This window comes from Peromyscus leucopus, chromosome 8b (genome assembly GCF_004664715.2).
Source record: "Peromyscus leucopus breed LL Stock chromosome 8b, UCI_PerLeu_2.1, whole genome shotgun sequence".
Taxonomy (NCBI): Eukaryota; Metazoa; Chordata; class Mammalia; order Rodentia; family Cricetidae; genus Peromyscus; species Peromyscus leucopus.
The window spans coordinates 90,144,983-90,256,799 of record NC_051086.1 but is presented as its reverse complement, the minus strand read 5'-3'; the positions used below and the strand labels follow the sequence as shown (position 1 = coordinate 90,256,799).

Genomic DNA, 111,817 nt, shown 5'->3' with positions numbered 1-111,817 from the left:
ACTTCTCAGACTGATTCTAGTCCAAGGCTGAAGAAAAGGCAGCATTAGGAAAGGAATGAGACGCCAGGCGGTGGTGGCGCATGCCTTTAATCCCAGCACTCGGGAGGCAGAGGCAGGTGGATCTCTGTGAGTTCGAGGCCAGCCTGGGCTACCAAGTGAGTTCCAGGAAAAGGCGCAAAGCTACACAGAGAAATCCTGTCTCAAAAAACAAAAAAAAAAAAAAAAAAGGAAAGGAATGAGAACTTTTACTCCATTTGGGAACCCAGAGAACAGACATTATTCCCAGAAGGCACTGCCACCAACAAGTTTATTTACACAGGACGCACAGTGTGACAGAATACAGAGTACTTCACTAAACTCCACGTCCAGGAAGACAGCAGGAGTGGGTTTACATGAGAGCAAGACCAGCCCACGGGACAGGGAGAGGCCTGGAGCCCTGGGCTCAGTGCGAGGAGCTCTAGACAGCAAACTGATAACTCCATTCCCTCCGCCTTGCTCAGGCCCCCTGTCAGGATACTCTGTAAACAGATTGCTGGGCCCTGGGGATGGAAGGAGAGAGAGTGTGTGGTACAGGGAGGAAGAGTTGGCCCCCTAGGAGCCGCTTCCCATCTTTGGTTTCCTACAGGCTAGACCACATCGACTGGAAGCCTGAGGGGTCCAACCTCTGGACACAGGGTTACTGCTGAGAGCCCCACCCCCACCCCGCCCTGGCTTCTGGACAGGGTTCTGGCCCTGTCCATTTGAGAACCACCTCCTTGAGCATCTCCAGGCTCCAAAGCAAAAAGGCTCTGGGGGGAATCAAGTCTTGATCCTTCCCCTTGCGGCAGGCTGGCAGCTGAAGAAAATCTGGTCCAGAACATCAAAGGGGCTTGCAAGAAGTTGAAGCCCCCACCCAGAGTCCACGTTCTCCCCTCTACGACGGGTCAGCACAAGGCAGGGAGATCAACAGAATAAGGTGGAGAACCTGCCTGTGTATGCGGGTCCTCCTGGCCTCTCCTACCTCAGCTGCAGATCACCCTGAACCCGCTGGGCTCCTGGGAGTACGAAACAAGAAATCTGGGCCCAAGTCTGCCGTGCTGAGGCCAGAGAGGAGAGGGGCCTGCAGAATGCTGAGGAGGACAGAGAGGAGAGGGGCCTGCAGAACGCTGAGGAGGACAGAGAGGAAGAGGGGAGTGTAGGGTGGAAGTCTACCCCACCTCCACTCTGCATCTTAAATAGTAATGGGTCCTCCTGCGGGCAGAGAGGGGCGGAGGTGAAATTAAGGCATTCCCCGGAAGCCAGCCGAAGCCGAGGCACCAACTTAACGGTCCCCATCTCAGGCAGCTCCAGAATTGGAGGTACTACTGGGAGTCCTGTCTAAGGTAAAAAAGAAAAGAGTACAGCGAATCGAGGGTGAGAAAACAAGAGAGGAGAAGCAGACGGACGCTGCGCCCAACCCCCTACAGAAGGGATGGATTCCTAAAGCTGGGGCAGGGACCGTGTGGTGGTGCTTGGAGCAGCGTGGAGAAGCAAGGCTGAGAGACCCACACAGCACACGTTGTTGAATGTGTGACTTTTTGTTTTTAATAGAAAAAATAAACAAAATCACAATGATGAAGCCCGGAGGAATGGGGGCCAGGGTGTCACAGGGTTGGCTCCTGCTCCATGGGCTCCTCTGCCGGCCTGTGGGGACAAGCACAGGGAGGGCACTGAGTAGAGAGCACTCACTACCTTAGGCCAGGGCAGGGGGTGGGAGGCCAGATGCTTACCTGGGGCTGTGCTCTAGAGTGGCAACAGCCTGGGCCTGCTCAGCCCCCACAGAAAGCAGGGCCATGGCGCTCACAGTCTCGGCCTCCTCCGTTTCACCTGTCTGAGCCTCCCGCAGAGAGCAGCCTAGCCCAGTGGCAAACCTCTGTACACAGCTCCAGTGTTTGCCTGTGCAAGAGGGACAGGCAGGTTCAGGGAGAGCGGACGGGCCCAGATGGGCCTGCTAGCCCGGCACCCTGTTCCCTATGCGGGCGGGTGGGGGTGTGAGCCCCTCCGCCTGTCCCCACGCACTCTGGATCTCGATGACTTTCTCTAGTGTGGTAACTGCATTGACGCTGGGTTTTTGCTGCAAGACTGCTTCATCCAAGGGCTGCAGCTGCAGAGACAAGAAGAGCGGTCTTAGAGTGGCATGAGGGGTGATGCCTAGCTCTCCAACTATGCCCATTCAACCCGGACATCCCTGGGCTGGCAAGCACAGGCTTCCGAGAGGAAGCCCTCATCAGAGAGCCCTCCCTGGCCAGCTATACTCAGACCTGGGCAAACCTCAAGGAGCCCATGGGGCCACCTGACCCAGGGAAATGGACATCCCTGCTGACCCATCAGCTCCTACCTATTGTCCCCCCTCTGTGTCTCCCACTCACCTCCACGCTGAGCAGAGCCGAGACACAGGCCTCGGAGGCATCACAGATGGCGGTCAAGTCGTGGCCTCCCTCCAGGGCCAGCACCACCCGGCCCCCGGCCAGTGTCATGAGCTGCCTGGTGAGGTGGCCAAAACCTTTGCACAGGAGTAGAGAGAAGGATGAATGGTAAATTGTGATCAAAGAGACGGAAGGAAAACCAAACAAACAAACAAACAAGAAATGAGACAAATAGCACACAATGTGACGGCAGGACTTAAGCCCCAACACATCTACCATGAAGTGAGATGTCTGAATTCATGGAGGACAGGCTAAGGTGAGATGCATTTCCGGTAGGTCAAGGCCAGTAAGCTCAGTGGAAGACACTTGGTTTGCTACTCCACTTCTACCTGATAGCCCCCAGGGCAGGGTTGGCAGGAGAGTGGGCGGAGCTAGCAAGTCTTAGGCTTGCTCCCTGCAGTGCCGCCTGCCTCATTCCCTGTCCCGTGTGCCTCTGTTCCACACCCTCCCAGACCCCTAGTAGGCTCACATCTGGCGGTGACAGAATAGCCACCCAGTGGAGACAGATGTCCTTCAACAGCATCAAACCCAGCGGAGACTAGGACGACGTCAGGTGAGAACTCGTGAGCAATGGGCATCACCACTGTCCTGTAAAGGGATGGCCCAAGCTAATGCCAGCAGAGGCCAGGCTGAGCCTTGCCACGCTCTGTTCTCCATTGGAGCCATACCCCTCCACCACCCCAAATGAGTGCCTGCTGCCCCTGCCAGCTCTGGGTCCCACCCCTCCTTTGGCCCTTCTCAGTCCCCACCTGAAGGCTGTCAGGTATTCCACATCGCCAATGGGGGGATCCACACCTCCTGTCCACGCCACATTAACATTGTACCCCACGCCTGGCCCTCCACCAACCTGGCATAAGGTAGGAGAGGTTACTACCACTGCCCTGGACCCCAAACACTACCCCACCCCCTGCCTCCAAGGTCTCACTCCATTGACCTCTGTTTTGCCCGACTGGCAGTCAGACCTGTGTGGTCCTCCCACTAGGAGCCCTGGAATGCCACAGGGACCAGCACCATGAATGGGCTTCTGTGGCTTCGTGCCACGGCCTGCTACCTCCCAGAAGGGCTCACATGAAGGCCCAGGAGTTGTACCTCTTCAGGAGCCCCAGAGCCCGGAAAGAAGTTCCCATTGTCATAGCGATGCAGGGAGATGTAGAGCACAGAGGGGTCATTGTAGAATGCTTGCTGGGTGCCGTTGCCATGGTGAATGTCCTGACGAGGATAAGTGGAGGGTGCTTTGGGCATCCATCTAAGCTCTAATCCAAAGGTTAACATGCCACCTGTTCCCCGCCCACCCTACCATCAGCTCCCAAGATGAGCCTACCAAAGGCTCCGGGGCTGTGACATTGAGGCCAGGCTCTAGAGCCATGGGATGGATATGGTTTATCTCTCTGCAGAACCCATTTCACTGAAGGGCAAGAGAAACCCAGGCTGGTAAGAAATTTAACACAGGCACATACATTCTGAAGAAGGATCCAACATTTAATGAATTGGTTTTACTTTGAGCCAGGGTTTCACTAAGTAGTCCAGGCTAGCCTTGAACTCTCAATTCTCCTGCCTCAGCCTCCTGAATGCTGAGATTATAGTTGTGCACCATACCTGAATACATGTTTTTAAAACCAAAATTGGATTTCAAAAACTGTACCCTTGCTGATCAACTGCCCAGTGATTCCTCAAGCACAGTGCACTTTCCAAACCACGACAGCAGAAGGCTGAGGAACGCCCACAGCCTCAGGAGCAGAGGTGTGGCATCCTAGCTAAGTAACCCAAAGAGTGCCTTCACTCAGACAAGCGGAGGTCTACTTCGCACTGCTAGGGGTGGCTGTGAGCAGCACAGTGTCAGGTTCCTGGCACACAGCAGCCCCTATGGTAAGGGCAAGGAGGAAAATGGATTCTGGTAGTAGTGGTAGCATCCCTGTCCCTACTGCTCAGGGTAGGAAATCGTCTGGGTGTTGGAGGCTGCTGGAGGATGATAAGGTAAACTGAGGTTAAAAGTACACTGAGGTCTCCAGGGAGGAACCACACGACTAGAATGAAAGGACCCCCCTGCCAATGAAACAGGAAGGATATAAACTTATCAACATGGGCCCCGGGCGGTGGTGGCGCACGCCTTTAATCCCAGCACTCGGGAGGCAGAGCCAGGTGGATCTCTGTGAGTTTGAGGCCAGCCTGGGCTACCAAGTGAGTTCCAGGAAAGGTGCAAAGCTACATAGAGAAACCCTGTCTCGAAAAACCAAAAAAATAAAGTAAAATAAAATAAAAATAAACTTATCAACATGGGAGGCCAAGGAGACAGCTCTAGTGCCATCTAGGGTAGGAGTGAGCTGCCCGGAGGTGGAGGCGCTCCTGAAGGCCTTCTCTGTCACAGCTCTGCCCATCCCTGCCCAGGCACCCCAGCCCACTGCCTACCCAGTCCACGATGAGGACCTTGCCCACGTTCAGCTTCTGCTGCAGGAGTTTAGCTGTGATGGCCACGGAGTTGAAGAAGCAGAATCCCCTGAGGGGTGTGGGGAGGAGGAGAGGGCAGGGTGGTCAGTGTGAGGGATGTGAGGTTTGCTTCAGGTAGAAGACAGGAAGGAAGGGCTGGCGGCAGGGGCCAGGGTCAGGTCAGAGGGGTACTCACATGGCTGTGGACTCCTCGGCATGATGTCCTGGGGGCCGGATGATAGCAAATCCATTCTGAAGTACAAGCAGAAAGGCAACTGTCAGGAAAGCCATGTGGCCGGGGACAGGGTAGACACAGGAGAGAGGCACAAGCCAGGAGGGGGGTGGGGGACACAGAACTGCACTTTCATGAATGCCAACTGCAGCAGGCCCTCTGGGCACACTGCTTCCCTCCCTTACACACAAGAGGTGTGTGCTTTTGGTGCCTACCTGGTCCCCCATGACCCTCAAACCATGGCTGTCCCTCAAGCTTCTCCCCATTCTGGCACTCAAGACTTCAAAGTTGCAAAAGGACAACGTCTTGATAAAGGGAGGTCCACGCTGCCCCTGAACACCAGCCAAGGAGCACCGAGGCCACAAACGCATCCTTACCTTCAGCTCTCCCGCAGCCACCTTGAAGGCCAGCTCCACCAGGCAGCCCACTGCCATCCGCACAGCACTGGAGGAGTGCATCTCATTCCACACAGTGTCACTGTCCACCTGCAGGGGCAGGAGATCGGGCTTCAGTGTGCCCTCTGCAGGGGGAGGGGAGGAATGGGAGTGGGCACCAGAAAGCAGGCCAGCAGCCGTGGGGGGCAGGGAGGAAGGGGCCGAGCTGGGAGAGCCACTTGCCCACTCCCGCTCCCACATATCCAACTCACCCCAATGCCCCCACAAGGCAGCATGGCGTACATCTTCTGGCTGATGGGGCCTGCAAGGAAGAGGAACAGAGATGCTCTGAGAGGTGTCCCGGGTGCCAGTTGGCATGGGCTATGCAGTCCATGCCAGCTGAAAGCCTCTATCTCCTGTTCTGGGAAGATGACCTATCTCTAGAGGCAAATAGGAGGGACATGACAGGTTGAGAAGAAACACAGACCACCAACCACCACCAAGTCCACCCTTACGCCTGATGCCCTACAGTATGTTCAATCTGCATCTAGGCTAATGGCACTCTCTGGGGCGAGGGGTGTGACCCACTAGGACGGCTGCCTACTCTGGCTTGGTGGTCTTCATGACAGCCCCATCACACTCGGACTGCGGACACACGTGAGACCATGGCCCTACAGCTCACCAAGCAGCTTCTTGCTGTCCAGCTTCTGCCGGTTGAGGGGGCTGGTCCCATAGAGCAGGGTGTGGTACTCAGAGTGCACTGTCTGGATCTCATCCAGCGTGGCTTTGCGACCCCGGATCCGCTGCCAGAGGAGGTCAAGAGGGGCCAGAGAGCGTTGACAAGGCTCAACTCTCTTGACAACCACAGCCCAGGGCTCACAGAGCCCAACTCCAGGAGATCTAATGGATTTGGATAACTATGCCTTCTTGGCCCTCGAGACCCCACTCCAGGATTCTTTCCCAGGTTAGCTGGGGACCGAGAGGGAAGCAGAGCACAAGGGATGGAACGGGGAGATCCCAGCACTGACTGGAGGGCTAGGGTATGGGAGAGGCTTTGCGAGGAGGGGCGTGAAGGCATCACTCAGCTGGAGGTCCCGGCTGAAGGTAGGGTGCTCCCTCACCTCACACTTGCTGAGCAGGCCAGTTTCCTGCAGCCGGGACCAGATGCTCTGGATGCGGCCGGCGTGCTCTGGGTGCACATGTGTATTCCCGCACATGCACTGGTGCTTCAGCATGAACGTGTCATAGACCACACCTGGGCCACAGACCCTGGTGTCAGCCAGAACTGTTCTGAACCCTACAGCACACCCTGTCCTAATAACTGTCTCTAGCTAGCCTAGCTGTCCACCAACACTCACCTACACACCCTCTCTCCTCTCCTGAAATTGCTCTCTTCAAACCCAGCCTGGCTGCTGCGGTCTGTCCCGATCTGTCTTCTGCATCCCCTATACCGTTCCCATGGCAAATCCCTCCTCTCCCCCATCACGTCTGCTCATGGCGGCACTGTGCCCCACTGGCGAGACCGAGTCAGCAAGTCTGTGCCATGTCAGAACCGAGCACGGGGCAGCCGCATGGGCAAAAGGCTTCTGGGTTCTCCTGAAGCCGCACTGTCAATCCCACAGGGGAGAAGGAGGCCAGGAGGCCAGAAGGGCAAGAACTAAAAGAGACAGTGGACTCTCCACCCAAGGCTCCAGGACTCGTGGGAAGAAGGTGTAAAAGCAGGTGCCCTAGGTGGGGAGTCGGGGAAGACAATGCGGCCCCAGGGAGTAGGAGCGAGGCTGCCTACCCTCCTGCGTGGAGAGAAGCTGCTGCTGCTCCCATGAATAGCTGTGGTACCCAGGGAGAGATGAGGACCCGTCCCTCCCATGCAGCGTGTATGCAGGACCATGGATGTTACACATCCAAGCCCCTGGTGCATGGTGAAAGGACGGGATTGGGCAGTGGTGGGGCTTACCTGTGGTGAAGAGGTGCTTAGTGGGCTGGTCTGGGGGGCTCTTCATGCTCCCGGGAGCAGCAGGCGAGGACTGGGTGCGGCCCAGGGCCTGATGAGGCACAGTGGCCAGGCTGAGGGGTGCCTGGTACACCTGCAGGGGCTGCAGCTGCTGGGCATCTGTGAACAACTGGAAAGGAGCAGGAAGAGGCCTGGGTAAGGCTCCGCCTGGATGGAACTGAGAACCGGGTCCTTTCGGCCTCCAGAGGGCCCCCAAGTCTCCTCCTTCCCCCACCTCCTCCCACTTGCTCCCTCCAGGGACAGGAGACACTCCAGCCTTGCCATCTCCTGCAAGATGGGGAAGATGGGGGATGTGATGAGTCACTCCAAATAGTAGCATTGAGGTAAGAGGCTGAGAGGGACGGGGGGTGGGTGGGGGCGGGATGAGTCAGGCCTGAGGGCTTGGGGCTGTGTCCGCAATGAATGGAGCGCACTAGGCTCAAGGCACGCTGTAGTAACAGTGGGGGCGTGTGTGTACACATGCACGCATGCACGCACGCAGAGACCAACGCACAACCAGCCGACGCAGACGACACAAACGCAGACACACACAGCCACGTGCAGGCACACGCGAACAGGCACACACACGCACAGATGAGAGGCAAGGGCAGTCACAGCTAAGGGGCCAAACAGGAGGCCCCTCCCACTCCCTCCTGGTCTCTCCTCCCCTTCTGGCTCTTTAGAAAGCTGCTCTAGGCCTGGCAACCTCACTACTCGGGATGGGACGGGAAGGGCAGTCGGTGGAGACCGAGGGCGTGGGAGGTACCTTTTTGTAGCCAGCATTGGACTCCTCTAAGTCGAGGCCCTCATCAGGACCACTCTCGCCGTCCTCGTCCTTGACCTGAATGCAGTCTTCCTCCTCCTCCTCTTCATCCTCCTCCTCCTCTAGGTCTTCCTGGGTGCTCTCGCTCTCTGTGGAGCCTTCCCGGGGCATGGTCAGGGCCCCCTCCCCCAGCAAGGCCTCCTGCTGCTCTGTCAGCTCCTCCTCTGTCTCCTCGGGGTGGGTGGTGGGCTGCCTTGGCAACTCCCCAGTCTTGGTAAGGATCTGGGAGAAGAAAGGCCACTGCCTGGGGGTGGGTGCGGCTGTGGCAACCTTTAGCCCAAGTAGGGTCTACTACCCTTCTCCCCCTCTCCCAGCCAGGCACCTGTCCACACAATTCTATGGGAACTGGAAAATGCGAAGGTGGCTCCTCGGAGCAGTCAGCTCCCCGGGGCCCAGCCCCCGGGTGTCCTGCCCGCCTGGCTCCCTCCTGGGTAGCCCAGGACGTCGGCTGTCTGGATGTACCTTGCCCAGCTGCATCTGCTGGTGCTTCTGCTTCTCTAGGAACTGCTGGTGCTGCTGCTGCATGACCAGCTGCTGCAGCGCCTGGGGACTCTGCGGCAGTGGGGAGGACTGAGTGCGGCTCAGAGGTCGGTGCCTCGGGAGCTTGCCCACCGTCCTCATGCTGGTGGCCACACGTTCACCCGTCACCAATGGGGACTGCCCATGGAGTGGCACTACGGAGGTGGAGAAGGGGAGTAAGCACTATTTGCGGGGGGCATCCTGTCCCTGAGGCTGAGCCCCATTCCCTCTCCTCCCTACACCTGAACAGTGAGCTCTGGGCCACTGGTGACAGCAAGCCTTCCTAGGGTCCCTTTCCTCTCCCTTTGGTTTGCCTGAGGGTGCACAAGTAGTCGTGGGCCCACCACAGGCAGGAACAGTGGTTAGTTCTCGCCAGCTTCAACAAGATCGATCGCCCTGCCAGTAGACTCTGAGAAGTTCTGGGCCAAGATCATGGGTCTTTCTGGCAAAGCCCCTAAGAATGTCCGCAGGTACTAAGGACTGACTGTCTAACCCTGTCCAATGTCATTGCTATGGGCACGAGTGAGCCTTTGAAACATGGCCTAAATCGACGTGAGCTACCAGTACGAAACATACACGGGATTCCCAGGCTCACAGGAAACAAAAGCTGAAATGATAATAATATTCTAGATAGACGTTAAATATATAAGCCAGGCGATAGTAGCCCACGCCTTTAATCCCAGCACTTGGGAGGCAGAGGTCTCTATGACTTCGAGGGCAGCCTGGTCTACAGAATGAGTTCTGGGACAGCCAAGGCTACATAGAGAAACCCTGTCTAGAAAGAAAGAAAGAAAGAAAGAGAGAGAGAGAGAGAGAGAGAGAGAGAGAGAGAGAGAAAGAAAGAAAGAAAGAAAGAAGAAAAGAAAGAAAAAAGAAAAGAAAGAAAGAAAAAAGAAAAGAAAGGAAGAAAAAAGAAAAGAAAGAAAGGAATATATATTATTAGATTAATTCCACCCATTTCTTTAAGAAAAAAATAATATTGCTGGGCTTGGTGGCACCCACCTTTAATCCCATCAAAATGCAGGTAGATCACTGAGTTAGAGGCTAGTCTGGTCTACACAGTGAAACAATGTCTCAAAGAGAGAGCAAGAATAACAGTGCTTGCATGGTGTATATGCGTGCACACGTTCATGTGTGTGCGTGCAGCATTGCACAAAGGTGGACGTCAGGGGACCGCCTAGGGCGCCAGTCCTTGCCTTCTGCCTTGTTTAACAGGGCATTCCTACTGTTTCCTGCAATGTATACCAGGCCAGCTGGCCTGTGAGCTTCCAAGAATTCCTGTCTCTGTCTCCATCTCACATGGGGACATGTGCTAGGAACACAAACTTGTGCTACTGCGTCTGGCTTTCCATGAGATGTGGGGATCTGAACTTGAGTCCTCACGCTGGCATGGCGATCACTCGACCCAGTGAGCCACCTTCTCAGCCCTCTCTACAATGTTTAAATATGGTGAAAGTTTTAAGTCAAGGGTATGGGTTTGGAGCTCGGTGTGACATGTCACATCCGTAATCCTAGCACCCTGGAGGCGGAGGGAAGAGGACTGCCCTTAGTTTGAAGCCAACCTGGGCTACATAATGACACAGTGAGCCCTGCCCACCCCCCCCCCGCCCCCCCACCAATAAACAGAGTGCCGCCTGCATTATTCCTGCTGGCCAGCTCTGCTGTGGAATATGAACTTGGTGACAGCGGCAGGTTCGGTCAAAGTGCCAGGAATTACCAGACAAGTGCCGGTACCTGCCGCTTTCAGAGTAAGGAATCGGTGATGCTGCTAACGGTTGCGGCAGGGCTGGAGAGGATTCCCGGCTACTCTTCCCTAAGGGAGAGCCCTGACTTGCGTTCCCACGGGAGCCGGACGCCCCTCCTCGGACACACTGCTCATCCGCTCACCAGCTATGAGTGTGCTCTGCTGCCGGGCCTGTTCCAGCAGCAGAACATGCTGCAGCAGAGAGGCGTGCCCGTGGGGGCTCGTGTCGCCCTCCAGTGCCACGCCCAGCAGGCAGCCGGGGATGGACGATGTGCTCATGAACTTGCCAGTCAGTGTGCCGCCCTGCCGCAGGGACTGAAGGGCCTGCCTCTCAGCCTCCTGCTGTGTCGACAGCTTCGGGGAGGCCTGGTGAGGTTGGAGAGAGATGGCAGATAAGGCACAGGCCGGGACTGCCCGTCGTGCCGACTCGGACCGGCATCCCTCTCGGACTCTCTGCCCAGCCACCCGATCAGGCCATGCCCTCTCAGCTCCCTCGGGGCTTTGGGAAAGGCAAAGGCGCTGGCGAGGATAATGCGCCCGCCCTGTACTTACGGTGAGGTGCGAGTTGGTGACAGTGACTGTGGCCTGCAGCCCTAGGGAGATGTTGGGCAGAGAAGGAGACGTGTAGAGGCTGAACTGGTTTGGGGAGCTGTCCAGAGGGAGGGCCCGGTGCTGGGGGAGCATCTGGGGGAGAAGTCAGCAAAGACAGGCATGAAAGCGGACGCAGGGAGACAGCCGAGAGGGGGGGCAACCTGGACCGCGGCCAAGGGCTCCGAATGGTCTCTCCACTGCCCCCAGCCCTGAGCTCCAAGTGGGGGCGACAGAGAGGCAGGGGCCTGGGGGACAGATCTCTTTTCAAGGCAACATATCCAGGCCAGAACCCTCCCCATGTACACAGAGGCATCTTGGCTGAGCACTCAGCTGGACCAGAGAGCCACACCCCTCCTTCCAAAAGAAAGAGCACCCCTGCACCCCCGTCCCCGGTCAGTCCTGTACCTCCGTGGGGATGTTGGGGACCGAGCCAGTGAAGCCGTTTTCAGCGATGGTGCTGTGGGAACTGTTGGGAGAGCTGGGGCCGGAGCCGGGCGCACTGTTACACGCACTGTTACACGCGGAGGACGGCACTACAGAAGAAGCGGCTGTCACCTGGGCCTGCTCTGAGGCGCCCCTCCTCCCAGACCTCCACCCGCAGGGCAGCAGGAGAGGAGGCCTTACCCCCAGGCCCTGTGCCCGTGATTTCAACCGCTCTCTTCTTAAAGGTACTGATAACAGTGCCATCCTTTCGACGCAGGAGGGGACTGCTTCTCCTCTCCGCCACCTTCTGTTTTAGCCTCGAACGGACTTTTAAGTTGGGTTCAGAGGCTGGAGAGAAAGTAGCTGGGACTCAGGTTGGTCTATCTACACACCAACCTGAAGCCCAGCCCGCCGGCCAGGGTCAGCTCGGCGCAGCCGCCCGGCCCTCTGCTCCTGCCCGCCTCTGCCCCTCGGAGCCATGTTCCTGGAAGCCAGGACTCACGCACCTGTTTTGCGGAGGGGGAAGTCATCGCGGCTGTCATAGGGCCCAAGCAAAGGCAGTTTGTAGGAGGGAGGCGTCCCAGGAGGGCCGCTCTGGGGAGGGGAACTCTGGTCCAAAGAAGCATGGTGGACTCCCCTGGGGGTGGGGTGGAAGCAGATCTAGATTACCACCTACCCCCTGGACCTGCCACCGACAGACTCGTCATTTGATTTGGAAGATTTTGTTTTGTCTTTATATTTTGACGTTTTGAAAGAGGGTCTCATCTAGCCCAGGCTGGCCTCAGACTTGCTGGGTAGCCGAGGACGAGTATGAACCCCTATTTTTTGTACCTCCTGAGTGCTACAACTATACGCATATGCTACCACACGCAGCACAGCAAAGAAGAGCTATGGAAAGGCCACGTGGGGGGTGGCTACCTCCACCCCTACCCCTGACGGAGCTAGGGTTGTACGTGACAGAGGGAGGGGGAAAAAAAGTGGATCCTGGGAAGGGGAGGAAGAGAAACAGGGTGGAGAGCTTCCCTACTAGGACAGACTGCAGAACTCAAAAACGGTTACAAGGCAGGGAGCCCCAAGCCATCCCATAACCAGACAGCCCCTGAGCAGGGCCCCTCTGCCAACCCCTGCCCCCCCAGAGCCATTACCAGCATTTGGGGTGCTGTGGGAGGGAATGGTTGAGGCTGCCTGCCGTGGGCTCCTTTGACTTCGACAAGAGGAATTCCTGGAGCCTCAGCTTTACCTCGGTGCTGGCGATGGCACCTGCGGAACAGGACGCAGCTGAGGCGGGCGCCCGGGGCCGGGGCTGCGGCGTGGTAGGGCCCAGGCGCTGTGCCCTGGCCTTACTCTCTTTGCTCTTCTCCTTGTTGCGGAGGATGAGCAGCTGCTGCTCCAGCCGCTGCTTCTCCAGCTCCTCTTGCCGCTGCTGCTCCCGCTGCCGCTGCTGCTCCAGCTCCTGCTGCCTCTTAGCCGCCAGCATCTCCTGCTGCTGCTGCGGTGGGTGCGGGGAGGGCAGAGGCCGGGGTGAGGCAGGCCCAGGCAGGGCGGCGCCTCGGGTGGGCCCCGAGCCCCGCCCGCCCGCCCGCCCGCCCGCTCACCTTGAGGTGCTTCTGCAGCTGGACTTCATGCTGCCTCGTCAGGTGGTCGTGCTGCTTCTGAAACTCGGCGAACAAGAGCTGCTTCTGCAGCTGCTGCTGCTGCTTGAGCACCAGGAGCTCTTGCTGCAGCTGCTGCTCCCGTAGCGCAGGGTCCATGGGGCCTGCCAGAGCCCCCCGCAGCTCCACAGGGCTGGGGCTACCTCCACCTCCACCCCCCATGGAGCTGGGCATGGCTCCTGGCAGCACCGGCTTCACCTCCACTGTGGGCACAAGACACGCAAGCGGTCAGTGGGTCCAGTCCCAGACTGCTCTCAGCCCTGACGGCCTGGCTCCCGGGCCCAAGAGACTACCAGACAGGTCCACCAGACCCCGCACGACAGAAAGCTCTCCACCCACGGACACTGCCTTCCACTGTCTCCAAATGAGGCTGAAGGCATGAACTTCAACTTTGCAACAGGGATGCAGGAAGGGTCGGCCCGGCATGCACAAGGCCTTGGGTTGGAGGAAAAAACATATCGACACACGAGTGTGATGAATTGCCGCTGGAGAGTGTCAGTGCCCAACACCTGATACTCTCACTGACAGTTAATACCAGGCATTTTGTACGCACGGCTCATTTCAATGGCACAGTGATACAGGAGTCCGATTCTATTATTATTACCCCTTTCAGAGATCAGCAAACCGAGGCAGAGAGAGTTTTGAGTAACTCGACCAAACAAAGCCAGGTGACTGAAGAACCACGAGATGAATCTAAATCTCACACTTTCACTCACTGGCCCTTGTCCTTCTCCCCACCTAAGCCTATACCTGAAGAGAAACTGAGGCAGAGATTGGGCCTGCGAAGACCTTCCAGATAGCTTGCTCTCTGTGGGTCTCTCAGTCTCATCTCAGCTGGGGCAAGTGAGGCAGGTGGGGGGGGAGGGCAGGCATGGAGGGGGCAGGGTGGGAACAGAAGGCCTCAGGGAAAAGGGGGTGTAAGGGCTGCACCCAGCCAGGGACAAGCGAGGCCTGGGAGTCAGCCCGGCTTCCTCTGCTGGATTATCTCTTTTCAACAGTTTTATTGTAATTACCCTGAAAATGCCGCTATATATAGAGTGAGCCAAACAGCAGCTGTGTTGGGGGGGAAGGGGGGGAGAGAATGGGAGTGCAGGGAGGAGGTGGGAGGAGGAGACAGGAAAGGAAAGGGAATCAGACAGGAAAAGTGATGGGGGGCGGGGGCCTGGAGCTGTGGCGAGGACCTCAGTCTCCAACCAGGGGAGGATCCCCCCCCCCCAAGGGCACAGTGCTAGAGGGATCCACTGGGTGGTTCCGAGGTACACATGGACAATGGGCCACGGGATGGGAAAGGTTCCAACTGGCTTATGGGAAGGTTGGGTCTTGACCTCCTGATCCCTGTGCACTGTCCTCTGGTCACTGAATGTCATTCCACATCACTGCCCAATGGTTGCCAGGGTAACCAGGCAAACACCACACCAGCAGGGAGCCCCAAGCCCAACCCACACCCCACAAAGCCGCCTGCAGCTAACAGGAAGGGGAAGGCAGGATACCACTGCCCGGGAAGAAGGAAGTCAGAAAGATAACAGCAACTCATCTCCTTTTCTCCCCACCGCTCCAAAGGAAAATCCTACATTCCTTGCTCTAGCCCAGGGAGGCCGCACGGGGGCTAGGAAGATGTTCCCCCAGCCAAGTGGCCTACTGCATCCCAGGCAGAGGGAAGACACAACCCTGACATCCTGATGGCTCCCAGTATTCAGGCCTCTTCACACTCCCTCACCCCCTACACCTGACCCTACATTAAGAGTGGGGAGGGTATGTGGTGGGAAGGGCTAAAAAGAGCCCCCCACATATGTCCTCAGTACTTCAGTACACAGTACTGAAGAGCATCACCAGGCCGGGAGCACGCCATACCACCCTTATGCCTAATATGCCTGGGAGACCCACTAGAAGTGGGAGGTGGGGTGGGGAGGGAGAGCCTGAGCAGGATGTCTCTTAGTACCCCCTCTTCGCCCAACATAAGCTGAGCACATTCCTCTGTGGTTTCTCTGTCAGCCACACTGACGACTCTGTGGCCACCAGGCCAGAGCCACATCTGCAGGAGTGGCCAGATGAGGCCATAAGGGTGGAGTCACACACAAGACACACACAACCCCCCCCAACCCCCACTGCACGCACCCTGTCACTTTCCTGCTATTCCTGCCCCGGCACCCAGATGAAAGGCGAGTGAAAACTCCTAGGGCCTTTCTGGTGAGGACCCGCTCGACATCAGGGTGAAAAGCAGGAGGGCAGCAAAGGAGCTGGCGGCCAGTCTCTAGTCTACCCAGCCCCTGCAGCACTCAGCAGAGCCTCCGCTGGCTGGAGGGCTCTCAGTTCCCAGCCGGGGCTGCCTTAGTCCTGACACTGATCGCTCTACCAAGAAGTGGGCCGGCTTCAACCTCCTGCTCCTTGCAATGCCAAGGCTGTTGGAGGTAGACGCTAGCCCATCGGCCCAGGAAAGAGTAAGAGTCTAAAGACCCTGGCTCCCACAGATAGCCCAGGTCGGAACAGTGGTGGGCAGGGCTGTCTTCCTTCGCAGGAGCCCTGCAGAAAGCTCGGGGGTTCACCTAAGGGGGACCCCCCCACTGCTCGTACTGCGGAGATGCCTGCCTCCGTGCTGCAGTGGGCACCGCGGCCCCGTGGGTACGCAGGCGGCAGAGGGCTTTGCCGCACAGCTTTGCTCCCATGCAAGCAGGAATCAGGAGAGGATGTTAATCTGTGGCAGCATGCAACGGCGCCAGGCTCTGCCAGGTGGCAACCTGGCTCCTTTCAGGATGGAAGTCAGAAAAGAAAGAGAATGGGGTCCCCAAATGCAGTCTGCCTGGCTGGCCTGGCATCCCCTTAAGGATCTCTGCCCTCTGCCAGCTTGGCAAGAACAGAGCAGGTGACAGGAGCTGCCACTCAGGCCAAGCGCTTGGAAGGGGAAGTGGGTGTGTCAGGACAGGAAGAGGCTCTTGGTTGCCTCCTGGTGGACCTAGGAAGGCTGGAGAACCTTGGGGAAAAAGGAAAGGGTGGGCAGAGGGGCATGCTCCACTCAGCCAGACGACTGTGTGAGAGCTCAGGCGAGCAAAGAGCCCCCTGAAAGGCCAAGACCGCAGGGGACAGCAAGACCCTGGGTCCTTATTTCACCTGCTCCACCCCACCCCAGGCCTCATGCTGATCTGCATAGAACAGAACAGAGTCAATGCCAGGAACTTCCTGTGGCAAGAGGTGCCAGGGCTCCAGGGATAGGCACTAGCCACCTATCCTAAGAACTCAAACCCGGACTCTCTCCAGGGAGTGGCAGCCTTAGGAGCAAACTGACCCATGCTGCCTCCATGCAGAAGCCCCCAGCCCAAGCAGTGGGGTGGGCAGTGTTGTGTGTCCAGTCATCCGGATGGCCCTGCCCATGAGCAAAGCTCATGGGTAGAACTGGGCAGAGATGACACCTACTGATATTTCCTTCTCATCCAGGGGGCCTCTTCTGTCCATGAATCCCATCAGCCCAGGAGGTTCTATAGCACAAAAGATGCCTAGGCCCCTCAGAAGGAGGGACAAATGGGGCAACTCTGTGCCCACTGCCAGCATGGCCTTAGCCTAAGAACACGGGGTGAACTGGAGGTTGCACACTGTAATCCTAGATACGCAGGAGACTGAAGCCAAGGGATTGTGAGGTGGAAGCCAGACTGAGTAGCTCAGTGAGATCCTGCCTCAAAAACAAAATAATAACCACAGCCAGCCATGGTGGCTGGTGCCAGCATTTAGAAAGCTGAGGCAGGAAGGCTGCAGTGAGTTCTAGTCCAGCCTGAACTACAGAGCAAAACCCTGTCTCAACTAATAACAACAAAACCATGATTTATCAAGTTAAAACAGCCAAGTCCCAAGCAAAGAGATACGGTCTCTAGGTAGGTAAGGGGCTCTGGGCCACAAGAAACAGGTTTGGACAGTACCTCAGGGAACTAGGGCTCAAAAGAAACAGATTTAGCTACCCCAGGACAAGCCCTGCTCCTGCTTGGAACACTCTGCAAGCGAGCCATGCTCTACCCTCCCTTGGAGACGTCACAAGTCAGCTTCCTGGGAAACAAACCCTGACCAGCAGGGAAAGGTGCTTTCTGCTCATCGGGGGAACCCTGGGTCACCCCAGGGTTCAGACCCACCAAAAGACCCAAGAGGCTCAGTGTCTATCACTGAAAGATCCTTCTCCAGGAGCCACTGAGCAAGGAGGGGATCTAAGACAAGGGAGCATTAAGCTATATGGCACTCAGGATTGAAGAAGCAAGGCCTATGCAGACAATCCTTGACTCTGTGGTGTCACTGTGCCTAGAGGGGACAGGGTGAAAGGGTCCTCTGAGGCCATCTGTTTTCAGCCCTTGGTGACAGGCTTGGGAAGTCACAGAGAGATGGCAGCACAGAAGAGAGCAGGGATCCAAACCCAGGTGGCCTGGCTTCTGGCATGGGCAGCATGTTCCTAAGCACAATGCTCAGCCTGGCTCCAGTGTGGGGTATCATTTCAGGCAGCACAGGCGGGAAGCCCACCCAAGAAGACGGCCTACCCCATCAGGATCCAGGTAGCCTCCTTTGCCAACAGCCGGCAGCTTCTTGAAATGTCTAATTACCTTGTCTATCCCTTGGAGAGTGGAAAAAGGGCTCCTGTCCCTGTCTTGGCCTTGAGAGAATTTGGAAGGAGGCAGGGAGCACACTTCACACTTGCCCATGACGCCGATGACCCCTCCCCACCAGGGACGGTTTCCCATGATCTATTTCTGTGCTCTTACGTGACTGGAGAGGCCAGTTGAGGCTCAACAGGCTCTACCACAATTCAGACAGCATTGCCACATGTACAGGCCGGGTATGACTCTCACCTAGCAATTTACACAACTCGTCCAGCCATGCAAGCGAACACGATCATGTAATGGTTAAGAGTGAGGGCTTTGGAGGAGGCGGCCCGGACTCAAGGCTGCGCCACTCCTTCATCAAGGCTCTAGGCGCCTCCCCATGCTTCATGCAAGCATCTGCAAAATGGCAGCCGAGCACCTACCTCCCAGGTTGCCAAGCCCAAGAGAATGCTGGGGAGCTTGGCACAGGCCCTGGAAGATCTCAGAAGAACTAGGCTATTATTATTATTAATGGCTCCTGGTGTGTGTGTGTGTGTGTGTGTGTGTGTGTGTGTGTGTGTGTGTGTGTGTGTGCTGACTTTGGCAATCTAGCAAAGCCTATAGACTACTACTCAGTGTTTCTTTTTTTTTTTTTTTTTTTTTTTTGGTTTTTCGAGACAGGGTTTCTCTGTGTAGCTTTGCGCCTTTCCTGGAGCTCACTTGGTAGCCCAGGTTGGCCTCGAACTCACAGAGATCCGCATGGCTCTGCCTCCCGAGTGCTGGGATTAAAGGCGTGCGCCACCACCGCCCGGCACTACTCAGTGTTTCTATGGGCTCAGCATGTACCACAGTGATAGAGTCCTTGCCTGTGAGGCTCTGTGTATGATCACCAGCACCAAAATAATAATGAGCATCATCATCATCATCATCATAAATGTTTCTAAAGTTCACATGATAGCCAGGTGTGGTGGCATGCCCCTAATCCTAGAACTCAGGGTGGGAGTGGGGTCAACCTAAGCTACACTGCCAGAACCTGTCTCAAAAGATCAAAATCAGGGACCGAAGGGATGGCTCAACGGTTAAGAGCACTGGCTGCTCTTCCAGAGGTCCTGAGTTCAATTCCCAGCAACCACATGGCAGCCCACACTGTCTGAAACTACAGTTCCAGGGGATCTGACACCTTCATACCAGTGTACATAAAATAAATTTAAATAAATTATTTTAAAAAATCGAAAACAGGGTTGGGGATTTAGCTCAGTGGTAGAGCACTTGCCTAGCAAGCACAAGGCCCTGGGTTTTGTCCTCAGCTTCAGGAAAAAAAAAAAATTGAAAACATCTCTGTGAGTTCAAAACCAGCCTTGTCTACACAGTAAGTTCTAGGCCAAATAGAACTACATAATCAGACCCTGTCTAAGAAAGAAAATGATTAAAAAAAAAAAAAAAAACAGCCAAATATGATGGCAGAAGGTTGAGGCAGGAGAATCCCTGAGCAACAAGGTAAGTTCAAGGTCAGCCTGGACTACACAGACATTTTCACTGTCTCTGTCTCTCTGTCTCTGTGTGCACACGCAGGTGCGTATGTATGTGTGTGTGTGTCTCTCTCTGTGTCTCTCTGTCTCTCATAAACACACACACACAGAGAGAAAAAGGACTGGAGAGATCACTCATTGGTTAGGATCACTGGCTGCTTTTCTAGAGGACCCAGGTTCAATTCCTGGTGCTCACACAGTGGTTCGCAACCATCTGTAATTCCAGTCCTGGGAGATCCAAGGCCCTCTTCTGGTCTCCTCAGGTACCAGGCATGCACATGGCACACAGACATACAAAGCAGGCAAAACAATTATACACAAAAATAAAATAAGTAAATTAAAATGTGTTTGGTGTTTTGTTTTGATTTTTAAACAAAAAGTAAAGCACACAAATCGCTAAGAATTATGTAAGGGCAACTCCACAGACCACTGAGGCTCTACGAATGCGAGGCTCAGCCTCCGGGCACGGGAAAGCCTTAGTTCTCATCCAGGTTGTCTGAAGGTCACTCTGTGGTCCTGTCCCATCAGAGCCCCTCCTATGACCTGCAGCACGGCCAGCAGCTAGGTGCCACTGAAAAAGACGAGGTTCTGGGAGCTGCATCCTCTCCACTCCAGCACTTCAAGGCCATTTCCCTGGCTTCACTGCCTGCTTTTTGCAGCTCAAGTCTCAGCAGTGGGATCCCAACCATCCCCCCGAAACATCACCTGGAATAATGAGCACAGGCTCTGGACCCTGCTTTCAAATCACCCACCCACCCCCACGCTAAGGAGTCTGAAATCCTCCCATCCTTAACTTCACTAGAGTGCCCCACTATAGGTAACACCTCTCCCCAAGGCTATTTCTCTATCCTTCTGGGGCAAGGTGCTGGGAGACCCTCAGCCCTTCCTCCAGCAAGGCAGAAGCAACATGAAACTGACCTCAGAGACCCTCAGAATGTCAGTAAGGAAAAGGCCCAGGAGCTCGGCAACTCAACGCCCCCGGCTGCAGGAAGAGGAAAGTGAGGCCACAGAGGGAACACGCTTGTCCAAGGTCACCTGAAAAGGAGGCAGAGGAGCCAGTGCTTAATCTAGACTCTCCTGGCTCTCTCTGCCCCGCTCCCTACAAAGCAAAAAGGGGAGAGCCTGGAGGCTGCTGCCAAATTCAGTGAGAGGTGCAACGAGGAGCCCTAAGGAGCCAGCAACCTAGATGAAGGTCGCCGGAGCCCAGAGGTTGAAGAGAGAGGACAAGTGGAGGGGACGCTGGAGGCAGGCTGAGACTCTGAAAGACCTGATAGGGATGCGGAATCCAGGTGGAGGACACAAGGTATCCCTGGAGTCAGCGCTGATTTTAGGAGGCGAGGATTCTCACCTCCCCACCATCCCAAAAAATACCTGGGCACAGAAGCTGCGGGCAATTAAAAGGCACAGTAACCACGCAAAGCCTGCAGCTGTTGCTGGCACTGTTGCTGCCCACCTGGAGGGAGTGGAGGAGGCAGGGGCCCCAGGGCAGGCCTGCCTCCATTCTCCATGCACAAGCCAGGCTTGAGTGTCCAGCAAGGCACCCTGTCCACCTGGCTGCTTGCCATAATCCCCCAACCCTGCTCAAGTTCAGACACCTGCTCCTGGCATCTCAAAACATCCTCTCTCCAGACTGCCAGGCTGCTGGGAACTGTAGTTGCCTGTCTAGGGTAACAGCCACCCGCCCTCCGCATGGACCCTCCTCCCACCAGGGCCTTCCACGAAACATGAGAGAGAACCCAGACTCTAGCTCGCTCATCAGAACCACCAGAGGAGGAGTTTAAATGTTGCCTCCTGAGCCGCGCTACCGACTCGGAACCTGCATCTGAACACAGCCCCTTGGCAATTCTGTTGCAATTCAAAGCCAGAGAACCTCGGTCTCACAACTTCCCTGTCCTGCCTGCACTGTCCCGTGCGGACACTCTGACAGCTGTTACAGCTGTGGTGGACACGGTTAATCTGATTTCCTGTCTGGCAGCTGGGCAGAGGGGAAGAGACAGCTGAGGGTCTCAAAAACAAGATGAGGCAGGAGGGCATGGGGGCAGGAGAGGCTGTCTGCACGGGTGGGTGTTTTACTGTTCCTGAGCCCTCAGCTTCCTTGGAGCCAAAGCGCCTGCAGGGAGAGAGATAATTGGCTAAGCGGTTCCAAGTATTTATAGGAAAAAAAAAAAAAAAAGACTACCCTTAGACACCCCAGGAGTGGGGCCAGAATGGGCCCTGCTCCCTAGGAGCACAAACAGGCAGGCCTACCACATACGGTTGTTCAGGTTCTAGACTGCAGATAGGCACCCACTGAAGGGACAGACTGGAGTTCATCTAGCCCGTGCTCTGGATGCTAAGCTACAGACATCAGGTACAAGGACACACCCACCCAATGGACCATTTTTTAGAGAAATGTGAGTAAAAGCTTTTGGGTGGATTTACAATGGCCCCACACAGACAGACCTGAGTTCAAATCTTAGCTCCTACTTATCCTGTGATTCTGGGTAAGTTCTTTGACTTCTCTGATCCTTCTCAGTTATGGAATGTGGGTTATTAATGTCCTTCCTAAAAGAGACGAGTGAGGAAAGTCCCGGGCATCCTTGTCACCTCGTGTGTTACAATATTAGTTCCATTCAAGTCCTGCCCTTCCTACCTTCCTGGCATCCCCACACCTACACATTCCTGACACACAGCCATGCTCAGAATGGCCTCAAGAGCCTAAATAAGAACAGCCAGGGAAAGCCCCGGTTTCCCATGGGACTTCCCAACATCCAGAGCATTCCTTCCTGGCACACGCCAGATCCATACCTCCCTCAGTGGGTAGAGAAGTCTCCTCCTCTGCCACTGCTTCTCATCGTGTCCAGGACTCAGCTCAACCAGAAATGGACAGGGAAATCAGAGCCCGGCTCTGGGTCATTGGGAATCCCACAGAGGAGTTGACGATCCCAGGATCCTCAAGCTAGGGTCAAGTGGAGATGCTCACTGGGCGCTGGGCAGGGACAGGGTGGCTAGACAGAGACACCCATCTGTCAAGAGAGGCCACCGGCCACCAGCCGTGGAAGCAGAAACTGGCCCCTTGCCCCTTCCTTAAGCAAGAAGAGCGGAGTGCGGGTGCCCCTCTTGAGCTCCCTTACCCTTCAGTGCCCACTGTTGCTGTCTCTCTTCAACCACCAGGTCAAGCCCCAGAATAGTGCCCAGGCATCCTGCCAAAAGGCCGGGCCTCCGCCCCCTCATGGAACACCCATTCATCTAGGTACCCACCCACTGTGCTAGGTGCTGGGCGTTGGCAGCCAACCACACAGCTCGGGGAGCAAAAGCTGCCCCCCAACAAGAATTCCCAGGACTTGCTGCTGCAAGGGACAGAGGGGCAGCATCTTGGAAGGGTCTCTTCTCCAATCCCTTGGACTGGGGAGACCAGCAACACCGTCCAAAAAAAGCACCCCGGGAAACTGGCTTTTTCAGTCTCGGGATTTTGCGTCTTGTCTAGAGGCTGCTCCAGAAATTGGAAGGAGAGAGTGTCTGAAGGGAAAGGGGACAGAAGGGAAACACCAGGCCTCTGGGCCCTCATGGCCATGTTTATCTAGGGTGGATTTTTTTTTTCTTAACCCAAAGGTTAAAGTGTTTCTATTTGAAACGTCTATTTACATTCCAGAGTCCAAAAAAAAAAAAAGGCAGCCAAGCTCCAGGCCTATATCTGTCCTCAGCAGCGTCACAGACACAGCAGCATCAGAGCTGCTCAGGGGGAACATTCTTAGCCCTCTCCCGGGGCTGCTCCAGTGACTCACGCCTCCCTCCTGCCAGCGGCTCAGAAGGCCAGGTTGGAGATCTGGGGACAGGGATTGGCTGGGGTACATGCAGGGGTAGAAGAACATGGTCCTAAACTTTTAGGATTTCTGGGGTCTAATTCAAAGAGGAAGAGTAAATAAGAGGGATCCTGGGGCCAACTGGAGGCTCAGTGTAAAACAGGTGGACAGCTAGTAGCCACCCTAGGCGATGCTCTGCAGACTTCCCTTCACCTCCCAAGAGCCACCTTAATACCCACAGGCCCAGGTTTGGGGGCTGAGGACAGGGGCTGTGTGTAGCTCAATTAGCCCTGGGCAAGAACCAGCCTTTTGGGCTCCATCCCAGAAGCCTAGTGAGCACACTGCAGGGCTGGTCTCCACGACTATGCCCTACAAGAGGACACTAAGTGGACACCATTATCTATGTCCAGGCAGACATCAAATCATGTTCCAAGGAGTTTCTGAACCTTCCCAAAACATTCTCCTGACACCTCCCTACCCTACCACAACCTTATGCCTGGACAGCCAAGAGCCAAATCCCAGGTACCCAGAGAGGCACACAGCTCCCACCTCCTAATTGGACCCTTCAGATCCACACCCACATATCCAGAGTCAAGGACTCTAGCACACAGTCACATATATTCTCTCTCTCACACAAGTACCAAGCCAGCCACAGCCAGGAGGGGCCGAGCGGGCATGGGTCCAGCAGGCCCCTCCCTGGAGGAAGCATCCTGTGGTGCCAGCCTGGTGGGGAGGCTGTACCAAAAGGGCCTGATGCTGCCAACAGGTTCCTGGGAGTGAGAGAAGGAGTGGCCAGCTTGGGGAGAGGGGGGTGGAGGGGGGACTCCACGCCCCACCAAGGATCCAAAAAGTTCCCCCAGAGAAGGTGGCCGAGCTAGGACTCCTCAAGCTTAGGTCAGGGTGTCTTCAAGCCCACCGGAGTGAAAGTAACACTTTTCTATCCTCAGGAAGTGGAAGAGATAGGAGGAAGCTAGGAAGTGAGGCAGCCAAAATCCTTCAACACCCCAGCAGCTAGTCTCTACTCAAGCCTACCCCAGTGAACCTCCTCCCTAAGTGGCCATTCTCAGGAACGTCCTGACCAAAACTTGCCAAAGTCACTGTACTCTGCCCAGGTCAAACCAATCCACAAAGCCAGGGCATTTCTGATTCCTGTAGGTACCCCAGGTACAGCATCTTCCTCTGCTCAATCGTGGGGAGCAAGCAGCCTGGAGACAGGTCACTGACCCACTTCCTCCCCTCTGACCATGGTGCCAACTAGGCCAGAATCCTCTAGGAAGCCCCAGCCCCTAGCCGCTGAGCTGATCCTGCCGAAGGCAGAGGCACTGGAGGGAAACGGCCGAGGCCGGCTAGGAGGCAGGGTGGAAAGGCAGCTCTGGACGAGGAGGGAACGGGAGATCGCCCTAGAAGCACGGCTCTTCCAATCCACGGACGTTCAACAGAACTCTCAAAGAGGCTGAAGCAAGACCCCAATGGGGAAAGACTCACAGTGGGTGCTCCATCCACGCAGAAGGATGCCCAAGAGCTGAGGGCAGGTGGGGACACAGAGCCACTTACCTGCCACAGGGATGCTGTGCAGAGGAGTCCGTGGCAGGATTTCCAAGGTTGGTTCCCGGCCTGACATGCCATCTGCTGAGAAACAGGACTCGGTCTCATAGATGGTTTGCAGCATCTCCACGAGCCCCTGTGCCTTGGGCACCAGCAACATGCCAGGGAGGGGCCGCCCGAGGCGGAAGCCGGTGAGGGGAAGGTGGCCAGCGGGGCCAGCAGGCCGCTCAAGGACTCCCTCAGGCCACTGCCGCTGGGACCCACAAGGCAAGGAGGCGCCTCATCCGGCCTGGGCGCTCTGGAGGCAGCAGAGGCAGGCAGGCTAAGGAGGCTGTAGGCCCTGCTCTCTATCTACTACAGGAGCATGGACCAAGGCCTGTCCAGAGGTTCCAGGAGACGGGCTATGGCTGGGTGCTCAGGGGACAGGAAGGGGAGCTCAGTGGGCAGGCTCTCCGTGTTCCCTCCCAGCGCCACCGGTGACAGCTCTGGACCTGGCTCCCTGCTCCTCCTCCCCGAATGAGCCGCCGGCAGCTGGCAAGAGACTGAAATAGCAGTTGGGGGAGGGCCCAGTCTATAAATAGGTGGAGCATGCTCAGGGAGCCGCCGGCTGGCTGCCAGGAGCCCAGGCCTGGCGGAGGCCCCATGGGGGGGGGGGAGGCGCGTTCCACCCCAGGAGGAAGCGCCAGTCAAGGGGGAGGGGGGACTGGGAAGGCCTGCACTCAGGGCCAAGGCCACAGACCTGGGTGGCCAGTGGCTGGACCGGGGGAAGAGTACAGGCAGGGGACTCAGCATCTGGGATCAGCTCTGGCTACTGCTGTGGGCAAACAATGCACTGGTCACCAAGAAGCCAGCCTGGACCTGCTACCTTCCCCCTTTACGTGCAGAGCGAGGAAAGGAATCAAAAAGCCTAGGGAGGGTGACAGACATCCAACCACCTGGCCTAACCTCACACCTCCTCCCAACAGCCTGTGGAGTCTGTTTAACTTCTGCCTTCCCACAGAGCCGAGAGGATGCCTCCCTACACTCTTACTATCAGGGAGACCCTAAATAGCAGTAGGGTGGCAGCTTTCTCCCATGCTAGAGTGCCACCTCTGGCAGTCGGCTTCTTTCCAGGGAGCAGAGAGACTTACTTTCTGGGCAGGCTTTGCCCAGCCCAGGCAGGGGGCTGGACAGCACCTGCCCATTCTCAGCTCAATCAATGTTTTCCTGGCAGTATACCCAGTGAGTGCTATGCTGAGGGCACCACAAATACCACTGCCTTTACGCTAACCATGACCTCCCGGAAAGAAGCCAACATGGGGAAACTGAGGGACGGCAAGACAAAAGTCACCCCAGTCACAGAGCTGCTCACGCGGTAGGGATGGAGGTCTGGGGTTCTGACCACCACACCGGACAGGCAAAGGAATACAGGGGTCTGCCCAGGGACAAGGATCTCCAGTGCCCACATAGGAAGCCCTGGGATTGGAGGCCTTCCAGTTAGTCATAAAGCTGTTAGCATCCTGGCCTGGAGGGGCAGCCCCAGCTCTTTGGGCCTTCGTGGGCCACTGTGCCACCAAAGTTGGTGCCACCTGCCGGCACTCCCCGCTGTGGGCCTGCCCCTTCTCCACAGGCTGTGCCTCCCACTGAAAAAGAGATCCCACTTGGCCCCCTGACCTTACTGGAGCCTTTTAATAGACTGGTTATTCCTGGGTCTGTATCCTCCTCCCCTTTCCTGACGTCACAGTTGCTATTTTGGACCCCTCCCGGCCCCTCCTTGCCCCCCACTCCAGGCACGGAGCCAGGGACACCTGTCCTCTCTCCGGACTGGATGACCTCACCCTCCTGTCAGGAGCCTGGGAGAAGCTGTCTAAGCAAGGACACAGTGGCTGAGGCTCACAGCAGCCCCGATCTCCCAAGAGCAAGGGCCTCCTCCCTCAGGTAGGACATACTCGAGGGTGGAAGAGGCAAGCTTTCCCGGCACGGTGATGCTGCCGGTGATGCTGCCGGGGTAGGGGCTTGTTTCCCGGTGGTAGACCAGGAACCAAACCGGGAGGGGTCTGAAGCTACAGCCCAGGCAGACCCTAGAAGAAAAAGGCAGAGAACTGCAACCCAGGAGCGGGGTGCTGGACAACATCACCTGTGTACCGCCCTTCCCCCAACTGCATTCTGGCCAACTAGGTCCTCTCAAGAAGACCAGCTCCACCATTGAGGGCGGCAGACACAAGGGAGCCCAGAAAGCCGGGGGCAGCGGCCCCTCCCAGCTGGGGCTCCACCCACCCACGCTGGGAACAACCAGAAGGGCTGGCTAGCCCTGTCCTGGCTCACCCTACCTGCCCCAGGCACTGGAGAGAGGCAAGGGAGCCCTGCTCAGGGGAGGGAGGCGGCCGGGACAACCGGAGGGCAAGCCTGACGTCAAAAGAGCAAAGAGGACTCCCTTTCTTTACTTTCTGTTTTTAATTTGGAGACAGGGTCTCCCTCTGTAGCTGAGGCTAGCCTCAAATGCCTCCTGACTCAGCCTGAAACCCAGCTCGGACTCCAGGTTTAAGCTGGCAAACCTGGTAAAGAGGATTCTCTTCTTTACCAAGTGTGGGCTCAGGGACAGCAGCCAGCTGACTCCATCATGACTTCTATGCATTAGGAGAAGAAATGTCTATCTCTAATGCAAGTCCCCAAGGAAGTGTGAGGGGACAGGTCCAGAGGGAGGGAGGGAAGACGGGCATCTTTCTTCTTCCAAGATGAAGACAATGTAACAAAGTCTTCCTAATATTTAACCTTGCCAGGGCGGTGGTGGTGCACACCTTTAATCCCAGCACTCGGGAGCAGAGGCAGGTGGATCTTTGTGAGACCAGCCTGGTCTACAGAGTGAGTTCCAGGAAAGGTGCAAAGCTACACAGAGAAACCCTGTTTCAAAAAAAAAAAAAAAATTCCTTTCTTATGGGTTTGGAGATTTAGCTCAGTGGTAGAGCACTTTGCTAGCAAGCACAAGGCCCTGGGTTCAATCCTCAGCTCCAAATAAATAAATAAATAAAATAAAACAATATTTAACCTCAACCTGGCCAGCTCTTTCTGCTTGCCTTCCCATTCCTAGCTCCGGCTCCCAAGTCCTATCCCACAAATCTCACCGAGTACTCACTAAATATGTAGTCCGTGATACACATCCATAGCCAGCACCAGCAAGTTCAAGGCCAGCTTGGGGTAGAGACCCAGCTCTGTCCTCCCCAGCAGCACTACCTCTGCCCCTTCCCTCTAAGGCTGCAGTCTGGGCCTCCAAATCCTCTAAAGCTGCCTCTTTGAGCCCTTCCAGCTCTCATCTCTTCGGCCCGAAGGCTGGCATGGAGCCCTGACTGAACAGGGAGAGAAGTCCTGCTCTGTGGAGTCAAAAAGCCCAAGACTGGCCCTGAGACCCTGAGCTGGGAGATGCCCCGGAAACAGCAGCTCTGCCTACCTACCTCTAGTTTCTTCCTTTGAGCCCAGTCATGCTGGGACCCATGCGCACGGCCCAGGAACTGCCATGAGCTAGGTCCACGGTTAGGTACTAGCTGAATCTTCTCATTTAAAACTAACTGCAGGAAAAATGTGGACACCCACTTTGGCATCTTCTACTTCCCCTCTGGGTTGACCCTGCCTCCTCTCACCATCCATTCCTAAGCCTTCGATACATCTGGAAGGACGAAGCAAGGCAGCGAAAGGGAGAACAGATTCCAGCCTGTCAAGGCACCTCAGCAGAGAAGGGGACCAAGGGTCTTTTCCCCAGACCCCTGCCCACGCCAGCACTGACCCACTTTCTCTCCTCCTCTGGCTGGCTGCCTGCCCTCCCAGGGGCTCAGAAACAGAGCCTGAGGCAGGGAGACAGGACGCCAAGGTTCCTGGCTCCACCCCACACCCATGCCCCAGTTTCTCTGGTCACCCCAAAGGGAGGGGGCAGCCACCCTCCCTCCTGGGAAAGGGAAGGAGAGAAAGTGTAGAGGGTGCTAGGAGGTGCTGGGCAGACAGGTGTTATCATGAAGCTCATCTCCCTCCCACACTGGGGATAAGGAACCTGGATGCCTCCTCCTGGGCCCCACCAACAAACACCCAGACAGGATCATATGGCAGGCCACATTCTTGTCCCTCTCTCAGCAATGGCGCCGAGTACAGATTATGACCAGGGCAGTCAAGGTCCTATGTTCCAGGGATGCTCCTCCAAGCCAGTGGGGCCACGTCAGAGCTGCTACAGATTCTATCGGTCCTTAACCCCATGGAGGAGACCTGTACAGACAGAAATGGTTCCAGAAAAATAAAGAATGCCTCACCACACACACACACACACACACACAAAAAAAAAAAAAAAAAAAAAAAAAAAAAAAAAAAAAAAAAAGGAAGAAAGAAAGAAAAAAAGGAAGCTAGGTGGTGGTGGTGGTGGTGGTGGTGGTGGTGGTGGTGAGTGTATGCCTTTAATCCCAGCACTTGAGAGGTAGGGGCAGGTGGATCTCTGAGTTCAAGGCCATCCTGGTCTACAGAGCAAGTTCCAGGACTACACAGAGACACACTGTCTCAAAAAAACCAAAAAAAAAAAAAAAAAAAAAAAAGAATGCCTCACCCTTTGCCCACACCTCTGCCGAAGGAGAAGAGAAAGGAGCAGACTGGCCTCTTCAGGGAAGCAGGACTCCTCAGATGGCCAGAGAGGTAGATGAGGTCAGGTGCTGGCATGAAGCCCAGCCCTGAGGTACACAAATTGAGTGCCCACTGCCCGAAGTGGTGGGCCCAGAAGCCTATCACTTCAAATCCATCTGCCACCCCTCAGCGGGACCTTGCATGCTGCCTTGCGAGCTGGGATGGCAGGGATGGACCATTTCCTGTCTTCTTGCTCCACCACAGGCCAGCCTTGTTGGTGAGGCCAAGCAAGGACTTGTCAAACCAAAAAGTTCTCATGGTGAGAGGAGCCAGAGGACACAGAGAAAGCGCCCTGCTGTACCTACCCAGCGGCTGTATGCCCTGAGGAGAAAGGAACAAGCGGGCCAGGAGGTGGGGAGGGATCAGACACACTCACTGCTGTCTGTTGCCTATCCTGGGGCTCCAAACCTTTCTGTCTTGGGGAGGGGAGCTCTGCAAGGTGTCCACAGGGAAGCGGACACCTATGCGCTCTGGTTACAAATTGAAAAAAATCTCACTTTATTTCTGTGGAATTCCAAGGCAGGTCGTTCCCAGCTTCTGCCAGGCTCTGGGCATCAGCAGCCCCAACCCAGATGTCAGCTGAACTCAGAGAACAGATGCTGAGCCCCTCAAAGAGCTGTGTGCAGATTGGCTGTCTCCATGGCAGAGGGGCAGCTGGAGACCACTGGAGTTGCCAGCCCTGGAACTGTAGGAAAAACTATGGGAAGGGCCACAGTAGTTCACCTCTTGCCAAGCACGAAGACCCCTGTTTTGAAGCCTCTCAATGGTCCTAAAATACAGTTCTAGCCTGGCGGTGCTGGCGCACGCCTTTAATCCCAGCACTCGGGAGGCAGAGCCAGGCGGATCTCTGTGAGTTCCAGGCCAGCCTGGGCTACCGAGTGAGTTCCAGGAAAGGCGCAAAGCTACACAGAGAAACCCTGTCTCGAAAAACAAAAACAAAACAAAAAATACAGTTCTATATCCTGTGTGCCCCCTTCCTCTACCTCCTCCCAAACGCGGAAAAGACGGCATCTCCCCCTGCTGGGAGCAGCTGGAAAGCCAGCCAGGAGGCAGGTCACCAAGGATGCCTATCCTGCCAGAGCTCAGTGTTGCCAAACTGGTGCACACCTCCAGCTGTAGCAACTCTGCTGCCAGCTCTGGAAGGATGGCTGTGAGGAGAACCTGGACCATCAGTGTCTACAATGCAGCCTAGTAACTCACCCGCCCTGGTGGATTATGGTCCACCTTTTATTTCAAGAGAACGAGACCCTCCAGCTGGGAACTTGTCCTTCCCAAGCCACCAACAGATGTCCCTGGGCAGCCTCTGGGCCCGGGGTCAAGGGTCAGCTCCCAACCCCCATGTGAAGCACGGGATGGAGATGGCTCAGAGAAAGGAAGCAGCTTTATTGTCAGTCACAACCGACGTGCAGAGTGCAGAACTGAGAAACTGAGGAACAGTCATCGGGCCCCTCCCATCCCTCTCACGACCCAGTCTAAGAGGATGAGACAGGAAGCCAGAGCTCCAGAGGCTGCCTGGTAAACCCTTAGTTGAATAAAGGCAAGGACAGGGCAACCCCGGGAGGAACCACACACACAATAAGCAGGTGGCTGGGAATGAAGTTGGGGGCTGGATTCCTCCCTTCCTCGTACAGTTCAGTCTTTATCCAATGCCCTCAACTTCCCTTTCTCCAAGAGGGAAAATACTCATCTATCCATGCTTGCAGAAAACGATACAGGACAGGATGTGCTGGGAAGGGTTAAGGTTGGACAGGGACAGACCCTGAACTTCTCAGACTGCAGAAGGAGATAGCTGAGGACAAAAGGCAGTTACTACTCTGACCACACTGACCTGTGACCTCCTGGGAAACTCTTGAGGGTCTAGCTCAAGGCATCTGGACACATCCTCACGGACACATGTCGGGACGCACCCAAACAGAAAGCTACCTAGAATCCCACCCACAGACTATTCTTGGCAGCATCGAGAAGGGTCCTAGCAGAGAGGAATGGGAACTGTGAGTCAAAGACCCCAACTTAGAAATCCACCGAGAGGAAGAGGGTGATCTGTTTGCAATCAGCAGAGGACCAGGACTTTTCTACCAACACGTAATCCACTCCTTTCCCATACTGCACACCCAAGCCCAAGGGTATACATACAGAGAGAGAGCCCTGTGGACCTCCACCAGGAAAAGGGTATGTACGGAACAAGAGGTACACTCCAGCAAGGGAAGAAGCCACCACCACAAGAAGTAGCATGAACATTCAGTTGTCTCCAGGAAAATGCTTCCAACACTGTCCCAGGCTACCCAGAGAGATTCACACCACCATCTCACGGACCCAAAGCTCTCATGTTGAAGGCAGGCATGGGGCGGAGGGAGACCCAGGACCTCCCAGAGCTATAGATTCCCAGGTCTGCCTCATACCAGGTCTGCCTCACAGTTGGCCTCTGTCCTTTTTTTTTTTTTTGGGGGGGGGGGAATGGGGTGATGTTTCCACTCTTCACCCCTTCATTCCCTCACAGCTCAGACACTGGCAGTCAGCTGGCCTGGGCAGGAAACCCACACAAGCCCTTTGCATCTGCCCCAAGAGGCTTCCTCTCCAACCTCCCAGCTCTTACCCGACTCGTTGGGAGAGTTCATGCCGGCTCTGGGCCTGCAGGAAGCTGGCGTTGGGGGCTGGGACGGGAGGGGGTGGAGCTGCGGTGATGTCAAGAGAGACAGACGATAACAGACAGACGGATGGGACAGGAGCCCGGGGCCGCAATGCCTCTAATGCCCATCCAAGGCCATCCTTCGGGGTGAGGCAGTCAGGCACTCAGAACGGCATCCCTGGGGAGAGACGGAGCAGGGTTAGCGGTCCCTAACTCAGGACTCTGAGAGCCAAGGGACACCTTGGATCGGTCAGCTTGTACCTGGGAAGAGAGGGAGAGCCACCTGCCCAGGGAACAGGAAACAAACAGAACTGGACCAGACTCTGATTGCATCTCTTCCTAACTGATGCCCACGGGACAGGACATGGCTACATCAGTCTCTGCAGGCATCAGTGTCCAGTGCCAGGTACGGAGCCCTTACAGACTCTGGAAGGTGCCCAATGTGGGACTAGATGTCAGCCACGATGTATAGGAAGTTTCTGGCCACGATCTGTGGCAGTGGGAAAGGCTGAGCGGACCAGGATCCCTGGCGGAAGCTCAGGGAGAGTTACTGGGTACCTTGGCATACGCCGTTAGTCCCAGAACTTGGGAGGATCACAAGTTCAAGGTAAAACTCGACTAGGTAAGTTTAATGCTAGCCAGGGGTACAGGAGATCCTGCCTCAAAAAAAAAAAAAACAAAAACAAAAACAAAAACCACCACCAGGGCCAGTAAGGGGACTCAAGGACTCAGCAAGGAAAGGTGCTTGCTGTCAAGCCTGATGACCAGAGTTCAATCCTACCCACATGGCAGAAGGAAAAATCAACTCATACAAGTTGTCCCCTGACCTCCATGTACTCATTATGCCACATATACACCCACACACATACATATACACACACAAATGTAATTAAAAAATAATAATAAGCCGGGCGGTGGCAGAGCACGCCTTTAATCCCAGCACTAAGGAGGCAGAGCCAGGCGGATCTCTGAGTTCAAGGCCAGTCTGGTCTACAGAGCTAGTTCACAAAGAAATCTTGTCTCAAAAAAACAAAAACAAAATAATAATAATAAAATGTTTAAAATTCAGCTGGGCGGTGGTGGCGCACACCTTTAATCCCAGCACTCAGGAAGCAGAGCCAGGCGGATCTTTGTGAGTCCAACCTGGCCTACAAAGTGAGATCCAGGACAGGCTCCAAGGCTACACAGAGAAACCCTGTCTCAAAAAAAAAGCAAAAAAAAAAACAACCAAAAAAAAGCAAAAACCCTCTATCTTGAAAAATAAAGCAAACAAAAAATTTTTTTACAGTTCAGAGAGGAACTGACCCCCAGCCCAGCAGTCCTGGGCTCTCAGGGCTGGCATCTTTCCCCTGGGTTCTACACCTTTGCCACCCATCTCTGGAAATGAAACATGCTCTCTCGTCTTCCCAACCCCACAACGAGTCAGGACACAAGAGTGTGTTTCATGAATTAGGAAAGTCAAACAGATCCAGCACTCACTGTAAAGTGTGCTGAGGTTTCTGGGCCCCGACCCAGGGCTTTTGTGTGTTGTTCAGGTTGTGCTCCATGGAAGCAACTATGAAATCCAGCCTGTGCACTGCCTGTCAAGCAATGGCCTGACACTGAATCTACCAGAACAAGGGACAGACACCTTTTCCCAGTTTATACAAAGGCACCAAAAGGCCCAAAGGAAACCGGAGTCAATGGAGTAATGGAGACGTAGTAAAGGACCGTGGGTTTGCCGGAGTCCACGCCCTAGCCCCATAGTTAGTCTTCAAGCCTTAGACACTAGGCAGCACCCACCTGGACCAATCCCTGAACAGCCCTCGGTCCACCCAGACATGATCTCATTCATTTGCTTCCAAAAGAAGCCAGGCTCTCCAGTGCCCTGTGAGAGCAAGTGTCAGGAAGCAGTCAGAGCTGCCAACATTAAAGCCCTAACTCGGCTCCCCAGTCCCAAGCAGGCAATCAGCTCTCTCTCTCTCGGACAGCCGCACCTCCTGGTGGTACTAAATCTCTGTAAACCCTCCATTCTCATCAAAGATTCCCAGTTGCAGCCTAGAAGCCCCCAAGCCTTCCTTGGCAGGGCCGCAGGAACACACACAAAGACCCGGGGTTCCTGGGCCTGCTGCTCCCTGCTGCTCAGGACTCCGGGGCTACAGAAAGGTATATTCAGATCAAGGTTCAGGACTGAAGGATGGAGACCGAAGACCAAAGAACCTGCACAGGTCTGGGACCAAGTTCAGGAATGCAGCAGGTGGGGCTGTTGGTGTCCTGGCAGGGCCCGCGTGGGCAGGCCAGCTCAGCCCAAGCCCACACCAGGGCTGGCGCCCAGTCCTGCTCACACCCTTTCCCGTGGGTTGAGGAACACAGCTTCAGAAATTCCCACGACTGCCAGCGGCCTTAGTAGCCCAGCTCATCTATTTAATGAGAAAAACCTCCAAAGCAGGACACCCAAGAGGAAGAGATCCCAAAGGGTCCAAAATTCGTGACGCTCAGCCCTTAACCCCCTTGTCCTCACCCAGCACCTCTGTGGAAGGGAACAGCTCTTTGAACTCACACAGTGGGCTCAGGATGTAGTTATGTTCTATTGCGCCCCACAGCGTGGGATCCAGGGGTCCTATCCGCCTGCAAAGGGCATCTACCCAGCTCATAGGTCTTCCAAGTGAACAAGAATCACCAGCAGGGTTTCCTGGACAACAAAGGAGCCTTCACAGCTCTATCGACACAGACTTAGCTTCTTGTCTAGGACAGGGCAAGGCAGAGAGGGTAGCCTGGGCTCCTTGCACCTCTTCAGCAGAGATGTGGCCCACTACTGTTACATGGAGGCCTCTGTCGGGTAGCTGGGGGCCAGGAGCTGTGTGGCTGACCAACAACCCGCCGCATGGATGACAGCCCAGTGTACAACTCCAGCACCCTCAAGGCCCTGCTCCCCTCACCCTGAGGGTCAACTCTTCCTTCTTCCAGACTACTCCAGGGTCTGAACCTACCTTCTACCTCCATCCCAGGTACTGGGGCAAGGAAGACCTACAAGCTCTGCTAAGGTGGAGACAGAAACCCTAGGGAGGCAGTCCTACTCCATCCACTAGCAATAAAAACTCTAGCAGAGGGTGGGAGGTAGAGCACACAGAAAAAGGTGACCTGTCCTGAGGGCCACAAGTTCACCACGTCTGTCTTCCTACGGAGAGCCTGTCCCTCAAAGAGCTCCTTCCAAATTCCCCTCCAGAATTACCATGCCTCCCACTCCCAACATGCCAACTCTGAGCCTGAGAGAGGCAGGTCCAAGTCTTGGGCTCCCAGCCCAGGGCCACTCTCAGGTCAGGGGCCACACCCTGCGTCATCGAGAACAGGGCCTGCTGAGCAGTTTGAGCCACATCCTTTGCATCGAGATGGGCTTCCCTGGTCCCCACACTCACTGTCTGGCAAAGCTCAAAGCCCAGACATCCCACCCAAAGGCACCAGCAGTTTCTCATCTCAGCTCCTCCTGGCTCCAGCCACAGCAGACAACTGTTCCCAGCCTCCTCCCAGAGCTTCCACTGCCTCGTGCCTCCCCACAAGCTGAGCCAACAGAAGACCAGGAGGATGGAAGCCACGCAGGCCCCAAACTAGGCAAAGGGGGACGGCAACAGAGGAGGGGAAAAAAAGGCACCAAGCTGACAAATTCATTTTTGCAATCGGCCCATTTCTGTTTGTGTGCTCAGACACAGCTCCAGGCATCTGCACAAGCCAGATGGAGGAGGCTGCTATTTCTAGAAGAAAAAAAAAAGGGGGGGTGGGGTGGGATGGGGGGGTGGAGACAGAGGGCATTAGACAGGGTCTGTTTGCCCTCAAACCTCGGACAGAACGATGATACCCCATCTCCAGCACTACCAGACAGGGCTCCCATTCAAGACAGGGCTGGGGCTGGGGCTGGGGTGAGGTGGGCAGGGGGAGAAGAAAGGGGGAGAAAGTTAATTAGGCAAAGTCAGCTACAATGGCCCCCTCCCGGGGCTGCATCGGGTTTTCATTCATGAGCAAGCGACAGTGCTCCGAAGTGCCAAGAACTGCCACCCCCCCTCACTGCCTCTTTCTCACACCACCCCCCCAACAAGAGTGAGTCCTCTAGCAGGCTGGCTGAGCCTGATGCCGTGTTCCAGACATCCCTCCTCAAAGGGATGTGAGTAGGAAGAATTAATTATTAAAGAGCAGCTGGTACTTCGGCACCAACCGCATTACCCCCAGCTCCTAAGGCTGATCCCCTTCCTCTGCCATACAGAGACAACAATGGCCCCCCTTCTCAGGCCCCCTACCTCAGCACACTGCTAAGATAGCACCCCTAAGAAACGGAAAGCAAAGCTCTTCTTATCTCTGCAGCTTCTTGGGGTGGGTGGGTGCATGTGACACCATTACCCCTACTCTAGATTACGTGCCCCTTGGAGGAGACACGGAGGAAGAGGAGGGACTGGCCCAGAGCAAAGACTTCCTACACGCCTGCCCCCATGGAACGTGCATCTGGGACCTCTCTGGCCCCTGGTGCATCATGAGCGAGCGGCTAGGAGCCTTCTCCTTTAATTCAGTTAATTCAGGCTCTCGGCTTTGACAGGACCTCGTCCAGATCCAGTGTAAGAGGAAAGAGAGAAAGGGCAGACTTAAGAAAGAAGGAGGAAGAGAACCAAGTTCTCCCCAAGCTCTGTTGTTTAAGGAGGGAAAGAAAAGGGAGGACTGGCAGCCAGCCCCCAACATGGCTCATCCATAAACCCATCTCAACAGCCTGCATGGGCTCCTGGCTCCCAGTGTACAGGGCTTAAGAGACTGAGGATCCTCCCTGCCTACACCCTTAGAACCCAAGTGGAGAGCCAAGAGGACCCAGTGGCAGGATTAGCCAGAGTCTTCTGGCCCAAAGTCCTCGATCTCCCACCCCCTGGCTCCTTTTGTTCCTAAGATCTGGCTCTATCTTCCCCTCCCATTGAACCCTAAACCCATTCCCATCCCCAAGATGCAAAGCTAATTCCAGGTCCTGGAAGCGCAGTGGTCACTGTCAGAGTGTTAAGTCCCTTCCACACCCCCCAAAAGCAACTGCAGCTGCTACCCTTCCTCTTCAGGGACAAAGCTCATCTCAGAAGGCCAAACACGGGGACATCAAGTGGTCACCTTCTCCCCGAAATGAAGCACACCCTACTCCCCGCCCCCAGCTCCTAGATTAATTACTTATCACCCAGCCAGTTCTCATCTTCCTGAGGGCCTCAGGGATGGGTGGGGTGGGGAAGCCGACTCCCCCAAGTTAACAAGGCACTATTAGAACCCTTGCCCCAAGAGAAACAAACCCAAGATGAAAACTGGGCACGGGGGTGGGGTGGGGAGGATCTACCCTAGCCAAGGAAGATCACCAATTCATCTCCCAGCTTCCCCCCACCCCACCCCGAGCTCGAGGGTGTCAGACAGAAGAGGGTGGTAATAAACGCAGTAACGCCTCACAGGCGAGGGGGTGAGAATAATAGCACAGAGAAGGTGGGCCCCGCAGTCCCCTTCCACCTGCATGGACGTCAAGGACATAAAATCAAGGGTATGTTCTTCGTCACTTGGAGAAGCCCTGTGGGTGAGCTGCGCCCCTCACCTCAGAGTAACAAGAAAGGGGTGTCCAGTGAAAAGAGGGTCTGCCAGAATCCAGGTGCAAGGCTCAAATCGCTGTTGCAACGGATTATGAGCCGCCAGGGAGGAGACAAATCAGACATCCCCGGCTGGTCTGCGGGCCATTTGGGGGCGCGGGGTGCGGGAAGACCGGCCCCTCCCTTACCTGCAGAGAAGGAGCCCTGCAAGGGAGGGGTGGGGAGAGGCGCGCGCGCGCGTCGAGCCAGAGGCGACACTCCCCGGCCCCGCGACGCTCCCTGGGGGTGCGGGCTGGCTGGGCGCGCGCGCCGGGAGGAAGGACAGGGGCGCAAAGGAGCCCGCGGGCAGCGACGGCGGGAGGACCGGGCGCTGCTGGGCGTCCCGGAGCCGCGGGAGGTAGGGTCCCGGCGGGTGCGGCGCGCTCACCCGCTGCGGCTCGAGCTCCGGCTTCGCGGGCGGCGGCGGCAGCAGCGGCGGCAGCAGCGGCGGCAGCGCCTCCTCGACGGCTCCTCCATCTTTGCGGCTGCTCCTCCGGCTCCGCTCGCCGCCGCCACCAACAACAACATTCGGAGACGTCACTCCCGTCACGTGACCCGACCCCGAGCTAAAAATAGACCCAGACCCCCCCCCTTCGGGCTTCAGCCGAGAACCCCTCCCCTCCCAGTTGGCCCTCCCCCCAGGTGGGCGGGGCCCATAGCGCCACCGTGACAGCTTCTTAAAGGGCCGATACCCAGCCCAAGGTTAGGCTGGGGCGGAGGTGGCGGAGAGGAACCCGATCTCTGCGCCAAGTACTGAAATGAGTGCAACCCGGATCCCGGCGGCTGCTGCAGGGCCTGGATGTGTGGGATCTACGATTTTGTCCTCTGCGCTTTTTCGACTTCCTTTTCAAACAGTGGATGGTGCAATCTTTGCCCGCCTGAGCTGTTCCCTAACACGCCCTTCCCGTGCTAGGGGGAGGGTATCCGGGGTGGAATCCTAGGGGCCGCCTGGGAAGTGGAAGACCCTGCAGGGGCAGTGAAGCGGGAAGCTTAGCTTGAACAGGATTCTAACCCACCCACCGTGCCTAACCCGGCACACCGCTGCACATTGATCAACTCTTTGGAGAAAGCCAGCGTAGGTTTGTGTAACTCTCCCTGGCCTTCAAAGGATCAAACCAAGAGACTAAAAGACTGCTGGTCTTCAACTTTGGTACCAGTCCCACTACACATCAGTGGGACACGACATGACTGTGTTATTAAACCTACGTAGTTTTGTCAATGGCCTAGCAATTCCCCTAGCAAAAATGTATTCTCAGGAAATATCGTGCTTCAAAATGAGTGTAGAAGGAGATTGTTTATAGTAATATGAAATGTTGGAAACTTAACTATCTGCAAATATCTGCAAATAAGCTAGGGGACATCCATCATTGAACTATCATCCAGACACTAAATTATACAGAAATTAATTATATTAAATTACATAGAAAGCTAGCAGTTAATCTGCTTATCTGAATATGTTTCTTCAAAAATCTAGAAAGAGCTGGCAATAATGTTGTCAAGTAATGAGCCTTAAGGACAAGTGACTGTCTCTAAGATCCCTAAAAATGGCTACAATATTGCAAAAAAAAAATATTATTATATAGGTCTACAGCTTAGAGCACAGCTTAGAAGTAGAACACGTGCTTAGCATCTGAGGCCTGCGTTCAATACACAGCATCAAAACAAAACAACATGGTTATACTGACATGTTCATTTTACACACACACACACACACACACACACACACACACACACACATTTTAAAGCAGAGGGTGCTGGTGAATGCCTGTAGTCTGCTCTTGGGAGGTAGAAGCAGGAGGATCTCTGCAAGTTCCAGGACAGCTAGGGCTACAGAGAGAACTTATCTGAAAGAGAGAGAGAGAGAGAGAGATCATTCCCTCAACCAGGCAGTGGTGGCGCTCGCCTTTAATCCCAGCACTTGGGAGTCAGAGACAGGCAGATGTCTGTGAGTTCAAGGCCAGTCTGATCTAGAGAGCGAGATCCAGGACAGTCAGGGCTACACAGAGAAACCCTGTCTTAAAAAAAAAAAATTATTCTCCACTCCAGTGAATTTGAGTTCAGTACCAGCCTGAGCTACATGAGATCCTATCTCAAGAATAAAAATGTATATGAGAGGGAAAAAGCAAAGCAAGACCCAAGAATATTGATTTGTTCCAATAGTACCAGTAATATATGCAGAAGCAAACGAAGTTCATGTATCTGAGTCTAGATGCATATAAAACCCTAGGAAGCCAGGCGGTGGTGGCGCAGGCCTTTAGTCCCAGCACTCAGGAGGCAGAGGCAGGCGGATCTCTATGAATTCGAGGCCAGCCTGGGCTACAAATCAAGTTCCAGGAGAGGCTCCAAAATACAGAGAAACTGTCTCAAAAAAAAAAAAAAAAAAAAAAAAAAAACCACAAAAACAAAAAGACCCTAGGAAATATAAACCAAACGTTTACTTTCTTGTCTTTTTCTGTATCCATGAAATCTGAAAACACCATGTGTTAAAGTAAAAGACATACATAAGAACCCTGTGGGTTTGGGGATTTAGCTCAGTGGTAGCTCAAGGCCCTGGGTTCGGTCCTCAGCTGCGGGGGGGGGGGAGGCGGGGAATCCTGTAATAGCCAGGTGGTAGTGGCAGTGGGCGCATGCCTTTAACCCCAGCACTCGGGAGGCAGAGACAGAGGCAGAGAGATCTCTGTGAGTTCAAGGCCAGCCTGGTTTACAGAGCAAGTTCCAGGACAGCCAGAGCTACACAGAGAAATTCTGTCTCGAAAAACCAAAAGGAAAAAAAAAAAAAAAAGAGGAACCTTGTAATAAACGGTAAAGGTTTTTCTTATAAAGTACCTCATGAATGTCCCACGCCCATCCATCTCCATCCTCACACCTTGTTCTTAGCCAAATGACATCTTACCTGAAATACCGTAGCTGCCTCCTGACAACTAATTCCTTCCCTGCCTTCCTCTGAGCCTCCTCCAAAAGTCAGAGTGACAATTTAGAATGCAAATCTACTAAAGAACAGTTTTGAAAACAATTCTGATTTTGTCACTAAAACTTGTCACTCGTCCAGGAATGTGTATAACAACTCGCCAGAGAAACTTGTTCAGAGATGTTCATTCTCGAACCCCACCCCACCCCCAAAGCTTGTTGTTCAGAGTGGGAAAGAGGCCCAGAAATTTTCATTTTTAATACAAACCCAGGAGATTTTGCTGCAGCTGGTCCTCTTCTGGATCTTGGAAAAATACCATCCCAAAGCTTGAGCATGACATGACCCCTGCTTCCCCAGCCTCCCTGCCTACCCAGCCTCCCTGCCTACCCAGCCTCCCCCCCCCAGCCTCCTTGCCTAACCAGCCTCCCAGCCTCCCTGCCTCCCCAGCCTCCCTGCCTCCCCAGCCTCTCAGCCTCCCTGCCTACCCAGCCTCCCTGCCTACCCAGCCCCCCCCCTGCCTACCCCCCCCTGCCTCCCCCCCCCCCCCCAGCCTCCCCCCCCCCTCTCAGCCCCTGCCTACCCAGCCTCCCTGCCTCCCAGCCCCCTGCCTCCCCCCTCCCCCCCCCTACCCAGCCTCCCTGCCTACCCAGCCTCTCAGCCTCCCTGCCTACCCAGCCTCCCTGCCTACCAGCCTCCCTGCCTACCCAGCCTCCCACCTCCCTGCCTACCCAGCCTCCCTGCCTACCCAGCCTCCCAGTCTAAGCCTAGCTTTCTGTAGTCCAGCCCTGTACCTTTCCCTCTCCAGTTCTTGAAGAATGTGTACTTTGCTCTTCCCAGCCTTTGCACGAACTTTTTTCCATTTTCAATCTCTGGGATGGCCCCTCCCCACTTCTCTTTGCCTCCAATGCATCTGCCAGAGTTCAATTAAATATTACTTCCTGAAAGAGGCTGTTCTTTGTCTTTTAATTAAACTAGATCCCCTTGTTATATATGCTTTCACTGACTCTGATAATAATTTGTAAACACGTATCTCTTTGCAGAAGTATTGGCTCGATATCTGTCCTCTTCTCTACTAGAAGTCTTTGTGGGGAGGGTGCTAGGTATCAAACCAGGCCTTACACATGCTAAGCACAGGCTCTGCTACTGAGCTCCGCCCTCCAAGCACTAAGAACAGGGTCTTGAATATGGAATCTGCACATCTGCCAGAATTGTGCTGGAGAGACTTGATGAGCTCTGTTGACTGAGGTGAATGGGTGGTAAAAGAAAAAACCAATAGCGAACTTCTGCCCTCCGGGGTTCTCCCATTGTGCTGTAAGCCTGTATTCAAGACCTCCTCCCTCCTTCAGTAAATGGCATTCGGCATTAAAAAAAAAAAAAAAAAGCCAAGTTACAACGCAGTAACCAGACTTCATGGGAGAATCTGTGACAGCCAGCCAGACCTCCTCCAAGAATATAGAAAGCATTCAACATTATGTAAAACCCTGTAACAATGCAGGATTTGTTGTTCTTTTGTTCTTTCTCTGTTGTAGAATATTATTTTAAGGTGTGTTGCATTTGTTTAACTCTGTGAAGCTGTGATACTGTGTCTGTCTAAAACATCTGATGGTCTAATAAAGAACTGAATGGCCAATAAAAAATAAATAAATAAATAAATAAAAAAACAAGATAGTGTCCTCAGACTGGACAATAGACTCTGAGCAGAAAGACATCCCACATCACTTTGAGTCAGGCATCCTCCAGTCTTCTTCCTATAACCCAAATCCATTGCTCTGACTAGTATTATTGTCAACTTGACACAAACTAGAGTCATTGGAAAGGAAGAAGCCTCAACTGAGAATATGCCCCTGTAAGATCAGCTGCAGCCAACCCTGTAGGACATTTTCTTAAGCAGGGGTCCATGGGGGAAGGCCCAGACCCTTGTAGATGGTGCCACCTCTGGGCTGGCAGTCCAGGTTCTATAGGAGAGCTGACCGAGTAAGCCATGGAGAGCAAGCCAGTACTCCTCCAAGGCCTCTGCATCAGCTCCTGCCTCCAGGTTCCTGCCCTGTTTAAGTTCCTGTCCTGACTTCCTTCAATGATGAACAATGATGTGGAAGCATAAGCTAAATAAACCTTTTCCTTCCCAGGTTGCTTTCTTCGTGGTGTTTCATCATAACAATTGTAACCCTCAGCAGTGGTGGCACACCTTTAAGCCCAGTCCTCATGAGGCGGAGGTACGCAAATCTCTGTGAGTTCAAGGCCAGCCTGGTCTACAGAGCAAGTTTCAGAATAGCCAAAGCTACAAAGAAAAACCCTGTCTTCAAAAACAAGAACTTCCTTGGTGCCACCTGCAAGATGGCAGCCATCTCTCTTGCGGCATCATGGCTGCCCTCCGGTCTCTGGGGAAGCCCAAGATCGACAAAAAGAAGACCAAGAAGTTCATCCAGCACCAGTCAGACTGATATGTCAAAATGAAGCGAAACTGGCAGAAACCCAGAGGTATCAACAACAGGGTGCGGAGAAGATTCAAGGGCCAGATCCTAATGCCCAACACTGGTTACGGGAGCAACAAGAAAACCAAGCACATGCTGCCCTAGCAGCTTGCAGAAGTTTCTGGTCCACAATGCCAAGAAGCTGGAAATGCTGCTGATGCTGGGATTGCTCACGACGTTTCCTCCAAGAACCAGAACCGAAAAGCCATCGTAGAAAGAGCAGCACACCTGGCCACGATAGTCACTGACCCCAATGTCAGGCTACTCGGCAAAGAGCATGATAGATGGCTTTGCGTGCATGGTTTTTTGTTGTTGTTGTTGTTGTTGTTTTGTTTTTTCTTGGAGCTGAGGACCGAACCCAGGGCCTTGCGCTTGCTAGGCAAGCGCTCTACCACTGAGCTGAATCCTCACCCCCGTGTGCATGTTTTATTTGTGTTTAAATAAAACCACAAAAACTGCAGAAGAAGAAAGAAAGAAGGAAGGAAAAAAAGAAAGAAGGAAAAAAGAGAAAAGAAAAGCAAACAAAGTAACCCTTATTAAGATACCCACGTTATTTTTTATTTTTTATTTTATTTGTTTGTTTGTTTATTTATTTTGGTTTTTCAAGACAGAGTTTCTCTGTGTAGCTTTGGAGCCTGTCCTGGAACTCACTCTGTAGCCCAGGCTGGCCTCGAACTCACAGAGATCTGCCTGGCTCTACCTCCTGAGAGCTGGGATTACAGGCATGCGCCACCCGCCGCGCTATTTGATTTTTGAGACAGGTTTCTCTGTGTAGCCCTGACTGTCCTGGAACTCGCTCTGTAGCCCAGGCTGGCCTCGAACTCACAGAGATCTGCCTGGCTCTACCTCCTGAGAGCTGGGATTACAGGCATGCGCCACCACCGCCCGGCGCTATTTTGATTTTTGAGACAGGGTTTCTCTGTGTAGCCCTGACTGTCCTGGAACTCGCTCTGTAGCCCAGGCTGGCCTCGAACTCACAGAGATCTGCCTGGCTCTGCCTCCTGAGTGCTGGGATTAAAGGCGTGCGCCGCCGCCGCCGCCGCCGCCGCCGCCGCCGCCGCCCGCCGCCGCCACCACCCGGCTACCCACGTTATTTTATTGTCTACCTCTCCTCCCATTCTCCTCACTCTGTAGTTAAACTGGCTAAGGTGTTCACTGTCATGACCACTCTGCTTTTGCTATTACGCAACCTTAAGATACCTCTTTTTAATTTTTTAAGATTTATTTTATTCTATTTATGTATATGAATGTTTTCCTGCATGTATATAAGAGCACCATGTGGATGGCTGGTGCCCTTGGAGATCAGAAGGGGGTCCTCTCAGAACTGGAGCTAAAGATGGTTGTGAGTCATCATGCGAGTGCTGGGAATTGAACCGGGATCCTCTGCAAGAGCAATCAGTGTTCTAAACCACGAAGCCATCTCTCCAGCACCCTTAAGATGCCTCGTGGCAGAGGGTTGGGATTTCTCAGTTGCTTATGTTCGGCTTCCCGAAGTTGATTATGGGCTGTTTGGAGAAAGGGAGACGCACAAGATCCTACGTCCGTTTGCCTTTCTAGCATCCATTCTCTCACCTCACACAATCCTCGGTACTCAGCACAGATCGAGGACCTTGTGCGAGAGAGGATGGCCAATCATAATCTCAAGGGACAGCTTAGCCCGTCACATCTCATTCTACACCAGAACCACCACTACAGAGGTCAAATAGCCAAAGGCTCATAGAAGCAACTCTGAGATTCAAACCCGGGTCTCTACACACAGGGAGCCAGGATTGGGGGAAAGCAGAGCTCTCCTGAGATTGTCACCTCTGGCTCCCAGCAGCCAAATGACCCAGAAGTCACACAAATCTGCCATATGGGAGGTCAAGGGGTAAGCTCAGTGGCAGAACACATGTTTATTTTATACAAGGCCCTGGGTTCAATCTTCAGTACCCCGGCTCAAAAAAAAGTAAAAAGATAGTCAGCATGATACTGTGTGCCCCTAATCCTAGCACTTGAGAGGCTGACAGGAGGGTCAGAAGTTCCCACAGCAGGCTCAAAGCTGCCGGGGCTACATGAAACTGTCTTAAAAGAATTTAAGGGGTTGGGGATTTAGCTCAGTGGTAGAGCGCTTGCCTAGCAAGCACAAGGCCCTGGGTTCAGTCCTCAGCTCTGGGGGGGAAAAGAAAAAAAATCTGTGCACTGGGGGATGTAGCTCAGTGGTAGAGTGCATGCTTTGCATGTATGAGGCCCCGGGTTCGATCCCTGGCATCTCCACAAGTTTTTGCTGGGCGGTGGTGGCACATGCCTTTAATCCCAGCACTCGGGAGGCAGAGTCAGGTGGATCTCTGTGAGTTTGAGGCCAGCCTGGTCTACAGAGCGAGATCCAGGACAGGCACCAAAACTACACTGAGAATCCGTGTGTGTGTGTGTGTGTGTGTGTGTGTGTGTGTGTGTGTGAATTTAAGATGGGTGTGGCTGCATATACCTTCAATCCCAGCACTTTGGAGGCAGAGGCAGGTAGAGCTCCGTGAGTTCGAGGCCAGCCTGGTCTATATAGTGAGAACCCATCTAAAAAAAAATAACAATAATAATAAGTTTTTTTTAAAAAAAATTACCATACTAAAGATAAGCCTTCAGATCTCTCCTTCTCAGGTAAGTCAACGCTGAGTAACTCAGCATCCCTTCCATGCATGCTCCTTCCAGGAGAGACAGAAATGCTTCTTTTCTGGTTCTTATAGAAAACAGAACCATATATGCTGTTATAAGTCCCCCAGGGTAGGCAGAAACTCTTGCCAGGACCATTCACCATAGAAACCGGAGTTGAGTGAGCATCTCTTTAACCACTCACTCAGTTTTCCCAGGTAGAGTGAGCCTGCAAATGGAATCCAGCAGCTGACTGGGGCACTTCCGATTGTGGGAACCCATGGTGAATTTGGCTTCTTGGTAGAAGGAAGGATGTCTCAGTGGAAAGTCACACACTTAATGTAGAGCCTGACAGGTGGTGGCACAACTGGACTTTGGACAGGGGCTGGGAGAAGGATGGAGAGCAGCTAAGTGTCACTGCTGGGCCTCTCCAGGTGCTACTATCCTTATCGGGAGTCAAGAAAATGTTCTGGCTATGGGGCGGGCAGGAGGTAAAGACATCTTCCTCTCCAACTGAAGGCTAACAGCACCCACATTCTCCATACACCTCAGATGCCCTGGGTCTATAGCCTGTAAGGTTGGTGATACCTGGAAACAAACAGGGCACCAGCTTCGATGTGCCCTCATCTTTAAACTCTCACCCAGAATTTTTCTTGGGTTAAAAAAAATCTTTAGATCCAGCGCTCTAAAGATTTGGAGAGATGGCTCAGCAGTTAAGAGCACTGACTGTTCTTCTAGAGGACCTGGGTTCAATTCCAGCACCCACACGGCAACTCACAACTCCAGGTCCAGGGGACCCGACATCCTCACACAGACATATGCACAGGCAAAACACCGATGCACATAAAATAAAAATAAATAAATTTAGAAAATCTTTAGATCCACACTCGGGATTCCAGAGGTCGGAGAGGTAAGGGAGCCGTAGGGCCTTTGAATCACATTGAGATAGATGTTAGAAGTAACTTCCCCTCAGGGTCTTGGTCTCCTTATCTGGGAAACAGGGCCTGGGCTTCTGTTCTCTGAGGTCTCTTTCTGTCCAGACACTCAGTAAGTACAAAATTAGATATGTTGGCAGATATGACAATGTCCAGCACAATCAGAGGCTTTGAAACTTATGACATACCTTCCTCCCAGGTTGCTTAAGGCCAGTCTCGTCCCAGGACTATTTACAATAAGCTCTGGAGCTGGAAGAAAGTTTATGTCAGGGGCCAGGATGTGGCTCAGTTGGTGACGTGTTTGCCTAATGCGCCCAAAGCCCTGGGTCTGATCCTCAGCATGGGAAGTGGGAGCAGGAGCAGCAGAAATCCAAGGTCATTCTTTTGGCTACATACTGAGGGTGGGAGCCTGGACTATAGAGACCCTGTTTGAAAAGGAAAGGACAGATGCAGTATTATTCATGACTAGGAGCTGCAGGGTATAATCAAAACCAGCCCTAGGAAGCCTAGGTTTGGCGTAGGTCTCACTGTGTTAACCTGTACAAGCCCTTTCAGACCTCGGAGGCCTCTCCTGCTCCCTCCCTCTTGGTTTCTTTCTTGGGGAGGTGAGCACTGTGTAATGTTTTCCTCTGAGATCAAAACATTCTATCCTGCACAGGAGCTTCAAGAACTCTCTGAAACAGACCAGATTCAGTAAGCCCCTCCGGGCCCGAGCAAGCAGAGCCCAGCTGTCGAGAAGACTCTCAGGGGAGGAGAGCTTGACCCAAGGCTCTGGTCAAGTATAACTGACTGGGTGCTGGGTTCGGGCACTCTGCCTCAAACCCAGCTGGGATTTAAGAGCAACTGAGGCACCTGGGGGGGACACTTGCCAACCTGTTAAGCCGCCTGCAGGCTGTGCAGTGAACTCTCTTTCCCAGCTTTGGGAACTGTCTGTCACCCATGCTGGGCTGGGCTTTGGTGATGCGGTTGTCTTTGAGCCGTTTTCTGCTTCCTGTAAGTGACCCCAATAAAACTTATTGGCTTGCGGGTGGTGGTGGCGACCACCTTTAATCCCAGCACTCGGGAGACAGAGCCAGGGGGATCTCTATGAGTTCGAGGCCAGCCTGGGCTACAGAGCGGGACAGGCACCAAAACTACACACACATACACAGAAACCCTGTCTTGAAAAACAAAAACAAAAGCAAAACAAAACAAAACAAAAAAAAAAGTTATTGGCGCCGGGTGGCGGCGGCGGGGGGGGGCGGGGCGGCGCGGGGCGGCGGCGGGGGGCGGCGCACGCCTTTAATCTCAGCACTTGGGAGGCAGAGCCAGGCGGATCTCTGTGAGTTCGAGGCCAGCCTGGACTACCAAGTGAGTTCCAGGAAAGGCACAAAGCTACATAGAGAAACCCTGTCTCGAAAAACCAAAAAAAAAGTTATTGGCTTACCAAGTTGGACTTGGGTAATATCTGTACTTTAAATATGTCATAGGTTTCCTGTCTGGGATGAATAGACTAGGGTGTTGCGTCTCCCCAGGAAAAGCTCTGGTTCTGTCATACAAGAGTGAGGAAGTTTCCTTTCTCCCTTTTTTTCTCTCACTTTTCTGGTTTTTTGTCTTGTTTTGTTGTGCTTTTTTGTTTGTTTTACTTTTCAAGACAGGGTTTCTCTGTGTAGCCTTGGCTGATCTGGAATTCACTCTGTAAACCAAATGAGCCTCGAAACTCACAGAGATCTGCCTGCCTCTGCCTCCCGAGTGCTGGGATTAAAGGTGTGCTCCACCAATGGAATATGAATGGGACCATCGGTTTGTCTATCTATCCATCCATCTAGTTGATGAAAAAATTAGGCTAGAGTGTGTGTGTGCCTATGATGCATGTTTAAGTGCGGGTATGTATTCGCCACGGTGTGCGTTTGATGATCAGAAGACAATTTCAGGGAACTGGTTTTTGCTTTTCACCCTGTTTTTGCAGCAGGATATCTCGTTTCTGACACTTTGCCCTGTATTCCAGGCTAGTTAGCCCACGAGCTTCCAGATGACTCTCCCGACCGCTCCTCCCAGGTGCTAGAGATATATCTATATATATCCCAGAAATGACCTCAAACTTCTGATCCCCCGACCTCTACTCACTGAGTGCTGGGATTACAGAAATGCATCACTATGCCCAAATTTATATAGTGCTAAGATGGAACCCAAGGCCTTTCCCTTTCCTCCTCATCCTGAGGGCCCTCACCTCTGGGTTTGAGGCAGAGTGAGGGCCCTGCACCCAACAGGCAGTCATACTTGTCCAGAGGCTTGGGTAAATTAATACCCTGCTGGGCCTCAGTCTCTTTGCCTATAAAAGGGCATAGTCCCAGCTGAGGCAGGAGGATCATGAGTTTGAGGCCAGCCTGGACTTAAGAGTGAGACTCAGAGATAAAGCCGGGAGGAGAGGCCGTGATGGTTGGATAGAGGAAGTGGGTGTCTGAGGATGTTTCTAGCTCTTCCAGCCAGCTCTAGTCTGGAGCCGTAACTGAAAACAAACAACCAAATAGGAAGGACTGACGAGCGGCGTGTGCCTGAGTCACTCTTAGCTCTTGACACCTGTGTCCTTCCCCAGGCCTCCTGCCCCCTACCTCACTGATCTGGAGACTGGGAGCAGGCCACTGTCCTACATGACTCAGTCATGACAGCACCAGGACTCCTGTAACACGCTGGGAATCTGTTTAAAAATAAACATCCCCCTGTTGGTCCCTGGAACGGGGACCAAGAAGTTCCTGGAGTATCTAGGGTCCCTCCTAACAGCTTAGGAGGCCAAGCCACATGAATTCAACAATGCAGGTGTGCCCCCCACATCGTCTGTAGTTTCTTACGGAGTATTGTCTCAGGGCAGAGTGCGCCCCAAGATTGCTGGGAGAAGGCAGAGGGTCTAAAGGTACCTTTTCTTGAGGAACTTGCCATCCCATGGAAACAAGATGGCAAGTCCCCTGCACAACAAAGGTCACCTCTGACTAGAGAAGGTCAAGCAAATCCCTTTCCCTCTCTTTCTTCATCAATTTTCCCTCTCTGATTAGAGGATTGTGCCCTGAGATTTTGGAATCTTGACTTCATAAAACAATGAAAAAATTAGACCCAGTGGCCTGAACATCCAACACGGAGATGTATGAACTAGTGTGTGTGTGTGTGTGTGTGTGTGTGTGTGTGTGTGTGTTGGCATGAGGGTGGGGGTGGGGTGAGACATGGTCTCTAGATGTAGTCCTGGGCTGACCTCAAACTCACAGAGATCCTCCTGCCTCTGTCTCCCGAATACTGGAATTAAAGGCACGTGCCACCATGCTGGGCCTATAGAGAAGTAGGGACTTTTCACACACAAATATTGGCCCGAAGTCAGATGTGGCTGTCCATGATGGTAATCTTAGAACTTGGGAATCTGAGGCAGGAGAATGCTAAAAATCAAGGCTAGCTTGGTTATTAATTAGAACGCTGCCTCAAAAAACAATCAAGCAAACAAACTTGTCCAATGCTTCTCTCCTTCTGCACTCTTTTTCATAAATATCTACTGAGATTTTTGTTTGTTTTTGTTTTTTGAGAAAGGGATTCTCTGTGGGTAGCTCTGGCTGTCCTGGAACTTTATAGATCAGGCTGACCTCGAACTCAGAGATCCTCCTGCTTCTGCCTCTCAAGTGCAAAAAAAAAAGAACAAAAGAACAAAAGAAAAAGAAAAAATTTAAAATAGTTCCAGTAAAATGGCTTATTTGGTCAAGGCATTCCCCACCAAGTATGATGATTTCAAGTCCCACATGATGAAAGGAGAGAACTAATTCCTGCAGTTTGGCCTCTGATCTCTAAATGTGCGCTCTGGCACAAGCATGGACACACACATACAAACAAATAAATTAGCCTGAAGGTGGTGGCGCACGCCTTTAATCCCAGCACTCGGAAGGCAGAGGCAGGTGGATCTCTGTGAGTTCGAGACCAGCCTGGTCTACAGAGCTAGCCCAGGACAGGCTCCAAAGCTACAGAGAAACCCTGTCTCGAAAAACCAAAAAAATAAAAAATAAAAAAATAGCCAGGCGATGGTGGTGCACGCTTTTAATCCCAGCACTCAGGAGGCAGAGCCAGGAGAATCTCTTAAGTTAGAAGCCAGCCTGGTCTACAGAGTGAGTTCTAGGACAGCCAGGATTGTTTCACAGAGAAACCCTGTCTTGAAAAATAAACAAACAAACTTATGTGCTGCTAGGATCCTGAAACAACCCTAAGGTTTAGAGATAAGGTGTCAAATACATATATATATATATATATCACTAATTGCAGTAAACCCAATCAATCTGGGGTCCTTATTTCTGTAAGGGCCTTGGAACAGGAAATAGACTTGAGGATGGCTATCCCCCCTCGCAACCAAACCTCTCCCAGGTTGATTCCACAAAGCAGGAAGAGTGGATGGGAACCCAGGTACCACAAACATTGTGGAGGCAAAAAAAATAAAATAAAATAAAATGACTTCCAGGGTGGCAGGTAAATGCCCAGTCAGTGAGTGTGGCTAAAAGTGGAGAGGCAGCCTGGAAAAGAGGCTGTGTTTTACCTCTGCCCTTGTCCAAAGCCAGCCCTCCACACAGGCATTCCATAACCCAATGAGGAGCTGGTCTACTTTCACCGAAGAGAAAAGAGACATTATAAAATTTAATATACCTGCAAAGTGCCAGACCTCAGAGTCAGGTGTAACCCAGACTGACCTCAAACTCACTATGTATCAGAGGCTGGCTTCCAATGTCTAATTCTCCTGCCTTCACCTTCCAAGGGCTAGAATTACAGGAATGCCCAGTACTGAGATCACTCTCTTCTTGTTCAGCCGTCTTCCACAAGGGAACAGAGTCCACCAATTAAACCAGTGCCTCAGCAGGTTCTAGATTCCAATACCTAGGAGTCAGATCCTACAGCTTTACTCCCTAGGTTTGGGGTTTCTGGTAAGTTACTGAGATCTCTATAGCTTTAATCCATTCTAAAGGTAAGGATGAGCCTGAAGGTGTAGTTCAGTGGTAGAGCCTGGCCTTTAGAAAGAACCTGGGTTTGATCCATGGCCCTTTATTTTTATTTATTTATTTTTTGTTTTTGGTTTTTTGAGAGAGGGTTTCTCTGTGTAGCTTTGCGCCTTTCCTGGGACTCACTTGGTAGCCCAGGCTGGCCTCGGACTTACAGAGATCCACCTGGCTCTGCCTCCCGAGTGCTGGGATTAAAGGCGTGCGCCACCACTGCCTGGCTGATCTATGGCCCTTTAAAAATGGGAGGAGGAGTGGGGCACTGGTGGCACACACCTTTAATCCCAACACTTAGGGAGGCAGAAGCAGGCAGATCTTTGAGGCCATTCTGGTTTACAGAGTGAGTTCCAAGACAGTCAGGCCTACAGAGAGAAACCCTGTCTCAAAAAAAAAAAATAAATTAATTAAATAAATAAATAAATAAATAAAGGGATTGGGGGGTGAGGGACTAGAGAGATGGCTCAGCAGTTAAGAGTGAGCTCTTGCTATTCTTCCAGAGGAACTTGACTCCATTCCCTTCAGATACATAGCAGCTCACAATAGTTAACTCTAGTTCTAGAGGATCAGCGCCCTCTTCTGGCATTGATCAGAACTGCATACATATAGCGCACATACATACAAGCAGGCAAAACACTCAAATACGGAAAAAAAAAATCAAATTTTTAAATGGTTTTAAAGTGGGAAACTAGGCATGATAGCACATGATTTAATCCCAGCACTGGGAGAGGAAGGAAGATTGAGGGTTTGAGGCTAGCTCAAGTTGCATGAGACCCTGTCTCAAAAAACAAAAATAAAAATGGCAAACTATGCCCAAGTTAGGCATGGTGGCACACGCCTTTAATCCCAGCACTCAGGAGGCAGAGGCAGGCGAATCTCTGTGAGTTCGAGGTCAGCCTAGGCTACAGAGCGAGATCCAGGACAGCCAGGGCTACACAGAGAAACCCTGTCTCAGAAAAGCAAATAATATTCCAGGATAGGCTCCAAAAGTTACACAGAGAAACCCTGTCCTGAAAAACCAAAAAAAAAAAAGAAAGAAAGAATAATAATAACAATAACAACTGTGCCCACCCTGAGGAACTGTTGGAAAGATTAAACACAATGATACAGGTAAAGTGTATGTTAGCTGTTGCTCTTTCTCTCTGTTGCTGGGCACATGTGTGTTCGTGGATGTACCAGGGCCCTGTTGCTTGAGGATGAAGGAACACATTCCAGATTCTGAATGGAAGACATTTGTTTGGGGAGTCCTAGGTCCTTGTGAATTGCTGGAAGAAACAGATATGGTGATCTCAGCTCTTGAGGGGAGCCCCTTCAATCTTGGGGGCAGACTTTATGTGGTCCTGGGCTGTTCTTTGAACTGTCACTCACTGATTACTAAACTTCTCTGAGCCTCCATCTCCACGTCTGTAGTACATGGAGTACATGCTATCTACCTTCTAGAGTCGCTATGAGAATCATCATACATGTTGCAGAGCCTTTCAAAGGAAAGTTTCGCTTTCCACCTGGTTGCTGCCAGTTCCCAGTACTCACGTTCGGTGACTCACAACTACCTGTAACTCCAGCTCCAAGGGAGCCAGTGCCCCTGGCCACCAAGGAAACTGCACACATACTCTTACACAGACACATATACATGCACATAATTTAAAAAACTCACTCAGGAATTTATGAAGAGTAAATTAAAAATAAAAATTAAACTTCGTGTATAATGTACATAACATGAAACTTAGCATTTTAAGTATGCAATTTCAGTTTTTAGTAAGTTCACCGAATTGCACAACCATTACCACAGTCCAGTTTTAGAACATTTTCATCACCACAGAAAACGTCCCTTCACAGTTAATTCTCATTGCCGCCCCCACAGATGGCTTTTCAAATGCTTAATAAGTTGATTTTTTTTCCTATAAAAAGTCATGAACTCATATTGTAATAAAACTCCTGGGGAAGGGGAGCCAAGAAGGTACAAAGGAAAATAATCACTCCTAAAAGAAGAGTTGATAATAATTAGATAAATACTTTTCTAATCTTTTTCTCTACTCATTTTTTTTAAAAAAAAATTGTATTGCACTGCATATATTATCTGTTTTTTTTAATTTATTTTTATTTTATCTGTGTGTTCTGTCTGCTCTGCATGTCTGTATGGATGTGTACCACATGAAAGCCCAGTGTCCATGAAGGTCAGAAGAGGATCCCATAGAACTGGAATTACAGACAGTTGTGAGCCACTACTGGGGTGCTGAGAACTGAACCCCAGTCCTCTCCAAGAGCAGCAGGTGCTCTTAACTGCCAAGCTGTCTCCAGCTCCATCTCCCCCTTCTTTTTTTTTTTTTTTTTTTTTTGGTTTTTCGAGACAGGGTTTCTCTGTGTAGCTTTGCGCCTTTCCTGGAACTCACTTGGTAGCCCAGGCTGGCCTCGAACTCACAGAGATCCGCCTGGTTCTGCCTCCCGAGTGCTGGGATTAAAGGCGTGCGCCACCACTGCCCAGCTTTTTTTTTTTTTTAATTAATTAATTTATTTTTTACCACTGAGCTAGATGCCCCTGCTCAGTTCTGGTGTACTTTCGTTTAGTGATGGGGATGTATACCTGGGCCTCATCTGTGTCAGACAGGTGTCCTATCACTGAACTGCTCTTTTAAGGCCGACTCCAGTGCCTCGATTGACCCAGTAGTCCCAGAGACCCCAGGTAATGTCCAGTCCAAGAGGGGGAGGCTGAAAGATGCAGAGAAGAGGACCTACGAAGGAGAGAGGCCACTAGGTCCTGAAGACGGTCCGGCAATGGAGACACTCTGTGGGACTTCCCAGGGAAACAGAGGAACATAACTAGTTCTGTCCCTATCTATGCCTTACTCCTCACCAGCCACAGGTGCTCCAGGCGGCATCCTTCAAGCATCTCAATTCCTTCCGGCCACGATCGTCCTGATGATCCTCCTAAGCAAGCTCGATGCCAGTCCCTAGGACCATCCAGCTGCAGTCCACTCCAAGCCTCTCATTTGCACACCCCTGACTGGGTTGGCTTCAAGGCCAAAGGGAGCCTTGTCCCCTCAAGCGTCCCCTTTCCCTTCCTGGCTCAGCCTGCGAGGACCCATTGAATTCGGTCTGGGGAGGTGGGTGTTGGATGGAGCTCAGAGGATTGAGTTAGAAGCGTCTGTCCTCGAGAAAAAAAAAAAGAGATCTCCTGATGACTCACATACCACCCGAAGGGAGAGGGAAAGAGGGGCCAGGGGATGAATGGATTGCAAGTCAAAGGGAGGGGCGGAGGAGAGGCACTCCGGTGCCTCGATTGGCCCGCGTCAATTTCTTCCCAACATCTGCAGTGCGTGGGGTTGAGTGATCCCACCCCAGGGTGGGGGTAGCGCTGCTGCGAGGCTGGCTGACGTTCGCTTCCCGCCTGCTGGGCCGGCTGCAAGCGGTTCATGAATGACTCACCGCATCGTCAGGCTGATTCACTGCTCCGCTGGGGACACGAAGAGGGGGGGCTGCAGCCCTCTCTGTACGTCTTACACACGCGCACTCACACGAGCTCATACGCATATGCGGGCAGGTGGGGCTCCGGCAGGGCTTCTTCCGTGCTAGGGTCATGGGATAATGGGAAGACGATCTGCATCACCTGGGTCGTTGGGGAACAAGCTTGGGATTTCTGTCTACTAATATCCCTGTGGCTACTTCCATGAAAACAACGAAAATTAAATACCATTGTATCTTCAGTTCCTTAGTCAAACTAGCCACATTTCAAGTGCTCAGTAGCTGAGGGGTTAGTGGCAACTCCATTGAAAACAGTGCATTTCCGGGCGTTGGTGGCGCACGCCTTTAATCCCAGCACTCGGAGCAGAGCAGGCGGATCTCTGTGAGTTCGAGCCAGCCTGGCTACAAGTGATCCAGGAAAGGCACAAAGCTACACAGAGAAACCCTGTCTCGGAGAAAAAAAAGAAAGAAAGAAAGAAAGAAAGAAACAGTGCATTTCCATGGGCATCAGGAGTTCTCTTGCCCAGCTGGTTTATATACACGGAGAGCACATTAGCTGAATCCACCATCTTCTCACACAGCCACACACACAGAGCAAGCCTTCCCCTGGCTCCCATATGTGGCCCACAACACACATCGAATTCCACACACACTTAACATGCAACACCCACCCAGCAACACAACACAAAACTCGGCATGTATCCACTGCCTCTCCAGTCGGCCACTGTCCACAACAAGGCATAGAAACACATGCATCAACCTGGTTCGCATACAACTGTTCACATGACAAAACAGCAACAACGAAAAAACCATGAATTCGGGTGAGATGCCTTTGCAAACTTGCCGGAATAGATACAAACCCAAGCCATGTGGTTCCCATAACAATTCCCCACACAAGTTTGCAAACTCAAGTAGGGGGGAAGGGAATCCGTATTTGCCAAGCCTTTGCCAACATGCCAGGCACGATGAAGTTAGCCGTTTCGGCGCAGTTCATTTAATCTCACAGAAACCCTGCAAAGACGCGGGATTCTGTTTTCATGGATGAAGAAGTAAAGGTTCTGAGAGGTAAAGTAACTCACTGAAGAGTGCATGCCGATTAGCAGGAAGCCGAAACATTTTTCTAACTCCATAGTAGATGCAGCAAACGGTCTTCAGCCCCCACTCCCTACCCTGTGTGTGTGTGTGTGTGTGTGTGTGTGTTTCCTTTGTACGTAAGTAAAACTCCTTCACGACCAATGGCAGCTAGTTGTAGAAGTGGGCCTGGACTTGCCCAACTCATCTGTTCTTTTTTTTCTGGCAAAGGCATTCAACAAATGCTGTACAGTGTCTTCCACGTACTAAGTCCTCTTTCACAAAAGGTGAACAAGCTGCAAAAGCCAGGCGTGGCGGCACACACACACACACACACACACACACACACACACACACAATCCAGCACTTGGGGAGGCTGAGGCAGGAGGATTGCTGCAAATTCAAGGTCAGCCTGGGCCAGATTTTGGGACCCTGTTTCAACTCTCCCCTCCTCCCAAAAGAAAGCGACAAGACCTGACCAAAAGAAGCACCCAGTCCATCAAGGGGCGGAGGAGACCCCACAGTGAGCACAGGACACACAGTAGTCATCAATTACAATGGAGTGGGTCTGGAATGCGCGGAGGTGAGGACAAGAAAATGTGGGTCTCTCTGGGCAGTTAAAGATGGCTTCCACGCCTTTAATCCCAACACTCGGGAGTCAGAGACAAGGGATCTCTGTGAGTTTGAGGCCAGCCTGATCTACAGAACAAATTCCAAGACAGCCAGGGTTACACAGAGAAACCCTTTCTTGTAAGCGAATCCTGGGGGTGGCTTCTTGAAGGAGGCAGCAGTGAGCTCATTGAGCTCATGGGTGTGGTCTAGCAGGGTGGGTGCGGATTAGTAGAGACAGGACGCAGGTTCCAGAGCACACAGACATTGAGAACCTTATGCACCATCCTCGGGTGAATGAAGAGAGATTAACAATTTTGGGCCTCATACATGCCATGCAAATACTCAACACTGAGCTATATGCCCAGCCCTAAAGAATTTCTACAGCAAAAAATCTGAATGTTCTTTCTATGTTAAAGATAGGCCTGAGCCGCATGCCTTTAATTCCAGCACTCGGGAGGCAGAGGCAGGCGGATCTTTGTGAGTTCGAGGCCAGCCTGGTCTACAGAGTGAGAGCCAGGAAAGGCACAAAGCTACACAAGAGAAACCTGTCTCGAAACAAAACAAAACAAAAAGATAGACCTGAGTGCCGGGTGGTTGGTGGCACACACACCTTTAATCCCAGCACTTGGGAGGCAGAGGCAGGTGGATCTCTGTGAGTTCAAGGCCAGCCAGAGTGAGTTCCAGGACAGGCTCCAAAGCTACACAGAGAAACCTTGTCTCAAAACAAAACAAAACAAAAAAAACAAAAAAATATGCCTGAACACTGGGAGTGTAGTTCAATTGTAGAACACTGTTCTAGCCCATGCAAGGCCCTGGGTTCCATTCCCAACACACACATAATCTGCAGAGAAACCAAAAACATAGACACAAAACCTTGTTATCAAGGGGACTACCCTGGAGTTACTGCAATAGACCACGCAGGAACTGTAAGGTAAGGCCTAGCCTCAGCATATAAGGCATCTAGAGATGGCCGAAGGTCAAGGGAGAGGGCGTGTCCTGTTCCTCAGCACACAATAGCCTTCTGACCCATAGAAATATGACGAAAGAGATGGATTCTTCCTCAGAACAAGGCACATGTGAGCAAGCACATGATGTTTTGCACATAATTATAGGGGATTGTCTTCCCTGAAGCCTCGGGTTACAAACTCAGTTCCCTGGAATTCTAAGAAGCAAAATCACAGAGCAGTAGATGCTGAAGTCTGACTACTGGGGTCACAGTCTCTCAACTCCACCTCCTCTTAGCTATGTGAGCTTGGCCAAGACCTTGATCTAAAACAGTACCTGGAACACAAATAGTACTCCAGGAATTTTGACTGTTATCATTACAGGTTAAATGAGAGCGCTGAAACCCTTTCTACAGAACTCAACTCTTCATCCCACTCCGTCTAGGGGCTCTGTTGTGGGTCCTCCAGCCCAAGCCCCATCACCCAATTTTCCCATTTCTGGACTTCTTAATTCCTTTTTGGTCTGAGTTTTCACTATTCTCAAACCCAGTTACTAAAGAGATTATCATACCCCAGGCGTGGTGGTGCTTGCCTTTAATCCCAGCACTCAGAGGCAGAGACAGAAGGCTCTCTGGTCTACAAAGTGAGTTCCAGGACAGCCAGGGCTACACAGAGAAACCCTGTCTGGAGAAACAAACAAATAACAACAACAACAACAACAAAGTTTAGCATACCTCTTGCTTCTCTCTCTTCTCCCCCTCCCTCACTTCCTGCATCCCTTCCTTCCTTGGCAAGGTCTCATAGCTAAGGCTGGCCAAGAAAACTCACTCAACTTCCTGAGTGCTGAGATTACATGCACCTCCATGCCCAACTAATGTCCTTTTATAAAAGAAAGAAGACCCTGCCTTTCCTGTTAGTTGAGATGCAGTGTTAGGAAAATGAAAACACTGGGTATGGCGGTACTTTGGAGGGGAGCGGGAAGGATCCTTGCCAACTCTAGAATCACACACAACCTCCTCACTGTAACTTGCTAGCCTCTCCCTAAAATGTTCCATCCGTGCTGGGGGTGTGGCTCTGTAGTAAGGCGTTTGCCTAGCAAGTGTGAGGCCCTAGGTTCCATTCCCAGGACCACATAAAACCAGTAAGTGCCTGTAATCCCAACGACGGGGAAGTAGAGGAAGGACAATCAGGAGTTAAGGTTATTTTTAGCTACAAAGTGAGTTTGAGTTCCTGGGTTACACAGTCGGCTGGGTTCTGGTGAGGATGAAGTCACTCTCAAGTCACCTGTCACTAGTGTGCTCAGCATAAGAGAAGTGGAGAAGATTGGTTGTCCAAGATTTTCGCCAGCCAACCTCGTTCTCAATTCAACGCGGCAGCCAACTGGACTCGAGAGACCGCTTGGGGGCGACCGAGAGCCCATAGTTTTCCCTTTAAGGCTGAGGCGGAAGGCCGGAGGCAGAAGGTCTTTGTGTCGGCAGGATAAAAAATGGGGCCTCTCCTTTAAGAGGGCGGGGCCACTGTTATGGCGGCGGCTTCGAATGCCGCCCCGGGCGCACGCCCTTAATCGCTGGGCGACTCTCTCAGCTTCGGCGTGGTCTTAAAGAGGCTTCTCTCAGACCCTGCTTCGGGTGGACGGTCGGCCGCACACATCTGGGTCGACTTGGAGGTGAACCCCTTGAGTCTGATTCGGCCGGGCCAAGCCACCCGCCCGAGCTGGGCCGTCGCTATGGTAATGCCGCGCCCCCGCCGTCTCGGGGGTGGGGGTGGGGGGTCCCACCTGCGGGGCAGCCAGACTCCAAGTTTGGGCTCGGTGCTCGGTGAATCTGCTCGGATGGGGTCTGTCTGGGAGGGGCTGCTTGTAGTCTGCAGACCTGGGTTCTAGTCCGGAAGGGCACGCACGCGCAGGAGACCTTGTGAAAGGACCCTCCCCCTGCGGACACTCAAGCACACACCTCCTTCCTTCTCCTCTAGTTACTTTCTTTCTCTCTTTGGAGAAATAGTCATCAATCCCTGTGTCGTCAAACGTCACTGCCTCCCCAACCTTCGAGACCCTCGCATCCTCCCTCCGTCCCACCAAACCCCTGGCTATGGGTTTGACATTCGTCTGAACCTTCTGGCCAGAAAGACTAGGACATCCCCCACCCTCTTGGGAACTTAGCTTTTGGCCTTTGGACTTGTGTAGAAAGAAACCGGTGGCTTGATTCTCAGAAACCAGGGCTCCATGCTAGGATTTATGGTAGTTTCTTGTGTTGGACAAACCTGGGATGTTGTTGCAAAATCTTCAGGCCTGACTTCCAGAGGTGGTGCAGGCATGTAATCCCATCCCTTGGGAAAAGAAAGGATCGAGTTCAAGGTCAGGCCCTGGGGAGATGGCTGAACAGGAAAGAGTAATTTCCTCTGATGGCCTGAGTTCCATCCCTAGATCACAGGAAGGAACTGACTCCCGAAAATTGTCTTCTGACCCCTACACCCACACAGTGGTGCCCCCACTAAATAAGTATTTTTATGAGTTGAAAATTACTTTCATCAACATAATGGATTCAAGGCCAGCTTGGGCTAGTTGAGATCCTCTGTCTCAAAACAAGAAACCTCAGTGGCCTGTGCCCAGTGCTGACCCTGAAGATCTGCCTTTGCTTCCCTGGGCAGTTGTCTTTCTTTTCCCATCCCCCCTTTCTAAGAGTAATTCACATAGATGATTATATTTTTTTACACGAAAGTATTTTTTTAAGTCTTTACCTAAATCGATCAAATTTCTTCTCTCTTTCCTCCTCCAGTACTAGCCAAATCAAAAGCAAACAAATGAAGAAAAAAAATAGGAAAACAGTACACTTGATAGTCTTGTTAGAGCTGAGGGGGAAAGATGATAAATACAGAATGTTCTTGCAGTGTTTCTCCTCCAGCCTGAATTGCTTTGTTTTCCATTTCAGACCTGTAGTTTTCGGAAGCTGTTTGCTGTGGAAGAGGAGTTTGAAGATGAGGTAGGGAAATGTTGGTGATCAGAGGTTGCAAAGAAGCCCTGCAATGGAAACACCCAGGTTCAGAACATTGGGAGCAATCCCGTCAGTGGATATGTCTCTTGTCTTTTTATCTGTGAGAGGCTGGGGGATGTAAATAACAAACTGGTGCTATATGCTTATAGTTTCAGTACTCAGGAGCTGAAGCAGGAAGATAATGAACCCAAGGCCAGCCTCGGCTATATACAGACTGTCTAAGCAACAACAACATATTTAACTTGTTGGGGATTTTTGTTGGTTTGGTTTTCGAGACAGGGTTTCTATGTGTAGCTCTGGCTGTCCTGGATCTCGCTCTAGCCCAGGCTGGCCTCAACTTGCTGAGATCTTATGCCTCTGCCTCTGTCTCCCAAATGCTGGGATTAAAGTGCCACTACCCCTAGGCTATATTTAACTGCCTTAAAAACAAAACAAACCAGGTGTGGTAGTGCATACCTTAATCCTAGCTCTTGGGAGCCATAGGCAAGAGGATCTCTGTGAGTTTGAGGCCAGCCTGGTCTACATAGTGAGTTCCAGGACAGGGCCCTGTAGAGAGACTCTGTCTAAAAAAAAACCAAAGAAAACAAAACAAAAGGGCTGGGAGTGTGGGCGAGTGGGTGCAGGTGCGTGCTCATCTTGAAGCCCTGGCCTCAGTCCCCAAGCGCTGAAGAAAACCAGTGAACCCGTAATTCCAGCATTTGAGAGGTGGAGGCAAACAGAGCAGAAGTTCAAGGTCATCTCTGCTACATAGAGCATTCAAAGCTATTCTGGGCCACGTGAGATCCTGTCTCAAAAAAAAAGAAAACAAAAAAACAATTAGCTCCCTAATTGTAACTGTCATGTCTTTAATTATAAGGACCTTTCTGGGAGCTGTCTTGAGGGTGATTTCACTCTCTTTTATAATAGCATACCTGAAGTGGGAAGAGTTTATAGAGAGCCAGAGTCGGGGAGGAGGCAGCACAGTTAGCTGGGTGACCCGAGACCCGAGGGCACCGGCTGGCATGTGAACCGTGGCAGATTACTTTCTAGCCTCCCACCGCCTCTCTTCTCTGCTGTGAAGGACATTGTTTTACCTTACACATCCTTCCCAGAAGATAAGAAATTAAATGAGATACAAAGTCAGCATATTGGACTTCTTGTGTAAGCTTTACCCCATGCCAATTAAATGAGAGTTCTGGCAGGGGAATTTCAATAATTCACTTACTGGCCATGTGAACCAGTGCAAATTTCTTTGTTCTCTGGCCTTCCTAGGCCATTTCCAACAGGAACCTTTCATGGTACTAGTGATCAAACCATCGAGTCCCATCCTCACCCTTCCCGAAGAGATATTTCTGGGTTTGTTGTTTGTTTGTTGTTTGTTTAGAGACGGGGTCTCTGTGTAGTAAAGACTTGAATTTGAAACCATCCTGCCTCAACCTCTGGAGTGCTGGGATTATAGGCGTGTGACACTGTACTACAGAGGTATTTTAAAGTGCAATTCCGAGACTGCCAGACTAGTCTCTGTAAACTGTCTTCATGCTCAGAACCAGCAGATATGGTTTCATCTAGGACTAGGACGTGGACACTTCTACCTTGATCTGCCTGCCTCTGCTTCCTGGTTGCTTGCTGGGGTTAAAAGCTCACACTATTGCATGCAGCAGGAGCCACCTTTTGGTTCTCAGTTCGTCTCCTAAACAAATGATGTAGGGATAAGGGCCCAAGTGCGTTCTAGCTGTAGCTCTTGACCAGTCCAAGTCTCAGGTTCTTCTTCTTTTTTTTAATTGTATGTATGTATTATGTATATGTGTCCATGTCCGTGTCCGTCCGTGTGTGTGTCCGTCCGTGTGTGTGTGTGTGTGTGTGTGTGTGTGTGTGTGTGTGTGTGTGTGTGTGTGTGTGTCCCTAGCAGTTTTAGAACTAGCTCTGTAGACCAGGCTGGCCTTGAACTCAGAGATCCACCTGCCTCTGCCACCCGAGTGCTAGGATTAAAGGTGTGCACCACCACTTCCTGGCTTCTGTTTTGTTTGTTGTTTTTGTTTTTGTTTTGTTTTTCACGATAGAGGTGTTTTCTCTGTGTAGTTTTGATGTCTGTCCTGGATCTCCGCTCTCTAGACCAGGCTGGCCTCAAACTCACAGAGATCCTCCTGGCTCTGCCCCCCGAGTGCTGGGATTAAAGGTGTGCGCCACCACTGCTGGCATTCTGTTTTGTTTTTAATGAGACAGTCTCAGTTAGCTTGGGCTGACCCCAAATTACTGTGTCGCTGAGGAGGACATTGAGCTCCTGATCCTCCCGTCTCCAGTCTTCGTTGCTGGGATTGTAAGAGTGGACCATCACACCCAACACTGCCAGCTTTGTCAAGGTGTGTCCCTGTCTTTAACTTCGGTGTTGGATGTGTCATTAGAGGCTGAAGAGGAACTGAAATGACCCTCTCGGGTCATCACAAGTGACAGTAGAGCAGCCAGGGTCATACTGGAATTGGGGGAATGATTCTGACTGTTCACATTTTCGTTCCTTGAAAATGGCAGACTGGTCCCTTTCTCACTTCCCAAGGCAAATGATGTTACAGCTGAGTGTCAGCTCTGTGGGAAGAAAGGGGACCATCAGTCCTCAGGGTGGTCAGAATCCTCCATTATGATCATTGTTGTCACTGTGGTCCTAAGATGGTGTGGCTGGAGTGTGGCACTCTTGATGATATCTAAAGCAGTGAAAACCTCTCCCTAGCCCAGACACTCAGAGCCGCAGCAGGGCTGGGGGTGGATAGCACCTTCCTGTCACTTAATCAGCAGTTCTGACTCAAAACACCCTCAGAACAGGTCTGTTGCTCTGGAAGGTGGCAATCTCACCTTGCTTCCCAAATGCAATCCATACTTAATTTAACTTGCCTGAGAAGCTATATTTAACTTGTGTCTGTTTGGCTGGATCCAGGGGCTCTCTGTCTTACTGAAGACTGTGGGTGTGAGTGTGCGTGGTGGAGGCAGGGAATGTACTAAGGACAGGCTGCAGGCCGGCTGGGTAGCTCCCCACTGCCCTGACTGAACACTAGCCAGTTTCCTTCACACAAGTATGTGACCTTGTGGAGTGCCTACCTTTCCTGTTGCTTTCCCAGTAGGCCTCCTGGAGACGGAAGAGTAACCACCTGGACCTGTAGCCTTCTGACAGGAGCCAGGTGACCCACTGGCTCCTAGGAGGATCAGAGGCCGTGAGAAATGTCATCATTGTCTTTCGTGTCTTGGGTTCTTGTGTGTGTATCTGCACACACACACACACACACACACACACACACACACTATATGCTTAAACAGTAAAAGGAGAACTTTTTATTTTTATTTATTTTTTGGAAGCAGTTTTAAGTTTCCAGATGCAAAGACCCTGCCAAATGTGGTAGCACTGTCCTATAATATCTTCACTTGGGTAGATGGAGACAGAGAGTCAGGAGTTCAAGGTCATCCTCAGCTACATAGCAAGTTCTACAAGGCCAGTCTGAGCTAAGTGAGATACTGTCTCAAAAACAATCAGCGGGGGGTGGGGGGGTGGGTGCACGACTTTGATCCCAGCACTCTGGGAGACAGAGCCAGGCGGATCTCTTGAGTTCAAGGCCAGCCTGGTCTACAGAGTGAGATCCAGGAAAGGCACCAAAACTACACAGAGAAACCCTGTCTCGAAAAAACCAACCAAGCAAAACCCTGACAACAGGCCTGCTTTCTCTGTTTCTTTGTAGGACTTCTTATCTGCTTTGGAGAATGCAGAGAACCACTTCGCTGGTGCACTGCCTGGGAATGCTGGGCACCCGACACCTGTTTCTTCCAGACCACCCGAGACTCTGCAGGCACGATCCTCAAGACCCTTGCCACCACACCCCACTTCTTCGAGCCGGGCAGGCCCAGGACTCTGTCTCCCTACTCCCAGCATACCCCAGACTGTCAGGGATCCACTTTGTTCAGGAGCAGTGTCCCTAAGACCCGTCTCGGTCTCTAGCAGCAGCATGGGCAATCAGCAGAGAACAACTCTAAGAAAAGTGCTCCAGGAGTCACCGGGACCCCAGGCCTCAGCCGCACACTCTGGCCTTATCTTTGGGAGCCATCAGCAGGGCTTTGGTGGCTTTGAGGCACCCGACCAAGATGAGTTTGACAAGGCCTTGGCAAGCATGGAGCTGGAGGGAGATGGCTTGGAGCCAGAACTTGGAGTTGACGGTAGAGCCACGCATATCCTACCTGCTCAGCACCATGAGGAACCACAACTGGCAAAAAAGGCCAGAGTGGCTGACCTGAGTGGATCTTTCCAGAAGGGGCCCATTATCCGCTGTAGGAATCCAGGGCCTTCCTTGAGACCTCGAGCCGAAGGCAGCCTTCCTCTCCCATCTGCCTCAGCAGTTTCCCCTTCCCATCGAAGAGACTCCCCTGTCCCTGCACCTCAGCCCCACCAAGTAGCTGGGAGACCCATTCAAAACAGCCCACAGAATCATTCGCCTGGTCAGCCATTTCAGTCTCCCAGAGCTTGGTCAAAGGGCACACCCCGTTTTCCTGGACTTGGACGTCCTCACTGCAGCCCTACAGCGTTTCCTCGGGGACCCTTGCCATCCCGAGCCCCCGTGTCTTCGGTTGACTCTCCTGTCAGCACCCCGAGAGTTGCTCAGCCAACTCTGCAGACACCTGTAGTCACCAACCACCTGGTTCAACTGGTCACTGCTACCAACCGGACACCCCAGCAGCCCTCCCGCTCCTCCGTTCGAGCTAAAACCCGCCGCTTCCCTGGCCCTGCAGGACTTCTGCCTCACCAGGTGAGTGACCAGGTTTCCAGGACACTGGGATCCAGGGAAGGAAGGAAACAGTGGTCCAGTCTTAGGCTGTCTTCACGGCCAAGAGACCGGCAGGAAGAAGCGGGAGGAAGCGTTTGCAGCCTGGAGGGATGGTTCAGCTGGTGCATCACTGTGCATCACTGTGCATCACTGTTCCCTGTGCATCACTGTGCATCACTGTGCATCACTGTGCATCACTGTGCATCACTGCTCCCTGTGCATCACTGTGCATCACTGTGCATCACTGTGCATCCCTGTGCATCACTGTGCATCACTGTGCATCACTGCTCCCTGTGCATCACTGTGCATCACTGTGCATCACTGCTCCCTGTGCATCACTGTTCACTGTGCATCACTGTGCATCACTGTGCATCACTGTGCATCACTGTGCATCACTGTGCATCACTGTGCATCACTGTGCATCACTGTGCATCACTGTGCATCACTGTGCATCACTGTGCATCACTGTGCATCACTGTGCATCACTGTGCATCACTGTTCACTGTGCATCACTGTGCATCACTGGGCATCACTGGGCATCACTGTGCATCACTGTGCATCACTGTGCATCACTGTGCATCACTGCTCCCTGTGCGAGCCTGAGCTGCAGAGCCCACGTGAAAAACAGGACAAAACCGGCATGGAGACACATGCTGTAGTCCTCACTCTGGCGAGGAAATGAAGTCTCCTGGGGTTCACTGACCAAGCAGCCTAGCTTACTGGAGAAGCTCTAAGACAGTGAGAGACCCTGCCTCAAAAAACAAAGTGAGGGCTGGAGCGATGGCTCAGAGGTTAAGAGCACTTGCTGTTCTTACAGAGGACCTGGGTTCAATTCCAGCCTCCTCATGGTGGTTCACAGCTGTCCTGTCTGTAACTCCAATCCCAGGGGAGCTGACCCCTCTTTTCTCACCTCTGTGAGCACCAGGCACACACTTAGATGCAGGCAAAACAGCCATACAATAAAATAGTAAATAATTGTAAAAAGTAAAAAAAAACGAGGTAAATGCTACCTCAGGTCTCCCTAGGAGTATATCTGAGGTGGTCCTCTGGCCTCCACATGTGTGCACAGGCGCGCGCGCGCACGCGCGCGCACACACACACACACACACACACACACACATGTAAAAAAATAGGTTCACAAAGCTGTGAAAGTCAGAAGGGGGAGGGAAAAAGGGGTGGCTTGGAGGTCCAGCGCTTACCTCGCGGACACACAGCCCCCAGTTCCAGCCCCAGCACTTCCGGGTGGGGACCGGCTTGACTATAAGGGTTTCCTGAGTTAGATTCACTGAGGTGGGGAGCCCCTGGGACGGGGTCCTGGACTGAACAAAAGGAAAGTAGCACTGGCATTTATGACCCACTGCTTCCTGGTGGGGAGTAGCGTGACCAGCTGCCTCAGGCTCTTGTCACTGTGACTTCCCTGCCGTGGTCAAGTGTCCCCTGTAAGCCAAACTAAACGTCCTTAAAAAAAAAATCCACCTGGGAAATAGTGCTTGCGAGTCTGTTGTTTGCCAGCCGTGATAGGATGTTTTCTCACTCGTGTTAGCCCAGAGGCAGATACTGGGCAGTTGATTTAGGGCTGAGACTAAACCTGCGGTGTGGTGGGAGAAGAAGGTGGGTGAGTGCTCCTGCACCAAGGGTCTTGGCTTGGCTCTGCCTCGGGTAGGTGACCAGGAGGGTAAAGGGGCGGGCGGGGACTGTGCTTGGGGGTTGGTCCAGCGATGGGAAGACAGGCTGAAGAGCAGGTACTCCAGAGATCACAAAACACTTCACTGTGGTTGGTGTTGGGGGCCAGCCTGAGGAAGCCGGGGTTGGAAGTGAAGCAGCCCTGCAGGGTTTATATGTAAGGGGTGGTGCATCCCTCAATCGAGACTCGAGTTTGAGCCGGGTAGCGGGCGCGGAAGCTTTGCTCTGGCTGTGTGGGTTTCTTTCTGATGGGGAGTCCACAGTCCCTCTCCTTGCTTGTTCTTCCTGGCCCTTCAAGAGAAACCCAGCGGGGTGGTCTGCTCTTTCCTGAAAAGGGCCTCTGGGAAGGCTGCTCAGCAACTCATCACAGACTCCACTGTGTGGGTCACTGCCCCCTTCAGGCAGCGCCGGGCCTTGCTTCTGGACCAGCTCCAGTTTCCTTACATCCCCAAACTGATCCCCAAAGTGTCTTTTTAAAGCTCCCAATGAGGCTCCTGAGACTGCGTTAGGAGCGATGTCAGTGTGCTAATTGCCCTTGATGGTTTCCTGAACTCATTATGTAACCCCGACAAGATGCTGTACTTGTAAATAGCAGCTGCTGAGCTTGCTCTCGCCTTCTCTTCCCCCTTAGCAGAGCGGGAAGAATTTGGAGGAGATCATGGTTTCCACACCCCAGACTCCGACTCATGGTGCTCTGGCTAAACTCCAGACTGAGGTAACTTCTTCTATGTGAATCTCCACTTGTTGGGCGACATCCGAAAGTGAGGGGCACCTTGCGTGCCTCAGTTGATGCTGCCAGGCCTACACCGAAGGGCAGGTGGAAAAGCAGCTGGGGAGGCAGCAGTTTTACAGACCTAGAATGAGGCCTGTGCTGCTGCCATGGCTCAGCCTTCTCTTCCATCTGAGAACTATAGGCCCACCTGGCTGCCTCGTTCCCTAGGGAGGAGAGTATACTACGTCCTATGAGATGGTATCTTGGGAACCCTCTCGGGTTTCTGGGAACTGAGCTGGGGAAGATCCGCCCTCATCTTGTCTCCAGAAGGTTTCCTTTTAGTGGGTAGGCCCAGCTTCCCTCCTCCTGGGGCTCTGACTGACTCTATCTTCAGACCCACCTCTGCTTTTCATCCTCTCGGTGTTGCCTTGTGCTGCAGCTCCCCGAGGCTGCCCGTCCACTTCAGATCCAAGCCTGGTGGTAGTCGTCTGGATTCAAAGCCATTGTTGATATAAGACAACTAATGGTTAAAACCAGGGGCATCCTGGGAATGGTGGTGCACACCTTTAATCCCAGCACTTGGGAGGCAGAAGCAGGCTGATCTCTGTGAGTTTGGGGCCAACCCAGTCTACAAAGTTTCAGGACAACCGTGGTTGTTACTTGTTACACAGAGAAACCTGCCTTGGGAAAAAAAAAACATCTACTAAAAACAAACAGAGCCAGGTAATGGTGGTGCTTGGGAGGCAGGGGCAGGTGGTTTCCAAGTTTGAGGCAGCCTGGTCTACAGAGTAAATTCCAAGAGAGCCAAAAACAGAAAACAAAAAAAAAAAAACTTGGGACATCAAATAAAATATGACTGGGCCGGGCAGCGGTGGTACATGCTTTTAGTCCCAGCACTCAGGAGGCAGAGCCAGGTGGATCTCAGTGAGTTCAAGGCCAGCATGGTCTACAGAGTAAGATCCAGGCTGGGGCAATGGTGTCGCATGCCTTTAATCCCAGCACTCAGGAGGCAGAGCCAGGCAACTGTGAGTTCGAGACCTGCCTGGGCTACCAAGTGAGTTCCAGGAAAGGTGCAAAGCTACACAGAGAAACCCTGTCTCGAAAAACAAACAAACAAACAAACAAAAGATCTAGGACAGGCACCAAAACTACTTGGAGAAACCCTGTCTTGAAAAAAAAAAAAAAGACTAGAATCAAAATGACCAAGATGCTCTATAAGCCTATAAATATATACACAGAGTCCCTACTCCTAAGACTTCCAGAAACTTCTAAGGGAGATGTCTGGGGCTTAGACATGCTTAGCAGTTAAGAGCCCTTGATGCTTTTGCGCTGAACCTTTGTTCTGCCCCCAGCATCCACACCAGGTAGCTCATGCCGGCCTGTAACTCCAGCTGCAGACAATCCAGCGCCCTCTTCTGGCCTTTGTGAGCACCTGCGTGCACGTGTGTGCATACATACTCTCAGGCCATATATATACCCGTAAAATAAATAAACCTTTAAAAACAGAAGATGGATAGATAGCCTTTGCTTCATTGTAATTCTGTTCTGGCTGCTTAGTGGCGGATGCGGGGTGCAGCCAGGTCACATGCCACTTTCTGTTCATTATGGGAATTAAGAGGCATACCCCCACCCCACCCCCACCCTAGGAACTCACTGTTTCCCTCCCTGCTCTGCCTCAGCCAAGGGTCTTTCTCAAGGTAGATGCACTAATTCAGGCTCCCCTCTGCTCTGTGGTACCAGAATGTTGCTAGTTCCCAGGGATCGGTGGAAGAAGATTTTGGGCGAGGGCCCTGGCTCACCATGAAATCTGCTCTGGGCCTGGATGAGCAAGACCCCACCTGCTTCCTCTCTACCTACAGTATTGTCATGGTGCTGCGCAAGGTAAGGGTCTAGAGAATGGAGACTACTGCCTGCTCCACCTCAGAAAGAGGCTGTCTGCCCCCTCTTAGACTAGTCCTGTCCCCAGAAGGCAGCTTGAAGTCCCTTTGGTTGTATATTTACACTGTCCTCCACAGTACTGAGCAGTGTTGGGCATCCTCTGCATACCAGATTGAGAGATAGGGATTGAGAGTGGTGGTCTCTCATATACAGATGCATGTTGGTACATGTGTCAGTAAATCTCCACTTGTGGCCTGCCATGATGGAGTGAGCCACAAAAACGGATACAAAAGGAAAGACACCTCAGAGAGAAAGAAGGACCTGCTGGCCTGGGCCTCTACAGGGAGCAGAAGTGTGCCCCTCCACCTGCCTTGACCTGCCCCAAAGGAAAGCTGTTACCATCCCCTGGTTGCCATGGGGAGTTACATGTGGACATGGCTAGCTCAGCGAATGTGTCTTCTTGGAAGCAGGCAGCCCTCAAGCAGCTCCCCAGGAACAAGGTCCCCAACATGGCAGTGATGATCAAGTCCCTGACTCGGAGCACAATGGATGCCAGCGTGGTTTTTAAGGACCCCACAGGTAAGGAGCGAGTCCTGGGTGTCTTATGAATGACCTCCACTGAGGTCAAGAGATGAGCAGCCCAGTTCCCAGCCGGAGCTCAGACCCTTTGCTCTGCCCTTGACCCTGAGACGGAGGCCATGTGGTTTTTGCAGGAGAGATGCTTGGGACAGTTCACAGGGTGCTTCTGGAGACACACCAGAGTGAGCTGAAGCCTGGCTCGGTGCTGTTGCTGAAGCAGGTAGGGGAGCTCCAGAAGGGACCTGCTGCAGGGAGGAGCCCCGGGGGTCCTTGCGCCTGGCTGGCTGACTTCCCTCCATTGCCAACCAAGGGGAAGCGAGGCCCTGGTTTGCTGGGACCGAGAGCAAGCCTCAGGCTATCATCAAGGATAAATGGGGATGGAGAGTTGTGCTGGGGTGGTAAGTGGTTCTGTCAGCACCAAGGTCAAGGCAGGGGTGAGTGTGAGCTTGGTGCAGAGGACAGGAAGCCAAAGGAAAGCTGGTTCCTGGTGGTCATCCAGTAGCACCCTACAGACACTGACTGCCCTTCCTAATTCCAGATTGGAGTGTTCTCTCCTTCACTCAGGAACCATTACCTCAACGTGACACCCAACAACCTGGTCCATATTTACAGTCTAGATTCTGGGGACGGGGACTTCCTCAAGGCACCTCAGCCCTCGCCCAAGGTAAGTGGGTCAGGATAGACAGACGGTGACTGGCAGAGCTTTCCTGCCTGGTTTCTTTCATTTCTTCCTCTCCGAATCCCTGGAGGCAAAGATGTGAAGGGAGCAGTTCCCTGAGGTGAAGAGGTGCCCTCGGGAACATGAGTATCCGCTGCCACTGTTCCAGCTGCCTGCCAGCAGGCTGAGTAACAGGACCTAGGGAGCAGCTGGCTTCCAGGTGATCCCTGAATGTCTACGGGCAGACTTGATCATCTGAGAAGTCAGGAGTCACCTGAGAACCTGGCGAGGGACCCTGGGGGTGGTGGCAGAAAAGGAGAGAGGGTCGACTCTGCGCCAGGTGGCCGCACTGAGAACAGGGGGTACAAATGGCCTGTCAGGTCAGCTGGCCTTTGCTCTGAGACTTCCCTCCTGGTCTCTGCCTCTGCTGGGCTTGCGCTGGAGCGCACCCTTTAGGAACTGAGGCAAACATTTGGTGTCTTGTGGGAGCTGAAGACAGCTCCGGGCAGGTCTACCCAGGCTGGATCCTGCTGACTCCACCCTTAGGATCCTGGCCTGGAGGAAGGCAGGAGACCTGGGTCTTGTCCAAGTTCTGGCGAAGACTTTCTGCTATGACCTTGGGCAAGCCCTGTCCCTTCCCCTGGCTTTGCACTATCTGTGGAACAAGTGTTTGACTTGATGACCTCCAGTCACTGTGGCCCTTTATCTCTGGTTCTACTAACACTTCCTCCTCTTTTGTGGACCCTTTTGTATGCCCTCACGGTCACCCCACCTCTATAACCTCATTTCTCTTTAAAATTTGTCCGTCCTTTTGTTATGTGTAGGGTTTTTCTGTTTGATTCTTTTTTTAAAGATTTATTCGGTTTATTTTATGTGTGAGTGTTGTGTCCGCCTGTGTGTATTTATGTGTACTATGTGTTCTTGGTGCCTGTGGAAGCTGGAAGAACTCCTGGAACTGGAGTTACAGATGATTGTGAGCCACCATGTAGGTGCCAGGAATTGAACCTGGGTCCTCTAGAAGAGCAACGTGTGCTCTTAAACGCTGAGCATTTTCTCTGTCCTTGATAACAGCTTATTTTTAATAAAATTTTATCAGGCTAACTCCTCAACACACTGGCGAATGGCTTCTGTACCTTCTGTGGTGGTTATACAGAGTCTCTCAACATTAGGCACTGATAGAATTTGGAAAGGTCAGCCCAGAGGTCTGTTTTGGTTTAGTTATCTGCTGTTTTGAGTGTTTGGTGTTTCAACATCTCTCTCCCTCAGCTTGGGCCTGGGTGATCCCGGCCCACACCCCATTCCCTTATCATATCTTTGTTCTGAGAGGCCCTCCCTTTGAGGTCATCTGGGTAGAGGCAACCCCACCCCAGGGGTTTTGGGGACATTGAGCACTTGTTTTTTTTGTTTTTTTTTTTTTTGGTTTTTCGAGACAGGGTTTCTCTGTGTAGCTTTGCACCTTTCCTGGAACTCGCTTTGGAGACCAGGCTGGCCTCGAACTCACAGAGATCCACCTGCCTCTGCCTCCCAAGTGCTGGGATTAAAGGCGTGTGCCACCACCGCCCAGCGACATTGAGCACTTGTAACCAGATCCACTGTCCTCAGGATCTAGGAAGCTTCCATGGAAACCTCCAGCCTGATGTGGCTGCAGAGCCCACACCGGGCCTCAGAACAGCCCAGAACTCAGCAGTGTCTCCTGAGGAAGAGCTCCCAGAGGCAGGTAAGGCACATACGCCCTCAGCATCCTCTGGCCTCACTCAGCAAGAGTGCCTCTGCGCAGCTGCCCCTCACACCTCCCGCTGTGCATCTGTGGGCTGATCCAGCGGTTTCCAGCGGTCAGAGGCTGTCTTTTCTGCAGGCCTGCAGGCCTGGTTCAGAGCTGTTACACTCTTGGGACAGTGGGTAGAAGCCGTAGGAAGCACACAGAGTGTGGTCCATCGCTCCCCCGTTTGCTGGCAGGACCTTCGGCTGCCGAAGGAACGTCACCAACCCCTGAGTGCATGGCCCAGTTTGTGTCCTATTTCAGGTCCTCATGAGCAGATCATGGAGGCAGACTTCCCACTCAGAGGCTGCAGAAGGAGGGCCAAGGAGTCACATATCCACGTAGCCAGAGGGACGGGGACACAAACCTGAGAGGCTCAACTGGAGCTACCCTCAGGTGGAGCCCTCATGTCCCAGTCACTTCCTTAGCTTTCGGTTTCAGAAATTCAATCCTGCCTGGCCTGGAGGCAGTAGGATTATGGGTAGAGGTCTCACCCCAGCCACATTCGCAGTATACCAATATGTAAACCACAAAGCCCATTTGTTTAGATCCCACATGGGAGACTCTGCCCCTCATGCTGGAGTCTTGTTGTCTGGAATCCTGCACTCTCTCCTTGTAACTGAGCCTGCTGCTGACCCCACTGCTGTCTGAAGAAGCTGCTGGTGGTCCCAGAGCGAGTGAGGAGAGCTGGCTGTGGAACGGTGCTCATGTCGCATTGTACCCCTCTACAGGGCTGAAGACAGACATGATTCTTGCTGTCGTCTCCTGAGAGCCCAGCCTTCACCCGGCTCCTCCCCTTCATAGCACAGCGCCACAGGGCAACTTCTGGGTTTTGAGACAAGAGTTTTCTATGTAGTCCTAGCTGGCCTCAAACTCACAGCAGTCCTTTGCCTTAGCCTCCAAGTGCCGGCCTTAAAGGCAAGCACTGCCATGCCCAGCCCATTGGGCAACTTTTTCCTTGCTGTAAGCAAAGTGCTCGTCACCTTAATTAAACTTCAAATGCTCCCAATTTACCTTCTCCTTTTCCTCCCAGCAGCAGCTCTGCCCAGACCTGGAGCGGGGCTCCTGGGTGTAGTTTACAGTCTGCCTTGGGGTGGGGGTGGGGGGGAGGATATGCAGTCCTGGAAGTGGCGACAGGTAGAGCGGGAGTAAGCTCACTTTGGGCCAGTCGCCGCACCTCTTTAGAGCCTGTCTCTCAGTAAAGTGGGTTTTATTCCAGCAGCCACCTGAGCTGCCTTGAGAAGCGTTGTTGAGGCAGAATGAGCATGCAGTGAATGTAACTTCAGGATTACCAGCGTCAGCAGCATCTCCAGCTCCCCATAAGCACCACATCTGACAGCTTTGGTCAGGAACGCTTTCTCTCTCTTCCTTGTCATTTTATCTGTTGGGAAGCCAGGCATGCTGTGACGCTGTGAAGGTCAGAGGACAACCTGTGGGAATCAGTCCTCCTGCGGTATAGGTCCTGGGATCACCTGCTGGCCATCTTGCCAGCCCTGGAATGATCCCCTCCCCTCTCCCACCCCCAAGACAAGGTTTCTCTGTGAACTGCTATGTAGACCAGACTGGTCTTGAACTCAGATCTGCCTGCCTCTGCCTCTGCCTCTGGAGTGCTGGAATCAAAGGGGTGCCCCACTGTGCCTTTCATTCTTCATGTCCACCCAGGCACTCCGGATTGGGGTGCTCCCTCCCACCGTCAGCTGAGAGCCTAGGTTGATAAACTGCCCTTCCTAAATCATACCCCTCGTCTAATAAGAAAGTTGCAATAGGAAACCTCAGGATCCTTCCTGTTCCTCACTACAGACAGGAAAGAAGCCACTGAAGCGTGAGGAATCCCCGTTCCTGCTAGAATGGCCCAGGGATTGTGTCCTGCCGTTTGCTGTGCATGTTTGTGGGGAGACAAGGCAAGACCCACCATGGCAGTCTCAGACCCATGGGCCTGGGCGCACGGCCCCAGAGGAGCCAACCCTTCTAGAGGGTAGGCAGGCTCCAGATCTGAGTTCTGTGGAACTCGGTGGCTGTCAGAGTCTCCTCACATCCACTTCCCTCTGCAGATGACCTGGATGGACTTCTGAGTGAGCTCCCCGAGGACTTCTTCTGTGATCCCAGTGGGGGCTGCCTCGAGACAGGACATCCACCTTGAGCTGGCAGTCTCTGCCCCCAGACAAGCTCTAGGTGCATCTGGTCACATCCGGGGGAGAGGAAGCCAGTGCAGCTGGGGACTAGACAAGCTCCTGGTCTGACGCCTCCTCGTGGCCACCCTGAAACCCCCAAGTGACGACCAGACAGTGTGCTGCTGTGGCCCGACAGCTTCCTCTGCTATGGCATACTGGACATCAGAGCAAGGCTAGCTCTGCGGCCTCTGTGGGAGCCCTGTGGAGCATCGTCCTCCGGCCGACAGGAAAGTGTGACCTCCACCTCATCTGAACTTCAGAGAGGTTGGGCCTGGTTTCCTTGTCCCTTTGTTTCTTGGTCCCCTGACAGCTGAGGAGCCCGGAGGAGCCACAGCCACAGCAAAGGTGACCTAAGGCTATCGCCAGTGAGCCCTCGAGGGGGATGGTGGAGTACAGGCTCTTGTACCTGGTTCTGAAATAAAGTAGCCCCTCCTCATCTGCCTCCCTCCTGACACACCTACGCCTCCATTCTCTGCTGGCCGGGCCAGGCAGGCGCCGGCAGGTGGACAGCAAGGCAGAGCAAAGAGCATTGACTGTGTGTGTGTGTGTGTGTGTGTGTGTGTGTGTGTGTGTGTGTACTCACAATTTCCCCCCCCTTCCCTCCTTCCCTCTCTGCCTCTCTTTTTCTTTTTTTTAATTTTATTGTATGTGTATGGGTGTTTTGCCTGCATATATGTCTGTGTGCCAACTATATGCTTAGTGCCCTTGGAGGCCAGAAGAGGCCTTAGATCCTTTGGGACTAGAGTTACTAGTGGTTGTGACCAGGCTGACCTCGAACTCAGAGAGATTCACCTGCCTGCTCCGTTGATCTCAATTAAGATTAATTTTTTATTTATTTGTTGGTTTTTCAGGACAGGGTCTCTGTGTGGACCTGGCTGGTCTTGAACTCACAGAGATCCACCTGCCTCTGCCTCCCATGTACCACTACGCCCAGCTTAGATTTATTTTTAGTCTCCCCCACCCCCAAGCTGAGGACTGAACCCAGGGCCTTGCACTTGCTAGGCAAGTGCTCTACCACTGAGCTAAATCCCCAACCCCTATTTTTAGTACTCTTATTTGCATGTGTGTGCGCGCTCACACACACACACACACACACACACACACACACACACACACACACGCACGTCCAGAAGATGGTGTAGAAACCCTGATGTAGGCGCTGGGACTCGGCTGAGCCACCCTCCAGCTGACAGACAGTCAAGCATCTTGTACGGTGTCTCTGTGGGAATCTGTTAGTAAGATGCCATTCTCGCTGGGTTTTTGTGGGCAGTGCTGGGAATTGAACCTAGGGCCTTGCACTTGCAGGTGCTCAACCTCTGCTCCATCCAGGCCCTCCTTTGTTTTTTTTGTTGGTTTATTTATTGTTGTCGTTTTTTATCTTTTTATTTTGAGGCAGGCTCTCACTGAGTGACCTGGTCCGGCTTTAAACTTGGCAGTCCTGCCCCAGCCTCCCAAGTAGCTAGGACTGCAGTCTTGTACCATCAGGTCCAGCTTCTCCCATCTTACCAGGGTATCTGTGGGCCTAGGTCACTAACTGAGGAAATGGTCTGGTGCGGTTCTCCTCTGTACAGTGTCCCCTCCCTCTACCCTACTGTTTGAAAGACAGTCAAATGGTGTGCAGCCACACGAGGGTTAGGAAGTCGTGTTCTCCTCAGGGCAGAAGATCTCATATCAGTTTGGCTGAGTTTTGGATGGTTGGCATCTTCTTCCCCTGTTCATTCATTTATATTGATCTGGACGCGGTTTTTGTTATCCTTTGAGCTGTAGTCGATGTGGCTTTATTTCTTTTGTTGCTCAGGAACTTCAGTTCTCTCCTCCTCAGCACCATCTTTCAGACCACGATTGACAGGAGCCTGGCGGGGGCAGAAAAGGTCCCAGTATTCAAGCTGTCAACCCATTATCCTCCCCAGAATGAAGGGCAGAGAGGAAGCAGGTTGAAGAGACCTGTGTGCCTGGCAGTCCCCACCCCCCAGCTGTCATTGAGGCGCTGAGAGTGAGCCCCTCCGTGCACTGCCGCAGGAGACTGCTCCCATGAGTCTAGTCACGGATGGGACTGTAAGCAGCCGGAGCGGCTGACTGCAGGGAGCCTTGGTCCAAAAGGCGTTCGTGCTGTGGGCCAGGTCAGCACAGGGCTGGTTTCCCAGTGCCTTGCACTTGGACATTCTCCTCTTGTGCCTGCTGCTAATGCTTGCTCTGCCTCTAGCTCAGACCTGGGCCAGGCCATCTGGGTGGGGGTATCAACCCAACTATCTTGTGTTTTCATTGGGACACCTCCAAGCCCTGGTCCCCCCTGCCCAGTCTCAACTAAGCCCAAACTGTTTTAGATCTTAGTTTCTTGGGTGCTTCCTTGTTCCCCAGACTAAAGTCCCAGGAGGCAGACTGAAATCAAATCCCCTGGCACTGTTCCCTCCAGCCTAACATCTGGCCTCCTGGGGACCCACCGGCAGGCCTCCTTTCTCTGCCTCAGAAGCTAATGTTAAAACCTACACACTGGTGTCTCTGGAGGGACAGCTCCAGTCAGCACTTTCAGGCCTGTGAGGCAAGAGGGCAGGGCAGAGGTTAGGCTATGACTGTTGTACGCCTTAGGCAGTCAAGGGACACCCACCACTTTGGCCCTTCTTGGCCCCTCCTTGCTTTGCCAGACTCCCAACCCTGGGAACTCAGCTGTGGGTGCTCGGCCAGGCCGTCAGCAGGACAATTAAAATACTGTATGGCTTCCAGTAGGGTTAATCACAGCTGCGTCCATAGAGGTGCCTTTCTCTGAGGATCTTCAAACCCTCATCGGGCATGATCTCATTCTTCTTCTGGGATCCCCACCCTGGAGCGCTACCAAGAAGCTGGGAGCCAAGCACAGGATGAATGAGCAGAGGGTGAGGGCAATACCGGAAGAAGCCCAGGTTGCTGCCACCCACCTGGGCAGATAAGGAGTGTTTGCTCTGGCAGAGAATAGAGACCTTTATTCAATGTTCAGGAGAGGCCAGCCTGCTGTGAGCCAGGTGCTCCTAAACACTGTGTCAAGACTGACCATGCCAGGGCCTGCCCTGCAGCCCACATCCAGCATGGTAGAGTGATGTCTATGGCATGTGGACTTTGCTAAGCCCACCCAATGCCCTTTAGAACTTGAATAGCACCAGGCGGTGGTGGTATACGCCTTTAATCCCAGCACGCGGGAGGCAGAGGCAGGTGGAGCTCTGTGAGTTCGAGGCCAGCCTGGGCAACAGAGTGAGTTCCAGGAAAGGCGCCAAAGCTACACAGAGAAATCCTGTCTCGAAAAACCAAAACCAAAAAAAAAAGTTGAATAGCTGTTGCAGGGACACCTCGACCCAGCAGGCTGCCTTGGATGAGTGAGGAGGAGATTCCAAGCCATCGGGATAGTGGGGAAGGGTGGAGAACCTGGGGAGAAGAATGCCGTGTGGTGTGGGGCCAGACCAGGGAATTTGGACTTTCATGGAAGAGCCTGGGCCAGACTGCAGAAGTTTTTAAGGAAAGTAAGTTTTTTTTGGACAGTTGGTTCTGGCAGCAGCTGGGGGGCATGTGGTCCGAGAAAGAGACACGGGCTGGGTTGATCCAGGTTGAAGGTTTGGAGGACCTGAACTGAAGCTGGGGACAGAATGTGGGAGAGACAGATCCTGTGTGGGCCTGTGGCCAGGAGGAAGTGAAAGGAGGGGGAGGTTGCTGGAAAGTCGGGGTGGTAGCAGGCGCAAGGAGCCAGGAGGAACCCACATTGCATTGTTGAGCCACCACCCCGCCTGCAGCCCAGGAGGCAGAGGCTGGCGGGCAGACATCCCTCCACCCTCCCTTGCTCTACCAGATAGTCAGACCAGCTGATGAGGTTTCACAGCCTCACTCCTCCCCCTAGAGGCTCCTGGAGGCACAGCCGCTTCCTCCAAAGGGGGAATGGGTGTAGTTTGAAGGTCCCCAGTTCTATAGGTCAACCCCTTGGCACACCTCACTCAGATAGACATGTGAGGCCTCTTAGAAACTAGGAAGTGCCGGGCGGTGGTGGCGCACACCTTTAATCCCAGCACTTGGGAAGCAGAGACAGACGCATCTCCGTGAGTTCGAGGCCAGCCTGGTCTCCAAAGCGAGTTCCAGGAAAGGCGTAAAGCTACACAGAGAAACCCTGTCTCAAAAAAAACAAAAACAAAAAAGAAAAAGAAAAGAAAAGAAAGAAAAACTGGGGAGAAAAAAACTAGTCACTGAAGGTAGAGACCATGTCCTCCTGGGCATGAGGGGACAGGAGAGGCTCGCCCAACTATCAAACCCACATGGTAGTAGCCCCTAGAGTCCAAGTGCCTCCTCTAAGTCTGGCCCACCGGAGTCTTTGCCCAGCTGTGTGATCTTGAGCCAGTGGTTTTCCCATGTTAAGAATTAAGTTCCTGCCGGGCGGCGGTGGCGCATGCCTTTAATCCCAGCGCCAGGGAGGCAGAGCCAGGCAGATCTCTGTGAGTTCAAGGCTAGGCTGGTCTACAGAGTGAGATCCAGGACAGGCTCCAAAACTACACAGAGAAACCCTTCCTTGGAAAAAAAAAAAAAAGAGAGAGAATTAAGTTCCTTAAGTCTGTAAAATAAGACTACCCATGTCAGGTGCTGAACTGGAATACTTAAGCTTGGCCATCTCATTTACTGACCAACTGCTTTGTATGTCCTCATTGACTGTGGTCGTCTGAGTAGAGGTGGATGTGAGAGTGACTGAGATTCTACAAAGTGTGGTACATGCCCGCAGCAATTGCTGTTATTTCAAATTCAGGAAGAATGGTTTGGCTTCTCAGTATTTCTCTCTGCCTCCCCTGACTGAGGTCTGTGGGCCATCCTGGGCTCCTGCCCACTTCCTCAGCCAACACTGTGGAGGCTGTAGGACCTTGGTCCGTTGTCCCCCACCCCCACCCCCCTACCCTGGCTCCATCTTGCCCATCCATCCAACCCATGGTTGACTGCTTGGACTAGAAGGCTCACTCCAGAGAAGTGGGATCCAGGAATGACCTTGACTCAGGACCTGCTGACCAATAGAAGGGTACCAGTAGGGGCAGGGGCTGGCCCAATACCGTCTACATTAGGATCATGACTCTAGGCAAACTGTTTACCAATGCAGTGAGGGGCCTATTTATAGACTCAGCTGCTTCCCCAGCTTACCAGGAAGGGGGCAGGGTGGCTCCCCAGAGCAAGGGTGCTAGCTGGGACAAGGAACAGTTCTCTGCCTGGGTGGCACTCCTCAGACCACTGGACCCCTCATGGCAGGGGAGACCTTTCCTTTCACGTCCTCCACACTGCGTGCTCTCCGCCTACAGAGAGAGTGGCTGGAGTGGGAAGACAGGAGGCGGGCTGCTGCTCATCGGAGTCGAAGCCAGAGGGGCCTCTCTAGTCCCCAGGCACGGCTCACGAGGCCTCGCCGCTCCTGCCGAGACCCAGCTGTCCATAATGCCCTGTTCTCTGGGGACCTACAGCAGGTTCAAATCCTGTTCCAAGATGAAGAGGCTGCCAACATGATTGTGGAGACTGTGAGCAACCAGCTGGCCTGGTCAGCAGAACAGGGTAAGGAGGACCACCTAGGAGGGCAGAAGAGGGAAGAAGTGTTGGGGGGAGGAAGGGAAGAGTCTAGACCCTACTTCTCCTTAAAGACCCTAAAGTGGGCTGCCCATCATAACCACCCATGTTAGTTCCTTCCTAAACAGTTGAGGCAAAGTGTGGATTTGGGGGTTTGTTTTTTTTTTTTTTTGTTTGTTTTTTTTTTTTGCTTTTGGCTTTATTTTGTTTTTGTGGTTGTGGGACAGGGTCTCACTAAGTAGATCAGGCTGGCCTCAAACTCATAGAGATCCATCCACTTCTGCCTCCTGAATGCTGGGATCAAAGGTGTGCAAAGCCACCACACCCAGCCTCCAAAAGTTATGTTCTTATATAACACATACACAGCTTGAAAACGTTGGTTTTGGTTGACAAACAATTGTATATTATTTATATAGGAATACTCATATGTTTTATATATATATCCATGCTTCTCCTGTGGTTTTCTCCTATAGAAGAGAATTTTTATGAAATCCATATGCAATTTTTTTACACTTATTGAAGTTGGGGGTACGGAGAAGACCCAAGCACCTCCTGCTGAACCATCTCACCGGTCCAACAAGCACTTTATTTTTGAGTGCTTATTAATAAGCATCGTCTCTGCCGCTGTGCTCCAGCCCACAGCTTTTTAAATCTTGAGACAGTCTTGCTTAGTAACCCAGGCTGGTTTTCAACTCGCTCCATAGCTCAGGCAGACTTTGAACTTGTGACCCTTCTGCCTCAGCCTTTGGAGTAACTGGGACTGCGTGCTTGTCCCATCAGGTCCTGTCCAATATGTTACTGTCATTTGTTCTGAAACAGGACTTCTCTATGGCCCAGACTGGGCTGGGACTTCGGATCTTCCTGTCTCATGCTCCTGAGTGATGAAGGGGTTACACGCATACACCACCATGCCTGGCCACATGCAATATTATCAAGTGATTTTTTTTTTCATGTAAGATCTTTCCTTGTCAGTGACCTTAAGTCCACAAAATATTCGAAGCTGTACATAGATGTGCCAGGATTTATATATAGCTACTCTACAAATAGAATGGTAGATTTGGGTCCTTTCTCCTTTAACAAATTTTTTTATTGTTGAGACTCTTGGCCTTTCTAACATGCAGATGGTATCTTATTTTTCAGCTGTAAACATTCTTCAGTGTTAACTAGTTATAATCAAAGGCCTCAAATCTTTAATCCCCTCCCCACTCAATAGAGCAGAGCATATAAGATCACCTGGAAGAGAGATAGTGGTGCACACCTTTAATCTCAGCACTGAGACACAGGCAGGCAGATCTCTGAGTTCAAAGCCAGCATGGTCTACAAAGCAAGTCCCAGGACAGCCAGAGCTACACAGAGGGACCCTGTCTCGGGGGGGGGGGGGGGCGGGGGGAGATCACCTAGACCAGATTATCTGTCATCTGGGTATCTGTCACCTCCTGATTGCCAGGCTGACTTAGCTGATCAGGCCGGCTGGGCTGCTGTCCTCTTCCTCCTCTACCGCTCCAGTCAGAGAGGACCACCTTCCCCAACAGAGGACTGGTCTCTGGTCAAGGGTGTACAAGTAGCTGCTCCCTACTAGGACCTCCAAATAAGCTCTCCAGATCACTGGTCTCACAGTGCTCTGGGATCTGCTTCCCTGGCTTTTCCTGCTCCCTGCCAAACTGCCCATCAGCACCCACCCTGCATCACTGCACTCGTGGTCCTTTATAACTTGTTTAGATTTATTTTATGTGTATGGGTGTATGTCTGTACACCATGTGCATGTCTGGTGCCCATGGAGGACAGCAGAGGGCATTGGATCCCCTGGAACTGGGTTACAGGCGGTTGTGAGTCCATGCTGGGGGTTCTTTGGAAACTCAACTCCAGTCTTCTGGAAGAACAAGAAGCATTCTTTTTTTTTTTTTTTCTGGGTTGCAGAAGAGGATATATTTTTCCACCCGTCTAGCCTGCCTTGTCCACCAGCTGAACAAAAACACACACAAGTGCCACTACAAGAAGCATTCTTAACCCCCAGCCGTTTCTCCAGCCCCACTGTCCTCGGTCCTTAATGACTCAGAGCTGTCTCCTTCAAGTCCTTAACGCCCAGGCGAACCCAGGTTTCACTGTCCTCTGCTCCCTGCATTTGGAGCCTCCCTGTATTCTGAGGTCTAGTCTGTATTTTCTTTGGGTTCTCCTGACATCCTTGATGGATTGTAAGCTCATCTTGGCCAAGACTTGTGGCGTTCGTTTTCTGTCTCCCACTCCCTTTGTGGAGAAGAGGTTTGAGGAGCAGCCTTGCCATATTTTACTGTGTATCCCAGACTGTCCTCAAATTTGCAGCAAGCCATATTATCTCAGCCTCTGATTGCTGTCATTATAGGCATGAGCCATCATACCTAGCTTCCTTTTTCTATTCATTTGGTTTTTGTTTATTTTTAGAGACAGAATCTCATTATGTAGTTCTGGCTGACCTAGAACTTGATATGTAGAACAGGTTGGGTTTGAACTCACAGAGATCCGCCTGCCTCTGCCTCCTGAGTACTGGGATTAAAGGCATGCACCACCATCACCCAGCCCTTAAATTACATTTTTATTTTATTTATTTATTTATTTACTTACTTACTTACTTATTTACTTACTATTTATTTATTTATTTATTTATTTATTTATTTTTCCTGGAGCTGAGGACCGAACCTAGGGCCTTGTGCTTGCTAGGCAAGTGCTCTACCACTGAGTTAAATCCCCAACCCCACATTTTTATTTTATATATGTGGGTGTTTTGCCTGCATGTAGGCCTGTGCACTATTCATGTGCCTGATATTCATGGAAGTAAGGAAAGACCATTGGATCTCCTGGAACTGGAGTTACAGACAGTTGTGAGCTGCCATTTGGGTGCTGGGAATTGAACCCAGGTCCTCTAGAAGAGCAGCCAGTGCTCTTAACCACTGAGACGTCTCTCCAGCCCCCTTTTCCCTTTTTTTTTTTTCACTTTGATTGCTGATTGTTGATTGATTGATTGATTGATTATGGTCTTAAGAGGTGGAAGTCAGAGGCAAGTGCGATATCACCGAGCCAGACCCCAGTCCCCTCTGCTCTTTTCAGTAGCAGGAGGATGAAGACCTTTATGTGCTTGACAGAAAATGTTCTAGGATGTATCCCAACCTAGCAAGTTTGTCCAAGTTAACCAAATACTTAACTGAGATGTTTGTGAAAGCTGACAAGCATTTGCTTTAACCTCGGCCCTTGGATCTGGGGGTTCACAGTCCTGGGGAGAGCTTATGGACCCAGGATAGGCAGGCACCGCAGGCCCCAAGTCCTGCCAACCTGGAGTGGTGACTCCACCCAAGCCGTCCTGGCTTTGTCTGAAAAATACCCATCATCCCCCGAAATGAAACCTGGACTAAGTCTTATTCTTCAAAAACAAAACAATCTTCATCTAAGATTCAGAGAAACAGCGACCCCACTTCCCGCCAAGCCAGCAGTGTCCATTTCAATACAGCCCACTGTATCCTTTAACAAGTTCTTGACTGTTCCATTCAAAGCCAATACCAGTCATTGATCAACAAGCCCCTCTTTCCACCTGGCAGTCCTCTTCCAAATTCAGCTCCATACACACCTGTGCACAGCTGCCATCTCCAAACCCAAGGCCAGATGTGACGAAGAGAGCCGCTGAACCCACTAGCCACTCAGCCTGAGGTTCCGTCAGGACCTGCTCACTGGCTGGCTTCCTCCTTGGTGATTTTATAGTACAACTCCTCTGTGACACATACTATGTGAGGTTTTCTGCCCTGTTTGCCAGTGCCCGGGAGGTGTAGTGTTTTGTTAGAGACTGACAAAGTATTGAAAAAGTCTCTCCCAGTGTGTACCCCCAACTCAGACCTTGAGTGAACCCCTAGTCACAGGTACAGCATGGCTGTTGGGGCTCAGTAAGCCAGACCCAGGGAAGGCCAACCTCTACAGTCAGCCCTAGAGAGCGTCTCCATCCTGCACTCCCATCCGAAGGCCTACAGTACTGCCTGTTCTCCTCAGGATTCTGGGTGCTGACTCCAAAGACCAAGCACACAGCACCTCTTACCATCGCTGTGGCCAGAGGCTACACAGACTGCGCCCGGCACCTTATCCTGCAGGGGGCTGAGCTCGATGCCCGGATTGGAGGTCACGCTGCCTTGCATGAGGCCTGTGCCCAAGCCCAACCCGACTGTGTTCGGCTGCTGCTCACGTTCGGTGCCAAGGCTAACATACTGTCTGAGGAGGGCGCGACCCCCCTGCACCTCTGCACGGCTCCTGAGTCCTTGCAGTAGGTGCCCCTGGCCTGGCATGGTTGTGTGGGGGATGTTTGTGTGTCTGTGTTCCAGCTCACGTCCCAGGAACCAGATGACCTGACAAGGTGTATATAAAGCACCGCAGGGATTTATGTTTTCACGCAGAGGTAGAGGCCTCATTATTGTATTGCTGTGTATATGTGTGTGCACATGTGTGCAGGTGTCTGCAGGGGCCAGAGTAGGGTGTCTGTCGGGTGGGTCTCCTGGAGTTGGAGATACGCCACTGTGTCTGGCTTTCCTTGTACTTTGAATCAGAACCTCTATGTTGCTGAGACTGGCCTCACACTCGTGATCCCCCTGCCTCAGCCTCCCCAGTCTTGGTATTATAGGTGTACACCACTATACTCAGCTCTCCCCTCCCACTTATTTAATTTTTAAAATTGGTTTTGTATTTGGTTTTGACAAAGTCTTTCTCTATATCCTTGGCTGGCCTGGGACTTGCTATTTATGCCAGACTGACCTGGAAGTTTTGGTTATTCTTCTGCCTCTGCCTTCTCAGTGCTCAGATTACAGGCGTGTGCCACCATGCCTGGCTCCCCGCTCATTTTTGCTTTTATTTAGTTTTGTTTTGGGCAGAATCTCATGTAGCTTGGAAGATGATGATGACCTTCCACTCCTGATGCTCCTACCTGTACCTCCAGATATGCACCACCATGCTCAGCAACCAAAACCAGGGCTTTGCACATGCCAGGCCAGCTCTCTCTTAACTGTGTTGCATCCCTAATCCTGTTGTTGTTTGCTTACAGCAGGATTTCACCGTGTAGCCCAGACTGGCCTCACATTCTTTTTTTTTTTTTTCCTGCATGTATGCCTGCAGGCCAGAAGAGGGCACCAGATCTCATTACAGATGGTTGTGAGCCACCATGTGGTTGCTGGGAATTGAACTCAGGACCTCTGGAAGAGCAGCCTGTGCTCTTAACCTCTGAGCCATCTCTCCAGCCCCGGCCTCACACTCTTGAGTGATCTTCTTGAACCAGTCTTTTTTTTTCCCCCTTGAGACAGGGTTTCTTTGTGCAGCCTTGCCTGTCCTAGAACTAGCTATGTAGACCAGGCTGGCCTTGAACTCACAGAGATCCGCTGCCACCACCAGGCCTGGGCACTCTTTCAAACACAGGGATTACAAGCCACACCCAGTATCCTTTCCCTTTTCACAAGTCAACAGTGTCTCGGACTCCCTGCGTGGTGGTGTTTAACCTTTTACAGATCAGTTCAACAAACTCAGCTGGCAGGTAAGGACTCCAGACACTGACGGTCAACAGTCAGAGGTCTGCCTCCACTAGATTTGGGTCAGTGATAGACCCCCCCCAGTGATCTAAATTTGCAAGCCCTACTCAGGAGGCTGAAGCAGGAGGATTGCCAGTCTGGTCTATATAGCTAGTACCTGGCCAGCTCGGGCTACATAGTGAGACCCTGTCTCCATAAACAAACTTACCAGCTTTACCAAACTTCTCTGGTGCTTAGGACACAACTGAACTCTCGGTCGCTACACACCAGCATCCTCCCACTGAGTCTGTCCTTTGGAATATAATGAGAATAGTTGTTTCCTGGAGCCCCACAGAGTAAGCCTTTTTAAGTGCTTCTTACATTTGGTATTAGAAGTCAAAATATATCAACAATTAGGATTGACTGCAGAATTAAACTTAGTTTGTCAGAGGTGCTGTTTACTCAGCTCTTGGCCACTGAGCACGTGTATCCATGATCTGTATTGTATTTGGGGGAAGGATCTCCAGTTAGGGTTTCACTACCATCCAGCAGCTGCTATTGCCTTTTCCATTGTAAACTACCATTGGCTGGGCTGGAAAGACGGTTCAGCTGTTTAAAGGCTAGGCTCACAACCAAAACTAAATTACCAGTTTTTTTCCATTGGCAATTTAGTTCAACTCATGTTCCGTCACCGCAGTAGGTAATAGCACATTTGCTGTAATGGAGTGCTGGGCTATAATTTTTCCAGGAATTCAGAGACTGTGAAGCAGGTTCCCTCTAAAATGTTTTGTTTGGTTTTGCTTGTTTTCTGTAAGGGAAAGGAGGGTAAGGAGGTCCCCAACCGCTTTCCTGGGCCAAGGGAACACAGCCCGTTTGGGAAGAGTGGTCGTCTGTTTTGGGAACACACTTTAATATTCCACGTGTCAGAGTGTACTTAGGGGTGGGTTTTCCAGATCTTGCCCTATCAAAATGTAAGGAGATCGGGAGCTGGGGCCGGTGCTCAGCTGACAGAGTGCTTGCCTACAAACATGCATGGAACTTTGCCTTTGATCCCCAGTGCCACAGAAGCTGAGCTTTGTGGTGCAGACCCATAACCTCGACAAGTGCAAAGAGGAGGCAGAAGGACCAGGAGTTCAAGGTCATTCTCTGCTGCATAGTGAGTCTGACGCCGTCAGGATCGCGGTGCGGCTCAGCAATAGCTTGCCATCTTGCCTGGGTTTCCCAACAGGCACAAAAAAAGTAAATCAGTTTAGTTCAGGCCGGACTCTCCAGATTCTGCCACATCCATTAATGCTCTGTGTGCTCTTGGCTGCTGCACGAGACTGTTCTGGGCTTAGCTGAAAACTGAAGGTGCTTCTGGCAGCTTCTACCGGCCCCATAGCCCTGGTGTTTGTAATGGAGTTTCTGTGATCAGATGGGAACACTAGGCCAGACCTCCAGGCAGAGGTGTGGGAAGGATATGGGCGGTGATAGCAGGCCTTAGGGTCCTCAGGATTTCCCCGGGTCTTGCATCCTGTCCGTAGGTGCGCCAAGTTGCTGCTAGAGGCCGGAGCATCTGTGAATGTGGCATCACAGGAGAGCGAAGCCACTCCCCTGCACGTGGCTGCAGCTCGTGGCCTGGAGCAACACGTGGCTCTCTACCTGGAGAACGGTGCAGACGTGGACCTGCGCACCAGCCAGGGCGAAACTGCACTGAACGCAGCGTGCGCTGGAGCAGAGGGGCCAGGTAGCTGCCACGAGGCGGCAGCGCGACAGCTCTTGGAAGCCGGGGCTGATCCCCGGGCTGCTGGTCGCAAGCGCCACACACCACTACACAACGCCTGTGCTAACGGCTGCGGAGGCCTGGCCGAGCTGCTGCTGCGCCACGGGGCCAGCGCCACAGTCACCAACGGGGCAGGCCACACACCCATGGACTGCGCGCTGCAAGCGGTACAGGACGCCCCCAACTGGGAGCCCGAGGTCCTCTTTGCGGCGCTGCTGGACTACGGGGCCCAGCCTGTTCACCCTGAGGTGCGCTGGGAGGGCCTGAGGAAGGAGATGCCAACTGGAAGGGAGAGCCTAGGACAGAATTTCCTGACTGGAAGGCTCTAGGAGATCAAAAGCCTCCCTCAGTGACTAGAGGTCTATCCCCATCTTGGCAGAGGGGATAGGGTGTCCAAAGGTAGAGCGAGTCGAGGAAACTGGGGCCAGGGGCTTGGGGCATGTGTGGACGGGGCAAGGGGAGGCATGGGAAACATGAGGGGGGGGTGGCAATTTATATTAGCCAGCCTGGGGCTTGCCTTAGTTGGGGCAACATGCAACTCCTAGGTTCCTATTTTGATTCCCAGATGCTGAAACACTGTGCCAACTTTCCTCGGGCCCTGGAAGTCCTGCTTAATGCCTACCCATGTGTTCCATCCTGTGACCCCTGGGTGGAGGCGGTGCTCCCGGAACTGTGGCAGGTATGGCCACTCCAAGGGTCGAGCTTTTTCCTAGCGGGCTGGAGAGGTCAGAGGGAAGATAGACCCTGGGCAGAAGAGGGTAGGCAGTGAAACCCCCCATTTCAGGCTTCCGTTTACAGCAGCCCACAAAGATCTTTGATCTCCCTTACTGCCCAGCCCCTTGCTGATGACAACCATCCTTTTATCAGTCAGCTTTGACTTGGCAGGAAGTCCACCAGCATGTCTGGGAAGGGAGTCGCTACAGACATGACTGAAATCCAGTCCCCAATACCATGGTACTGGGTCATCAAAATCAGGGGTATTGGAGCATCTGATCCTCCCTTCCTTCCGGTCTAGGAACACGAAGCCTTCTACAGCTCAGCCCTAAGCATGGAAAACCAGCCAAGGCGGCTCCAGCACCTGGCCCGCCTGGCTGTGCGTGCTCAGTTGGGTAGCAACTGTCGGCAGGCTGCCGCCAAACTCCCACTGCCCCCACTGCTCAGAGACTACCTGCTGCTGTGTGTGGAGGGACAAATCCAGTGAGCTCCGAGCAGGCCACTTCCATCTGCTCCTACACCCAGGCTGGAAAACCAACCAGTACCCTTTCCTTTGCACTTAGCATGGCCTCCAGGGCCAGCTCGTCCCTCCACTGACATTTGAAGCCACCTGCTGATCTTCAGGCCTTCTCAGCCTGTCCCCAAAGAAACCTTTCACCCACCTACCACTCTCACGCATACGTAGATAGATGGCCTCTTCATCGACCCCAGCTACAAGCAACTGATCCCAGGTGCAGCTCCTCCCTCGCCCCCTTTATAGTGGCAGGCCCTTCCTTGGACTTGATGGCGTAGATCTCTAACCCCAGTACTCAGCAGGCTGAGGCAGTAGAATTGTGAGTTCAAAGCTAGCAAGATCTTTGGAGCAGGGGACCCTGCTTCTTTGCCTTCTTTCTTTTTTTTTTTTCAGAGCTGAGGACCGAACCCAGGGCCCTGTGCTTGCTAGGCAAGCGCTCTACGACTGAGCTAAGTCCCCACCCCTCTTTGCCTTCTTTCTAGCCCAACTCTAGATAGAACTAAAAGGGCTATTGTACTTGCTTTTTCCCAAGTGCTAGGCATGGGGCTCGGTGTACGTGGTAAGCAAGTGTCCCACCACAGAGTCAGACCCCAGCTCTTAATGAAACCCATGTCTCAAATGGATGCTAGAATAATCTTTTTGTGTTTCGTTTTTGTTTTTTTGAGACAGGGTTTTATATAACAGCCCTAGGTATCCTGGAACTCACTCTGTAGACCAGGATGGCCTGGAACTCACAGAGATCTATCTGCCTCTGTCTCCTAAGTGCTGGGATTAAAGATGTGCGCCACCACAGCCTGGCCCCCTGAGACCTTTATGATGTGTTCTCCCTTACTCCCAAGTGTTGCATGGTATCTTAACTGTCAGTCACTCTAGAATGGCTTCTGGGCCCAGACAGCTAGAAAGCTGTCCTCTTATTTCGTCTGGCCCTAGAGACGAAAAGGTGTGACCACTCACATTTAGGGGGAGGCTTTTCAAGGCAAACCAGTTTTATGAATGCAAATAAACAATTTGTGCACAGAACAAATATATGGATATTGTTAGGTTTAAATGTGACTGAAGTTCCCATCACTCCATGTTTATTCTCCTCTCTGTGTTCTTCTGGGGCTTCTACCTTTTCTGCCTTGAACAGGTATTACTAGTGACATGAAAAAAGCTACAGACCCCCCCCAACACACACACACATACACACATGGGAGCCTTGTGGTAACTATCCCAGGAGAGAATAGAGGGGCTTATTTGACCTTTTTGCTGGGGACACAAGGATCTCAATCACAAGATGGCATCACCCAGCAGACAGCAGAGCCACATCAAGAGCCCCGGGCCTGCTTCCTGGGGCCTCTGCCCTGGTTCAGCAGAGTAGGAACCACCTGTTTCTGGATGGAGGTTTTGCTTTAGTTCCACAGAGCCAAAGGTCTAAGACAGTGGTTCTCAACCTATGGGTTGAGACCCCTTTAGGGATCGAACGACCTTTCATAGGGGTCATCTAAGACCATTGAAAAACAGATATTTATATTATGATTCATAACAGGAGCAAAATTACAGCTATGAAGTATCAAAGAAAATAATTTGGCGGGGGAGCTTGAGACAGGGTCTCTCTACATAGCTCTGGCTGTTCTGGAACTCCATTTGTAGACAAGGCTGGCCTTGAACTCATAGAGATCTGTCTGTCTCTGCCTCCGGTGTATACCACCACACCCAGCTTCAACAAAAATAATCTTTTTTTTTTTTTTTTTTTTTTTTTTTTTCCAAGACAGGGTTTCTCCGTGTAGCTTTGCACCTTTCCTGGAACTCACTCAGTAGTCCAGGCTGGCCTCGAACTCACAGAGATCCGCCTGCCTCTGCCTCCCGAGTGCTAGGATTAAAGGCGTGCACCATCACCGCCCGGCAAAAAATAATCTTATGGTTCTCACCACAACATGAGAAACTATTAAAAGGTCGCAGCATAAGGAAGTTTGAGAACCATTGGTTCTAAGAGAAGAAAAGGAAGGCTTCCCAGTCCTTGGCCTGAGTTGGAACCTTGCTCCAGGGAATGATGCCAAGTTTCTGCCCCATTATAGCAGGCAGGCCCTAGCCAGTCTAATTTCTTCTATCACACCTTAAACCACAAAATACCTACTTGTTGCTTTTGTTTTCTTAAAGATATAGTGGTCTATATGTATTACTTTTGTGACAGGCAAAGATTTTCCAGTTACAAAAGAACATGAAATATTAAAAGAACAGAGTTTAGGGGTGGCTTTACTTTGTTTTACATTTGTGTGTGTGTGTGTGAATTCATCAGAAGACAACTTACAAGAGCTGGTTTTCTCTGTCCACTCAGCAGGAGCCTTGCTGAGTCATTTTGTTGGCCCTAGGTTTGTTTGTTTTAAATCTCTGTGTGTGTGTGTGAGTGCGCGCGCGCACTCACACACACACACACCACAAGTTGGGGGAAATCTGACAGAGGCCAGAAGACAGCTTAGGATCCCCTGGAGCCAGTTACAGGTGGTTGTCAAAGTCAAACTCAGGTTCTTTGGAAGAGCAGCAACCACTGAGCCATCCTCCCAAATCCTAGGTTTGTTTAATAAATAGTACACCATAAACAGGTAAAGGAAAAAGATTAGAAAGTTATTTGCAGTTATCCTAAGGGCTGGCTGGAGAGACGGTTCATTTGGTAAGTAGGGAATGAGGCCTTGGTTTGATCCTCAGCACCTCATTAAATATTAATAATAATAATAAAACCAGCAGGGCATGATGGTGTACACCTTTGATCCCAGCACTAGGGAGGCAGAGACAGATGGATCTCCCTTGAGTTTTAGGCCAGTCTGGTCTACATAGCAACTAGGACAGCCAGGATTACATAGACCCTGTCTCTAAACAAACAAACAAACAAATAAATAAATAAAAAAGCCAGGCACAGCTGCATGTATATCTGTGTAATGCCAGCACTGGAGAGGTTAAAGTGGGTGACTGTCTGGGGCTTGCCGACCAGCTAATGTAGCCTAATAGTGTAGCTCTAGGTTCAATGAGAGACCTTGTCTCAGAAAGTAAGGTGGAGAACGTGACTGAGAAAAACTCCTGAGGCCTCCATACATGTGTACCTGAGCGCGTGCTTGTGCGTGCGCGCTCGTGCACACACACATACAGATGAAGTTTTCTTGCCAGGCAGCTTGGCAGAGTCGTGTGGTTCTACCCACTCCAAAGGCTAGAGATCCAGGACAGGCACCAAAACTACACAGAGAAACTCTGTCTCGAAAAAACCCCCAAAATCTGATATTCAGGCCATCTGATATTCAATTCCTGTTAAAGGGTCGTTGGAATCCCAAGGGATCACGACGCGCAGGTTGATAAGCACTGCTTTATGACATACAGCATTAACAGAAAAAAGGGAAAAGCTAATCCAGGGTGACAGACTTGGAGAGATGGTTCAACGGTTATGAGCATCTGCTGTTCTTTCCAGATCTGAGTCTCTTCCCAGCACCCAAAAATGGCGTTTTACAACCTCCTGCATCCCTAGCTCCAGGGATCCAGTGCCCTCTTCTGGCCTCTGCAAGCAGCCACACACATGGCATACACATACAAACACATAAATAAATAAATAAAAGCAAACAAATAAACCATTTTTTAAAAGGGTACTATATCTGTGTCTCTCTGAAATGCCTTCCCGCTTTATTTATCAAAGCTCCATTATATGAGGCAGGAATCTTACAGTACTTAAGACTTCTTGCCTGTCTCCTCGAGTAACAACTTTCTTAGAAGTAGAAATACCAGACCTTACGGATCCCAAAATTGGAGCTCGGTGCGCACTGGAGCAATAATGAATCCCATTAGTTCCGGAGCTCGAGAGCGAAGCCGGAAGGAGTGATAGAGGTAAACCTAGCGCTGGGTGGACGAAAAGAGCCTGCCAGGGCAATCTTCCAAGCATGATGCCACGCCCCTCCACAGGCACCTCCCCCAGCCGCTCCTCCCCTTCTGGCCCCGCCTCTGACCTCTGGACGGCCTGGGACCACGCCCACTGGGCGTGGCCTTACTGCCAGAAGTCCGAAATCCCGCCAACAATGACTCCGCCCCTCCTGTCGCTGTGCAATCTGGCCCTTTTAAAGATTAGTTTACGTCAGCCCGCCTTACGTAGCTTTGCGTCATCAGTATAAGGCGAGGAGGCGGGACTTCCGGTCCCGATGTTTCCCAGCTTCCGAGAAAAGCCGGAAGAGATCGGACCCTGCCCAGAATCTGGAGTTGCCCGCCCATCCCCCGACCCCTACGGGAAGACGAGTGCAGAGACTGCCCTGGCGAAGTCAAAACATTTATCCTGGCTCTGTCAGGTGAGGCTCTCCTTCCCCATCCGGAAGCAGCACCACTCCAAACCCCTTTTATTTTCCCATGGCTCTCAGCGCCCTCAAGCCCCGCCCCCAGGCGCTCTGCCCCGCCCCGAAGTTTGAGGGGCGTGAATGGTTTGTGACCCCCCCATCTGACCCCAACCGTCACCGGTCTGGAGAGCTGGGCTTGGGCACTGCGGCCGTGACCCGGAAGCCCTTCGGCTGGGGGCGGGGGCTCATGGACTCTACCGCCACGGGAATAGGATCTCTCGGGCGCAGAGCCTTCGCCTCCGGGAAGGCAGGGTCGGGGCCGACGCCGCGCCGCGCGGTCAGGGTCGCCCCCAGGCCGAGGAGAGCACGGAGGCCTGGGAGCCGGCGGACGCGGGGTCCTAACTGCCCACGGCGGTTCCTTGTGTCCCCGGTTCCCGTCCGTCCTCGCCACAGTTTCCTTTTGTGTAAATCACGGTTCCTGACATTAACCTTGCCATCAGGGGTTGGTTGTGGGAGTGAAACATAATTGCTGTCATTTGTTTATCGAACAGTCTTACTTAATTTTGCTTCGATGATTTCACGTCATCTTCAAAACAACCTTATGAGGTAGGTGCCGTTTAAACCCCACTTTATCGATGACAGCGCTGAGGCTTTGAGGAAGTTGCTGGAAGTTACATGGAAGAGGGACTAGACCGCGACCTTTGTTTCCCTGACTGCAGGGCTAATCTGTTAAATAAGGCTGTGGGAACTCTTCGAATGTCAGTATGTCCACAAATAGTCTTTGGGCAGCATGGTGGCATTGCACTGAGAGCTTCGTACAAAGAGAACTACGCTCGCTTCTCCCAGAAGTCAGTGAAGACATGGACAGGTTATAAGTATAATGATGTTTTATGGGTGCTGTGAGAATAGTCTGATAATGATAATCACCAGGTGGATTTGCCCAGGGACAGGTGTGAAAGTAGATCCTCCAAGGAAAAGAAAAGGTACTCCAAGGAGTATGCAGAGATCTTTCATGCTTTTCTAAGAAACTGCAGAGAGGGAGAACCTTCACAGCCCAAGACAGACTGAAATGAGGAATGTGGGAGCTGTTGGGAAATCTCCAAGTAATTTCTACTTGGGCAGTTTTTATTATTTTTTAATTGTGTGTTTAAGGTGCCTCATGTAGTCTAGGGCTGACCTTGAATTTGCAATGTAGTGGAGGCATGTCTCGAACCCTTGCTCCTACTGCCTTCCTTTCCCAAGTTCTGAATAACTGGAGTATATGCTGGGGCAGTGGTTTTACAGCTGTGAGCCAAGCCCATGGTGACCCAAAGAGGGCAGTGTTTCTGGTGTCTGCCCCATGTGGCTCCCCAGAACTTGCCAGAACAGTTTCGCAGGAGACAAAAGTGTCTGCTGATAGTCCCAATACACTCGTCCATTCGTGGTGATCTGATTCTGTCCTTGATAGGTCAGAATGTATTTATTTATTTTGGCTCTCGGCAGCTGTGCAGGCATGGGTCTGTGGCCATGAATGAGATGTAATCAAATGAGAATCTGGCAGGCTGGCTGCACAAAGCCTGTGAAGGAGTCTTCTCGTTCTCTGAAGCTGTGGTTGAGGCTGCTTAGAGGGCATATGTGCTTGGTCACATGTTAGAAATCTTAGAGAAACTCCAGGCTTAAAGAAGCATATGTAACCGGTGTGATGGCACATGCCATTTAATCAAAGCACTCGGGAGGCAGGGGCAGGTGGATCTCTTGAGTTTGAAGTTAGCCTGGTCTACAGAATGGTAGTTCCAGGATAGCCAGGGTTACACAGAGATACACTGTCTCGAAAGGAAGAAACAAATGTTCTTTCTCCATTATCCTCCAAATATCAAATAAATAAATAAACAAATGGTGACAAGCTTATGAGGCTTTTCTGGTGACCTGTGCTCCTTATGGGAACAGAATCTGAAAGCTAGAGTTTCACAATAGAGGCCAAGGGTAAGTCCTTAGCTTGCGATTGAGGGTCCACTGCAGTTGGGGAGGTTGGCTGCCTCTCCTACAAAACACCACAAACTCCTGTCTTTTGTTTGTTTGTTTGTTTTTCTCCAGCCTGACTCAGAACCTAAACAAACTAGAAACTGGTTATGACCCCTCAGGCCATGCTGATGCTGTCCCCTTTTGTCCCTGCAGTGTGGACCCGGTCAGCAGCCAGGCCATGGAGCTCTCTGATGTCACCCTCATTGAGGGTGTGGGTAATGAGGTGATGGTGGTGGCAGGTGTGGTGGTGCTGACTCTAGCCTTGGTCCTAGCCTGGCTCTCTACCTACGTAGCAGACAGCAGTAACAACCAGCTGCTGGGCACCATTGTGTCAGCGGGAGACACATCTGTTCTCCACCTGGGGCATGTGGACCAGCTGGTAAGCCAAGGCACTCCAGAGCCAACGGAACTCCCCCATCCATCAGAGGGGAATGATGAGAAGGCTGAAGAGACCAGTGACAGTGGTGGAGACTCCACTTCAGAACCCGGAGCTAGGGGAGAGATGGAGCCCAGCCTTGAACATCTCCTGGATATCCAAGGCCTACCTAAAAGACAAGCAGGCCTGGAGAGCAGCCGTCCAGAAGCTCCACTGGGATTAGATCATAGCACAAGCCTCTCCCCCAGCCCCAGCCTCATCAATGTTCGGCTCAAGTTCCTCAATGACACCGAGGAGCTAGCTGTGGCCAGGCCAGAGGACACTGTGGGAACCCTAAAGAGGTGAGTAGGCTGGAAAGAGAATAGTTGCTCATGACTTGTGCTTCAGGCATTGGTTTCCCTGAAAAAGTTGATGCAGATCTGAGAGCACTAGAGAGGTTTTAATGGCTGGCCTCTGCTAAGGGGAAATGGGAGACTTCCATAGACAGCCCCTCAGTTTCTTCCATGCCCTGTTTTGTTGGTCCAGGCCTATATACCATCCTTCCTTATCCAGTCTTTCCTTTCATCCTTGTAGCAAATACTTCCCTGGACAAGAGAGCCAGATGAAGCTGATCTACCAGGGTCGGCTGCTGCAGGACCCAGCACGTACACTGAGTTCCCTGAACATTACCGACAACTGTGTGATTCACTGCCACCGCTCACCCCCAGGGGCAGCTGTTTCTGGCCCCTCTGGCTCTTTGACCCCCTCAGCCACTGAGCCATCCAGCCTTGGTGTCAACGTGGGCAGCCTCATGGTGCCTGTGTTTGTGGTGCTCTTGGGCGTAGTCTGGTACTTCCGTATTAATTACCGCCAGTTCTTCACAGCACCTGCCACTGTTTCCTTGGTGGGAGTCACGGTCTTCTTCAGCTTCCTAGTATTTGGGATGTATGGACGATAAGGACATCTGGGAGACAATGAATGGCATGGTCTTCCTCCTTCATGGCCTCCCCCCTTTCCTGGCCAGAGCTGGGCCCAAGGACCTGGGAGGGAGGGATGGGAAGGATATGGTGGGTGCCCTGTCCATAGGACCCAGGAAGCAGGTGTGTGTCCACAGGGTACAGATATCTCTGCAAGCACAACTCAGGTAGAAACAAGGATATCATCTTCCCTCTTTTGGAATCCCAAAGTTCAAAGTGTCAAGCTCAGTGAGAAGCTTGGGCTCTGGGCCTTCCTTCCTGGCTGTGGCTCTAGCCCTTTTCTGTTTCTTGCATGTCTGCACCCTACCCCCCAGGGCTGCTGCCAGGGCAGCTCAGCATGGCCTTAGCATTTCTCTGCAGGGAGCTTGAAGTACCACTTCCACGCCTTAGATGAGGGTGATCTTTTGAAATGAAATTCACAGGCAGGGATGAAGACTACTGGCTTTCTCTATAGGCACCCAGCTGCCACCACCTCCTCCCTTTACCCCTTGTAGCAGGAATAGGATATTTTGCTTTCTTTCAAAGCACTTTTTTTTTTCCCCTCTCCTAAATAGCCGGCATAAAGCTCAGTTAGGGGATTGGGGCAGAAGGCCAAGCCCCCAGCATCAAGAGGCCAGGTCACAGCTGCTGCTAGCCTAGGCCTAAAGCTGCAAGAGAATACTGGCCCTAATCCAGTGTCCTGCCCAGTTCCAAGGACGACCTCTGGGTATAGATTGCCCTGCCCTAGGCCCTCAGTTGATGGGTCAGTATGAGCAAATAAAATTGCATTTTGTGGCTGTGGAGCCTCTTTTGTGACTGCTCTACCCTCAACAACATGGTAAAGAGGGTGGGTAGGCCAGGCTACCAACGGGAGATGCAGTTTATTTACACCAGCAGCCATGGGGGCAGAGGGAATACACAGCGTTTACAAAGTTAGCTACCTGTACAGGATGGATTACATATGCAAAAATAAAAATCTCAAGACCACAGGACAGCGTGAGCCCCACCCCCCTCCCCAATGACCCCAGCATGCGGTAATGCCAGGCGGGTGGCCCCTGGGCATGCGGGGGGGAGTGATGCATGGAAGGAAAAGCCACCGGCCATGGAAATTAGTACAGAACCCCCCCACACACACTCAGACACATGATAGGATACAGGGTGGACGACACCTAGCCAGGGTGGGGGGATGGGAATTGAAACCCACACAGCCTGCTGTTAGAGGGAGTGGGGAGTTCCTAGCCCCGTTCAACTACACGGTAGGGGGGGCATACTCCCCAGAAGGAAGGGGTTTGTTCCCTCAGGGTCCCTGCTGGACCAAGCCCATCTCTTACCCAGCCTGGGCAGGGGGCTCTGCCCTGAGGGTGAGCCAAGGAACAATAGGGAAGTGTTTTGTGGACAAACCAGTTCCCAAACTAACCCCTCCAACCAGAGGAGAAGGGAGAGGTGGGAGAGCAGAGTGAGTTGGCCTGAGCTGCAGCTACTTCGCCTGGGCCGGCGGCGTCCCCTGACCTTCAGCAGGCTCCCAAGCCTGTGCTTGGAGGCAGCCGAAGAACCTGCTCTGCCCCTCTAGTTTCCCCTCAAGGGAGAAGGCTGTAGAGGGCCAAGGACAGAGGAGCCCAGGCTCCAGGATTTATTCTAACTCCTGCCAAAATTGGTTTGACTTTAAAAAATAATCACAATGCTTGGGTTAAAAATCAATTTGTAACCAGGCATCAGCCACAATCAGAACCACCCCAGGGGGAGACTGGGGTTCCAGACAGGGCACTGCAACCCTAACTCTGTTGTTCCCTTAACCCTCTAGGGTCCCTAACCCAAATCAGTCCAACCAGTCCTGGGTACTGGCTACCCAATGTGGGAGTGGCTCCTCCTGGGAACAGAGGGGACAATGTATAGCAAGTGCCAGAAAACTTGGCTCAGGGTCAACCCCGTTCCTGTCAGTCAGCTGTACTCCAGCCCATGCCCAGGTCCTCCAGCTCAGTTCCAAGGCATACCACCTACTTGGCAGGTGGGATAGTACATCTCTTCAGGATGTAAGCCAGGTAGGTGGGTGCCCTGGCATGACAGTCCCACAGAGGGGCAACCGCACCCAGCCAACCTCCGCTGACAACCGAGGGCAGAGACTACCTTCTCATCCCACCCTACTCCTAGCAAAGGGAGAGAGGCACAAGATTAGGGTTTTCCTCAGAGCCCCAAACCACAAGTACAGAATAAATAACTTAAAAGCGGCAAGGGAGGGAACAGGGCAGGCTTTAGAGGCGGGAGCGCTGAGAGGAACCAAAGCTGGTCAAGGTGAAGGGGTGGCAAGCAGCAGCTGGGAACTCAGGCTGCCCCAGCAGGGCAGGGCTGGGGGGCAGGATGGGGGGGGAGAACAGGGGGCCACCCCAGGAGGGTGAGGCTGGGCCCCTTCCTGGGGCAGGGAATGAGGTAAGAAACATTTCAAATAAAGCAGCACCGTCCCTCTCACCTGGGCTGTCCTCACAGCCCTGGGGCAGGGAGGGCAGGGGGCCACTCTGATACAGGCTCCCTCTTCCTACCCTCCCCTTCCCATTCCTTGAAGCTGTAGAGGCTGGAGGCCCTTTCCTGGCCCCCAACAACAAAAGGACAGCTCCTGCTGCCAAGGAGGCCCATGGGGACTGAGGGAAGGGCTGCCCCGTGAGGCAGTTCTGGACGCCCACCTCAGCAGACAGCACTCTGCCTGCCGACCCCGGGGACTGGGGACATCTGATAGGACTCTGCACACAGACAGGACACACCAGCCCTGCCCCTCAGCTCCAAGCACCGGACCCATTCACATTGCTGAGGGCAGCCAGGGGAGGCCCCCTCTGGGCTCAGCTTCCAAACCAAAGCTGCCTGGGTAGCCACAATGCCCCTCGGCAGGACTCAGTCCAGTTCCTGGGGTGGGGAGCAGGCAGTGCCCTGGCACAGTGCCCAGGTCAGGCCCCCAGCCTAGCTGGACATCCAGTAACTCACAGAATAAATAGGAAAACCACCTCCCCACCAAACTTATGTCCAAGGCATAATGTCCAGGTCTGAGTCCTGCACGCCGAGGGGTCATGCTTCGCTGCAGAGGACCCTGACGCCCCCCAGGGGCACATAACTGGATCCTCTGCCTGCCTGGCCCACCAAGCTTCCCAAGCCCAAACCCCCAGCAGCTGTCCGTGTGCCAGGCTATGCCGCCTGGGTGGGGGTCGGGAGAGAGGGCTCTCTCAGCCAAAGGCTATCCCTTGCACCCAAGTCAGTTGACATCGTCATAGATGCTGGGCGTTGGGGGAGCCGGTGGCTTTGGCTTTTTCTTCTTGTTGGAGCCCAGGCCGGAGGCAGTCCCTACCAAGCTCAGATGGGATTTCTTTTTCTTGGTTTTCCGTGATTCAGAGCTGTTGGTACCTGCAGAGGTGGAGGCAGAGGGATTAGAGTGGGGTTGTGAAGGGAGGCAGTGCCCCAGTGCCCAAAGCCCCTGAGATCAATTGGCATTGTATTACCTAGACCCCATCCTTGATTTTCACTCGTCTTGGAGGAGCCTGAATCAGAAGGTGAGAGATCAGAAGAGCCGTCCCACTGAAGCCTGCTGATGAGGGCCTGGCTGTCAGTCATGTCAAAGCTGTCATTATCCAAGGAGCTCTCGACCTCTGGAAGGACGCTGGCAAGGGGAGTCAATGAAACGTGAGGGGGAGGTCACCAACCTGACCCACTACCCTTCTGGAAAGGTCACTTACGCTGAGGGCCCAAGGAAATAAATCCGTACGGTTCGCCTCTGTTCATCCGTGTGCTGGGGGCAGCGTAGTGACCTGGTGGGGACAGAATGATCAGACCCTGACAAGGCAGGGAAGGACTTCAGGAACTCAGGTGGAGCACAAGCTGGAGGGACAGGGAAAGAGCCAGTGGTGAATCCCCAGATGGCGGCCTAATAAGCGAGGCCTAGCAGATGAAGGGAAGGTTAAGAATGGGGGCCCATTGCTCAAATCCAGGGGTCCTCCCGACCCATGCCTATGGGATCAGCCCCCATTTTAGCATCTGTGCTCACCTTGTGCACATCTTCTTGGTATGTTCAGAAATCACGCCACATTGCTGGAAGAGAGCATAAGCTGAAAGGAGGGCAGGGGACCTACTCGAAATCCTAGCTGCTCCCTCTGCACCACTGCCGGACTAACTGCCCAAGCGGAAAGCAGCCCCAGAGCAGGTGGGACAGGAAGCCTACTGCTGCCACGTCACCTGTCCCTTCAGAGTCCTGACTCTCACCCACTGCCCAGCCCAAGCCAAACCTCCCTCTCTCCAAACACACACCGTGGTGAGCAGGCTCCGCAGCTCTTCCGGCCCCAGGGTCTCATAGCTGATCCCAGTTGAGTTGCTATACTGTGAGAGAACCAGAGGTACAGGTCAGCGAAGTAAAAAGAAGGGCAGACAGGAAAGGGTGGGAATGGAGACTCCGTCCCTCTCACCCTGCCTCCATGCTGTTTTCTAGGAGTCCTCCCGACCTACCTGCATATGGAGGGGATGGGACCCACAAGAACACGAACACCCAAGGTTCAAAGAGCCCTACAACCCTGCCAGTTGCCAACAATCTGAGCTCACTTATCCAAATCCCAGCCACCTCAGAGGGAAATGAGGAGAGGCAGAAAGGGAGCTTCTTGCTACTCACCTTAAAAGGATCGGAGTTGCTAAGTTCCCCTGAAGAAGAAAAAAGAAGGGGAAGGGTGTTTGATGCAGAGGTACAGACAGAGAACCCTGAAAATAACCAGAGAGGAAGTGGGGTGATAGAAGGCTCACAGGCCCTCCCTCCCACCCCCTACAAGTCCTGTGATCACACAGCTGGCAGTGCCCCTGTTGGTCTGGCCCCACTTACCATTTTTGTGTTTTAAAGACTTGGATCTTCGAGGGGAATTAGGGTTCTGGAATGGGAGATACCATAGCTTTGGGGGAAGGGCAGCGATAAGGGGGGGGCCGAGAACCCAGGGAAGGAAAAAAGATTTGACAAAGAAACAACCTCAACCTCATACTCCTCCTCCCCGGGAAGAGGCCTGGCTGCCTACATTCCCTCCCTCCCCTCCACCAGAGGGAGCTTCCCTGCCCACCAGTCACCCCAAAGAGCCCCCCCTCCTCCCACAGCAACACCACAGCTGAGTAAAAAGACCTGAGCACTCCCTGCCCAAAAGGAAGGGAGGGCATCTGTCCTTCACCCAAACTTCCCCCATGCTCGCCCGGCTCTCACCTTGTCTGATTTTCTCTTCTTGGCTGGGGACAGAGAACAAAGAACACAGTTACTTCTGAGTTCTCGGTCTCAGCATTTCTGTTGTTCAGAACTACATTTTCCCGTCATCACAACAGCTTACAGCAAACGTGTGCTCTAAACCCGCTTTCCCACTTCACCCCGCTTCTCCCAGAGCCCCAAACACCTTTCTTCTCTGAGCCATAGGACCAGTCATTGTCATTGATGTCATCGTTGTCTTCTTGGTCACTCTCAGACTTGTTCATGTTGTTGCTGTTGGCAATCCTGCCCAGAGTCGAGAAGACACAGGGTCAAGGCTATCACACATCTGCACGTTATTTTGCACATTACTTTACAGCGACGCATGTGAGGGCCAAGTGTCCTCCACACCCTACCACCTGCCCCCACGGGACCACCCAGCGGCACAGACTGCACAGGACCCGTGTCCATGGTGCAGACAGTGAAGAGGTTCTCACCGACGGTTGGCGATCCGGCTGCTGTTCCGACCCATTCCCAGGCACTTCTCCAGGTGGGGGGCGAAGCGGGACGCAGCGATACTGCGACTGCAATTGGGGCAGACGCACTCCTTGCTCTTCCACTGGTTGAAAACCTGTCCAAAGATGTCCAACCCAGGCTGGTCCACGATCTCTGGGGACAGGAGAGGCGTGGCGATCAGAGCGGGCAGGGCACCCTCTCCTCTTCTCCCCTGTGCACCCAGGCCCCCTTTAGCCCCATCCCTGCTTAAGTTCACAGGAGCTCCAGGCTTTGCATCTAGGGCAGTTACTAGAGAACCCTCTAAGTCCCCCCCGCAGAACTACAGCACTCTTCTTCCACCCTGAAGCTCACCAAAATCCTTCATGCTCTCAGGATCCGTATCATCCAGGAAGAAGTAGCCACACTTGACAGCCCGGTGTACCTCAAAGCAGAATCCCAAACAAGAATCCTCGACCAGGTCGGCATATATCTCCTGAGCGATGGCCTGGGCCCCAGGAGAGAACATCCATGGTCACAAGGGTGGCACCCCCTGGACTGAACAGTTCCCACCAGCCCAACATCCTGGCCCCAACCAAGCAGGCTGCTTTCTTGGCCACTTTCCCCACCTGACTCTTTCATTTCTTTCTCCCTCCCAGATCCTTGGGTCTCTTCAGCTGGCTCTTCCCCGCTAAGGAACGAGGCCGACTACCCAAATTCCTCTCTGGCACAGATGCCAGCTAGAGCGACGCGGAGACACCAAGAGAAAGACCCAGAGGCACACGTGGGGGAGCCCTCACCTCTAGTTTGCTGTTATCCAGGCCAGACAAAGACATTTCCTCCATTTTCATTTGTAAACTCTTGTGGAGACGGCGCTCTGACTGCTCATAGCACAGCGGGCGGCAACACGGCTGTACACACGGAGGTGGGGGTGTTGGTGAGTCCCAGACACCCCCAAAGACTGCCACCTCCCCTCCCCACCTCCGGGCCCAGGGCTTAATCCTGGCATCACAGAGTCTCCCTCCCCGAGGCCCCGGATCACTAAGTCTGATGGTTTCCCGGGCCTGAAAACCAGAGGTGGCCTCGTCCTCCCCAGGCCTGAGCTCGGGCCCTGAACTGCACTGCCAATCAGACTCTGGGTCTATAGGAGGCAGCAGCAGCTCATCCCAGGTACCCAAAACTCAAACCCCTCTTTGATACCCATGGTGCAATGCAGCAGGGGGAGGAGAAGGAACTCTAAGGCCTCAAAGCAAACCCACAGGGTGTGGCAAAGAACTGCACACACTCCTCAAGACAACCCCCCTTTCCCTGAGGGCTCTCGGAGTCACCTCTGCTTTCAGCCAGGATGTCCACTTGGGGGGGTACTGCTACCAGAAGTAGGAATGGCCCTAAGACCCTACCACCTTCACCCCACTGCCTTCTCTTAAAATAAGCCTGCCGCTCTGCGAGAGGAACAGAGCCCACAGAAGCCTACAGGCAAAGGGCATTTCCAGCCATCACGGTCAGGAGCAGAGGAGAGCCCCGTGGCCAGCACACTCGAGGAGTGGGCACTCCCCTTACCTGTTCTTTTAGATCGCACCCTCCCTCCCTCAGGACCAGCCCGGAAGTCTCTCCAAGAGCCCCAAAGTCCAGAAATCCCCACCGTAGGATTCAGAAACAGCGCCCACAGTTCGGGGCCCCACTGAACGGTGGGTACGAGTTTAAGGAGCGGCCGGCCTCGAGCGGGGTGGGGACTGACAAACGAGCCGGGGGCACTGGGAAGGGTAGCAGGCCGTGCGGCGGCTCTTCTCCCGTCCTTGCGGCACTGCGGCTGCATCATACCGACTGGGGGGAGGAGAGCCGAGCCGCCCAAGGCCGGCGGCGGGCCGGGACAGACCGACCCCCAGAGAGTAAGGCAGAGTGGGACGCGTCCCGACCCCTCTCGGCCGCCGCCAGCCCAGAGCCCGGACCGGCCGGGGAAAGAGTCCGGGAGGGTGTCTCTATTGTCCCGGGGGCTGGGGCCTGGCTCCCTAACAAAGGCCCCGCGCCCCCTCCCCGGCCGGCCCTGCCCCGCCCAAGGAGGACCCAGCCAGGGGGAGACCGGGGGGCCCCGGCCCGGCCGGGAAGCCGGGGAAAGCCGGGCGTTTCCGCGTCGGCCCGGGGGGAGGGGAAGGGGCGCTGACCCAGACCTGGGGGAGGGGGCCCAAGCCCCGCCTCGGGCCCCGCCCCCCGCCCCCCGCAGGCCCCTCCCCCGTCCCCGTTCCGTACTCACCCCGCCCGGGGGGCCGCGCCGGGGCCCGGCGGCCTCTCAGGGCCGCGTCCTCCGGCGGCGGCGGCGGCGGCGGCTGCTGCTCCGGAGCCCCATGTCCGTCGGTCCGTCCTCGCCTCTCCCCGGGGCCCGGGGCCGGGGCCGGGGGGTCGGGCTGCCCCCCCGCCTCGCCGCCTCACCGGGCGGCCATGGCCCCTTCCCTCCCTTCTCGTCCCGTCGCCGCCTCCTCCTCCTCACCTCACCCCGCCCGCGCGCAGTCCGCGCGCCGTCCGCGCGCCCCTCCCCCCGCCCCCACTCCAGCCCGCCTCTCCCGGGCGGGGGGTGCGGCGCGAGCCCGGAGCGCGCGCGCGTGCCGCGACCGGAGGATGGATGGATGGAGCGAGCGAGGACGCGAGCGTGCGCGCGCGCGCCCCTCTCCCCCCTCCCTCGGCGCGGGCGCGAGGCCAGGCGCGGGCGCGCTCCAACCTCCTCCTCTTCCTCCTCCCGCCCCTCCTCAACACCCCGCCCTCGCCCTCCCTTCCTCTTCCTCCTTTCGCTTTCGCGTGCCCAGCGACTGCTCGCGCTTGCTAGAAGGGCCCGAGCGCGTGCATCTGCCCCGCGGCCGCAGCTCGGCAGCATTTGCTCCAGGGGGCGGGGACCGGGAGGGGAGGAGGGGCGCCACGCCGCCGTCCAAAGTACCGGCGGACGGGAACTGGGGCGGGGAGATGGGCGGGGCCTCCGCGGACGAACCCGGCCAATCGCGGCGTCTCCTCGGTCCGGGAGGCCCAATAGGCTGGAGGTGGGTGGGGCAGCGTTCAAGGTGAGGTGCGCGGTGCGCCAGGGGCGGAGACTTGGTGCCGTCCCGGCCGGCTCGGGGGCGGGGGCAACGGGGTGGCGTCGAAAGAGAGCGCCGGCTCCCAGCCGAGCCTGGGACGCCTTCCGGCCCAGGCACCCCCGCCCTTCCCGCGGGGCTCCCCGCTCTGCTCCCCGGCCGCTCCCCACTTTGACCCCGAGGCATGCAGTCACTTGTGTGAGGAGGATGGGCTTGAAGTGGGGTGCAGTTAGGCACTCGGGACGGAAACCCCTTAGGAGGGGCTGGTCTGGATTCGTTCTCCGGGTTTCTGGGTGGGTCGCTCCCCACCCTAGGCCTCCGAACCGAGGGAAGCGGAGGGGAGAGGGTCCGCTGCCCGGCGCGAGCTGCGCCCTTCGGAGCGGAGCGCGCTCCCCGCCCTCATCCGAATTTAGATCCCACACCTGCTCGCCTTTCCTGCTTCCGGAGCCCACGCTGGACCCTCCACCTCTCAGACAGCCTGCTTGGCACGGGCCAGGCTCTGCCTACACCAAGTGCTGCTCCGCTGGGAGTGCCCTTCCCCGCATGCTCTCGCCTCTCTCTTTACCTTCGGGAGGAAAGGTCCTTTGCTCAGCAGCCACTGGAGGTGTTGAGATATGCGCTCACATCTAGGTGGCCGGGGCTGCTGCCTTGGGACTTGTGTGACAGCCCTATCGCTTCAGATAAGATCAGACTCTGAAATCACATACTTGGAGACCATCTTTGGCTCTTTCAGTCTTGAGCAAACGTTTGTGGAGGCCAGTTGGTAGATATTTCGAAGCAGTGGAAACCACACATTATTAGCCCGGCGGTGGTGGCGCACGCTTTTGATCCCAACACTCTGTAGGCAGAGCCAGGTGGATCTCTGAGTTCGAGGCCCGCCTGGGCTACCAAGTGAGTTCCAGGAAAGGCGCAAAGCTACGCAGAGAAACCCTGTCTCGAAACCCCCCCCCCAGTGGGGGGAAAACATGTTCTGAACTGAATTGGTTTAAGTAGGCAAACGAGCTTCTTGTGCCTCAGTTTCTCCCATAATGATAGTGCCTATCGCATTGTAAAGACTAACAAATAGATTTTGCCACACCTTTTATCACACTACGGAGGCAGAGGCAGGAGGATCAGATGAGGCCAGCCTGGTCTACCCTGTCTCAGAAACAACAAGCTAACATGGAAGTCAGTGTGTGGGAGACTCCTGTCATCTCGAGTGCCTGATAAACCTTAACTTTGGTTTCTTACTCCATTGACACATGGTCTCATGTAGCCCATCCTGCCTCAGCCTCCCGAGAGCTGGCGTTACAGTACTATGCTGTCACAGCAATTAGCTGTTACTCTAGCTTTCTCTCTCTCTCTTTTTTAACTGGAGAGACAGCTGTGGGTGTTGAGAACCAAACGCTTGTCCTTTTGGTTGTGAACCCAGCCTTTAAAGGCTGAGCCGTCTCTCCAGCGCCACCACCGCCTGGCTTTTCCCCTCTATTTTTAAATGATTCTTTATAGTGTCTTCACCTTCATTACAACATTTTCCTTTAAAAAAAATGTTATTCTTGCCTTTAATTCCAGCATCCAGGAGATAGAGGCAGGCAGATCTCTATGAGTTAGAGGCAGCCTAATCTAGATAGTGAGTTCCAGATCAGCTAAGGCTACATAGTGAGACCCTGTATCCCCCCCCCAAAAGAAAAGTTTATGAAGAGATTCATTTGTAAAAATTTGTAAAATTAACTGCAATTAAATGAAAATCAAATTTTAAGATTTTAAATAAAATAAAGCTAAAAAAAAGTTATTCTTAACTGCACAATCCAGATGCTGAGAGACAAAGATGAAATAGGACAATTGTGCTTCCTCAGGAAGTCTACAGTCTTCTCAGGATAGGAAGACATAAAGGAGATAATTGAAAATTAGTGTGGTAAAAAGGAAAGAAGTTCGCAGGGTTCAGAGATGGACAGGAGAAGACACCAAAGGATGTAAAGGAATTTCCAGGAAAGGCCATGGTGGCACAAGGCAGTCCAATGGTAAATGTCAGAATATGGATCAGATTGGACACCAGCACTAAAAACAAAAAAGAATATGGCCAGGTGTGACATATGACTTTTGTCCCAGCACCAGAGACAGAGGCAGGCTGATCTCTGAGTTGGAGGCCAACCTGGTCATGGTTAAAAAAAAAAAAAAAAAAAATGGAGGAGGAGGAGGATCAGACTAAGGGCTGGCTGGCTGGAACACAGGGCTATGTGGGGCAGTCAGCAACAGGAGGTGAGCAGACTAGATCATACAGGACCAAGTGTGTACTGAAGAGATTGTGGGCTTGAACCATGCAGACAGTGAGACCTGTGGGCATCATCTGGCCAGACTGTGTTTATACATCAGTGCATTCTGAGAGGCAGCAAGCATCAAACTTTCACTGTTGATTGAACTGTTTGGAGTGAAGGAGAGGGAGAGCCTGAAAACACCTTGAAGACGAAGAACTTGCTGGAGTTCATGGGAGTTTCAGATAAACTGGGATCACTGTGGGACCAAACAGCAGAGACTCTCAGAAGATGGCTGGACTTGGATCTGGTGCCAAGGCTTTGGGAGTGACCAGAGCATGGCCTCAGACTTCACCCATCTCTCACCCCCCACCTTCCAGGATTCTTCATAGTCTTGCTGTTTGGTTTTTCTTATCAAAATAATGTCCTAAAAATCCTTGCCGTAAGGCATTTGCACATTCAGAAGAACTCTTCTGGCTCCTCCCTGTTTCTCTGAATGTTTCCTCATATCCCCACCATCCCCACACCAAACTTCCATACAATGGAGCATCCAGTTCATTCAGCACATGGCCATGGCTGCTGTATGGTGGTGATCTTTGGGTACATGTCCCCGTTCCATACCAGTTAATAAATACTAAGGCCTGGGGCTAGAGAGAAAGCTTGGTGGTTAAGAGCACTGGCTGCTCTTCCAGAGGACTCCAGTTCAATTCCCAGCACCCACATGGCAGCTCACAACTGTCTAACTCCAGTTCCAAGGGATCTAACACCCTCACATCAATACTATGAGAGACTTGTTTGCTTGAATGTCTGTGCATCACCTGCATGCAATACCTGAAGAGCCCGGAAGAGGGCGATAGATCCTCTAGAACCAGAATTACAGACAATTGTTAGCTGCCATGTGGGTGCTGGGACTTGAACTTGGGTTCTCAGAAAGCACAGAGATCTTAACAGCACGCCATCTCTAGCCCCATGCAATAGACTTTTGTTGTTTTTGTTTGAGATAAGGTCTTATTATGTAGGCTGGCCTTGAACTCACAGAAGTGTATGGCACCACTCTCATCCTGAGTGGGGTGGCGATGGCGCACACCTTTAGTCCCAGCACTGGGACAGCAGAGGCAGGTGGATCTCTGTGAGTTCAAGGCCAGTCCAGTCTACAGAGTGAGTTCCAGGACAGTCAGGGCTACACAGAGAAACCCTGTCTTGAAAAGCCTAATGAATGAGTAAATGAATGAATGAATAAACAAACAAACAAATAAATAAGTAAATAAATATGTGAACGATGTCCTGAATCACTTCACTAGGCAAAGAGGTGATGGATTACTCTAGGCAGAGGCTGGGGAGAGAACTGAGCTGGTGAAGTTCTTGTCTAAAGAACATGATCATCTCTCAGTTCAGTTTCCAGAACTCAAATGAAAAAGGTCAGGTATGGTGCCAATGGGACTTTCAGAAATGTAGGTAACATTCTGAGGAACTACACTTGATACTGAACTCACACGACACATACAACATAGTCTAAGAACAGAAGGGTGTTGTGTGTGTGAGGCACAGAGGGCTGGTGTGGCTAGAGTTGGGGCAGAGAGACCAGCAAAAGCATTCGACCCACCCTTCCCCCCCAGGGCCTGTGCTCTGCCTTCAGACTCTTATCACATTTTTTTCTTAGACATCAAATGCATGCAAGGGTGATTCAGGTGCTGGATTACTGTGTCTTCAACTTGAGGAGAAAGACCAAACAGGTAAATACACAAGATGGAGGCCTCTAGAGAGGGTGGTTGTCTGTGAGGTACCATTTGAGCTGAGACTTGGAAAACAAGAAAATCAGCCTGGGGATTGTCAAGGGAAGAGAATGCTAGGCAGAGAGCAAGAAAGGCAAAGACACCAGGCGTGGTGGGGCACACCCCTAACCCCAGCACTCTAGGCAGAGGCAGGTGGACCTCTGAGTTCAAGGCCTGGTCTATAGAGCAAGTTCCGGGACAGCCAAAGATATACAGAGAAATGCTGTCTTGATTAAAAAAACAAAACAAAACAAAAAGTACAAAGACCCTGTGGTACACATACTTGAGTTGTAGAAGAGAACACTTGGCCCGATCATTTGAGTGATATTATTATTATTATTATTATTATTATTATTATTATTGAAATAGAGTCTTTTTTGTTTTTGTTTTGTTTTGTTTTTCAAGACAGGATTTCTGTGTAGCTTTGCGACTTTCCTGGAACTCACTTTGTAGCCCAGGCTGGCCTCGAATACTCAGAGATCCACTTGGCTCTGCCTCCTGCATGCTGGGATTAAAGGCCTGTGCCACCACAGCTCGGCGAGATAGGGTTTTATGTAGCCCAGGCTGGCTTCAAACTATAAGCCATTGGTGACCTTGAATTCCTGACCTTTTTTTTTTTTTTTTTTTTTTTTTTCAAGATAGGATTTCTCTCCAAAGCGAGTTCCAGGAAAGGCATAAAGCTACACAAAGAAACCCTGTGGGGGGAGGGGTAGGATTTCTCTGTGTATACTTGGCTGTCCTGGAACTCACACTGTGGACCAGGCTGGCCTTGAACTCACAGAGATCCACCTGTCTCTGCCTAGAGTGCTAGGATTAAAGGCATTACGCTGCCACCACCTAGTATTACAGAGAGAGGCTACCAGGCCAATCTTCAAAAACATATTTATTTTTGTGATGCAGGGGACGGAACCCTTGGCCTTCTGTATACTAGGCAAGTATGCTACCACTGAGCTACACGGCCTTCTGTATACTAGGCAAGTACACTACCACTGAGCTACACATCCCCAACCCTCACAATAAGTTCTGAATACAAAAGTGATCACAGGTTTTTTTGGGTCCCCCCCCCCCCAGACAGGGTTTCTCTGTGTAGCTTTGCGCTTTCCTAGAATCCACTCTGTAGCCCAGGCTGGCTTCCAACTCACAGAGATCCACCTGCCTCTGCCTCCCGAGTACTGGGATTAAAGGCGTGCACCACCACTGCCCAACATGTGATCACAGTTTTTGTTGGTTTGCTACTGTGTGCCCCAGGCTGGCCTAGAACATGTAATGCTTCCGCATCAACTTTTTGGGTTTGTTTGGGGATTATAGGTACATGTTTATTTATTTGTTTATTTATTTTTGAGCGGGCTCTTTCTATGTAGCCCTAGATGGCCTCAAAGTCACTATGTAGCTTAGGGTGGCCTCAAATGTCTGGTAATTCAGTCTCAGCTGGAGTTGGTCTTGCTTAGTCTTCCTCCTTATAATACTCTGCATGCAGCAGGCAAAATTGTCTTACAGCCAAATTTGAGAATGAGCGTGGTGATACACGATTGTAATTCCAACATTCAGGAGGCTGGGTCTGGGAGACTGCCTGGGGTTTGAGGCCAGCTGGGGCTACATTGTGAGTTTCAGCCCAGCCTGGGCTAGAGGAAAAGAGAGAGAGGAAGAGAGAGAGAAGGAAAGAGAGAGGATGAGAGGGGAGGGTGAAGAGAGAGAAGAAAAGCTGAGTGTGGTAGCATGCACCTGAAATCTCAGGATTTGATCAGCTGAGAGAGATTTGAGAGGGGTTTAGGAAGGGAAAGAGACAGGTCTAGGTGATGGAGTAAACATGGAAGTCAAGGGTAGGCGGTGGTGGCGCACGCCTTTAATCCCAGCACTCTGGAGGCAGGTGGATCTCTGGGCTCAAGCCCAACCTGGTCTACAGAGTGAGTTCCAGGGGCAGCCAGGGCTACAACATAGAAAACTCTGTCTCAAAAAAAAACCAAGAAAATCACGGAAGTCAAACGGGGAGAGAGCATGGAGGCTGCCGTCCTGGTTTCCAGCGGGGTAGCTGGCTGTCTACACATCTGTACAAGGACCAGCTATTGGATGACTTTATGCTACTGTCACCGAGTACCGCAGACTGGGTCAATTATAAACCACAGCAGAGCCCTGACATCTCTCATCGACGTGGCGGGACTGTGAGGGAGCACATACGTACAGAACAGGGGAAATGTGGCCAAACTCACCCTTTCATCAAGTTCCCAACCCCCATAATGCCTTAATCCACTTCTGGGGGCCAGGCTCTTGTAATCATATCCTCTTAGATGTCTCCCTTCTCGGGGCTGGTGAGATGGCTCAACAGATTCAGGTTCCTGCCACCAAGCATGAACAACACCCTGGGTTTGATCACTGAGACCCCACGTGGTAGGAAGAGAACCATCGACGCCAGCAAGTCGTTCTCTGGACACACACACACACACACACACACACACACACACGCACGCACTCTAAATAAAAGCAATTTTAAAAAATGTCCCATCCTTTTACTACCCTTAGAATGGCAGTTAGGTTTCAACAGGGGTTTGGAGGAGATACTCAAGCCACAGCAAGGAGTGCCTGCAGATACCACTTTTTATTTGGGAAGACAGTCTCGCTAAGTAACACAGGCTAGTTTTGAACTCATGGCTCTTCTCTAGCTTCAGCCTCCTGAGTGCTGAGATGACAGACAGGCATCCTGAGTGCTGAGATGACAGACAGGCACGTGCCAGCATGCCTGGTTGGAGACCACC

At 52.7% G+C, this 111,817-nt stretch overlaps 5 protein-coding genes, 2 non-coding genes and 1 pseudogene across 22 annotated transcripts; 6 read left to right on the top strand and 2 right to left on the bottom strand.

The window, feature by feature from the left end:
• Positions 1-1,540: 1,540 nt before the first annotated feature.
• Positions 1,541-38,034, bottom strand: Hdac5 (histone deacetylase 5). 7 transcript variants are annotated; one of them, XM_028882578.2, is made up of 28 exons: positions 37,872-38,034; positions 31,848-32,058; positions 24,632-24,706; positions 20,214-20,330; positions 13,160-13,419; positions 12,909-13,053; positions 12,710-12,824; positions 12,071-12,201; positions 11,766-11,912; positions 11,547-11,674; positions 11,103-11,234; positions 10,694-10,916; positions 8,750-8,961; positions 8,231-8,509; positions 7,429-7,594; positions 6,596-6,729; positions 6,157-6,277; positions 5,747-5,796; positions 5,478-5,585; positions 5,065-5,120; positions 4,851-4,938; positions 3,534-3,653; positions 3,194-3,291; positions 2,914-3,032; positions 2,388-2,521; positions 2,038-2,122; positions 1,749-1,914; positions 1,541-1,662 (listed from the first exon to the last, which is right to left on the bottom strand). In XM_028882578.2, the coding sequence occupies exons 5-28, from the start codon at positions 13,388-13,390 to the stop codon at positions 1,623-1,625; spliced, it is 3,228 nt and encodes a 1,075-aa protein (XP_028738411.1). In that variant the 5' UTR covers positions 13,391-13,419; positions 20,214-20,330; positions 24,632-24,706; positions 31,848-32,058; positions 37,872-38,034; the 3' UTR covers positions 1,541-1,622. The 7 variants fall into 7 exon arrangements, with proteins under 7 accessions (XP_028738411.1, XP_028738410.1, XP_028738406.1 ...); XM_028882577.2 differs by having other exon boundaries at positions 24,632-24,703; XM_028882573.2 differs by lacking the exon at positions 20,214-20,330.
• An 874-nt stretch (positions 38,035-38,908) lies between these two features.
• Positions 38,909-39,039, top strand: LOC114702291. Its single transcript, XR_003735955.1, has one exon. It is a non-coding gene; the product is annotated as a small nucleolar RNA SNORA33 (small nucleolar RNA).
• A 3,712-nt stretch (positions 39,040-42,751) lies between these two features.
• Positions 42,752-58,976, top strand: LOC114702197 (annotated as a pseudogene).
• Trnaa-ugc lies at positions 45,044-45,115 on the top strand. Its single transcript has one exon. It is a non-coding gene; the product is annotated as a tRNA-Ala (tRNA).
• Positions 58,977-58,985: 9 nt separating the features above from the next.
• Positions 58,986-75,140, top strand: Hrob (homologous recombination factor with OB-fold). Of its 2 annotated transcripts, none has more exons than XM_037201081.1 (10): positions 58,986-59,222; positions 60,421-60,471; positions 64,182-65,240; positions 67,576-67,656; positions 69,394-69,534; positions 70,002-70,110; positions 70,245-70,330; positions 70,649-70,774; positions 72,371-72,485; positions 74,579-75,140. In XM_037201081.1, exons 1-10 carry the CDS (start codon positions 59,220-59,222, stop codon positions 74,665-74,667), a joined length of 1,860 nt encoding a protein of 619 aa, XP_037056976.1. In that variant the 5' UTR covers positions 58,986-59,219; the 3' UTR covers positions 74,668-75,140. The 2 variants fall into 2 exon arrangements, with proteins under 2 accessions (XP_037056976.1, XP_028738365.1); XM_028882532.2 differs by having other exon boundaries at positions 67,573-67,656.
• Positions 75,141-79,825: 4,685 nt separating this feature from the next.
• On the top strand, positions 79,826-88,967 carry Asb16 (ankyrin repeat and SOCS box containing 16). Its single transcript, XM_028882579.2, has 5 exons — positions 79,826-80,230; positions 84,251-84,518; positions 87,270-87,756; positions 88,074-88,187; positions 88,524-88,967. The coding sequence occupies exons 1-5, from the start codon at positions 79,930-79,932 to the stop codon at positions 88,707-88,709; spliced, it is 1,356 nt and encodes a 451-aa protein (XP_028738412.1). The 5' UTR covers positions 79,826-79,929; the 3' UTR covers positions 88,710-88,967.
• Positions 88,968-92,874: 3,907 nt separating this feature from the next.
• Positions 92,875-97,132, top strand: Tmub2 (transmembrane and ubiquitin like domain containing 2). 2 transcript variants are annotated; one of them, XM_028882580.2, is made up of 3 exons: positions 92,875-93,034; positions 95,174-95,737; positions 95,970-97,132. In XM_028882580.2, the coding sequence occupies exons 2-3, from the start codon at positions 95,199-95,201 to the stop codon at positions 96,331-96,333; spliced, it is 903 nt and encodes a 300-aa protein (XP_028738413.2). In that variant the 5' UTR covers positions 92,875-93,034; positions 95,174-95,198; the 3' UTR covers positions 96,334-97,132. The 2 variants fall into 2 exon arrangements, with proteins under 2 accessions (XP_028738413.2, XP_037057453.1); XM_037201558.1 differs by having other exon boundaries at positions 92,899-93,625.
• A 61-nt stretch (positions 97,133-97,193) lies between these two features.
• Atxn7l3 (ataxin 7 like 3) lies at positions 97,194-104,638 on the bottom strand. 8 transcript variants are annotated; one of them, XM_028882585.2, is made up of 13 exons: positions 104,257-104,638; positions 102,806-102,916; positions 102,381-102,513; positions 102,011-102,182; positions 101,722-101,819; positions 101,538-101,560; positions 101,172-101,238; positions 100,968-100,996; positions 100,613-100,681; positions 100,353-100,396; positions 100,045-100,116; positions 99,811-99,968; positions 97,194-99,715 (listed from the first exon to the last, which is right to left on the bottom strand). In XM_028882585.2, exons 2-13 carry the CDS (start codon positions 102,854-102,856, stop codon positions 99,567-99,569), a joined length of 1,065 nt encoding a protein of 354 aa, XP_028738418.1. In that variant the 5' UTR covers positions 102,857-102,916; positions 104,257-104,638; the 3' UTR covers positions 97,194-99,566. The 8 variants fall into 8 exon arrangements, with proteins under 8 accessions (XP_028738418.1, XP_028738417.1, XP_028738419.1 ...); XM_028882584.2 differs by having other exon boundaries at positions 100,968-101,053; positions 101,172-101,217; XM_028882586.2 differs by having other exon boundaries at positions 101,172-101,217.
• Positions 104,639-111,817: the final 7,179 nt, after the last annotated feature.

Coding starts and splice junctions, on each gene's coding strand:
- Hdac5 (XM_028882572.2), bottom strand. CDS start 24,782: ATGTTGCTGGTGCCCAAGGCACAGGGGCTCGTGGAGATGCTGCAAACC. Junction 5,121..5,477: donor TGGCTGCGGGAGAGCTGAAG/GTAAGGATGCGT, acceptor CTTGTACTTCAG/AATGGATTTGCTATCATCCG. Junction 1,915..2,037: donor GAAAGTCATCGAGATCCAGA/GTGCGTGGGGAC, acceptor CCTCTTGCACAG/GCAAACACTGGAGCTGTGTA.
- Hrob (XM_028882532.2), top strand. Junction 67,657..69,393: donor TGGCTAAACTCCAGACTGAG/GTAACTTCTTCT, acceptor CTGTGGTACCAG/AATGTTGCTAGTTCCCAGGG. Junction 70,111..70,244: donor GGTTTTTAAGGACCCCACAG/GTAAGGAGCGAG, acceptor TGGTTTTTGCAG/GAGAGATGCTTGGGACAGTT.
- Asb16 (XM_028882579.2), top strand. CDS start 79,930: ATGGCAGGGGAGACCTTTCCTTTCACGTCCTCCACACTGCGTGCTCTC. Junction 80,231..84,250: donor GGCCTGGTCAGCAGAACAGG/GTAAGGAGGACC, acceptor TGTTCTCCTCAG/GATTCTGGGTGCTGACTCCA. Junction 88,188..88,523: donor TGCTCCCGGAACTGTGGCAG/GTATGGCCACTC, acceptor CTTCCGGTCTAG/GAACACGAAGCCTTCTACAG.
- Tmub2 (XM_037201558.1), top strand. CDS start 93,591: ATGATTTCACGTCATCTTCAAAACAACCTTATGAG. Junction 93,626..95,173: donor CTTCAAAACAACCTTATGAG/GTAGGTGCCGTT, acceptor TTGTCCCTGCAG/TGTGGACCCGGTCAGCAGCC. Junction 95,738..95,969: donor ACTGTGGGAACCCTAAAGAG/GTGAGTAGGCTG, acceptor TCATCCTTGTAG/CAAATACTTCCCTGGACAAG.
- Atxn7l3 (XM_028882582.2), bottom strand. CDS start 102,856: ATGAAAATGGAGGAAATGTCTTTGTCTGGCCTGGATAACAGCAAACTA. Junction 102,514..102,805: donor TGGATAACAGCAAACTAGAG/GTGAGGGCTCCC, acceptor CCTGGGGCCCAG/GCCATCGCTCAGGAGATATA. Junction 101,239..101,537: donor AGAAGAGAAAATCAGACAAG/GTGAGAGCCGGG, acceptor CTTCCCCCAAAG/CTATGGTATCTCCCATTCCA.